Here is a 126,189-nt window from a genome sequence, read left to right on the forward strand (position 1 = left end):
GCGCGCGGAGCCCTCCGCCGGGCCTGGCGCCGGCTCCGTCCCTGCCGTGCGCGCTCCGAGCGACACCGGCCGTCCGGTGACACCCCGGTCACCGCTGCGCCGCCAGGGACGGCCGAACGGGCGCGGCACTTGGCGGGGTGAGAGCGCTGTGGAGTTGGAACCGGTGCAAGTGACGGGGAGGAGCGAGGCTGCGCGGCTGGGAGCGCAGCCCCGCGGGCAGCCCGCGTGTGGGTTTGAATGGGTTGGGACAGGTTTAACCTGCTGCCAGGGGACACGCTGGAAATCACCTTCCCGTCAAAACGCCAGCACTCCGCGGCCTCGGAATTACTTAAAAGTACAAATGCAAATAGCTTGGGTTTCATTATTATTCTCTGCTTGGGTTTCATTATTACTCTCTGCTTGTAAGAGATACAGCTCGGCCAGTTTTATGGAGATTAACCTGAATTAAGGAACTGTATGTGTAACTTACCGAGCAGAAGTAAAGAAATGCATCTGAATGGAGATCTGAAAGCACTTGTGACACCTATCACCTTTTGCTAGAACATGTTTCTCCAGAGTAATTTCTATGGAATTAATTCTTTAGAAAAGATTTTTTTTTTTCTCTGAGACAGAGATGATCAGAGGAGGGCTGCTCTGGAAGCCCTTCTTTCTGGAGGAAAAGTTGTGGAGTTTGAGGCAGTGTGAGTGGAGTGAACATCTGTTCCAGAAACCCAAACAGTTTTGGTGTTAGGTTGAGCAAAAAGTTGGTTTTTGTACATGTGAAAACGCCACATTCAGGAGTAAAGTCTGCTTATGCTACCACTGTGCTGTGTGAAAAAATGGCATTTATGTTCCCAGCAGCACTGCCCCTCAGGGCCAGGCTCATGGGGTAAGCAGTGCGGGCCACAGTGCCCCATGTCTGCCTGTGGTGCTGTCTCCAGCAAAGAGAGAAACAAGGTACACCCAGTACAGGAGGATGTGGTTTAATGCTGAATCGAGACAGAACGTTTTGATGCAGACACACCGTACCATACCATTTGTTCTGAGCAGATCTACAGGAAATGTTAACACATTTCCAAATAAAACGGTTGAGTTTGGGACTTAACCTGTTAGATGAAAAAGGAATTCTGTGGAAAACATCTTTAAAAGAAATATTAGTTGTGCTCAAGCTCAACCTCCTTCTTGAGAGAGAATTTCTTAAGCAGACCTACCTGGTGGTTCTTTAGTAGTAGATTCAGAGAAGAATCCCTGCAGCTCTTTCAGCTTGAGAAGAACCAGGCCATTTTCAGGGAAACGAGGAAAGGCCAATACTTAGGCACAAGTTCTCAAGTCTTAACTCTGGGATCAAGGACAAAGATCAGAAAATGTACAGCAAAAGGGAGATCTGGACTGTTCTGGTTGCCAGCCACCCGCAGGCCCTGATGGGGGGTTCTGGAGGCTCACTGGTGCTCTCTGTGCCCTCAGCCCACACAAGCCCACACCGCTGGGCCCCTCTCCTGCCGCCTCTCCTCGACGCTCTCTCACCCCGCCACTGTTCTGGTCGAGCCCTTTCCTGCTGTGTAGCAGTGGCTTCTGCGGGTCAGAGGGGCCGGTGTGGCCAGTGCCGGGCCGGGGCAGAGGCGCTGCCACAGCCCACAGGGAGCTTGCAGACCTCGGGATCTCCCGAGCCCAGCGCGGCCCACACCGCCTGCACTCCTTTGTGAGCAGCAAACTGAAATTTTGTTAGCTGAAATTCAGCTTCTGCTTCAGCTATCAGACATTGCACTGATCTCAGCAGATCACAGGAGACACCTGCAGTTGCTATGCTCATGGAATTCTTTCTTACAGACAACCTCTGAGACAGCTGTGATCAAAAGAATATCATGTATGAGGCTGTAAAAGACTATTTCTCTGGTTTCTTTCAGCCATGAAGCAGGAGAAGAGGACTTCAAGGTGCTAGTGCTGTTTCTTGCAATAATGATGAGCTGGTCATTTTCAAAAGCTGACAGTGATCAACATCACTAAGTAGACCAAGCAGGCCTGCTCCATGGTGTGCCTGACCTCTGCAGCTGGGGCACAAGAGTGCCTTGGTTCATTTCCAGATCCACACCTGCTTTTCTGCTGTAGTGAGACCTCTGAAGTGGTGACCCACAACTAAACATTCAGGATTTTGCTGTTAATTTCCTTTTTTATCTTCCTTTTACCTTTCTAATTTCCATAAGGTTGCTGTTCATCCTATGTTATAGAAGAGCAATTCATTGAGACCCAGGCTGTAGGTGAGTGGTCTGTACCACACTATGAAAAAACTTCCAAATGAAGGAGTTAGGTTTGATGGCCAGTGGTTCTGACATATCTAATAATAAATCAGCAGCTGCACCAGTAAAGGACCTTCTAACTGTTGATGTAAAATCTTAAGAATATTGGGAATTGCAAATTTCCTGCCATAAGAAAATCATAGAACGTGAAAGGATGATATGAAGTTCTGTCATCTATATCTGCTATGTATTGGTGAGGAATATGGTCAGAAAAAGAAAAGAACTTAACTTTAAATGCAACACCAAGTAGAATAAAGCTTACCAAACAAAAGGAGAATACTCAAGTTAAAATACAGCAAATATGGGAAGGTAAAACATAAAATAATTACTACTTCTATTTTCACTCTGTGACCAGACTTCTGTTAGGGTTTGCCAGCTATGAAGCAGAAAGTGATGAAGTTAGAAGCCATGTATTGAGCATAGTCACTTCCAATGGATATAATCCACAGAATCATTACTTTGAGCTTGGTTTAACTGGTTTCAGTGTTGGTTTTGGTCTTTTATGATTTTCCCATTAATTATTTCTGTTTCTTAACTTCTCTGAGCTTTTTGCAATGTGTGAATGTTGTATGTTGCCACTTTTGCTAAGCTTCTTTTCATTTAGAAGCACAGAAATGTCATCAGGAAGTGCTCAGATGAGTGAATTGATCCAGTAGCTTAGTCAGTAAAAGTTGCATAACATTCATTCATGTTCATGCTTGTAAATCAGCAGTGACTCACAGGTGAAACCACCACTGCAGAATATTGCAAAAAATGCTGGATATTTTTGCAATATCCTTTCTGAAGCAGATATTATAATGTCAGATGAGTAATATGATAAGCCTACTGGAGTAGTCAATGCTCAGAAATCAGCATTTTATATTTGCAGAATCATTACAAAAAGATATGATGTTTGGGTACAATTGATAATGTCTGCTGTTGAGCAGTTGGCATGTTTGTGTGAGACTGCAAACTGAATTTGGAAGTGGGAGTTCTGTCAGTTTTTCTTCTGCCTCTCAGCTGAGCCACTGCAAAGAACAAAAGAAAGTCTTGCAGACAGCATCATGAGCTGGTGAAATTCTGTGTATTTCTGGGTGGCTGTGCATCCCAGTGGAGCCTCCGTAAGAAAATGGCTGCTTTCCATGGCAGAACATTATTTATAATCTGAATCTGGACATAAAGGTGAGAGTGTAATGGAGATTCAAGAGCAGTGATTATGTCATGAGGCTGATGAGAGCTTAGCAAATTATACACAAAAGCACCTCTGCTTAGCCTTTTTCTTTTAAGGAGAGTATAAGCATACTGCTGGTGGAGGAAAGCACATGGAGGGACAGAAATCTGGTTTGTTGCTGCTTGATTCAAAGGTCATCTAAAGAGAGGGAGTGAGAGACTGAATGACACTGAACTAGATTGCTCAGAGACCTCTGATGTTAGAGAGTTGTTGCAAGGTTGCTGAAAAAGTGGGCAAGTGCATGTGGGTTGTTATTATATCTATATGAGCCTGTAACTTGTGATATGTAAAGTAAAAGTAACTGGTTTTCAGCAGGTTCATCTGATCTGCATATTTGCTTTCCCTGAAGATTGCCACTGAAGGAATAAACTGTGAACCCAAAATGTCCACTTAACTGGGAGACTTGTACCCATTTCCAGAGTCTGAATGCAGATGGGTCTGCGAGATCCAACCTCTGCAAAATTTGCTCCCCACGGTAGGAGTGCCCTGCAGAAACTAAATCCAGTAGAGTTTGCAGTGTGTCCAAGAGTGTTACCCAGGGTAGGAACACAGTTTTTAAGTGGATGTCCTTTTTAAAAAGATTTATCAGCACAGATTTCAGCTTCACTGGCCTTTGTGCAGTAAAACTTCCTTTTATTCCTGTCTTTAGTCTGCATCTAGGTCATTAGCCCAGGTGTGTAGCGAGTCCATCTATCCACACAGCCTTCTGGGTAAGCTGTGCAAGTCAGTTCCCTCAGTTTTGTGTAAAATAAGTGAATCTGTCTCTTACTGATTCATTAAAGAGAGTGAGGCACCCAAGCCTGAATTGCACTCCTCTGGAAATCATTACTCAAATGTAGCTGGAGGCTGGGCATGGGATAATGGCTGTTGACAAGGTTCAGTCAGCTTTAACTGGGTGTGAGTGAGTCCTTGTACTGGCTTTGCCTGAGATGGGGTTAATTTTCTTCACAGCAGCTGTGCAGTGCTGTGCTTTGGATGTGTCACCAAGCAGTGCTGATGCCACCCAGATGTTTTAGCTACTGCTGAGCAGAGCTCACACAGTGTCCAGGCTCTCTCCATTTCTCACTCTGCCCCTGCAAGTGAGGAGGCTGGGGGTGAGCAAGAGCCTGGGAGGGGACACAGCCAGGACAGCTGCCCCCAGGTGAATGAAGGCATGTTCCATACTCTACATCATGCTCAGCAGTGAGGCTAGGGTGAGTTTTCCAGGGGTTGCCATTGCTTGGGAACTGGCTGGATATTGGTGTAGCTGCTGTTAAGTAATTGCTTTTGTATCACTGGTTTTTCTTTTTTTGTTTGTTTTGGTTTGGTTTTTTCTTTCCCCCTCTCCTGATTAAACTGTCCTTATCTTGACACACAAGTTTTCTCACTTTTGCCCTTCCAGTTTTCTCCCTCATCCCACTGTGGGGAGAGTTAGGGAGCACCTGTTGTGGGACTTGGTTTCCTACTGCTGTATCCTCTCTATGAAAACCAGTCCCTTTTCCTGGTTCTGCCTCCCCTGGGCAGTCCTGGTGCTCTGTTTCACCCGTTCCAACCCACAGCTTTTGGTGACTCCTGCTCTGCTGTGGATTTCTTGGCAGCAATGAGAGATTTTCCTGAGTTGTTTTCTGGTTTTGGTGGTTTTTGGGGTTTTTTGTGTGTGTTTTTGGAACCAGTTTTTTTTTGTTTGTCAGTTCTTCTGCAGCCAAGAACTTTTATTGCCTCTTCTGTGAAGAAGATTTAGCCAGCAGATAATCCTGCTCCCAGAAACAGGGCCTGAGTGAGAAGCTAAGCCAGCCTTTCTCATCTGTGAACACACACTGCTTGACTGCCTTGTTACTGTAAACTCTGTGATTCATTGTCTCCTATGTATTTAACATATGCAGTCTCTTAAATGCAGTGTTTGTATGATTCCTTATGAACAGAAACTGTTTATGAAGCAGTGATTTGCTTTTCTCTCCTCCTCTTGTTTCCTGCCCATGTTTGCACTTTTATCCACTATCAGCACAACACCTGTGTCTGGCCCATGTCTCCTGCTCCACTGTGCTGGCATTTCATGACAGTGTTATGACTTCATCTTTACAATAACCCTGAGACCCACATACTGACACCTGAGTATCAGCCCTATAGATGCCTAAAATCCAGATACTTTGATGGAGATAGGATGATTACCCCATAATAATTCATAGATGCCCAGACTGAATCCATGTGGGAAGGTAATCTAAACTAGAAAAAGGCACTCTCAAGTCCAACCAAGCAACTTTCTTGTAAAATGAGAACTGGGATACCTTTGAGTTTTGAGAATCTGATCCTTGCATTTTCAGAAATGCCCAGGCACAGTTTTGCTGACACCCTTAAAGCAAATACTTTTTACCAGCATAGTTTATGCCAATAAATGGATTAAGTAGTAGACATGCAATTTAGATGCTATGTGTCATATGCAGACAGACTTCACAGAGTTCTCTTGGGGTTTTTTTCAGGAACGCTAGGTGACAATGACATCATTTAACATGACAGCATGTTTTCCTCTCCTGAGTCAGTTCCTGATGTAGAAGATAGATCATATCTCTATAGCAGAGGACAGTTGCAGAAATACATCATCAAACTACAAAAAAGGCTCAGAGAGTGAAGTGTACTACAGAAATGATCACACACATGACTAAGTGCTGTGCAGAAACTTACAGTTATTTCCAGGACAGCCAGGCAGAGGGGGAAAGCTGTGCATGTCTTTTGGCACAGAAGCATGAGCTGTACCAGCTGGTGTTCTAGAGCTGGCCCACAAGTGTCCCCATCGTCCAGTATGTCCCTGCAAAGCCATATCAGTGCTCTCCATTTCTAACAGCACTGGGCTCAAAGACATTTTGAAAACTGCTAGCGTAATTCATGCCATTTCCTGAATATAACTGCCATAGGAGAGCACTGGCAACATGGATTTCCAATGCATCTTTTTATATTGCTTCAGAGTAATTATGTAATCCAGAACTTACTTTGAGTAAACATTGAAAAAAGAAGTGTGGACTTAGTTAGTTCTTCAGAGGACTTATCATTCACCACTGAGTGGTGAATTTGATTCACTCACTTGTCATTGAGTGAATCAAATGCATTCACTCAGATTCAAAGAAAACAAACATAGAAGGGCTCAAATAGCACTAACTGGAATGTGTTAAGAATACAGACTGATAGTTTTCCAAGTGCACTAGTTGTTTTAGCCCAGATTATTTACTTGGGGAATGAAACCAACTTGTTTTGTGCATTCAGCTGTTTTCAAAATAAAAATGTAGTGGAAAATGTGGTCTGGCTAGGTCTGCTAGGCAATGGGCTTGTGTTCTGTGCAGTTAAGTGGTTCAATGCATTCTGCAGTGGGAATATTCATTCCCTGCCTGAGAAGATTAATTTCCTTTCTGGTGGTTTGTGTATTAAAAAAAAAAAAAAAAAAAAAAGAGAGAAAAAGAGAAAAACCTTGTTCAGCAAAAGCATGAGTTCAGTGACATTCAGCAGTGTACATGATATGCTGGTAGTCATTTGGATTTAGGACAAAGCCTTACGTGTGTACTTTAAGTGGGCAATGAATTTAGGATTCCCTGCTGGGGCTGGAAGGAATGAAAGATTTAGTGGTCTCCTGTGAGCATTCACAGGATTTCACAAAATATTTTAAAATTTCCTAAATTTCCTAAATTTGTTCTGTGAGTGTGTCCTAGGTTACAATATAAAAATGTATTCTCTTCCCTTCCTCAAGAGCTGCTGAAACCATTGAGGGGCATTGTTTTTTTCCTTATCTCCTGTTAATGGGCCCATCAATGCCTTTCCCCACGGCTCAGAGATAACTCCCTGCAGGAGCCATTTCTGTTTAATGGGGAATCAGGGATCCAGCACATGACTCACAGAACATTATCAGCCCATTGTGAGAGTGCTCTGTCCGGGGGGAGGAGCTAAGCATCTCCACCTGGGTACAATCTGGGTTTTGGGACAAAACAGTCTTTCCACTGGATTCCCAGAGGAATGGCCACCTTTACCCACTGGTTTCCAGAGGATAAGAGCTACCAGATCATTTCTACAGGATCATCTCTTCCACAAGACCATTTCATCTGGACTGCTACCACCACCCTAACTAACAGGGTGTCAGGTTGTATTCTGACTCTGTCAGTGGTTTTTATTTTGTATTATTGCATGTAGGTTTGTTTTTTTTCTTAATCAATTGTATTTCTGACTTAAGAGTCTCACTGGTTTTGCTTTCAAACAGAGTGGTAATAAGAGATGGGGGAGAAGAATAGTTATTCAATTAACTTTATACAATTAATTCAGCATTACACAGAGTCAGAGCCATGCATCTGAACATCTGATTCAATTACAGACTTGAAACCAAGAATGTGAAACCCATTTAGCTTGTCTCGTATCCCTCATTAGGTATTTGCTACCTACTCCTACCTGCTCCAGGGACAGGAGGAAAAAGGACACATCATACATCCATTAAATACTGCAATACTCCAACAATAATCTCCCAAGTCCTTCACTTTGAGTGCCATTTTCTGCTCCTCAGCTGTGAGTTCTGCTGTGTTGCAGGTACTCTCAGGTCTTCATTCACTTTTGTACTGCTCCCCTTGCTGAAGTGCACTCCTGCTGGCTTGTCTGCACTCACCCGACTGCCACTCACACCTGCTCCTGGTGAAGCAGGAGCTCCTTGTCCCAGATGACAAGAGCACAACTCCTCGTGACCAAGTGGCCTGAAATGCATTGCACAAAGCTGCTGTACTGACTGGCAGCCCCTCTCATAATGTCTTATCCTCTCTCTTTTCACTGCGTGTGCCACTTGTCAGAACCTGCTAAGAATTGCCTGCTCTCACTTGCAGCACAAGGAACAAAACAGATCACAGACCATAGGTACAAAGTTGATCAGAAATCACAGTTCTTGTTTTTATTGTTTCTCTTTAGACTATGAATTTTACAAAGAATGTGTAAAAATAAGAATAATTCCCTGTAACCCTCTGTTAGTCTAGAATATAAACTATTTCTGAAAATAACTGACAACTTGAGGGTTTAATCTCAGTAGAAATCCCAAGATACTATGTCAAAAGGGAAGGTAAATAATTACTTTGATTTTTAAAAAAAATTTACCCTATATACAAAAAGGAAAAAAAGGCTAAATTATGTAACCCTTGTGTTCCCAGCCTTCCTAATGAATGGGCAGTGAATGGAGGACCACAGAATCAAAGGCTCTTACTACAGAAGCAATGACTCGAAGGGCTGTCACTCTTGAATTTCAATTTCTAGCAAGCATATTCAAAACCAGCACAAGACTACCCAATAATCTACATGATACAGGAATGCAGCAAGCTTTTACCTAAAGATAGCAAGTTTTGCCCCACACCACTCACTTTATTCATTTCCAAATTTTAATGTTGGTTTCCTAAAATACTTTTGGGGAGTGTCATGGCAACCAGCACAACAAATGATTCCTCTTCTGCTGCCCCGAGAAACTATCCTTCCCCCCTCACTGATGGCTACCAGCTAAATTAAGTAACAGGCAGAAGGCTGACAAAAATCAGACATTTGTTCCACCTTTCCAAGCCCCTGACTCACCCCCTCCTCTCACTGCAGGTAAGCCAAGCACCAGATGCTCTCCCTCTTCTCTTAGCCAAGAGCCCTGCTCTGAAAGGAGCAAGCCTTCTCCACTCCAGCACTCACACAACCAACCTTCTTCACTTGCCTCCGTGGAAAACTAAACCTTTTCTTCCTGTGTTCCACACCCAGCTCTTTAGGAGACAAATGTTTTCCACTACCTTTCTCCTATCTGTCTCTCAGGCTCACTTAGCCCCTGCTGAACAGGGAAATATCTGAGTCTCCTGCTTATTTTAACAGCAAGATCTGTAGCAGGTGGGACTTTCCCCCAGCCCACAACTACTACCAGCACTGCACTGCTTCCAACACCAGAAGTCCCAGGCTTGCTGGAAGACAACAGCCCTTGAAGAACTTTTCTGAAGAGCCTGAAATCTCTGTTATCAGAGAATTAAACAGGCATTAGCTGATGGGTTACTTGTGGATAATCTATATACTATGCAACAGAATGCTGAAACTCCACTGTGCTAATTGTTCCTCTTCTGTCTCTGACCCACAGCCCTGGGGTTTCCACCAGCTTGCTGGAAACATGCATTTCTGCAAATACTTAATCAGACCCAAATTAAATTGAGTTATGGCAGGAGGGCAAGAGGGGTGTTAAAAAGAAATTGGAGAATTAAAGAAAGGTGACATGGTGAGCCTATTCTAGCAGGAAATGAGAGAGATGAGATTCTTCTAGCAGTTTTCTCCCCTGAATGCAAAACTGCAGGACTTCCCTATTCTTAATACTGCATAAACCATTCACAGGAAATATTCCCACAAGGTAAATGCAGTCTTTGCTTAAGCAAAATTTACAGTCAAGCTTTCAAAGCCTTCCCTCTCTTGATTATCAGAGCATCTTTACTACATGGAACATACTAATTAAGAATGTGATGTTTTATTGCTCAAATCCTCTCCAAGACATCCTCCAAAGGCTTTGTCTGTAATTGTGCCATTTACTTCCTACAGTGCATTACATCTCTGGAAATGTACAGGAACAGTGTGTGTGCAGAATACAATGGACACTTTGTACAGCATAGCTAATCCTTTGGGTTACAAGCAGTGAGCTCCAGGGTTGGGAAAGGCCCCCTTGGAACCCTGTATCCTTGCCCCATGGTTCACTCAGATTAAGAATGCTCTTTGTGTTTTTAATTATGTCATTCACTACTTACATAAAGTCCTTCTAGTAATCTCAACAAAAGATGGTGCATAGTCCATAACATATATGCTGTATCCCCTGAAGACAGCTTTGAGAAATTCAGAGAGAGTTTCCAAACCTAGGATAGTGTTTGGACTAAGTATCTCAAAGTGACTCTTTGCTGCTGCTATTGTCTTTTACATAGCCTTCTCCCCTCCCCCTTTGTTTTCTCCCTATTTGAATTTACTTGCCTTAGTTTTTCTTATTAAACATTTCTGTTCTCTGGATGCTCTCTATTTGAGTTGCACCCATGCAGTGCAGCACCACCAACTCTACTCCCTGCCTCTGTGAGGACTCTAAAGTCCTGCTTCAGAAAAATACTGTTGATTTTGGTGGATCTTAAGGACAGAATTAGGCAGCCCTTACTCTTTGCAAACCAGGGACACTGGAGCACAGCTTCAAGGAAATAGCCAGACCTGAGAGGTAAAAAGGTCTCACTGGTGGCAGCAGAAGACTTGGAAAGCAGAGCCCCAATTAAGGTGAGCACTTGGTGAGCTCCTTCCTGCCCAAAGGAAACCACAGCTCACCTACCCTTTCACTAAGGGTCAGCTGCTGTGAACTGCCTCATTGTGTTTGCTGCTTCCTCATTTGCAGGGAATGCCCCAGCCCAAGGAAAATCTGTTGTTTAGAGATGAGCTATAGAGTCAACACTATCTTTGTGCAGCTACTTTTGAAATATACAGGCATTTTCTTCACTTCTGTGGGTTCTGTGAGCTCCAGCTAGAAGGTGTGTGCTCTGACTCACAGCACCACAATGTACACATTAACACTTTTCACCCAAACAATGGCATCAAGTGTATTATTTAATATTTTCACTATATAATCAGTAAAGCATTTCCTTATGTTATTAAGTATAATCACATTCCAATCTGAACTGTATGGGGTTATTTCTAAAAGGTATTGCAAGTTACAACATTGAAACAAAAAGAATGAAAATAAAATTTACCTTACTTATTAAATGAAGGTTTATAATTTACAAACAAGTGCTGTCATAGCATTATACAAATTACTGCAAGAAGTAATTAAGCCTGCATCCTTATTTTGTCTGTACAAGATTTCTGTTGCAAGCCTCAGCCTTCACAGTACACCTGAAAAATGAGACAGTTATGGGAGAAGGACACTTCCAAAGTCACTGAATGAGATTATATCATGATGTTATTTCTCTTATTCTGAGATACAGCATGGCAGTTCTGCACTAGGGAATAAATACAGTTATCAGAAAGGCCCAGTTGGTTCCCCAAAAGGCATCCCACTCACTGAAGGCGTTTATTATTAATTTTTTAATATCTAGGTTTCTTGGAAAATGCATGACATCATGTCCCTCACTCACTGTGCTTTGTTCAGCACTTATGCTATGCAAAATCATGAAAAACTTAAACAGTCAGCCGTGCCCCGTGACGTTTTGCTGTCACCACTGTGGAACAAGCAGTCCCTTGTTCTGGCTGTTGTTGACCACAGCCATGGCTCAGATGAGCCCTGGCGTGCTCAGCTGGACAGAGGAGCACTGGCAGCTGTGGGACAAACACACACAATTAGGCAGCACCTGCCATGCACAGCACTCACAAGCCTCATTCAGAACACGAAGCTGCCCCCTGATAGATAAGGAGGCTACTAAAGACAGAGTAACTATGCTGGAGAGAACACTACAAATTAGACAAACAAGTGTTGCATTGCCTGGATATTATTAGTGAAGCCCAGTATAGCTGAGTAATTAAATGCCATGTTGCTAAGGGGAAATCTCCTATTCCTCCCAGGTACAGGCAGGACTAACTGGAGAGATGCTGTGGCTTCTGCTGCAGGTGTTCAGCAGAGAAGACAAGAGAGGGTTTGAGAAGAGCTACTCACAGATTGCACCAAACAAGCTAAGATGGTTACTGTTATACTCTTATACTGTCATCTTTTATAGCATATGCTACTGGGGGTGTGATACCTGAAGCTGAGGGCTTGTTTAAGGAGCAGCTAAAAGCTTTGGCCAAAGTCCTGGCATTTTGATAAAACAGGAGTACTCAGCTGGCAGTGCTGTGACAGGAAGGGCAGCAAGTGGCCCGCTTGCAGAGGCCCAGGATGGCTGCTGGAGGCATATGAGGGGTATTGCTGGAAAGGGAAAACTGCCTAAAAATTCACATCAGTACCTGGAGGAATGCCAGTGTCTACTGAAATTGTGAATAAAGTAGGCAGTCACAATTGCAGTCGAGCCTGGATGAAGACTGTACTTGCCAAGGCCTTAAAGTACAGAAATCTTCTTTGGCCACCCCTGCCCCTGCCCCAAAGCCCATCAAAGGGCTGTGGAATGTGTTTTCCCTGTGTTTACTACTCCATGCAGTTTAGTCTAATGCTGGCATTGGACAACTGTTGCAGGCATTCCTGGTTGTTTCAAGTAAGTGGTATCCATGGCTTGGGGAAGGAGTGCATTTCAATCTCAGCCAGGTTTCTCATGGATCAGCACTAATGGTGCTATAGTTCATCCTTGTGCAAGTGTACTCTCCAAGAGTACTAATCTATACATCCTCACCACTTCTGACTCAGTGCAGTGAAACTGTACACCAAACCCATTGTCTAATTGTTTATCTACTCCTGGTTTCTAAAGCTGAGACACTGAATAGAGGCAATTCTTCTAGCTCTGGCTTCATGCCTCATAGCAAACATGTAATTCCTGCCATTTACTTCAGTTTTACTCTTGGCTGAAATTTGAATGTACAGCACACGGTTATTTTGTGGGGGGCATAGAATATAAGAAAATAAAGATAGTGCAGAAAGTAATCTCACTCCTAAGGAGCTGCAGCTGGGCCAATTACCAAAGATTAGGAGCAGGCCGACTTTAACAGGCCACAGCTGTAACCAGTAAGAAGAAGAGTGCTGTAAAAGAGTGGGTTGGCTGGTTGGGGAAGAACTGGAGTCAGTTGGTTACTGTGGAGAAGAAAGAATTAGTGCTCTGAAGAGCTGCTCATAAAACTACACCAAGACTGTATAAAACTTTTGTGATAAAGAGATGACAGTATAGAACTTTTGTAATAATATGATAACATTATTTCATATTTCTTTTTCTCCCGTGGGCTGGTCTCGTTATGGAGGATCATCCTCACCAATTGGATAATTTTTGTGTGCTGAGTGGTGGAAGTGTGCAAACTGGTTGCATGCATAGTGCTCACATCTCATCTGTGCATGGGCAGTGGGAATTGTTGCCTCCTAATAAAGGCTAAACTGGCAGTGTGAGGCTGCTGCTGGTTTTGGGAGTAGAAAGGTACAGTGTTCTGTGTGTCTTCCATTCCACACACTACAACACAATGGTGGGTTTAGTGACTCTGACCCCTGAAAGCCTGGGGGTGATTGCATGTCCATAGACTTTTGTTTGGCCAGAAGGTGCTTGGGATTTAAACTGTTCTAGGATTTGGAATGTGACCCTCCTCTGAAATCTGAAATATAGAAGCACAAATGAAAGAAGAGCTGCTTAACCCCATGCTGTGTTTTCTTTTTTACTGCCAAGAACTAGATGTGCTGCTGAATCTCAGGTTTACCATCTCAGTCTATGGTTTGAGGGTAAGCAGATCTTAACCTCTGAAGAGCTTGCCTAATACTCGGGTAGAAAGGAATTTCTGGGAGTCTCCCTTGTTACATTTGTTATTTCTAGTTGAGAGTATCAAGCAGATATACATTTGTCCCATTTCCAGTGTTTCTGCATATCACCATGTGTGATTCACTGATCCTTCATCTACATATGGCAGATGTGCTCCTTTCCAGATGCCTCACACCTAAGTGCTCTCTTTCCAAGGAGGATGATTCTCAAGATTATTCAGCACATTCAAAGTGACAAGACAAACTCATCCCAACCCTTGAAAAAGATCCAGGACAAAAAGGTTTTTGTTGATTTCTGGCCCTCTCCATTCCCCTCAAGCCAAATCATTTATCCTCCAGCATAACATCATGATGGTAAAGGATGCTAACTAGTATGAGACTTGGTGGTTTCCTCTTAGAAAAGGTTTCAAAATTCCATGATGTTCATCAGAGTTTTCCAAATAGATTCTGGCTGCTGTCCATTTTGGGCCACGTGTTTGTGTCTACAGGGCTCGTGAATCTAATCATTAGAATAAGCAGTTATTTCTGTTTGACTCTAAGATTATACCCATATTACTTGTAAATACACCTAGTAGAAAGTTTTTGAGAGACAGTGTATTTTTAGACAATGTATTTTCTAGTAGCCAGAGTTTCTGGAGGAGTGAAGAGTAATGAGGTGGAAGTGATTACCAGACTTTTGAACTGCAGACTATATAGATATAAGAAAGTTATTTAAATATCAGTTAGATCCTCAAGTGACTTTGAATAATTTTATTTCAGTAGTCAGGGATCAGTGCTGTGGGAGGCAGACACTGGCTGCAGTAACACTTGTTTTTCTGTTCTTGTGGTTACTCTTTAGGGTTAGGCAATATTTATTTCCCAGCATAACTGCTCAACAGCCTTCCTTTCAGAACAGTCAGCACATGCTAATAGGTGTTTGAGGAACTGCTGCTATAGTATGTACTGCTTGCACTGTTGGTTTCTTAAGTTCAGTTACTTGTATGTTGTAGGTTAAAGAACCTCAAGAATGTCACTGTAAAATGTATACAAACTCAGCTGTGTAGTTAGTCTTTGTGTTTAAGCATGCACTGTACTTGCTACTTGAAACAGTCTGCTGCACTGCTACATTAAGGCTAAAGATTTGGGAATTAATAACTTTCATAGTTTCAAACCCAGTGAGGCTTCTTCCAGCCTTACTTTTCCTTAAAAACACAAGGCTGGGGGGTGACTGGATGGGGTAGTGTGTTATGTCCCTGCAGAACAAAAGCATATCTTGTTCTAATACTTTCATGTGAAAGCTATCAGACTTGCTTGCATAAAGGCAGACTTGAAGCCAATCTCTGTCTTTCAAGGGCCACCAGACTCTGCACTCCACATAAACAGTGAAATGTTTGTGTCTGTTACTGTCTCCTACTACACTAGTGGTTTTTAATTCACTTCATGATCAAATCCAAGTTTTCTCTCTCTGCATGAAGTGCTGCCTCAGTAAACAGCACTGGCAAACCCACACTGACTTAAATGAGGCCAACAATTTCAAGTTTTGTGGTTTTTTTTTCTAAGCCCCTCATATGCTTCTTGCAGCCTGTATCAAAGACCTCTTCCTGTATTTTGCCTCCTGGATTCCTAATCTATTTTTAAGTCTTATGTTCTTTCCTGCATCTATTTTAACTCTGTTACTGTACCATTTAACCCCTGTGGGATATGGAGCTTGTGGGAAAGAAATGGCGTATTACAAAAAAATTACATTGGTTAATCTACAAATTCCTCCAAGGGTTTCATGACACAGGACATGCAGAAACCCTGGTTAGGCACTATGCATTTGTTTGTCAGCAGCTGTAATATGAACTGATGAAGAAATACTTGGTAAGGGTGTCATACTGTGTCTGTCTGATCTCTCTGCCTGGACTAATGCCTAAGCAAAATATGTAGTTTAATGCCTATGATTCAGGGTTTACCCACAACTCTGAAATGTTTTCCTAATAGGACATGTACTGGTTTGGACTTGTTATGGGAATTTTTTCCTCTCAGGAGTATCAGTCTGTGCAGTGTCCCTATGCTGTGAAAAAGTAAATAATATTCAAGCCTTGGGTCTCTTAAATGTATTTTGTACTACACATCCCCCAGGGATTCCTATGAACTTGTGTTACATAAACTGCTTGAACTTGTTACCTTCTTTTTCTCCTTGATTCACTTTGTCCCAAGTCCCAGACAAGGCTGGAGAAGTATTTAATAAGACTTAATTCAGGCTTTGAAGGAACTTTTGTTTTCAAGACTGAAAAAAAAAAAAAAGTTGCATTTAGAACAATTCAATTCTATTTTAAATTTAGCAACTAGATAGCTCTCTAGTGGCTCAACCTCTGCTATGCATAATCCTAATGACATATCTCATCTTTGGAGCTAGAAATTAGCATTCATGGCAAAAACCTCTTCCAAGTGTTTACAATAGCTCCAAGTGACATTTAACTTTTCTTTAGGATTAAGTTTTGGGGCTCAAGTATGAATTATGTTGATGTGGGGTTTTCTCTATTGCAAAGAGTGATTCCTTCCTGGCCCGTGCCTATTCAGCCAGGCAGTGTGTTAGCACAGCCAGAGGTTTCTTTACAGGTTGTTCTGCCCAGCTGTTTCCATGGGGGTGTGTTCCAGTGCCAGGTGGTGGCTGCTGGAGCTTGTTGTGCCCATCCTCACTGCAGGCTCTATCACTATTGCTTTGGTGCTGTTCAGGAAATAGCAGCCAACCCTCCTGCATTGGGTGAAAGCTGTTGCAATTCTAGTTTTAGATATTCAATTTCCATTATAAATTACCTTAACATTGGAAGACTAACAGGCTGCTTTGGTCCAAACCTGCAGAAGGTAATTTTTCAAAAACTCTTGCATTCAGCAACACCTTACAGTGTCTCAGGGGCTGTTTTCAGAATGGTCAAAATTACTTCCTTCTTAAGGAACATTTTTAAAAGCACAGACATATCTTGTCTGTTATGTTACTTGAATCTAGGAAATGTGCCACTGAAATAATAAAGTCCCACTGAAGCTGATATGTGCCATGTTTGCTTTCCTGAGTAAAGCCAGTAAGGTGCCAGATCTCCCGTGTGGCCTTTGGCAAGCCATTAATCTCAACTGTATCAAAACTTTCCAGTCCTTTTGGACTTTTTATTTTGGATGCTGAGTTGGAGGCTGCTAAATCAAGTGCAAAACTTTTGTGGCTTCCAGGTGGACCTGAGGTGGTCTGCACAGCCAGTGCTTAGCTTATCCAAAACTGCACAGTCTAAAACTAAAGAACATTCTGGTAAATGTTGGGTTTTTCAGCCTCACCTCCACAGCCTCACCTAGAACAGCAGGGTCACACCACCACCTCTAATCCTGCTGCCACATGATCCCAGGCCATGCTGAGAACTCTGCCCTGTTAGGCAGAGAGACTTTTGAGCTTGGTATTACTGCAGTACAAGCTGCTGCTTATAGATGCCAAAAAGCTGAAGAACAAAGAATATTTTTCACATTCCTTAATACTATAAGGAATTAAATTCTCTGCTATATTTTAGTTCAATGTCAGCCATTTCCTATCAATTTAATGGACTCCAAATAGCTCATGCAGCTCATTTAATTATATGATATACACACATCTTTTTTTTCCTCACTAAATTGCCTCAGCTTTTTCAGTTTTTTCCTGTTGACCTCCCATTTAATGTTTTCTTCCAAGGTTCCTATTAACTTTGTTATTGTCTGTCTGCTGAAAAGTATTCCTATTCTTCTAGAAATGCTGAATGCTTTTTGCCAGTCATAACCCCTCCTCTCTATCCTGTTATTTTTTGTTTTCCTTCTCTTTTAAAGATTTTTCACCTTTTTTTCTGTTACCATTGCATATTCATACACATGTGATTAAAGTTTAGTAAACAAAATACCATGTTATCCCCAAGTAGGAAGGTTAGTTTCTCTGAATTTGTTTGTGCTAAGTAGATTGTTTTGGTTTTTGACTTGATTGAGACTTCCTTTCTCAGCAGTATGTCTGTTTGCTGTTGGGTTCAACATGAATATGTAATTTAACTACATATAAATATCCACTCTGGGAACTGTGGTGCATTATTTTCAGCACGCTGGAGATTAAACTTTGGTGATGCCTCTGAAAAGTATGTATGTAATTTCAAAACCAAAAGAATCATATTAGTTGAATTAGATATTCCTCGTGAAACATCTCTATGAAAACAAAAGTAATCTGTGGCTGGAAAGAATAACAGCATAACCTTTATGGCATATGTTTACATGCTTTGCACTATACTATGTTTTGATGAAGCATTGTTCATAACTTGGCAAAGACCTCTTAAAGATTGTTGGCCAGAACAAGCTGGTTTTGTACAAGAAAAACAGCAGTTTTGAAAACTTTCAAATTAAATGTGTATTAATCCAGACAGACCCAACTATAATTCTCTTCTTGTTTTTAGAGGTTTAAATATATTAGCTCCTGTACTTCCACCATTCCAGTCCTGTAGGGTTTCACTTCACATTGATGCAAAAGTGCAGATTCATTAAAAAACTGGTAACAGAGCATTCCAGCTCATGTGTAAATGGCTGTATGGCATAGAAAACTGGAAAATCAAAGGCATTAGTTTCAGGTCTGGTTGACTAAATATACCATAACTTGCTAGAAAAGCACATGCAGTAAATAAACTTACTGAAATACATTGTCTGCCATAATGTTCTGGCAAGTGGAAGTAGGGGGTAGAACATCATGTTTGCCTCTGATTCTGAAGTGTGTTTTAACACTTGGTGGATGAAAAGTTTGGTTTGTAGAAAAATCATGGTATTGGTAAATCTCATGTGATTGTGCCACTATGCAGTGTAGCTGGTCAGCTAAACAATTAAAAGGCTGTGAGATGGCAATAATTATAGCAGCAGTTGTAAACTGTGTATCTGTGTGCATCTTTATTGTAACTGCATGATGTAAAACATAAAGGGCAGCATGATTTAACTGTAATGTGATTATTTCTTTTCTTCCTGCATACAAATTTCAATGTGAGAAATAATCCCAAAGCCATAAAAAGTGAGAGTATGTATGTATCTCTGTGTGGCCAAGGAGGTGGAGATACAGAAAAAGAGCTGTTGGTATAGAACTGGGTCTGCTCCCTTCACATGGACCAAAACAGGCAAGTTCAGATTTCTGTCTGTGACAAGCATGGTGGTAGCAGCAAGAAATTTGAGTAAAAGGTAGCATAATTACTACAGAAAAATTAGGATGAGAGATTCATTGCTGTTGTGATTAAGTTAATTTCTCAGAATGTCAGCAATAATCCCGCTAGGAGTAAATTAGCCAAGCAATCCTGATGCAAGAGAGAGATTTCCAGCTGGCTGTCACATGGAGTTCATTCTGTTCTTATTTTGGCTTCTACACACAATTGGGCTTGAGTGAGTAGAAAGAAGAAGAGTAGTCAGTGGCTTATGTCAGAGTGCTGTGTGCAGGCCACAAAGTGAGGACTTAGGGAAACACAAATGTTGCTGACTGTTATGAATAAAAAGTTACGTATTTTTTTTTTTAAGGTTGCAAAGTCAACACAAGTTGGACAAGTTGCTGTTAAGTTAGCTTCATTGTTAAGAGTTCTTCTTCAATTACCTGTTAATGGTTGGTGATTAACCATTGTCCCCCTGATGCTTGCCAGGGAGTGACACAGGGACCCTGCAGGTACCAGGAGAATGGGAGTGGCATCAGAGCTAGTATGCAGATGAGAAATGCATTGCACCAAATTTTGCAGTTTTCCAGGAAAACCCCTAAAAAAATTGCTAGCCAACATAGAACTACGGGACCTAGGTCATGTCTAAGGATGGGAGTGTAGTCCAGTGCCTGCTTGGATCCTTTTTGCTTTTCACCCTAACCTAAAGATGTTGACTAGAGAGACAACCTGAGGTGTTGGCCTTCAAAAGAGGAATCTCCTAATCTCTTGTGAGGGTGGAATCCCCAGCTCTGCCTGCAGACCAGCGGACAAAGCTGCATCACCCTCCTCCTCCGTGCCACGCCTGGGAGCACCAGTGGCGTGGGCACAACCGTCGACTTCTCCCCACCTGAGCTGATTCTTTTTAATAAATGTGGTTAGATAAAAGGTAGGAGAATAGAGACAGTGGTGAAGGTAAGACAACAAATAAAGGCATTAAAAAGGAGAAAGATTTCCTGCCCATTTATTTCACTGACTACATTATAAATTTAGTCATCTTGCAAAGTTCAAGGTTGACTTAATTCAGCAAGGCAGAGGGCCAAGCCAGTAATTTCTGTTTAAGCCCTAAAGATTGAATGTAGTGTACTAAGTTTTGTGGCTTGTTGAGAGTGAGGGAGAGGTGGAAATCAGCAATTAATGTAGTTTCCTGGTGAGTTGCACAGCCAAGTGTAACTCTGTACTCCCTTTCATGGAATATGGATTCCAGCTCTCGGTGACCTTCTGGTGAAATTATTGCTGAACTGCAGATTCAGACAAGAGGAGAGTGCTGAATGCTTGCTGTTTTGGAGGTAGGGCCTGATAAGATCAAAGTCCTGTCTGGTAAGGTTCTTACCTTGGTTAGAGCACATTTTGCATTCAGGGTAATGTCTCTCTGATCTTAGCAGAAGTTGAGAGGTTTTGAAGGTCATTGTTTGGGTTATGCCAACCATTAAAATTAGTGAGCATCACGTAAGAGGGGCAGGCTCTCTCTCCAGCCCATTTCTTCTGGACAAAATCGTCACCCTGTGAAATGGAAATTTCCACTCCTGATGTCCACCCCTTACTGCAAGTGGCATCTGTCAGTCAGGACCAATTCTAGGCAAGTTTAGGCAGAAGTACTGGTGCAAGAAAGGTTAAGTCTCAGAAACTTTTGCTTTGGCCTTCAGATACATTCTCATCATTTCCTGCTGCTAAAAATGAGGGAGTATGTGAAACGTGGATGATTTCGATAGCCGGCATATCCTTGTTTACTAGGCTCAATCTCAAGGATGGCCTGGAATGTGATGTTAAAGCCACAGAGCGGGAGGACCCAGCGGAGGAGCAGTCGGGCTCGGGCGGACGCCCCGGGCAGGGCGGTGAGGCCCGGCCGGTGCGGAGCGGGCGGGCCCCGCGGCCTTGCCCGCTTGAGCGGCGCCGCCGCTGTCCTCGCGTGCCCCCGCGGGCCCGCCCGCGCCGCTATTTATAGACAGCAGGGCGGGGCCGCTGCCACACGCGACAGCGCGCCGGGTCCCCTTCCTGCGGCTGAGGGGAGCGCTGAGTGTGCCCCTTCCTCCTCTTGTGGGGAGCGGGCAGAGCTGTGTGTGCCCCTTCCCCCTCCTGTGGGGAGCGGGCAGGGCTGTGTGTGCCCCTGCTCCTCTCGGGGAGCGGGCAGGGCTCTGTGTGCCCCTTCCTCCTCCTGTGGGGAGCCCCTTCCTGCGGCTGAGGGGAGCGCTGAGTGTGCCCCTTCCTTCTGCAGGGAGCAGCCTGTGTGCCCCTTCCTGCGGCTGAGGGGAGCGCTGAGTGTGCCCCTTCCTCCTCTTGTGGGGAGCGGGCAGAGCTGTGTGTGCCCCTTCCCCCTCCTGTGGGGAGCGGGCAGGGCTGTGTGTGCCCCTGCTCCTCTCGGGGAGCGGGCAGGGCTCTGTGTGCCCCTTCCTCCTCCTGTGGGGAGCGGGCAGGGCTCTGTGTGTGCCCCTGCTCCCCGAGCAGGGCTCTGTGTGTGCCCCTTTCTCTTCCTGTGGGGAACAGGCAGGGCTGTGTGTGCCCCTGCTCCCCTCGAGGAGCAGGCAGGGCTGTGTGTGCCCCTGCTCCCCTCGGGGAACAGGCAGGGCTGTGTGCCCCTTTCTCCTCCTGTGGGGAACAGGGCTGTGTGTGCCCCTTCCTCCTCCTGTGGGGAGCGGGCAGGGCTCTGTGTGTGCCCCTGCTCTCCTCGGCGAACAGGCAGGGCCTCCCTCCCTGCTGCCCCGAGGCTTGTGCCGCTCCCGCCGAGCAGGGGAAGGAGAGCAAGCAGCGCTGCTCGCAGGCCAGGCAGCCAAGGTTTCTGACCTGTCCCTTGTCCCCTGAGGAGAGAACACTGGCTTCTTCCCTTCCCCCGCGTTTCTTTCTCCCGGGGGTTTGGCACAGGAATCTCCACCTGTTCTAACTGCTAATGCTGGATATTCCCCTTCTTTCTGGTCAGTGGGAAGCATGTAAGAAAAAGGCCGACGTGTGCTGAGTCCACCCACGCTCTGAGCTGTGGAGAAAGGAATGGAATGCTTTCCTTTTGCAGAGGGATATCATTTACTACACACAAAACCATACTTTGTAAAAGCAGTGAAGAGCTTTTGTCTCACTGTAGAGGCTGTGTAACTGTGTAATGTATTTGTATATCCCCTGTAATCAAAGAGAAAAAGAGGCTGTGCTGAATGAGACATAGGAATTGCCATACTGGATTAGAGCCATCTGCTTCAGTATCCTGTGTGAATGCAGTCAGGAGGGGAAAAAAGCACCGTTAAGGAAGGGAATATGCATCTCTTTTTTTTTTTTTTAAACTCCAAAAATACTGCAGTATGTTGTTGCATATTACAAAAATTACTTTGCTAGTTAGCATGCACCTTGGAACCTTGATTTCTATTTGCTTTTTATTTCTATACAATGATAAATACTCCTGTTAGTAATTTAAAAATGGCATTATTTCACTCTAAATCCATTGGAGTATGGCAACCGTTTCCCTTCCTGCATGTTATTTTTATATTGCCACTGTTTTTAACAAAAGATAAATCTAGTTAGAAACACTCTCTGTCAGTAGTAGAGATGGGGGAGTAGGCATCCACATATGATGCTTTCAATTTTGCACCTTTCCAACAAGACTTAATCTGAAAAGCAGCAGGTTGTTACCACTTTATGGAGCAGCTTCCCTCCTCCTTTACCCCGGAGCACAACTGGATGCACTCAGCCCCCCAGCCCTTTGGCAGGAGTGGTATCTCACTGATCAGCAACTGCCCGAGCGTGACAGGCACTGAAAATAAGGCCAATTGCTTTAATGCTTCTGCCAGCAAAGCCGTGTGAGAGCAAATGAGCATGAGTCACTGAGTTGGAGTGGGTTAGGAGAATCTGAGACACTCATTTTATAGCTTTCCCTGGGTATTATGGGATTTGCTTGCTTTTCAGGACAAATGTTGTGTTCCTTCCCATACCCTTTGCTATCACCTCCTTTAATATAAAACAAATCAACCAGTGGCAGAGAGAGAGTTTACCTTGGAGGTATCTAGGGTGAAGAGAGCAAAAGTAATCTTGTAAGTGCAGGAACCCCTCAGCACTTTAAACCTCAGCATTAGAACAGGAGTCTCAAGTGTGCATTTGTAATGCTTTTGCCCTTTGCTCTTCAGAGGATTGATTTTCTTCACAAATACTTTATGAACCTCTTGAGACTGTGGCACCATGTTATTCTTCAAAAGTGTCCACTAGTAAACTCCCACTGGATTAGAGCTTGGGCTTCTGTCACAGCGTGTTAAATAACCATAGGCAAATGCTGTCTTCATAAATACAGGTCTGTGTGATGGTAGAATCACACACAGAAACAGCTGAGACCTGATAAAAACATCAGTCTTGTATGAAAATAGCGAGAGGGTTGAATGCCCTGTGCATTCTGAAATGGACAAACAAAATCAGTAAGTCATTCAAGGGTAGCCTTGTTTGTGTGCTGGGGTGTCATCTTTTCTTTGAATAGTTGACAAATTGAGCACATCTGGATCAAATAAACTGAGGGCTAAGTATCCACAGACCTTTGTTTTGCAGGGTAGTAGAAGTCGCTGCACTGAGACTGGTCATCTCAGTGTTTTCAGAGGGGATTTTCCTGATAAAGTTTGTACCATGGGGAATTTTGGTCTGGAGTTTATAGTTTGTCTGTTGTAAAGCTGAAATACAAAATTGTATTTCTGAATGTAAAAAAACCTTAATTTCTTAGTGCAGCTTCATGTGTCAATAAGAAGAGCTGTGCTGCAGGCCTGATTCATCTGCTGGATCTCAGCTCTTTGCATACCCACCTTCAGCCTCTGGCTTCGGCGGAGTAACAATAACTTTTTTTCACATAGCCTTGCTGAAAATCATTGTTGGGGGCTTCAAAAGATGAGGCTTGGCTTGTCTTGGCTTTTGCTTACTATCTCTTCAACATGTTCTTTTGGGCTTCTCCTGGATGCCAGTTGGTACCACACTGCAGGGGAGATGAGCAGTGCTTTTTGCTCAGTTGTAACATTTGGCAGGTAGACAGGAGGTTTGGCCTTTGCTAGACTTGGGCTGCTGAGGCTTTGTGGTGCCAAAGCTTCTCACAGAGACTGGTGTGTTAGTGCAGGCAGTTCTGTGTGGATCATCACTCTGGTACAGGCTTGATGTCATCCTGCCATCACACCAAAACACCAGAGAGTTATCAGTGAACTAACAGAGGAAACAGTAAACCAAATCATAATTCTTCAAAGGACAGCAATCTTCTGGTGCTTTCAGAACTCACTTTCAGCAGCCTCATCCTCACTTTTTGCTCTTGAACTCATTTTGTAATCTTTGTTTTTGGACTATTTGGCTGATTGTTATCTTGTGTACTATGAAAAATACTTCAGATGTCACTTAGTTCTGCTCCTTGTATTACAGATGATCCAGAGACATCATTGCTTTTTTTTTTTTTGTATCATAATGGTAAGTTCTTAGTCAAGCAGTCCCACCGAATTTGATAGGAGTAATTTGGTAAGTTTATTTGTGTTGATCAAACTTTGATGCATATTTCACTGCAAATAATTGCCCTTAATTATGTGTTACATTTGAAGTTTACAATCTGAACCTTTAGGAGCTGAAGAAGTTTTTCAGAGTCGTAGCTGAAAATATCTAATAGAAAAAAAAGAGTAGATTATAATTAGGAAAAAGGAGTAAGAGGTCAGAAGTTTATGTTTGATGGCAAAATGGGCCATATGTCCTTTTAATCCCCATTCAGGAGATAAGTAAAAATCTGTCAGACTCCTTTTCAAACATATTTCAAACCACAGAAGGCAGGGATACATTTAACAGTATCTCTCAGTATTTAACCTTTTTATATAGGCAAGAGAGAAATGGGAAAGAATTTTTTTTTAAGCTGGTTATACCAGTTAGGAAAGGTTGACTTCAAACTGTAGAATTGCTATTGTTTTAGTATTTCTGAGACTGCAATAAGACTTGGACAGTTTAATGAACAAATGGCTTTTAAAATATATTTGTTCAAGAAAATGTAAGTGATTTTGTTGAGACCCTTAGGAAAAAAACCCAAAACATCTGATGGAAGTGAATATGAGGACTAGAAAATACCTGCCCACATGCACTTTAAATTATCTGTGAAATATGCTCATTTTCCTTCTCTTGATGATACAGTAATGTTTAGTTCACTCTGGCCAGTTGCATGTTCAAAATTCTATAGATAACACACAATCTTAAAAAAATATATTGCAGTAATGAATGGTATATACCATTGTTTCCATCATGTTTTGCTTGTTAAATAAGGTATAACATGAGCTTACTTGGGTCTAAAGTGACTTAGTAGGAGTACTGCTTTGTTAGTGGCATGTCTTGGATGACTCTTTTTAACATTTAAAGCTTATCCTCTTTCTGGCTGGTTTTTTAAAGGTCTGGATGGGAACACAGCCACAACCAAAGGGAACCTGGTTGAATTTTGTGAAGACAGCAGGCTCATCATTCCATTGTGTCTTCCAATGAAGCAAGCTGATTTTCTCCCTGATGAGCTGAAGAAACAGACTGTCCTGGTCAATGAGGTTAGAACTGTTTAATATTAACTTTCAAATACATGGGTAGGCCTGTGACTCAGGCACTGTTCTGCTATCTAAAGCAGTATTAGGTCTGAAGAATCCTGTATTTTCCTAGGCTGACTAGAGTTTGGCCTCCAGAAAAGAATTCACTCTGATTTGATTTCTGTATTCAGAAAGTGAGAGTAAACATGCTCAGAATGCTAAGAATTTTCTCTTCCGGATCTTTCCTAACAGTAATTTAACCATAGTTGTGCGGAGGATGGATTATTTTTAGCGTAGATTCCTAAATCGGGGAAAGACCCAGTGCAACCTTGCTGTTTGTCTCAGTAATGTGGATTTCCCTGGCTAATTTTGTCTGGCTTTGACAGCAAAAGAGTGTCTGAAACTAGGCTGAATAGCATTGTAGGCTGGAAGAGACCAAATAATTCTGTGACAAGGAGACTGTACCATGAGCTATGCAGCAGTGAGTGCGTGCCACAGAAAACTGACTTTGCCAGTGTCTGTGCTCATGGAGTTTGTTGATCAATGTTATCTGGTGACAGTCATGTGGAGCACAGTGCTGTCTTGAACGTTCTCAGTGCTGTCCAACCCAAGAAGCTCTTCTGCCATTGGAAAATAGAGATTTTTGTATGGAATTTGAACTGTACTTGAACTACTCTTAGAAAAACAGTGTCTATTACTTATGAGTTAAAATTTAAACTAAACTGTTGGCCTAATTGCTATCAGTGAGTCCAATAGAAACTGCAGGTAGTGACTAAGGACTCATTCCAACCAGTGATAAGGTACATGGGCAGGACTCTGTGTCACCAGCCCTTGCTAACTGGACCTTGCTTGAGGTCTCTGAAAAGTTCCCATGGAAGGGGAATCTCTTCTGGCACTGTGGGGCTTCCTGGAACATATTTGACAGTGTCACGAGGAGGACCTGCTGTTTGTTATGTACAGCTTGTACTGTGAGCTGTTCTATTCCTCTCACATACAGAAGTTATACTCTGTGATCTAAGTTTTAGCTCTAATTGAGAGCGTGGCACGTGTAACTTCAAAGACAGTAATCAGGATGAGATTCATTGCTCAGTACATCACAAGGCCTCCATATTCCTTAGCTCTCAACAAAGATGGCAAAATCCTCTTCTGGCCCCAGCACAGCGTGAATTTTATGCAGGAATGCATTTCTTCAAAGCTATTTAAGCTCCTAGAAGTTCAGATATTTAGTGTGATTTTCAGTGTTGCACATCTCAAACATTTACAGCAAAGCAAATGGTATTAAGATATACAGTGATATGTTTTTAAAGAATTGTCTGCATCATGAGGCATCTATTGAGAAAAAATACTGGAACAAATCTGACTCCAAATGTCCATTTGTAATTGTCTTAGAAATTTGCCTCTGACTTGAGTGGGAAAGGATTGTAAAAAGACTTAAGTAATTGGCATCTGACTTCATTATCACACACTGTGGTTTTATGATTTATTCAATAGTTGGCTACAATGACTGGGCTATATTGTTTATTTGGTATTAGGAAAAACATTTATATAATTCTGTTATGAATACTTCTCTTCTGAAGGGATGTGTTTGTCCCCTCTACAGGCCTGCCTTCTCTCTGATGTTCAGACATTTTTTGGGAAATTGCCTTGGCAAGAAAAATTGGATCTCTCCTCCTCCTCCTCCTCTTCTCTCCCTGCAGAGAATATGCTATTGTTTGTGAAAGGTGAGTGCTTTGGGGAGCAACTGCAATCAAGTGTGATAGATGGTTAGTTTTAACAGTGGTGGTTTAGTGCATAAGCCAAATTCTAACTCTGAAAGTGAAATCAGACCTCATGTTGTCCCACTGCTGGCCACTGAAGATTTGCTAAGCCTTTGTTGGTAGCATGTTTGAGAAGCTTCTGGTGGAGGCAGCAGATTGAAGCTCAAGATGATTCTATACATCAACTTCTTCCTAGTCCCAGCATGGACTTCCAGATGGTCACACTCTTGGGTGGAACAGCTTCTATTTCAGCCAAGGCACCAGGGTGAGGAGGGCAGCTTCGGGTATCACTGTGTTTATGTACACAGATTACTGAGAAACCAAGTAAGAATGCAGCTGTAAGCCTTTAAAGCAGCATGCCATGGAAAAATAAAACACAAAGTGTGTATGTGCACAGGGGAATGTACCCAGTGTTTTGCACATTCCAGCAGAGGCTTCAGTAAAGACTGGAATTTTAATTCTCATCTGACAACATTCCACGAAGACAACTTACATTCCCTTCCTGTTTCCCCCTCCCAGGAGATTAATGTAAAAAATATTGGCTGATTATTTATTCTGCCTTGGCTATCAAATAGCTGTGGGAGTGCCAGCACTCAGAGTAGCTAGAGTACATTTGGTTAGCTCTTGATTTGGCTTTTCTGGATTTTGTTAGTGTTAGCTGTTTTTCTCCCATTCAAAATCATGATTAGCAATGTCTCCAACTACACTTGAATCTCTGCAGGGACTCTTCAAGTTTCTTTTAACTACACACATGGTCCAACCCCCACATGCCTGTTGATGTATTATGAGGCAGGAAAGAGGTGAGACAATGACTCATGTAAACTTTTTAACAGCACAATTAAAGTACAAAACCCCACCTATCCCAGTAGGAACAAAGATCTTGAGCTGCACAACACCTGCTGTACAGTATTCTTATATTTCTTCAAATTTTTTTTTGTTCTGAATAGAAATATGGAAAGTAGGCCTGTGTTCAAGGAATTTGGATGAAGGAAATATTGGTTTTGGAACTGACATCAGTGTGAGACCAGGAGAACCAGACTTTGCACACAGTCGTCTGTTCATTTCTGGATTACAGAATATATACAAAAAGGTGCAGAAGTCTGTTTCCTCTGGATAAGTGGGCCTGGCAGCATTCATAATTATCCCATTTCAGCCACAGCTCATGACTAAAATAGTCAGTTAGTTGTGTAGCTGAATTCATAAAACAATGAGTCTAACCACTTCAAATGAGGATGTTTTTTTCCCCCTTCTAATTCTAGAACTAGTCACAATAAAACAACTTTATTCACAAACTTCTGTTTTGCACTGTTAAAAAAATGTGTCATCTTAGAAAAAAAACACTCTCAGTGAGAGAATCCCTTCTCTATTCTCTTTGCCTTTTAATTAATAGTCATGGTTTTTAGATTGTGGCCCTTTTCCCTGGGAAACAAAACTCACCAGCCCAGGTTCCTGGTGTCAGTTTGCAGGAGGCACTTGGCACTGTAAAAGCAACCAAAGTTTTAATTTGTCCCAGCTTGGGTCTGGGAGATACAGGTTGCCCCCTCCAACCCTTAGCTTCTTCCCTCAGCCCTCTTCTGTCATATCCCCTTCTCCAATCCTCACCCCTACTGGTACTTTGTGACCACACCTTCCCCATCCCTCACTCCACCCTTCACCCCTCTCCAGCCCAGTCCTGCCCCATCCCTGACTCCCCCACCGCCCTCCTGTGACACTGCAGCAGCACGTGGGAGCCTGAACACGGGGACAGTGCAGCCCTGGCAGCAGGACAGCACCCAAATAAAACCGGCAGGGACAATGTCTGGGGGCTGCGGGGTGTCACCAGAGGCTGTGGGCTGAGGGGAGGGGGCTGCAGGGTGACACAGAGCATGGGGGCAGCTGAGAGGCAGAAGGGGCCTTTATGAGCAAAGGGGGGCTCCAGGGTGGCACAGAGACCCTGAGAGGCTGCAGTGGGGAACTTGAGGGTGACACAAAGAGGCTGAGGGGCAGGGGGTGCCTTGAGGGGCAAAGTGGGGGGTGCCTGAGGGTGAGAGGTGAAGCAGCCCTCACACCACCCCTAACCTCACCCTAAAAACCAGCTCTACCTGGGTGGAGAGTGCACAATGGAGGTTAGGGGACCAAGCGACAATGTCAGGGGCTTGGGGTGACACACAGACATTGTGGGCTGAGGGGCAAAGAGTGGGGGCCTTGACAGGTGGAGAGCTGACACTGAGGGTTTGGGGTGCAAAGGACACAGGGTACCAGGTAGGGTTGGGCACAGGTGCAGCACCTCTTACCCCAGCCCTAGCCCCACCCTTAGTAGCCCCCCAAAAAACAGCCTTTTTCCCCAACAGCAGCACAACACAGCAACCCTAAGAGTGAGAGCAGAATGGAAACCTCCCGCTGGGACAAGACAGCAACCCTCACAGCAGGACAAGGACAGAACCCTCAGAGGAAAAGAAGACCCATTGCAAAAAGGTAGGGAAGACATCTGAGGGTTCAAGACCAACAGGTGGGGCTTGGAGGCTGAGCAGGATTTTCTCAAGATTTTTCCCCAACTTCTAACGATATATAGGGGATTCTAGAAGATTTCTTAGCACATTTTTGTCTTTTAAGAGTATTCTATGAAGTTTTTAAGGGCTATTTCAGGGAAATTTTTTTAGTTGTTTTTTTGGGGCTAGGTTTGCAGTTAAGGTTTGGGGTTAGGGTTAGGGGCTAGGGTTAGGATTATTTTACAGTTAGGGTTTAGGGCTAGGGTTAGAATTAGGGGGTTAGGCAGTTAGGTTTAGAGTTAGGCTTGGGTCAGGGTTAGGAGTTAGGGTGAGGGTCAGGGTTAGGAGGTGGGTTAGGGTGAGGATCTAAGTTAGGGATAGGGGTTAGGGTCAGGGTTGAGCCTAGAGTAAAGGTTTTGAAAAGCACAAAGCCCAGGGCTCCATGCACACTGCAGCTACAAAGGGCATCCCAAGGGGAACACAAAACTGCCACAACATGCCTTCCTCCACAGCTTTTTCCTGGAACCAACCCTAGCCCTATTCTGCTTTTCCTGCCTATGGCTATGGTTAGTGTTATGGTTACACCTAGGGTTATGGTTTTGAAAACCACTAAGCCCTGGGCTCCATGCACACTGCAGCTGCAAAAGGCATGTTAAGATGTACAGAGTTCTGCCATAACATTGCGCTTGCCTCACCTTTCTTCTTCTTCGATGACCTAAGTTATCCTTTTCTGCTACTATGATTCTTGACAGCTTCCGTGGCTAGGGAGATTTACAGTTCATAGAGAATATCTCATTTGTGACATAGATAACAACACTGTGTCCCCAGCATACCTCTGGTAACTGAACTGTCACTGGGATGCTCAGAAACCACCAATGTATTGTGCATTACTTGACTTCATTCTTCTCATGCGCCTTTTCTTTGGGTAAATGGGTGAGAATCTTTCCTCATGGCTTCAATTAATTCCTAACATAGATTGAGACCTCTGGAGTTCCTAAAAGAGAGACACTGCAGAGATTTGAAAGCTAATAAATGTGTATTTTTTCCTCTCTGGTTTACACTACTACTTTTGAGCTTAATCATGAGTTACTAGAGGAAATGAGGACAAGCATCACATCGTATATTCTATTCATGGCTAACTTGTGTCACTGGGCTGTGCTCAGGGTGGCAGGGAAAGCTGTCGTGCAGCAGTGCTACACATGGTGGCTGGAAGGGATCTTATAGGGAGGAAAAGGAGCAAACAATCCATTGCCTGTGTCCCTGTTTCCTGTGTCAGCCATGAGGTGGCCAAGCTGCCTCACCACAGGAGAGGCCCACCCTATTTAAGTTTAATGTTAAGAAATTGACTCAGTGCTTATGAAAAAGGCATCAATTATTGCCCAAGCCCCCCACATCCCTCAGGATATCTCAAAATCCTTGGCCCACCCCATTTCCAACAAAGGCATCACTGAAAGTGACTGTGAGATCAGTTTCCTTTTATATGTTCTCCCTCTGTACCATGTTGGCAGCATAAAAGGATAGGCAAGTGGAAACTGTCCCTTAGGAAGATCCTTTACAAGAGAAAAGCATTTATTTGCAGCTTTTTCTTAATAATTTTTATCTGTTTTATTAATATATTGTCTAGGTTTTGCTACATCAACTGCTTTTGCGTTGCTGACAGTCTAAGTGCATGTAGATCAAATAGATCAGTATCCACAAACTGTCTCAACTGATTGTAATTACATTACTCTCATTTCAGTGAGTACAGCATTTACCACCTCACTAGCTGGCAGAATTTTGATTGTATTAAAATTCTCAAAACATTACATTACCTGAAAATTAATTTGGAAACCTATCCCCAAGAATCTGTTTCATAGTCTGCTTCTGTGAAAAATAAACGGACAAGTTAGAATCTCCCTTCAGCCATAAGAGTTTTTGAGGCAAGTAATGTGTAGTCTGTTAGCCACATCTTGCTTGTGGCTTCACAATTGCTCTTGGGCAATCACTATCTGCATGCATGGCCCAACAGATCTAAAAGGGAAGTAAAATTAAGTAGTATGAAGAGCAGGGCTATAGTGAGTTCTGTATAGGGAGATGAAATTATGTCTTTTGGGGTCATACTGTCTGGCTGAACCTGTTGCACAGTCTCAGCTTTAGCTAGGTAGAGGGACACAGTATGTTAGCTCCCATTTTCAGAGGCTCACTTTAAAGGCCAGTGTTCAAGCAAGAATTTTTTTCAGTTTGTGACCTTTATTAAAGACTGAGGAAAAGCAGATTAGAACTCACGATTGCATTTGGCACATACTGCACTGTTAATCCAGCATCCTAAGAAAAGGATCACTGTACCTGAGGATGCAGCCAAGAAGCTGAAACTTTCAGAGAATGTGTTGCTTCCTCTTCGCTGTTGGAAGCTTGGTTTCATTCTGCAATAAAAAGTTCAGGATCCTCTGGAAATTCGGGTTATTGATCCTCTTCTCTCTCCCATAATCCTCATGTCCTAAAGTCTTGTTCTGGGGTGCAAACCAGATGTGTTCTGACCTGTTTCTTGGTCACTTTACCTTCCTTTGGGATGAAGCTAGATCGATGTTTTTGCAGTTTAGCGACATCTGGGACTGGTAAATACTTAAGCAGGGAATTCACACCGCTGGCAAGCTGTGATGGTGAGAAGAAAACCTGATGGGTGATAAGAAAACCTGCCTGGTGTGCAGATCCGCCTTTCCTGGCTGGCAGGCGGCTGGCTCGCGCCATCTGCCGGAGCCTCCTGCCGGGAATGCTGTGCGGGAGCGTGGCTGCACACCCGGCAGAGTGCGGGAGAGACGGGCTCGGGGTGTGCCATCGGACTGGGAGAAACCAGGGACACAGTATGTTAGCTCTCATTTTCAGAGGCTCACTTTAAAGGCCTCTGAAACCAGGTTGGAACCATCCAGGATGCAGAAAGTGTAAAGAATAATTAAAGGTTTGGGTTTGGTTGCATTGATTATGACCTTTCTAGTTGGTTTTAGGACACACAAAACTCCTGAAGCCGGTTATAATTAGAACGGTGTACAAATCTGTATAATGCTGTCTTTTATGACATGTACTACTGTGCAGAAAATAGGACTCTGAAGGTAGTTTAGTGAAAGATAAATAATATAATTACTAAGTGGATTAATTTTAAATGGTTTGCTAGTTGTGGAAACTAAAGCATTGTTTCAAAAGTAGCAGGCCACAGAGTCATTTCAGTCATACAAGGGTATTCTGTGCATTTTAGATAAGAACTCAGTGGCTACTGATAGACTTTGAGAACTTCTCTGGCTCTCTTGTCACCTCTTTGGAAACTCACCTGCCCATTAGAGTAATCTTTTTTTCTTACAAATAAAAACAAAATGGAAGGTTAATTTGCAAGACAGCTTCTTATCTGGTACTCTGTCCTGCCAAGATTGCTTTGTGTTACCTAAGCTAAATGTCACAAAATAGTTTGTTTAAACATACTTCACCGTGGGAGAAATCAGCCTATACCAAAACGGCCTCATTTAGGTTTTTGACAAAATTTACATAGAATACAGAATTTCTCTTACAGAAACACAAGTTGTGGTGCACTGTTCCCGTGTTTGGTAACCAGCCTTGGCTCTTCAGTTACGTGGTTAGAAAAGATTAGATGGCCTACACCCAAAATTGAACACTGAATACAAGTACTGCTTTTTCTGACATGGCTTGACCTTCTCCTAATTGCTGCCATCTGCAGGCTGGTATCAGCCTGCTCCCATCTGCTCTCATTGATTATTCCAGTGGTAGTTTGGCTTGTGAGTGGAAGGGGTACATGACCTTATTGCCCATCAGCTAACACTGGAAAAGTGAAACATAAATACCTGCTTGGTTCTCAGGCTTAAACAGCTACAGACTTAGAAATTGGTCCTTTTAATCAAAGTTAAACTTTCAGAAACCCTTTACCATATCACTTTCATGATTATCTGTGACACAGCACTGTCACCTTTGGCAACCGGTAAGTCTCTAATAGGAATAAAGCCTGTAGTAGTCCATAGCAGCAAGCAGGCTTACTCAAGAGAATTAGGAATTAGCCTTTGGTAATACCCTCAGTGGATGTTTGCACATCCTCTCCCAGAGCTAAAAGAACCTCTACATGCTAAAGGCTATGGGGAATTCTTTCATTTTAGACAGAACATTATCTTGCTATGTGTAACTAACACACTCCCCAAGGATGTGGGGCTTTCTTCAAGTCTGACGAGGTAGGTGCTTCTAATTTTTCTGTGTTAAGGAAACAAGTAAGATAAATGGGTGCAGTGAGAAAATAAATGTGGTTGTCTTTTCTACCACTATTCCAGTGGCCGTTTGCTTGGGTCAAAGATCTTTTGCAAAGCAGAAAGCTTAATGAGGCTCATTCTGCCTTCAGGGAGATGAGAGCTGCCTGTGTTTATCTCTTCTGGTGTGTCCTCTGATATTCCTTTATCCTAAGGAGTTTAAATCTGAATGCTTTTTAAAATACAATAATATTTTTATGTATCAAGACATTCCCTATCTTGTCTTTAATAGAAGAGAGGAATTATTTTTTTTCAAAATGAATAATGAGAGTAAGTTTTTAGCTGTCTGATGGATGCTTGAGGAGAAAGTACAGAGGTATATATGTTTTGTTATATACCTGTTAAATGCTTTATTGAAGTTCAGGGGTTTTGGTACTCATTGTACTCCTAGGGCAAAACATGCTGATACATGTAACAGTAGAAGAAATAGATAATGAATGAAAAATGCTTGATGCTGTAAGCATGATGCAAGGCAAAGATCCCAAATTAATTGATTTTGTTTAACTGGTGTTATTTTTGTTTCACTGTCATGTTTTTCTGTTCAGCGCTCCTTGATCTGAAGCAAAGGGATAGTGCTCTGAACATTTGCAGTTCATCTTACTTTACCATCCACACTGCAATCTCTTATGGCTGCAGTTACTTTGAAATGAACACATAGCAGAAAATAAAATTAGATCACTAGAGCAGCTTTCTTCATATCTGTATTGATTATGTGGCTGCTGAAATAGAGCTTGGCATGGACTTGGTCATCAGCTGGGCCTTGAGTGGCTGAGGTGAGAAATTGTCTAGCACTGACTGTTCCTGGGATGAGAGCTTGGGAGTTTTGCAGGGACTCAGTGCACAGGAGCTGGGAAGTACTGGTGAGTATGGATGTAGCAGCTCCAAGGAGAACTCAATGGCAGCAATAAAACCTCAGTCTTAAGGTCACCTGCTTTTGTGTATGAGGACTTACTCTTTTGCTAGGTATTCATGGCACCATGAGTGTCATAAATATAAACTAGAGCTCAGACACTCTCTTTGCAGCCCTAGCTGCCAATTTCAGGAGTGTCAATGGGAAATTCTTCAAAGTACCTTTCTACTTGAAATTTATTATTAATTTTGCTGCAGAAATCTTGCTTGATATACTGTTTTCTGCTAGTAATACCAAACTGAATGATACCAACATGTGCCTTCACACTTTCATCGGACCACACAAGTTTGGAAATTGAAAGTTCAAAAGTAAGTTATGGGCAAACATAGTTCTTCCAAGAATCTATCTTGCAAAGACAACGTAGATAAAATATGGTTTAAGCTAAGCAAGAGTAATGCATTATTAAGGAAAGTGTCTGCAAATGGAGTCAATGGGGGATATAGTCATCAGGACTAATTACATATGTACGTGTTCAAAGCTGCAAATGCTTTCTTTCAGTCTTACCTCCATTGAAGCAGTGGTCAGGCTTGCTTGAAACTGCTTGACATCACAGCTAATTTAAAACCTGTTGCATCAAGCTGAGCCCAATATTTCATCTGAAAAATACCAGTGGTTCAAGGTGCCTTATCACCACATTTCTTCCTTGCTCAGTTTGGATTTTTTTCTCATTCACAGTTATGACTAGATGTGACTGATAAAATACGTCTTCAGTGTTCACTGAGTTCTACTTAATCTGCTTATTGCCTCCAAAAACAAATGTCAAAATTCTGATTCAAATGCGTGTATGCTGAGAATTAGTTGGCTGCAGTGAAACAATATAACAACAGTTTTCTGATTTAACAGTAGGTCCAAACTTACAGATCCTGTAAAAGCCTAGTTCATATCAACTTCATTAAAGGTGGAATTCAGCCTACTGCTGAGGGCTGGCATAAAGCCAATCTATGATTAACTCTCCCTAAGTCCTAAAATATGCACTACTTTTGTTTCTGAACTATGGTAAATTTTATGTGGAGAATTTAACACCTCTAAGAATTGGGCCCCAAAGGCTGTAGTGATTGCTAAGGGGGAAAAAAAAATGTGAAATGTTCTATTGCGCAGCACAAAAGAGTACTTCTTGATGAAACTAGAATTTGTTTTCATAGTCAAGAACCTTTCTTCATCTTCTGTCAAATTAGTCTTGGATTTCATTGTTTACAATTTTTGTCTTAAGAGAGTACCTACTTATAAAATATTTCATGAAGCCTTCATTTCATTGTAATTCTGTTGTTCTGGAGCATATGAAGATGAAATTTTTTTGAGGACACAGGGAAAACTACTTTGGATGCACTAATAATCAGGTATATATTGAATGCATATACGTGTATGTGTCTGCAACTAAGTGCATGTGTTAATTTGAAATTTGCACTTTCATCTGTTGAGACAGCTTGGTAAGTTCAGCAGCAGTAGCAGAGTATGATGGTGACATGTGGAACTCTGCCATGGATGCTGGGACATTGCTGCCCTGGTGCTTCTGCAGTGGTGGCTGTCCAGGGGTTTGTACAGCCTGGTTTTGGTGGCACTTGCACTATGCCTTCAGTAAAACAGTGTCTGCCAGCTCAGCATCTGGGTTACCCAGTTTTCCCAGGTACACCTGTCAGCCATGTTATCAGGGGACACTGAGCTGTGATTGTTTCCATGATTAGAAAACAAGGAATGCAAGGAAACTCTACCAAAACATGGTTTATTTCTGTGTAATTCCCCCAGTTCCCCTCTTTCAGTCATATGTTGATATTTTGATGAAAATTCAAACTAAAGACCCTGGAATACATTTTAATTAAGAGAGGTGAAAGAGAGAAGTCTGCCAAAAGGACTGCGAGCAGCATGGACTGAGATGGCAGCGTGGGTAGTTCCTAAAGATGTGCAGATTCATAAACACGTTTTCTAGAGAAGTGTGATGTATGCACCAGAAAGGACCTTCCTGTGAGGAAGGAAATGCCTCCAGCTCTACCTCAGTCCCATTTTTCTTACTGCTTGGACAAGTCACGGCTCAGTGGTGCTGGGCAGGAAACAAACCCCAACCCCAAACGTTTGTGGTGTGGAGAGCTGTGGTCGCAGTGCTCGGGGCTGATGGGGCGGCTGGGAGGATGCAGGTGAGCAGTCACCAGCTGCTCTGCTCGTGGGCAGGGGGGCACAGTGGTCATGCTGCTCCTTCTCAGAGCTGTCACAGCACAGAGCTTCCTGTGGTTTGCAGTCAGAATGGAGTATTGCTCTGCCAGCCAAAGGAAGGCTGTCCTGTGTGATGTGCAGGATGTCGCTTCTGGAAGCTCTCTGCACTGCTTTGCTCACACAAAAAGTTGACTGTCAAAATGTGAAGTGATAGAGACTAAGAGTTTCATAAGTCAAACAATATCATTTAAACACCTGTTTGAAAAGTTTTCCCTTTCTGAAGGCACTTTAAAGTCAATGTTGCAGCAATAATTGTGCTAAACATGCATGTAGCTGCAGTCTGGATTGTCTGTTCCAGCTAATAAATATTTTACACTCCTGAGTTTTTCCCAGCTTAGTGAGTAAACAAATAGTCTTAGCTGACTGCAAAAAGATTAGTTTACTTCAGTGGGCTTAATCTATGACATAGACTAATCTTGGTGTGATCCTATTACTGCAAGGTCAGCTGGGATTGTAGTGTTCGATTGTCTTGCTTTGCTCATTTGATTCCAGAGTTTGTGGTTTGGAGCAGTTTTTTTCTTTGTTGGTATCTCTGAGACTTTGTAGTCAGGAGAGAGATAGCTGACTCATGTGATCCCAACTTTGAAAAGGTTAGGAGATTGTGAAGGAGGGAAAAAGGAGATCCTTGTCTCATGATGTATCCCCTCAGCAGCATTACCTTTTGAAATTTAAGTCACTGCAAAGAAAATCCTCCGTCATTTGTCAGCTCTCTGAAGATCTGTGTGGCAGGGGTTGGTCATCTGGAAGGTGTTGCTATGATAAATTCTCCTAGCAGAAATGGACAGCCTGCCACTGAGGGAACTGGTAAAGGTGGGAATTCTAAAATTGCCCCTGGACCAACATCTGGCTAATGGTCTGTCACAGGTAACTTCCCTTTGCCTCTCAGCACGACACGCTGGTGGCTCTCAGGTATGGCTGTTGCTGGTAGAGGATTGATATGTAGCTGCCCAGAAGCTGTTTGTTTCCAGTGATTAACTTGGCACATCTCACCACTGAGATGAACTGCAGCTGATGTCATGATCAACAGATAAAAGGCATGAGGTGCTCCTGACAGCCTGTGAGTGAGAGTATGTGCTGATGTCTTTCTCTGGCATAAGCACTACAGCAGCTCCTCTTGGCAATCCCGAGGAAATCAGTGAAAACTTTAAAAGATTTCCCCCTTCTTCTACAGAGACTGGGGACAAAAAGCATAGTTGCTTCTTTTCTCTAATGTCTCATAGGCAGATGGGAGCAATGGATTTTTTTCCTAGTTGGTGTTATCAAATCTCCAATTAATTATGTTTCACTGCTTTAATGCATCTTTCTTAACAAATATCAGTCAACAGAAGGTAAAACACTACAGTCAGAAAGCAACCAGAATAATGACAAAAGTCACTGGAATGTCACAGGACTTGGTGAGTTATGCAGTGACAATAAACAGGGACCAGCAGCACACTGACAGGTGGTAAGCTCTGTCAGATAAGGCCACCTAGAACATGCTGATTCACTGCTTGCTGAGGTGTGCTAGAGTTGTTTCTGGACCGCATCATCTCTCATAGGTAAATTTAATTGAATAAAGAAAGCTCTAACTGGTGGAGTTATGTGGAGAAGGGGGATCATACTATTACATTTGTATTTCTTCTCCCTTTTCTTTCTTCTGGTGATGAACTCTGAAATGAGATGTTAGGGTCTTGTAGCCATCCCTTTTAAATTAACATCCTTCAGAGTTCAGCTGAGATTTCCCTTTCTCTTCTTGTCCGTAAAAAGTTTCATTAGTGTTGGGAAAGTATTTAAAACATCTTGCAAAACTTTGAACCCATTACCATAAAGAACTGTGGGCTTGTCAGTACAGCTGAGAATGTTCTTTAAAACTGTAGGGATTTTTTGCTCAAGCGCTCTGCAAACAATAATCATACTTGTTTCTGTCGAAGAACTCCAATTGATTTTACAAATATACTGGAATTCTGTGTCTTTGCATAGATTCATATGATTGCTTCTTTTATTCAGGTAGAGAAACCAAGATATTCAAGATATGGGGTGACTTGCACATGATCCCGTAGAACGTCAGGGACAGGAAGAGAATATCTGATTCTCAGTCTCTGATTTTGCATTGAAACTTGTTCTATATTTTATCTTTACAGTTATCTTGCAGTTAACTCATTCTTCATACTGTCTTGTTCTTCTGGCACCAAAATGTATTCATATGCACATTTCTAGGTCTTCTCTAGGCTTCAGTTGCTACTAACTGGTCCAAATTTATTTTGTGTATTTTATTTACTTTTTTCATTTGAACAGCATTTTTTACAGTCAGGGCCAACATCATGGTGTACAATACCAGTTCATCAGGGTTTAGGAAAGGTCACTGGTGGATTAAATTCCTTCTCTTACAGAGGGGTTTTTAAACCTCTTCTGGACAATTAATTGTAAAGATGAACATATTTGACCTTTCCCACGTGCCAATGTGTTAAATATTAGCCGTGGTTGTATTTCTGGAGGGAGGATGGACAGGGATGCTGAGCATTCCCGAGGCGACAGGCGCTGCAGAGCAGCACGAGGTGGCGCTGGTGGCAGCCGAAAGGCGGTGACGGGGACGTGCCGAGCTCTGGGGAGCGGGAGCGCTTCCCTCCTCCCTAGGGATCCCCCCGGGGTCGGAGCATTTCCCATGGGTCCCACACGGTCCGTGCCGGACTGGGCATTCTGTGCTTGGAGCTTTGCAGCCGAACGCAGTGCTATGAATTAGAGAATTGATACATTACCGAAGCATCTCAGGGAAGTCTGTCCTTACCAATCTTCAGAATTGATGGCAATTCAGTTATTTCCCAGTAAGAACCAATTGCTTCTTCTAGCTCGGGAGTGATGAAGCGCAGTAGGAAGCCTTGTTCCATCATTTATTATGTGGAATGTTAGCAGAGCTTCTGGCACATCTGCTCTTCAGGCATTCCTTGGTTACCCAAGCAGGGAGCAGGTTTTTTTGTCACTAGTTGCAGATACTGGCTTGTAGTGGGGAGCAGAAATAAGCAACTTGCAGACCTACAACCTCATTCTGTCAGTTCTCAGATCAGTGGAGTTCTGTGGGTTGGTATCAACAATATGAAAAATCAGACCCTGCTCTCGTCCTAGGACTTTGCAAATGGATAGGTCTTCCAAGCTAAGAAAAGAAAATTGGTTTGTTGACTTGTGGCTCTTTGAAATATGGGGGAGATAAAAGCTGAATTCTAAAAAATAGGACTATGACTATAATAATAAGAAAAGATTGTATGGAGACGGAACTCCATAACTGTTTTAGATATACTAAAACAGAATAAGCAAGTTGTTACTCTGGATACATAGCTAAGCCTCTAAAAACATTCTATGATTTCACTTCTACTTTAAGGATAATGACAACAAATAAATTACAATGGTGTTCAGTCTCAGCACACTCAGAAGTGACTTTCCTTTTAGACAGATATAAAACCATAACTCTTTCCAGTCCCCATAGTTGTAGTAATAAAATAAATTAGACGACAGAAAGGATTACATTGCACTTCATGTGATTATTTTACAAACCAGCTTTGCTGAATCTTCTCCATTTTCTGTGCATCATCGGCCCTGATAAATGACTTCTCACTGGCCTCAGACTTGCCTATGTGACAAGGCACTTCTTTGTCCTAAAGTAATCTGAAATTCAGGGTTTTAATGTTCAAATCACTTGAATGTTAAGAGGAAAAGTGCTGCAGAAATAGCTACAGAGTTCTAGGCAGTGTAATCTAAATGGAAGGACATGTCTGTTATGGGTTGTGAAAAATGAATGTGCATGTAATGTTGTGCTGTCGTAAGCCTTTGTCTTAAGAGAGTACCTACTTATAAAATATTTCATGAAGCCTTCATTTCATTGTAATTCTGTTGTTCTGGAGCATATGAAGATGAAATTTTTTTGAGGACACAGGGAAAACTACTTTGGATGCACTAATAATCAGGTATATATTGAATGCATATACGTGTATGTGTCTGCAACTAAGTGCATGTGTTAATTTGAAATTTGCACTTTCATCTGTTGAGACAGCTTGGTAAGTTCAGCAGCAGTAGCAGAGTATGATGGTGACATGTGGAACTCTGCCATGGATGCTGGGACATTGCTGCCCTGGTGCTTCTGCAGTGGTGGCTGTCCAGGGGTTTGTACAGCCTGGTTTTGGTGGCACTTGCACTATGCCTTCAGTAAAACAGTGTCTGCCAGCTCAGCATCTGGGTTACCCAGTTTTCCCAGGTACACCTGTCAGCCATGTTATCAGGGGACACTGAGCTGTGATTGTTTCCATGATTAGAAAACAAGGAATGCAAGGAAACTCTACCAAAATGTGGTTTATTTCTGTGTAATTCCCCCAGTTCCCCTCTTTCAGTCATATGTTGATATTTTGATGAAAATTCAAACTAAAGACCCTGGAATACATTTTAATTAAGAGAGGTGAAAGAGAGAAGTCTGCCAAAAGGACTGCGAGCAGCATGGACTGAGATGGCAGCGTGGGTAGTTCCTAAAGATGTGCAGATTCATAAACACGTTTTCTAGAGAAGTGTGATGTATGCACCAGAAAGGACCTTCCTGTGAGGAAGGAAATGCCTCCAGCTCTACCTCAGTCCCATTTTTCTTACTGCTTGGACAAGTCACGGCTCAGTGGTGCTGGGCAGGAAACAAACCCCAACCCCAAACGTTTGTGGTGTGGAGAGCTGTGGTCGCAGTGCTCGGGGCTGATGGGGCGGCTGGGAGGATGCAGGTGAGCAGTCACCAGCTGCTCTGCTCGTGGGCAGGGGGGCACAGTGGTCATGCTGCTCCTTCTCAGAGCTGTCACAGCACAGAGCTTCCTGTGGTTTGCAGTCAGAATGGAGTATTGCTCTGCCAGCCAAAGGAAGGCTGTCCTGTGTGATGTGCAGGATGTCGCTTCTGGAAGCTCTCTGCACTGCTTTGCTCACACAAAAAGTTGACTGTCAAAATGTGAAGTGATAGAGACTAAGAGTTTCATAAGTCAAACAATATCATTTAAACACCTGTTTGAAAAGTTTTCCCTTTCTGAAGGCACTTTAAAGTCAATGTTGCAGCAATAATTGTGCTAAACATGCATGTAGCTGCAGTCTGGATTGTCTGTTCCAGCTAATAAATATTTTACACTCCTGAGTTTTTCCCAGCTTAGTGAGTAAACAAATAGTCTTAGCTGACTGCAAAAAGATTAGTTTACTTCAGTGGGCTTAATCTATGACATAGACTAATCTTGGTGTGATCCTATTACTGCAAGGTCAGCTGGGATTGTAGTGTTCGATTGTCTTGCTTTGCTCATTTGATTCCAGAGTTTGTGGTTTGGAGCAGTTTTTTTCTTTGTTGGTATCTCTGAGACTTTGTAGTCAGGAGAGAGATAGCTGACTCATGTGATCCCAACTTTGAAAAGGTTAGGAGATTGTGAAGGAGGGAAAAAGGAGATCCTTGTCTCATGATGTATCCCCTCAGCAGCATTACCTTTTGAAATTTAAGTCACTGCAAAGAAAATCCTCCGTCATTTGTCAGCTCTCTGAAGATCTGTGTGGCAGGGGTTGGTCATCTGGAAGGTGTTGCTATGATAAATTCTCCTAGCAGAAATGGACAGCCTGCCACTGAGGGAACTGGTAAAGGTGGGAATTCTAAAATTGCCCCTGGACCAACATCTGGCTAATGGTCTGTCACAGGTAACTTCCCTTTGCCTCTGACACGCTGGTGGCTCTCAGGTATGGCTGTTGCTGGTAGAGGATTGATATGTAGCTGCCCAGAAGCTGTTTGTTTCCAGTGATTAACTTGGCACATCTCACCACTGAGATGAACTGCAGCTGATGTCATGATCAACAGATAAAAGGCATGAGGTGCTCCTGACAGCCTGTGAGTGAGAGTATGTGCTGATGTCTTTCTCTGGCATAAGCACTACAGCAGCTCCTCTTGGCAATCCCAAGGAAATCAGTGAAAACTTTAAAAGATTTCCCCCTTCTTCTACAGAGACTGGGGACAAAAAGCATAGTTGCTTCTTTTCTCTAATGTCTCATAGGCAGATGGGAGCAATGGATTTTTTTCCTAGTTGGTGTTATCAAATCTCCAATTAATTATGTTTCACTGCTTTAATGCATCTTTCTTAACAAATATCAGTCAACAGAAGGTAAAACACTACAGTCAGAAAGCAACCAGAATAATGACAAAAGTCACTGGAATGTCACAGGACTTGGTGAGTTATGCAGTGACAATAAACAGGGACCAGCAGCACACTGACAGGTGGTAAGCTCTGTCAGATAAGGCCACCTAGAACATGCTGATTCACTGCTTGCTGAGGTGTGCTAGAGTTGTTTCTGGACCGCATCATCTCTCATAGGTAAATTTAATTGAATAAAGAAAGCTCTAACTGGTGGAGTTATGTGGAGAAGGGGGATCATACTATTACATTTGTATTTCTTCTCCCTTTTCTTTCTTCTGGTGATGAACTCTGAAATGAGATGTTAGGGTCTTGTAGCCATCCCTTTTAAATTAACATCCTTCAGAGTTCAGCTGAGCTTTCCCTTTCTCTTCTTGTCCGTAAAAAGTTTCATTAGTGTTGGGAAAGTATTTAAAACATCTTGCAAAACTTTGAAGCCATTACCATAAAGAACTGTGGGCTTGTCAGTACAGCTGAGAATGTTCTTTAAAACTGTAGGCATTTTTTGCTCAAGCGCTCTGCAAACAATAATCATACTTGTTTCTGTCAAAGAACTCCAACTGATTTTACAAATATACTGGAATTCTGTGTCTTTGCATAGATTCATATGATTGCTTCTTTTATTCAGGTAGAGAAACCAAGATATTCAAGATATGGGGTGACTTGCACATGATCCCGTAGAACGTCAGGGACAGGAAGAGAATATCTGATTCTCAGTCTCTGATTTTGCATTGAAACTTGTTCTATGGGACAGGAAGAGAAAATCTGATTCTCAGTCTCTGATTTTGCATTGAAACTTGTTCTATATTTTATCTTTACAGTTATCTTGCAGTTAACTCATTCTTCATACTGTCTTGTTCTTCTGGCACCAAAACGTATTCATAGTCACATTTCTACATCTTCTCTAGGCTTCAGTTGCCATTGCTACTAACTGGTCCAAATTTATTTTGTGTATTTTATTTACTTTTTTCATTTGAAAAGCATTTTTTACAGTCAGGGCCAACATCATGGTGTACAATACCAGTTCATCAGGGTTTAGGAAAGGTCACTGGTGGATTAAATTCCTTCTCTTACAGAGGGGTTTTTAAACCTCTTCTGGACAATTAATTGTAAAGATGAACATATTTGACCTTTCCCACGTGCCAATGTGTTAAATATTAGCCGTGGTTGTATTTCTGGAGGGAGGATGGACAGGGATGCTGAGCATTCCCGAGGCGACAGGCGCTGCAGAGCAGCACGAGGTGGCGCTGGTGGCAGCCGAAAGGCGGTGACGGGGACGTGCCGAGCTCTGGGGAGCGGGAGCGCTTCCCTCCTCCCTAGGGATCCCCCCGGGGTCGGAGCATTTCCCATGGGTCCCACACGGTCCGTGCCGGACTGGGCATTCTGTGCTTGGAGCTTTGCAGCCGAACGCAGTGCTATGAATTAGAGAATTGATACATTACCGAAGCATCTCAGGGAAGTCTGTCCTTACCAATCTTCAGAATTGATGGCAATTCAGTTATTTCCCAGTAAGAACCAGTTGCTTCTTCTAGCTCGGGAGTGATGAAGCACAGTAGGAAGCCTTGTTCCATCATTTATTATGTGGAATGTTAGCAGAGCTTCTGGCACATCTGCTCTTCAGGCATTCCTTGGTTACCCAAGCAGGGAGCAGGTTTTTTTGTCACTAGTTGCAGATACTGGCTTGTAGTGGGGAGCAGAAATAAGCAACTTGCAGACCTACAACCTCATTCTGTCAGTTCTCAGATCAGTGGAGTTCTGTGGGTTGGTATCAACAATATGAAAAATCAGACCCTGCTCTCATCCTAGGACTTTGCAAATGGATAGGTCTTCCAAGCTAAGAAAAGAAAATTGAATTGTTGACTTGTGGCTCTTTGAAATATGGGGGAGATAAAAGCTGAATTCTAAAAAATAGGACTATGACTATAATAATAAGAAAAGATTGTATGGAGACTGAACTCCATAACTGTTTTAGATATACTAAAACAGAATAAGCAAGTTGTTACTCTGGATACATAGCTAAGCCTCTAAAAACATTCTATGATTTCACTTCTACTTTAAGGATAATGACAACAAATAAATTACAATGGTGTTCAGTCTCAGCACACTCAGAAGTGACTTTCCTTTTAGACAGATATAAAACCATAACTCTTTCCAGTCCCCATAGTTGTAGTAATAAAATAAATTAGACGACAGAAAGGATTACATTGCACTTCATGTGATTATTTTACAAACCAGCTTTGCTGAATCTTCTCCATTTTCTGTGCATCATCGGCCCTGATAAATGACTTCTCACTGGCCTCAGACTTGCCTATGTGACAAGGCACTTCTTTGTCCTAAAGTAATCTGAAATTCAGGGTTTTAATGTTCAAATCACTTGAATGTTAAGAGGAAAAGTGCTGCAGAAATAGCTACTGAGTTGTAGGCAGTGTAATCTAAATGTAATGCACTGTCTTATGGGCAGGGACAGATGAATGCACATAACATTTTGTGCTGTCCTCAGCCATCCTTTTTTTTTTTTTTTTTGTATTGCTGGTTTTTTTCATCTAGGGTAGTTTGTAACTAGGAAAAGAAACTAAGTAACTCAGTTTTATTAATCAGAGATGATGTCCCTGCTAATAGTAGCCAGAGCTTCTTGTGTTACTGTTTAAAAGCACAGGAATGTCAAAAGTGCAGCGCTGGACAAATTTTCATGTAAAAAATTTTCCTGAGGTCTTAATTTCCATTTCTAATGTAACACCCACTCCCTGAGATGGAAGCTGATTGTGCTTTAAATTGCTGTGTGCTGCCTGTGCAAGCCTTTAATGTACTCAGGAAGGCGAAAGGAGCCACAGAGCTCCAAGAGAAGAGCTCACTGTGGTGTTCTGTGGTCAAATGAAGCCCATCCAGCCACAGTTGCTAAATGTTAGTACCAGTGATCATGTAACCACATGGAAAATGGTTAAACAGCTGGCAGCTAGCCCTGTGTATGTAAGAAGTTGTCAGCTGGCTCCGCCTGGCTTCTGCCCACTGTAAACTCATGTTCTTCTCATATCTCTGAGTATGCTCTAATAAAGGAGGACCGAGGACCTAAGGAACACTCCCTATCACAAATTCAGATTCTAAAGTTCTCTGTGCTTCAATTCAGCACATTCTAAATGCTAAGATAAACAAGATTTTGTTTTTAATTTTCAGAAATTTGTATGAAATGTGATAAAGAAAAATGTGATAAAGAATGGGCCAATATAGAGTAACATCTTTGATACCCTGGAAAATGGTCTAGAGTGCACCTGTAGGAAATTTGCAGCTGTAGGAAATTTGCAGCCAAGGGGAACACAGCTGGAGGCTGTTTCTCCAATGAGCTGGAGGAATCAACCAATACAAACTTAATAAAAGTTTATTAAGGCAAATGCAAAGCCTCTGGTAGTAGGACCTGGAATCCCGATGAGCAGCAAATCGCAGGTGAGTCAGCAGAGTGCCCTTGCAGTGCTGAAGGCTGTGGTAGTGAGAGGGAAATGTTTGTTCCCTCTGATTGGCACCTATGAGTTTGTATCTGGAGTGCTGTCTTTATTTTGGGAGCCCTTTAGCACAGGACTTGCAAATATCTTTGTAGGGGCCCTTGGGATGAGGGTGGTTGGAGTATGGAAGCCCCAGATGTAAAGGCAGGCTGGAAGAGCTAGTTCAGCCTGGGGAGAAGGGGCTACGGAAGAATTAAGTTGCAGTCTTCTACTAAGTAAAGGAGTATTACAGAAAGGATGCAGCCAGATTCTTCTCATCAGTGCAGAAGAAAAAATCAGTGCAGCAAGAGAAATTCTGCAGGAACAAAATGAAAAAAAATCCTCTGACTAGGGGAATGGTGGAGTACTGTAACAGCTTACCAGAGGACTGGAAACACTGTCCTTGGGGGTTTTCAGCATTCAGCCCTTGGCCACTTGATCCAACTTTCAGATTGTCTCTCCTTTGAATAGGAGGTCAGACTAGGTGAGCTTCACAAGTTGCTCCAACTTATTTTTTTCTATGGTTTTACAAATACGGGAAAGCTGATGGTTGATCACGTCCAAGGCTGAGGTGACAGTGGGTTTCTACTCCCTTGGCAGGTTATTGATAGAAGATTACTTGCATATGTTTTGTTATTTGCTATCATGGCATTTGTTGTTCATACGATTAGTGCAGATTATTTCTCATATGTGAGAGTGCTCACATGGGCACCAATTTACAAGCCCACTGACACAAACAGAGGTTATTTGTTTATCTTTTCTGTCCACATCTCATGAACTGTTTTAATTTTTCTTTAAACTTGCTATTTTCCTTGCAAGAGAAAGAGAGGAGGCAGACAGTTGCTGAATAAGAAAGGCTCTAGAATGGAGAAACAGACTGCTCAAGTAAAAGTACCACAAAGTTGAATGCATACTTCTTTTGAGTTTAGGTGTAGAATTGACTATGTGGAGCTTCTTCCCTCTAGCTGTCAGCTGCCAGTCACTTGCTGAATTTTTGTGTAAGCTGTTGCATATTTAATCCAAATATGCTCTTGCCTAGGTTGCTGCAGCAGTGCTTTGAGGATATGTGCTTTACAGAAGGAGCCAACTCTTCACCCGGGAGTCCCCAGTGACCTCCAGAGTGCTCATTCTCATGGTAGGTAACCAGCACTGGGCGATATTCTGTCTGTGCTTTGCTTCAGGGAGGCAAAATAACGAGTCAAGAACTGCTAAGTGTGTAATGAACCCTAGGCTGGTTTTTCAGTTAAACATGACTCTTGAAATTTTTATATTGTATCACAAATGTCAAAGGACACCAAACCAGCTTGGTTTTTTACAAAAAACATTCTTTTAAGACATCCCATTTTTAAAAAGTGCTTTAAGGGTTTTTTTTAATAATACATTGCGTATGAAAGAAACTTGTGTTTAGGTTATTACTTATATTAAATGCAAAGTGAAGGAAGGCCTAATTCTACATGTCTTGTACATGTAGGTCTTTACAGAGGTCTAAGCCTATCTTACCCCTTCCTGTCAGTGTAAATAAAGTTCATTGGATTATGGACTGCTGCTTTCCATATTTAGTTTGACTACTAGGGTAAGTGGAAACATTTTAGCTGACATGATGGACTACAGATCAAAGCTTTAAATCTATTGCTTTTTGTTCTAAGCTATCAAACATCTCTGATGTGTTGTCATAGCATGCAGCTCTGTGAACAGTAAGAGCAACGTTGGTTTTTTTTCCCCTATGGGCTGAAACAACTACAGTTATCTCTAATCAAACTTTTCACTTTTTGAAAACACATTGTGGTAGGGCCTTTGGGACTTGGATCTGCTCATGACTGCAGATGTTAAATTCCCATGGTGTGGTATCAATAAGATGTACAACTGCTTATGTCGTCTCTGCACTTTGCAATGGGTGCATCCTGCTTTTCCCAGAACACAGGCTGTCAAGGACCTTGATGGACTCTTGCAAATAAAACGTTGCCTGCACTCTGCTTGTTCCTTTTTGGGGGTGTATCTCTTATTTTTTTTCATAGTCCAAGGTTGACCAATGTGATTTCATTACAAAACATGGAGGATGATGAACAGTTGTGTCATTTCATGTCATGAATTATTCCATTTCAGAGCTATTTTAAGGGTCTTTCACTTCCATACTGTGCCAAATTTTCATTTGTTGTCCAACAATATCCTGTGGTGAGAGATTACTGTGTTTTCCTCCCTCTGTGCTAATTTAGCCCACGTGCTTACACAGATCTGATCCAGGCCACACAAACCATTGAATCAGCTCAACTGATGAAGCAGAAAACTCCAACATGAGACAGAAATCTTCATGATAGCATTTGTTTAAAAGGTTTCCTAATGTGGGACTACACTCCTAAAACCACAAGGTCTTTTGGAAAATCTATTCAACGTGTGTTTCTCAGTCACAGAGCTGTTGAAAGTGCCAGCATGGTGCTTGTCTCTGTTTCCCAATCTAGTGGAAATGGCCCATGAAGCGTTATATAAACACAGTGGGGGCAAGAACATCAGCTTAGTTGCCTGATTTTTCAGCTGGGGTTAGTAGTCAGCAGCTTCTGTTGCACTGATTGCTTTCATCTGCTCTTGAATGCAAACGTCCCTTTGGTATTGATGACTTGTAAAAATCCAGAGTGGTCCTTAAAGCGCACCAAGAACAGTTACAGGGAGCTCAGACACCTTAGAACCACACATCCAAACGGACTGAGTCAATTGAGTTAATTTCTTACTCACATTCTACACTGTGTTTTGAAGAATAGTTTTTTTCCAAATTTCTACTTTTTGAAGAGTATGTCCCTATTTTTGTTTTTTGCTGAGCAGAACAACAAATTTGGTGCATCTCTGTGTATCAGTCTCTTCCACATGGTTTTGTTTTAGCTTTCCAGCAGTTTTTACTGCCTCCTGCAACCAGCTTCAAGCAGGCACCTATACCAACTTTACTGAAGCACAAAGGGATGAACCTAAAAATTATAATAAAGAGAAAAGTATGACTCTCTAACTAAATCTTCTAAGTTAGTGGTTCTGACTTGACCTCACAGTTACAAATCTGCCATCCCTGTGTATTTTTCTGAAATGGATCTCTGTTTTCTCAGCGCTCTCATCCATTTTGTTTTTCTAAACCAGACTCTGTAACAAATTCCTGGCTGATGTCTTCTGTTGCCAACTAGATATTTCCTAGTCAATAATTACTTAGTTGTTCTTTTAAAGCACCTTGCGTCATCCTCATTTCTTGTTTGCCCTCTCCTAACTACCTCCTTTTGTTCTCACTCTTCCACTTTAGGTGGAATTGAACAGAGCAGATGCAATGAGATATTAGTGAGAATTCATGAAGGTTATACACCACACCTTATCCACCCTCATTCCCTAATTAGTTAGAATCTGACTGGTGATCTTATGGGTTGTTTGCTTTTAAAACTTTGTCACTCTCATCCTGGGGCCTGGTGTAGGCACACTTGCCATCAGCAGTTATCCTTTAGGGCTCTGCCAGGCCTCTAACCCATGGTCTGCTGAGGACCATCTGCTCTTTTCATGTGCCTTTCTACTGATACCAAAACAATTTCCATCTGACTGCCCTGTGCTTTGCACAAATAAAAACCTTTTGGGCTGCTGCTTGTAAAGTAGATTTACCTTCAATCACCATTTATTAAATCTCTGTCCATTAAAAACCATAGCTTGCAGAAGCTGTGTGCATTAAGCCTGATTATAGAGTCAGTAGAGAAGAGGGAGGGGGCCAGCAGTTGCTATCAGTGGATTGCCTTGTTTTTCTGCTTGGCTGGCTGCTGGTAACACTTGTGACAGGGTCCATATTGGAACAGAAGTCTCATTATTTGGCTTTGATTTTGTTCTGTGCGTTTGTCTTACTTTTTATTTAAGCTGTAATTTAGTGATTGTTGGCTTCAGGAAAAAACCTGCTCAGACTACGTGGCTGAAATCAGGGTTTTCTTTGATGCTGGGGTGCTAGTTCCATTATGGAGGGGATTAAGAAAGGAAAGTTCACAGGTTCCTTACGGAGGATGAGTGGCTCCTTCAAACGCACTTCATTTAAAGGCTCAGCATCTGGATCACAGAGGGTAAGTCTGCAATTACCCAAATAGTACAGCCAGAGGGAAACAGCTGGAGGCACTGTTTGGCCCTCTTACTTCTAACAGCTGGTACTGTTATAAATGAGAACTATTCCCTTTGTGCTTGTTAAGTCTCAGAGGTATCAGTTGTGTTCATTGCACTGATTCCAGCAATTAATCTTATTCCTGTTACAGGACTTCTTTCACAAGTTCCTGTCTTAAGGGTCTTTGGGTTAAATGCCACTGTACAGGACTAGCCTGTTATTATTCCTGTCCATATCAAAATAGTTTTGATGACTGTTGATATCAGTGTTCCTCACCAATTTAGATGCAGTAAATGCAAAGGCTGGTAGGATGTATAAAAGATTTTGATGTGATTCACTGAACTACAGATGACAGAGTCTATGAGAAAAGAGTCTGTAGTTAGAGTATTTGCTGTGTAGATTATGAATGAAAAAGGAAAGTAGGAGAAAGAACACATGAGTGACTGCTTTGTAATGTATGATCTCACTGTTGTTATCATAAGATTGCAGGTAGTAAATTAATAGTAAAAATTAATTTCTTAACTGTTTTCAAGCTGTTAAGAGAATTTATGTACATATTTTGTCCATAGATTGATAGATTCTTTTTACAATAAGTACAGACTAACTCCAGCTCCGTATTACTTACATTCCAGCTCAACTGGCCCTTTTCAAACTGATTCCACTCAAATAATGAGAAATAGATTTTTGTCTACTCTTTGAATCCCTGCAGCCCTCTTACCTCTAATGTCTGCTGATTGCTATCACAGTGTTAGAGTCAGATTCTAATTGAAGGGGTGAATGGAAATTTGAAGGAATATAAACTGAGAGAAAAATGCCACACAGGCAACTAAGTATGTATTAAAATGTTTCCTTCTCTAAGTTAAAGATGGTTCTGCACTATGTGCAATATTGGTCATAGTCTGTGATTGTAAGAGAGAATATGTCTGTGGTTGGGGACTTCTTCAGCAGAGACTGATGGTCATGGGCCATTACCAGGGGAATTCCAAGCATCATCTCAGTATAAAGTAACTTACAGATTTACAGTGATGGTTTTTATGTACTGACTGTGGAACCTAGCCCTTCTGTCTGCTAGAGATTGTCAGGCTGCATGCAATACCTGTATTACAGGCCCAATTACAGAAAATGAGTGCTAGATGGGAAAAAAAAAATTGCTTCAGCTGTAGTTTCCTTGGCACCAGGGCCAAGCCCAAACATCTGGAATCAAAACAGAAGGTGTTTGTGGTGGGTTCATTTTTTCCTCCTTTGATTGATGTAAGGCAAAGTGGCAAAATAAAATGTCAGTTAATGCTTAGCAAGTGTTATTTTGGGTAACTTTTCCCACTGTTTGCACAGTTGCATCCTGGTGCCTCATGACAAACCAGGCTGTCCTTCAAGAATCTCAAGTTTCAAGAATAAGTGTGTATTGCTTGCTTTGTGACCCAGATGGCTCCCAGCTTCATAGGCTGGTATTATTAACTTCATTTATTGAATAAAACAAAGAAATAATTATAAAGTAAGTTGGAAAGTATTTCCCTTTTAAAATGTCCCCAAGCCTACTTTGATACTGCAAAGCATACAGCATTTTACTTCTCGAAAGGAATAAAGTCAGAGTAAAATACCCAGGCAAAAATTGCTTAATTTTGTCCCATTATTCCCGTGGGAAAGACTAGTCAAGTGAAGGTAGAAGGAACACAGTCCAGATTTTGATTTTCTTGACTCCTTATTATAAGGAAATGTTGTCTTTCAAAAGCTGAAAATTCCTTTCATGGCTTGCTTCTTTTAATCTTCCTAATTCTTTTAGTGTTTATTTGCTTTAATGTCCATTTCAGAAACAGAAACTTTACCTTTTATGAAAGAAGTTATTAGAGTTGAATAAAAAAATTAGATTTTATGCTTATTTAATAGGCTGTGAGTGTTACTTCTGCCAAAAATGACGTGGGTTGGCTCTCTGATGTCTGTAGCATGCTGTCATCATGCAGGCAGGTGAAGTGCTCATCTCTGGACATCTTAGGCAGGAAACTGGGCACTGTTGTGTTTAAGAGTATTTTGTAATGAATGTTAATTTTTGCTAATGATACAGCTGAAAAGGGGAATTGAAACTGGTCTTGAATGTGTGCGCCTTGTAGGGGTGTAGTGCTTTGGGATATGTCTGGAAAACCGAAGCAGGAAATGGTTAAAGCCATGTGAGTGAGGTTTATAATGAAAATTTCACCTGCTACTCTAATCGTTTTCCCTTTTGCTCACTCTTGGTGTTTTTCTGAGGAATGTGTAACAGTGTGTGGTCCTGGCCCATGATTTTAACTTCCAGCTTTTACTGCAGTAGTGCTGGATACCAAGACTACTAAAAATGTATCCTGCTTAGCTCTTTACTCTGCTTAGCTTTCCTGTGTAGTCCCCTAATTTTAACAACAGTGCTGTAGAGGAAGATAGAATTTTATTTCCTGAGCAGTTTTACAAAACCAGCCGTTGCTACTTGCTGTGCAATTAAAGGTATAATTCTCTGCCTTAACAGAGAATGCTCCAAATGACATGTGAAACCCATGATGTTTAAGAAGGGAGTGTCCTTGTGTGTCTGTGTTTTGATTTTTGTCTTGTAAACATCTCAGTTTATTAGCAAAAGAAGCAGCTTATCTGGGTGCACATCACTGCTCTGTCTTTCCACTAATGGGAATTACTTCAAATTACTTTTCGAGTACTAAACAATGCTTTCATCTCTGCTTGCTATCTCCATTGACTTGATCTAAATGTCTTTAAGATATAGCTACTATGACTCATTTTCTGTTCCTCTGAAGAGAAAGCCATTTTATCGAAACAGCTTTACTCTGCATTTATTTCTCTTTGCTTATAATTCTTTTATGCTTGTAAATTCTCTGTGATTATCTGTATAAGGGTGTATTCAGTTCAAGCCTTCCAGATGTTCAGATTTAAGCTTTTATAGAGCCACTAATGTATTTTATCACTGTCTCCTTCCTGGCTATCAAATGTAATACAAGAAATTACAATAATGCCTAACAAAAATGTAAAGAATATTTTATCTAAATGCAATGGAAAACTTTAGAAACTTCAACAGCACTACTATAGAAAGTATAATGGGTCTTTGTAATGTCTTTAAGGTGGTGCAGTTTTACCCAGTGGTTTATTGGATAAACTTCCATGGATTACAAAGGAGAAAATATTATTAGACCTTCCGACTAAGGCAAATAACTTGTGCTATGTTTTGTAAATGACCAGACAAACCAGTGATGAAAACATTCACTTAGATCAGAGAGAATGTAGTTTCTTGGCAGAAAACCAATTTTGTCTCCTCTTTAAGTCACTGTTTTGATCTGTCTTACCATTTGCTAATGAAGCTTGAAAATTGGTCTGAAATCCATTGAAGTGAGTTGCAGTTGTTAATATCAAATTGTATGTTTCCTGTGCTTTCTTGCCATAACATTAAAATTCAAATAGGAAGAAAAAGACTAACAGGATGAATTCACTTTCTGCTCCTAAACTATCAGGTATCTGTGATTCCTTGTAGTTGCATACCTTTTGATGGTTTAGGTTTAGCATAGTATAGGTGTACTTGGAAGTTTTATACAATTAGTTAATATTGCAGTTATGGTTAAACAGATCCTTTGGTAACAGTGAAATAATTTTCATACTCATTCCTTTCAAGAGTTGCAAATTTTTCCCCACAAATTTCTGCTGTGATTAAGACATGTGCCAATATTTCAGTCAATGGCTCAAGAGATAAAAGTGCTGTATATTTTACATTTTGGGCAGTCAGTTGAGTGATGTCAGAAAGAAAATAACTGGGACATAATAAAATTAATTTCTGAGTATGTCAGGGTTAATGTTCAAAAAAATACCAGGGCAATAATTGAACTGCAATCACAGGTAGGCTTTCATGGCCATAAGGGGAAATAGAAGCAGATTCATGTCTGAGTAACAGGCCAGCAGGTTATCAGCTGCCCCTTTTCAAGTGAACAAAGACTGTAGTTAGCAACCTGTGCAAGGTCCTAAGGTGAGACACAGCAACACAGTCTGTGCTTCTCTCTGTAATGATAGAAGGAAATGTCAGATTGGAATAATTTCTATCAGAATAGCTGTTTTCTTAAGTAAAACTGAAATATGTTATAGTTGGATGCATAACTTTGTCCAGTCTTGAGAAATCTTTTCTACAAAGAGCATTCTGCAGGCTCTGTCACTTCCCTGCCCTGCTGGATCAACACCGAGGTGCTTTAGTGACGATTGGATATTGCAATGTCCTTCACAGCCTGGATAAGAGCATTGTGAAAAGCATCTGTAATAGAGTATGTGTTAGACAGCACCAGCTGATCTGAATATGAATTGGAAATAATTCCTTTAACCCCCTAAGCAGGATGTACAAGTGGCCAAGTGAGTTATAAGGTTTTTGTTTTGCTGTGACACACCCTCCAAAAGAAGAATTTCAGTATAGGAGAGGATTTGTCCAGTTTGAGATGTAGAACCAAAAGGTTCTCCTTGGCATGTCTGTGACCTTTTCCTTGACATCCTGTTTCTTCTCAAGACAGACACTGCAGGTTTTGGCTTTTAGGAATCTCTCTGTTGTCAGGAATTGTTCCTAAGGACTCAGGTCTCAATTCTGCAGGAATGACTCATCCAGCAGTCAGGCACGCGGCATTGCAGTAAACCCTGTCCCTACAAGTCAGTGCACTGCAGACATCCAACAGAAGCAGCTGCTGTGTGCATCCAGTGAGTAATATCTGATCTGTAGCACAAAGGAAAGGTTACCACAAAGGCATGGAAGCTTGCTGCTCGAGACGGGATAGAAGCATGGGGTCAGTGACAAGACCTCTTGCGCTGTTAAAGCCTCATGTAGCTCCAGCCAAGGCGCTGCCTACACACAGCTGCTGTGTCATGGTGGCTTGCAGCAAGGTCAATGTCATGAGTTTTGTGGGAGCTTTTTTAGTTAAAGCCCAAATGTTTGGCACATTCTTAAAACTGCTGGTAGCTGTTACTTACAAGGAGTATCTCATAGAATGTCTGGGCAAATACTGCATGACCCTCAGAGTTTACAGCCAGTGTAGCCTGTCCCCCAGCTGGATATGTAATGTACATGACTTCTGTACAGGACTCATGGCATGGACTGAGTGTCAGGGGCAGCTTGTGAGTTAGGGGATGGTATTTTTTACTTTTCAGCAATACGCTGCTGTTCTGTTCAGCAGATTATATTCACTTCTGACAACTGTGGGATCTGCATGCATTTGTGTCTTTCACAACTCTGCTTTGGTGCCAGTTTTCCAACATGAATTCTATCTAGTCTCACATTAAAAAAAATTGCCATAGTTCCTTGGTTCATGCTGCTCCTCTTTCTGGTTCTTGCTTACAGCATCTGTTCAGTGGCAGACTCAAATAAACTTAACACAGCTCTGAATAGAGAAAAATGAGAGCAGAAAGCCTTGAGCAGTTTTTACTTCAAGTGTAGTTTTGTTGAAGGAATCTGTCAAGGGTAGATATTTACTACAAACTGAAACAAATGCTTATGAATACTGAAAATCTCTGACTTTCAAACACAGGGAACAACAAATGCATGTTAGAGTGCTTCTGAGGTGGATCATTTTACAGTAGCAGGAGATGCAGAATGTCAGTGTAAGAGGCCTAGAAAACACAAGTGTGGATAAACAAAGGAAAAAACAATTTTTCTGGAAAGTGATATTAGTTCATGTCTCATGTAGCAGTAGTAGGTTAGTTGATCTTGCAGTGATGGGTTGGATTGGGGTACTTACTGCTTTCCAGTCCTAAGTTTGAAGAATCAGCCACGGCCTTAGAGAACAAAAACTTTCTGGTGCTTTTTCATTTCAGACTCTGCATTACTAGAATCACTTCTGCAAGTGATTGAGATTCTTTTAGCCTATAGATTTTTAAATGAAATTAAAAACATAGGCAGCAGAGTAAAGCAAGACTCAGCATTGAAAAGGGGACATTTCATGGGTAGTGTGGTGGATTGTATCAGCAGCTGAACTTCACTGTTTTGTTGCTACTTTGTGAAACTGGGCAACTCCCTTTTCTTTTTTTTTTTTTTTTTTTTTTTTTTTTGGGCAACTCCCTTTTCATTTTTTGGGGGGTTTTTTTGTTTGTTTTTGTTTTGTTTTTATGTGTCTTGTCCACAGAAATAGTTTTCTGTTGTATGTGAGTCCCAATCTCTAGTGCAACTTCTATGATCTATGTTAATGGAAAAGTTAGAAAAGCCATAGCTGATTACAACTGATTAATGTTCCTCTGATCATATACCCCCCTGCTTCAAGCCTCTTTCTAAATAAAAAGTAAGCCATGAGATAACCTGCTTAAGGGCTTACATTTGGGCCCCAGTTTTACCTCCCAGTATGTATGTTATTTTTTGTGTTGTCAGTGCTTTTTTCTGCCCCGTGCTTTTGCCAGCTGTTAGCAGGCAAATTATTGCTATTAAGCAGCAGAAGTGTCATTGTAGGGTTAGCACTTAATCCAGTTTAGAGATGGGAGAAGTCCTGTAGACAGGCATTAGCACGGTGGAATCAGAAAGCCAGCTGGTCTTGGGAAGTGTCATGAAGCTGAGAGGAAATAGCAAAATTTGAATATTCTTATTTGTGAGGGGTGGAAAAGGCCTGGAAACCAATGTTACATAACCAACAGCTGGTTCATCAGCAGATGAAAAGGAGGGTGGAGGGGATTAAAGGCAGGTAGCAGGGGCTGTGAAAGGCAGCTGTGCATGCCAGGCTGGGGGGGCAGATCAGCTTGGCCAGGCAGGACATGGGCAGTGAGAAAAGGGAGCCTCTGCAGCACTGGAGCAAATCTGGGGAGGGTGACAGGGCAGTGGTTGCTGAGCAGACACTGATGGAGTTGCAGGGAGGAGTGGGAGAGCAGTGGCTCAGCCCAGACTGGAGAGCTGCTCCCTCACCTCTTAGGCTGTGCTAGAAAACCAGCACACATTCACTCTGGAACATCAGTCTAATGCCAAGTGAGTAAAAAAACAGAGATACCCTGATGATTAATTGTGACATAACTAGAGAAGAGTCTTGCATTTAAGAAAATGAGGAGACTGCAGGTATAGAGAATATTGAATTTTTTTCTGTAACTATGACAACTGATTTCCTTATCAGGAAATTTGCAGATACTACCAGTGCAGCTGGTAGTCTCTTATTCAAAAATCAAGAAACTGATTCGAAGCTTATTTTTCATGCTAATCTCATCATCTTTAATGGATAATGCTGGCCTTTTCTGCCAGTAATTGTACTTTTTTGGAGGAGTGTGATGCTTTTTGTGATTTTAATAACATTCCATCAACATGTGATCTAATAGGAATTTCTCTGGAGTGTGCAAATGCAGTCACCTATGAAGTGTATCCAATAATTAAAGCAATTGCTCTTCCAGCAACCTGGCTCACCTAACAGGGGTTTATGCTTCGTTAGAGAATTCTATGCTGACAGTGTTAATTCTGTTTTGTTAAAAATCTGTTAAAATCCTGGATGTTCCTCATTAAGGCTCCCTCAGCTAGATCGTGTTAGAAATTTTAAACTGGATTAATTCCCAGGTACTGAAGATAAAAAATTGCCTGGCCTTGAACTTTCCATAAGAGAAGATTCAATATCACTACGAGAATATCCTGGTTCTTTTGATGTAAATAGGAAGTTATTAAAGCAATTTTTTGCAGTCACAATAAAAATTAACTAATCAAATGACTATAGGACAGCGTCTCCTCTAAGAATTAGATTTTGAGGATGAAGCTGAGTAGAATTTCACCATGTCATCATTAGCACCTGCTTGCTTCAACTCTTTGTGAAGATGTGCTGTAAAGCAGTATCAGCTTGTATGATGTCCTCTTGGAAATGACATGAAAAGGCAGCCTTGTTCTATAAAGATTAATCTCTAATAATAGCACACAGTAAAAGATGTAACAGCTGGTATGGATTAATATTCCTTAATATCTACTTTCATGTGATTAATAGCTGCTTAAGCCCCTACCAGTGGAAAGTGAGTAGTGGTTACTAAGCTTTACTAAATGTACTGTTTGTAATTTTTTTAACAGAGTGGACATTTAAATGTTTTCCATTTCTTATTTCCGGTGGTTTTAGTTGGCTTTAATTTCCCTCCTCCCCAATTTTCCTGTTGCAGGTCACGTATTAAAAATTTTCTTTCCCCAAAAAAAGGAGCAATGAGTTGTTCAGGGGTTCATCCTCTGTTGTTTCTGGTACACAGTAGCCAAGACTATTCCTAATACAATCAGTACAATCACCCTAATACAATACAATCATTAACTTCCATGTTGGTTTATTTCTTAAGGTATTTTACAGAGATTGACAGGTCAAGAGGATTGTATTTGGTTTTAGGCTTCATGTTCACAATATGTACTAAATATCTTTGTCCAGTTCTGCATTGCTGGTGGTGATTTTTATGTTGCATCTTTGCAAATGTAAAATCTTTTTCAGTTTGGAACTGAAGAGTAAAGGGTAAATTCCAAAGCTTTCTAAAAGATTTATTCAGCCTGTGATTAGCTGGATCAGTGCTCAGAGCCTAGGGTTTGCTCTTTTGAAATTACCTTTTAATCACTTAATAATTTACCTACGTTTTATTGAAGTGACTCCCCTAAATATTTTCAGTTATAGATATGGTTTGCTCATGAAACTGAAGACTGAAAATCCAGGTGGGAATCAGGTGTACTGCTCATGAGCTGACAAGTTTTTTTTTTCCATTTAATGTCCATTAAATTCAGAGGTCGGGTGTGAGGCTGTTCTGGGTCAGCCCAGGAATCTGTGCTGCCCAGAGCTGGAACAGCACAGTCAAGGGAGTGTTGCAGAACAGGGAAAGATGTGGTTCCTCTCCCTCAGAGCTTGCTCCCAGATGGAGATACTTCAGGTGTGGACCAGAGATGGGATTCAGGTGAAATTATGTTGTTGCCTTTTAGTCAGCACAGTATCCTTCACCAAGATGTTCTACAGCTGAACTGCAAATTGTACAGAACTGTGCAACTTGAGCTCACTAGTTTTGGAAAATATTTTTTTTATTTTTTATGATTGTTTTATCCTGACACTTAGTATCCCAGCTTCAGAATCTTTTGATTTTGCTGTTGAATTTTGTACATGCTTTTTTATTTAGCTCTAATTTCACTTCACAATTCTGTTGAGCCATCCTTACAAAATCCTGGTTCTTCTCATTCCCAGAAGCAGATCAGACACTTTTTGTTTGTATTTGTCAGGCTTAGGTTTGAACAGAGCAGCTGAAAGGTGAAAAGTCTGTGTGTTTTCCTAAATCACTTCCTCTGAAATGCTGATATGGGATGAGCTGACATGCATTCACCAAATGTGGGTATCTCGGGCTGTTTAGCAATGTCTTTCATCCTCAGAGAGTCCCAAACTGTTCAATCAGCCTTCTGTCTTCAGAATAGTTAATTTACCAGAGAAATGCCTCCACCTTCTCAGAAGGATCTTGGCATCAAGTAAAATTAATTTTTGTTCTGTTTCAATGATGGTGCTGCTGGTAAATGGTGCCACATGTAGATCTGGTAAACCAAACATGTGGGGGAAAGAGGATCCTTGTAGGACCCAGGGGCAGGCTCAGTCCCACACTGATCTCATCTAAAAGCAATTTTGCTTTTGGTTCCCCCCCAGGCACACACCCACAGCAATGTCCCCATGGCCCAGAATGCCTGATCTCTGCTGCTCTTGCCCCTGGGCACCTGCTGAGGGGTGTGAGCTGCTGGGGCAGCTGGCCCTGGAGATGAGCCCTGGGTGTGTGTCCATCCTGAGCCTCCTGGGCTCTGCAGGCACAGCCACCTCCCGGGAGCCTGGCAGGGGCTGTGCTCCACGAGCTCAGCACTGCTGGTGCATTTGTGTATTTCATTCAGGAAACAGCAGAAGGAAAGAACTGGCTGGTTGGACACGGCTGGCCCAGCACATTTGTCATTAGTGTCCCACTCCAGTCTGTGGCCTAGTTAGTTTTAATCATTACTTCCCTCTCCCATAATAAATCCTATGGTATTAATGTTTTGCTGTTGATAAAGCTTTAGTAGTTGGAATAAATAAACCCACTAATGCAATCTCTGATCTTTCTGACATTCACCTGTGTCACTCAGTAGGATTTCTAAATGTTTTTTCATTTGAATTACAGATGTTCTGAAGTAATGTTTTTCAAGCACTGAGGGAGAGCCTTGTTGCCTTTATTTTGTATAACAGCATATTAGGAGGAAGGCACAAGGGCACTTGAATTTAATTGAAACTACTTGAATTTAAGCTGATAGTGCCATTTTCCATCCTCTCTGGCCTCTAGCTGCTGAGGAGGTCTGTGTTAGGCCCTTTGGGATACTAACCCTGGGAGACACCAGGAATCTGAACTGGTGCCAGGTGTGTGGGTTCAGGCACCTGACTAAGCATTTAGAAATTATTTTGTTACAAAATAATATGAACTGGTCCCACAAAGCCCTGTTAATCTTATGGGTCTAGTTCATTAGCAAACTCTGCCTGAATCAAGAGCTAGAGCAAGTCATCTTGCTGTCACCTTGATTTTTTTCTCTGAAAGGAAACAGAGGCTATGAAAATTTAATGGAATGAAGATATGGGGCGTAGTATTTAACTTGGTCAAATTGCTTTGATTTTCAAATAATGGTCGTGTTGAGAAGGTAAAATATTCTACTGATATTAAATTTTCACTAGTTTATACATGTTAATATGACTCTACTGCTCTTCAAAGTGTTGAAATGGGCAAGTGCTTTTGTTTTCTGTGCACAGGCACGCAAAACATCAAATGGATTTTACTGTTTTGTTAGAATACTATTTAATTTAGAGCAGATTTGAGTAATTTAGAATGAAAATATACTAGTAAAACATTTCTATGTCAACCTGTGCTATGGTTGCAGAAATGCTAAATAAAACGTTAGTTGAAAAGGACATGAAAACTGGGCTGCAAATCTATTTAATTCCTGTACACAAAATAAGGAAGCTGTGTTCAAGTTGCTTTCTGGAGCAATATGTCAAGAAACAGATGCAGCTTGAGTGAGAGAGAGCATGTTTGCAGTTGAAGTTTTCAGGGGTCAGAATTACCTGACCCCAGTTCCAGGACTGTTGACAGGCCCCCAGTTTATGTATTCTAATCATTCTAAAGGAGTGATTTCCAGGCTGATTTCCAGGCTTTCTGGCAAAGTTACACCACACTCAAAGCTGATTTCTTAGAACTGTTGTGTGGGCTTAACCTGAAGTGGTGTTTGAAATGCACATTATATGCTGTTGTTGGTTATGCTGCGGGTATGAGTCCCTTTCCCCAGATGCAGTGCTTTTACATTGCTATTTTAATTTTTCTACACTGATATCTGTGGGAGGATTGCTTTAGTTTAAATGAAACTATACTGATTTATACTGTTACTAACCAGAATTATCATTAGAGCATTTTTCAAATACCTGTTACGTGAATACCCATTATTTCTTTAAGCTTCCACTGGCTAAGTGGCCTGATGAGCTTGGGGAAAATGTAGACACACTTTTGTGAAGCTTTTTGTAATTACCAGCAAAAAGCAGTGACATTTGCCCCATGCTGATGGAATCCATTACTGAGTTACACAGGACAGAAGTTAGCAGCTCTCCTTCTGCTCTGTTCAATTAGGAGCTGACACAGGTTAATGTCCAATATATCCCCGAGATGGATGATGAGATTGGGAAAAAATGGAGCATTGTCTGCATTGGGCTTCAGAGCTTTTTGGGTTCAGTGTGTTGTGTTCACAGGGACAGGCACCCAGCTCAGCCTGCTGAGGAATGTGTTACCCCACAGTGTTTGCCTCTGGGCCATCCAGTGCTGAGCCTGGGGAACGGCTCCAACCCTCCCTGACATGCACAGCAGCAATCGGCACAGCAGAGGCTTCCCAGCCACCTCTGGCATTGCTCAGCAGCCATCCTGGAACATTCCCCATACAGGGGGTAAGCACATGCATGAACAGGGGTGGAATGAAGCACAGGGACCGTCCAGCTTCACTGGGGTTCTCTGTCACGCCACTGTTTAGTACCCTGCTTGAATAGGTGCTCAAGCCCCTGGTTGTTCCTGCAAATTGTATTGGAAGAAGTGCTCAGTACCAAGAGAACTCTCCACCAAATCTCAGTTTATCAGTGTATGGAAGGGCAGGATTTAGATGACACCCTTGGTGGTGTGTTTCCAGGCTTATGGAAGGTGAGTAAGAGTAGGTCAGAATAAGAAAGTGTCACTTTCCTAAGGCTTTCCTGGCCTTCATCACGTTAATGATTTAGTCTTCTTTCAAGAGTAAGGTGCACTTGGATTAATCAGCCACTAGATAGAGCTGTGTTATATAGAAAGGGCCTCACTCTGCAGCATTATATTAAAATTTGGTATTCCCTAGTAGTGAGCCAAAAAAATGGATCAGTTGTTGCACAGGACAGATATCAGATACGACAGGAAGCATTCTTTTTCCAAGATACAGTAAATTCCCTCTCCATCCCTAATTATACAATAAGATCATGGATCTTTTCCAAGTGTACCTTATGATAAGACTTCAGTGAATAATCCAATTTAATTCCTATGCATTAATTATTAAATAAGGCATATCTTTAAGTTAATTTTTAATCAAGCAGTCATCATAGAGCTGTTTTATCATGACTGTGGACAGGAACTTGGAAAGCAAAGTTTATATTACCTTTTTGATTTTTCATTTCCCATATTCCCCTTCTCCCTTCCTCCCCTCTCCAGTGCTGAGAAATACTCACATATTGATTAAAGGGATCAAACATGAGAAAAAATAATTACCTGTAATATTATATAATAAAACTCAAAATAAGTTTGCTTTGTTTACTACTTCATGTATTTTTATTCTGATTTATGTAATTTATAGTGCTAAACTTCTGAGATGTGTTTATTATAAAATATCATTAGCAAAACAGCTAGTGATAGCTTTGGCCTTTTGACTGTATTTAAGATGTTATTTACCAAATTTGTATTGAACTGGTACTAAACTACACTGTGTGCTTGAGGCTGCAGAATACTGTATAAGTCATACTGAAAGATTTGCAGAAGTTGTATGAAAGTTGAAAATGTGTGGATTTGACAGCTTCTGCTGGCAGCAAGTGCTGCTGTAAGAACAGGATAAAAACAACCTCCCTTCAGCAAAAACTACTGATGGCATCCTGTAGCTTCAGCACAGACATTGTACAGATAATTCCATGTGTGTTCTGGCACTGGGCCTCAGCCTTGGACAGAAAGAAATACCTCTGGGTGATTCTTAGTGGCACATTCAGTTCCTGGCCCTCACTGGAACAGTTCCAAAGTGCAGGACTTGCAGCCAGTTCAGTGAGGGAATGTCTTGCAGCCATGAGGCCATAACAATGAAACAGTTTTCTAGCAAATTCGTACATTTGATTTTTCTAGTTTCAATTTTTCATATTCCATGGTTGGCTTAAGCAGAGAGTCCATATTACACACTTTATCAAACACAGGCAAAATTTTTTAATAGCCAGTATTATGACTGTGTATTTGATTCCATTTTGTTCTCAATTCTTGCCAATAAAATGGCACTCAGCCTGCTGGTTGAGTGGATTTGTGATTCTTTCCAAGGATCAGCTGGGGATTAGTGAAGTGCAGCTGGTGTGTTTCTCACGCCAAGTAGTTTGGGCAAATTTTTTTTTATTTATTTTTAATGTCCTTCTTGAAATAAATCCTGCCTCTTTTCCTTTGCCTTTTTTAGGGATTTCATCTTGTTCAGTAGTAAACTTCATCCTTTATCAAACTGTGTGTTAATGAGACTGAACAAACAGGCATTGCCCAAATGATTCTTTACCCAAAGGTGAATTTAAAGAGATGTACTTTGTTTAGTTTAATAAGGAAGCTTCTTGTTTAAGGAGTCTAACTCAGTTGTGAGTGGAGCTGCTGGTGTAAAATGCCAATGATCTTACCCTGAGGCTGGTATGCACTAGTGTACAAGCTCTTGAGAGGTAGAATTCATGACACTTCTGTCTGATAAAGATTTGTTCATCTGCAGAGCCACGTAGTAGTGGCCAGAGCTGTAATGTAATACTTTTACTGCAGTATCAAATGTTAATTATTTTGCTCCCCATGTAAACAACATGACTGAAGAATAAAAGCAACCCAAACTTAGCAAGTAATTGCACCTCAGCCATCAGAACATGCAAATTCACCATTTTTATTTGCAGATTTTTCAGTCACGGTACTGTTGTTACAGGTAATTGTAGAAAATTATGGAAACAGTTGAGGTGGATAGATCCATTTTGTTCAGTCCGTAGATTGTCCATAGATTCATTCTGTTCAGTCAGTGCTGGAGCTGGCAGAATCCTGGCTCTGTGACTAGGTCCCTTCACCAGCAGTGATCTGTTGGAGGCACTAAAGGAAACCTAATGCCCGTTTTAATAGGGGTGATGATTGCTCCATGAATGTAAAAGCAGCACATCAGCCATTTCTGCAGCAGTTGTCATCAGCAGCCTCTGTTCTCTGAAGGACTGACATGACTAACAATGACCATTTTTGCACTTAAAAGCAATAAATAGATGGGATTAATTATGAAGAATGCTAGTGTCTTCTCCATGTCCAGTAGGGTACTCTAAACCTTATTCTTTGTGTAGATGTATCTGCTCAATGCAAATCTCAGTTCGATGGTTGAGTAGCTTGACTCTTGGCTCCTGTTTGGACTCATTTACAGTGATAAAAAGATGCATTTACTCTCAAGAAGTTCTCAGGTGACATTTTCACACTATTCTCTTTCTCATACAAAACAGCTTCTGCTTGGAGAAGCACACAATAACTGGCACATTTAAAGTTCTTCACCAGACCAGTCTGAAAAGCCATGTTCCAAATCCCACCTTTCTGTGCTGGAAAAGTGAGGAGGTGTTTGCTTGGTGTAATTTGGCTGTGCAGCAGAGCATGTGGAATTACAATGTGCTTTCATCAACTCCTGCTCATAGCTTTGGGCTCTGCATCTGTTTTATTCAGTTGTACATTTCAGTACTTGAAAGCATTGATCATAAGCCTTTGCTTTTGAAAGGGCTCCTTTAACCTGCAGCCTGTAACTGTAAATCAAGGTTATTGCTTTCTTGTTCATAAAAAGTGCAAAGTGCTATATGTTTCATGGGTCTTTTCCCAGGCAAAACAAACCTATGCTGTTGTGCACAGATTTGCTCACTGATAGTCCTAAAATAGCATTTTGATAAAATTAAGATTGCTGGCAGTACTTTAAATAAGGCACCTATTTCCTCTGTGATTCTTGTTTCAGAAAGCTGTTTTATTTCCCCTGTACCATTCTTGAATGGCTGCTGGGTGGAAAAAAAGTAAAATATCATGCTAATGCTTTATGCCAGTGAGCTGTAACTCTGTAGTAATCAGAGTTCAATGGAACTGCACATTCAGCAAAGTTGAACAGTGCTGAGAACATGTCCTGAGAACATTCAGCTTATCCTGAGCTTTGCAACTGAAAAGCACAAATCATCTTACCTAATCTTTCATGGGAACTTCCAGCTTGAAAAGCCAATAAAATAAGCACACTGATGGTTTCTATAATTCCCTGAAAAGGCATTCTTTTGGCTTTAGGCATGATTTAAGTATACCTATATAATTTGGATAGATGCCTCTATCAGAAGTGTCAGCAAAGTAATGAATGTAGCAAAGAGAGTTATGCACATGCAGGAAGAATCCAAATTATTCTGTGCAGTGAGTAATACATGGTCAGTACCTTTATAGTGACTTTTCTTAAGCCTCAGTGGGGCTGGATGTCCCTTGACAAGGATCTAGTACTCTCTTGGACTTGTTCAGGAAGCCATTCAAGAAGAAAAGGAGTGCATCATTTCAGGATTTTCAGAGCTGTGGTAGTTTGGGGACAGAAGGGGATTCAAGACAATAATAGATTTCAGTCTGTACCTGTCAAACCGCAGCCTTACAATGTTTGTTGTGGTCCCCCTCCCAAAGGAAAGGGAAAGCAAACAGGGAAGCCATCTAAGAGAAATTCTCATGGGTTCCAGCCAAAGAATATCTGAAAGAAAAGTACTGTGAATATCTTAATTAACCAGAGCACTGCAATCCTGTAAGTGTGTTTTATATATATATATATATATATACACACACCTGTTGTGGTATAGCTTTGATGAAATATGAGAAACATTCACTCTTGAAGGGCAGGCTAAGGAGGTTGATACACACTGTGTATTCCAGCAGGCTTATTAAAGATGAGGTCTTGGAAATGTGGTAATGCCCCAGGTTTCAGTCTGCCATGTGAAAATAGCATAGATGTGATTGCTACACCTAAGTTACAAGAGGATTGCTAAATGTTTTCAAAAGTGTGTATAATATGTTGCACATGTCCTTTAATCCATATATATGAGGTCTGTATATGTTTTGCACTTAAAAAAAAAAAAAATCTGTGTCTGACTTAACAAGCTCGCAATCTCACTAGCAGGACATGATTGGAAGCCTAGATGCTTTTGATCATGTATTTTGTCCTTCCATATCTTCTGTATTCACATTTCAAATTACATCCAGGAGGGTGCCAGATCTTTTGTAGTGAATTTATATTCCTTATAATCTGTTCAGATGAGTGAGCATGGAAGTAGGCACAGAGATGTGGTCAAGTCTTCCCATATAAAGTCTGTTACCAAGTTTCATTAGAAACTCTGTTTACTTATTTTATTTTAAATTTCAAAACTTCTGGTTTGCTCTAAAATTGTGTTCTTTGTTTAGTGAACTTCCCTCACACTGGACCAGTCAGAAAAGCAGTCTTGTGATGAGTATGGCAGTAGCACAGGATGGGAGGGTGAACAGCAATGTCTTGTCTTTGAACTTACTTCTGTTTTTAATTTTGCTATGAGAAACGTGTCAAGTAATTAATTTGATGGCGTTACGTTGAGAATAAATTAGTTTATTGCAAAGTATACATTTGTTCAGTATCAAGTATCACTCTCAGCTGTTGTTCCAACTAACATCAGCTGTTGCACTCTAACCTTTATAAATATTTTGCTATTTAACCTCCACGCTGAAGCAGCTTGTGGCTGACACTGCTCTGTTGGCCACCAAGTTCCTCTCCAGCTGTTTTTGTGATGGTGCAAGGGGCTGGATGTTTGTGCTGCACAGCTCTCAGGTGGACTCATAACAAATCTTAATCTCAGCAAATTAATGCATTGGTAGAATGGCATTTAGGGTTAAGTTTAGAAGTGCTCTGCTTTTGTGCCTGGTGCTGCTGTACAGAATCACCAAGTCGTTCAAATTGCCAGTCTTTATATAGGGATATAGTAAAGGTTGGAGCTGCCATATTTGAACATGCTGTCCTCAATCAAAGAAAACTTGAAGATTGTCTTGAATAGAAAGATAGGTAAATTTACTGGCTGACTTACTCTATGGCATTTCAAGGTGGAATGATGGTATTGTAACCCATGTGTTTCTTTTCTCTAAGTGCTAGTCTGAGGAGAAAGCTAGAAATTCAAGTTTAAAGGGTAAATTATGAAATGAATTTTCTAATGAAATTGAGCATTTACTCGGAAACACTTGCATTTTTTCAGCCATTACTACACTTGGTAGCAGAGAAAATACTTGCATAAAAATGTAAAACTAAATACACTAGGCAGAAAATTCCTGAATTCTTTTTTAGTGGTTATACAGCTGAAGATTACTGAAACTAAATAAGATTTAGAGATTTCCTACCCTTCCCAGTAATGCTTAGAAGAATTATTAACTTCAGAATCTAACAAGAGCATTTTCTTCTTGCTGGCATTTCTGTTTTAATTACTGGGGGGAACATAATGTGTTTGACAAAGCTGAAAGCTGCAATGCCTCATACTGTTTCAGCAACATACTGTGGTTTTAATTTATCTTAACCCATATTGATCAGTGGGACCTGAATTTATGACAGCAGGTTTCCAGTCAAATGTCCCATGATTCCAGAATGCCTCCAAGCTGTTTGGCTTGGGACTAACACTAACTTCACAAACTTTAATCAGCAGGTAAATAGCTGTCTACTGTGTAAGGCTAAGTGGGAGTTTGTATATTAAACTCTTCAGAAGAACACAGCTGGTGAAACAGAGTGTTCTCTTTATTGTAAAAACACCAGTTTGTGCATACTGTGCACAAACTAAATCATTGACTGTGATCAGCTTTCTGGGTATAGTATAGCATAATTTTGTGGCAATCTGTGAGTTCATCATGGCTGTAAATTAAGTGTATTATGTGTATGTAAGCATTTACAGAATCAAGAGTTAAACATTTGCAGAATCAAGGGTTAAGCAAATGCCTTTGTGTGAAAAGCTGGATGTGAGCAGTCCAGGTAGGAGAGGAATTGAAGAGCTCAGGCCCCTGTGGAGCTGCTGGCATGGATGGCACAGGCGTGTTGCTGCCCTGAGTGATCAGCACTTTCTTCTCCTTTGTCACAGCTCATCTTTGATGTCAGTTGTGCTTAGGCAGAATACACAATTCATTGCTGTTTTTTCTGTACAAAGCCTCTTCAAAGGCCAAAAAAGGGGGTGGGGGAAGGAGAATTGTGAAACGTATGCAATTGCCACCGTTGCTATGTGAAATTTAAAAGCTTTCCCTTAGGGAGGAGTAGTACTTATGGCACTTGACTGTATTACAGAAACACATCAGTGGGTGAAACCTTGCCAAAAATAACTCATTTCCCTCACACTTCTCACGGGATCGAACAGCCTTTCTTACATTAGCACCAGATGAAAAAAGGCTGTGTCAATTCTCGTCTGTTCTGCTTTAAAAATAGTCTATCCTGTTCCAATCACTTGACATAACTCAACAGGAGTGCTGCAGATGCATTCAGAGCTGAACCTGGGCAGTAAAGAAGGCAATTATTTAACTTAGTTATAAATCTCTGTCTTCCAGGGAAGAATTGCAGTGATAGTATCACAAAGCTGAAAGAAACGATCCATTTTATTTTATAGTCCTGTCCATCCAAAAGCATTATTCCCTGCATAAGCAGCAGTATATATTTTCCAGAGACTAGGTGTTTTCAATGGATTGTGGATTGAGAGGGAGGGAGATATAAAGGAGAGAATAAGGGGAATGCATTTTTTATTGCTGCTGCACTGGGTGGTTTAATCAGATCCTACTTAAGGTCATAATACAGTTGCTGGGGATGATAGCCTGTACTTCAAACTGGTCAGATAATTCCATTCCATCCAAACCCATTTTGTGCAGAGATTATCACATTTCAGTGAATGTAGCTTGGGTTATAGGAATCTGAATGGGAATTAAGCCATTTCTCACCACTTCTGTTCATGGGTTGTACTGTTAATTGATTACACTTCAAGGCTGGTGAGTTGTTGTTTGTATCAGCTGTTCTACACCCAAAATGCCTGGGTGTTTCATCACTGGTAAGAAGAGGGTTTATGATGATTTTGCTATCAAACTCTTTCTTCTTTGGGGTTACATTTTGGCTTTTATAAATGAATTCAGATTTTATTGGAATTCTAGAGGCTACAGACAGTGCTGTGCTTAAGCCCACAGTGCAGTAAGGGATGTGCCAGCCCTGCCTTGTCTGTACCACAGCCACCTCACCAGCAGTTGCAGTGACATGATGATTATCTCATAATTTCTCATCTATTCTGGCATGTATAGCTGTGACATTGGTGGTAATGCTCATCACAATTCTCACTAGTTAGTGCTGTTTTATTCTGTGAAACCCTGGTCATTGGTTCAAGCTTTAATTCAGCTATAAAAGAAATAGAGGCTTCCTTGAGCTGCACGTCTTCTCTGATATGACAACAGGCTTGGCTTGTAAGTAGCATTTGTAAGTTCCTCTCAAATGATGAAACTTGCATCCAAGGGGATTTTGACACTGCATTTTATGGTCTTGTCACCCTCTCCCCTTCAACATTTTCTGAATTATGTCCCATTGTAATTACTGCTCACTTCTTTGTGACTTTCACGTTTATAGTATAATGGTGCATATCAAGTTTGGATTTGGTCTGATCATGACTGTGGAAAGGAAGATTATAGTATATATACCTTAGGTGTTTTTCATGTCATCTGTCTCAGTTCCTACTTGTGTACAGTTTTACAAAATAGCCTTACACAAAAACATTAAGACATTGCATCTTACAGTGCATTTTAGCATGTCAAAGATCAGCTCCCACATTTGCTGTCCATGAATTATACTTTTGATCTGTGTATGCATGAGTGTCTATATGATGTGTGTTGAAAGCTCGCAGAGAATGCTACATAATCATTGCAGGAGAATAAATTCAAGGAAAACTTTCCCTTCATACTGTTTGAATTAATTTGATTTTATTAGGAGAGTATTTTCAAGACCAGTAAGTATCTGACAAGAAATTGTGCATTGTGTTGATTTCATTGATAGACACACATTTGGGAGACACCAGCAAATGCATCAGAGAAGTGTCATGTGTTTTATCTTTTTGTTAGAAAGGCTATTAGCTGCATTCAGTAAGTGAGCTATCAAACATGCCAAACAAACCTTACCACTTGGGGAAAGTTATGCAAACTGTCCATTATTCCTAATAATATATAAATATAACTGATTATTGGATTTACAGCACTTGTAATAAAACCTGTTTATTTTAGAAAATAAACAAGTTGTTTGCTATCAGTGAAGCCAGAATATTTTTATTTTGGTGGTGGGAGTAATAGAGGTGTGGTTGACAGTGAAGGATGTAATTAAAGGGTTTTTTTGGTGTGGACTCTTTATAGTATATGAAAATACTCTTTAAATCAGTAAAACCAAATTAATGAGTTCTTCCTTGCTGCTTACTCCCTGTAAGCATATGGGTACTGTTGGAAACCAAGGGAGTTTTTTTTCTGAGACAGTCACAGTGAGGGCAGCAGAGATGCATATCTTTATCCCTTTCCTTCACAGTGCATTTATATCAAGCCATGTCACAAAACAAACTCCAAGTGCTGTGAGCCTTCCCATAGTATGAGTGCAGGCATCCATGAAAACTATCCTTTGTCTAGAGGCCTTTTCTCTGAGAATGTAATTTTTTTCACTCATGTGTGTTATTCCTTTGAACTCTGAATGAGCACTTTGGCTGAACTTGGCAGAATTATACATTTAGAATTAAATGCCAGCAGTTTCTTCCTCTTACCATGCAGAATTTTGTCATAGGCTTTTCAGACAGTAAGCACAGCAGACAGTGTGCCCTTAACAACAGAAGTGCATGTATATTAGGTTTTTAGCCAACTTGGTTATGGTTTATTTTACACACATTGTGTATAGGCCCTTTGCTTTTACAGGGCTGTTCCCCACCCCACCCCTGGAACATGCTGGTTAATTCCTATTGTATTCTAGAACTATTGTGGTATTATCATTATATTTTTAGAGAGAGAGAGAATTATGTGTTATTTGAAGTACTATTCAGAACATTCAGTGTAGGCATCCTGACAAGCTCTGGCATTGCTAAAAATGCTACATCTGAAAAGTGTGATTTTCAACATCATCCAAACTTGTTCTTTATTTGAAATAAATAAATAAATTTGAGTGAGGAAAGTGTTCCAATTGCCTGTAGAGAGGTCTTTGATCTCAGTCACCTTAAACTGAAGTCTTCAACTGTTACAATTTTGTTCTTTTTGGGTAGATGCAGGTCTTGGTTGTCTTTCATGAGTTTTGTACTCAAACTGAGGTGCCAGAGCAGTTATGGTGTTTTCAAAGGGAAACGCTGGCAGGCTGCATGTTCATCAAATTTCTGATAAGGAAAAAGTCTGCAAAACTTGTGTTTGATTTTTATGAATGCTGTACTTTCTCAGGTGTGTATTTCTGTCATTGCAGTTTGGGCTAACAAATGGAAGAACAAAACACACGTGAATGATGTTTCCAATATTTCTTCTTAAAATGTGTTGTGCCTTACAAATGTAGGTGCTGTAGATACAACTCCCATTCTTACATAATGGCTGGCCAAGGAGAACTTGTTCAGCAGCAGAGAGGAATTAATTGCTTATTAACTTCTATTTCTATAGAGTACCTAGCCAAAAAAAAATACCACATTCCATGTCCACATTCCATTTCTAGAAGGGAGTTAAGTGCCCAAATCACCTTTTTGTATTATTTTTTTGGCTTATATATCTTTGATAATATTTCTTGTCCAATGGGTCATCTTTTTCTAGCTCACAGAGTACCCCACATTCTAGATAGACATCCATAAAGGCCTCTCAAATTTGATTTCCACTGGAAAAAGAAACATCTGTGAACTTCATTGTGTGTCCTCCCTCCATTTCTGTGCTGACTTTTTAAGAATCTTCCATCCTCCATCCTTTTTCTAAGCCAGCAGGAACTTTGTCTCACTCGGAAGCCCGGGGTCTAGTTCTAAACTGAAGCTGTTTCAGCTGCACACTTTGCCATTTAGGGCAGACAGAAGTTGAAATTATATCTGTAAAATATTTTCTTGCCAGCCACAGGCAAGTACATGTTCAATGCGTTGGAGATAAGTTATAGAAACAGGGAAATAAGTTTAGAATCTAACAGTGCAGTGCAGCAGGAGCAGGCAGGCAGCCTTTAGCTCCAGACAGCAGAGTCCTTAGATGTGATTCTGGATTTCACCCTTATCTATTGCATTATGGAAATTATTTTGGCCTCTATCTCTTCAAGGCAAATGTTGAAAGTTAGAACAAAGAAGTACCTGCCACACACAGTGTCCTGTGCTATTGATGGTTTTAAACTATTGGAAGATGCAAAAAAGCCCTTGTCAGCAAAGGAATTAATTATATTGACAAAGGCAACAGGGTATGAAAATGCATGTGATATGTAAAGTTACAAAATTAATGGCTTATTTACGACTTCAGCTGTTTTAGTACAGCATTTTGCCCAACTTCAAATTGTTCTAAAAAGGATTAGATATAATTAATGCTGTATGACCTCCTTTTTTCTTCTTTTCAAAGAATGTAGAGCTGTACATCTAATGAGGACCCCTGAAAGGACTATTATGTCCAATTGTCTCAATTATGCAAATAGCGTTGATATTTTAGCAGAAGGGAGGGGATACTTCAAATTAAAAGTTTCAGCTCCTGCTTTAGCCTTTCTGCAGTGCCGGCATTTTTACAGCAAGTACATCCCCTGTTTGAAGAGAGGAAAGGAGGTTTAACAAATTGGAGATTTGGGCACTATCAAAGTAGATTTGTTGTGCCTTGTTCCACCATGAGATGAAAATACCCTCTGGGCAGAGAGATGGGTCATGAGACTTCTAAAGGATTACCTTCAAAGGGAGTCATGAGATTGGTTTGAACAAAGAAGCTGCTCACATGCTTATCATATGAGATTCTCTTCTTAAAGTGGTGGAAACCCATCTCCTTGGGAATTCTCATGAACTTCAGAGACTGGAAGTCCTAACAGTAAGATGAATGAGACGTCTGAACAATAAACAGAGATTGGACAGAAACGCAGAGTTAAATGCACTTTATTTATTCTAGCTGTAATTCTACTTTCCAAACTCTGAAACACTTCCAAGGACAAGCAGGTAGGACATGATTTTAAATAATTTTTCATTTCATTCCTGATAGTCTTCTACCTTTTGTCACAGCGATGTGCACAACTGGAATTTGCGCTGAAGAGCTGCGTAGTGACCTGCAGCTGATGGGAGAAAGATAATTCCCTTGAATTTATAGTGTTCTGATTAAACTTCTTCTTAGATTTCTCATTTTGAAGGATGTGAAATATGAAGTACTAGATGCAAGAAGACAAAATGAGTTTTCAGGTCCAGAAAGGACTTCAACACTTCAAAATTAAAAAATTGCATGAGCGTGATCGTAACGTGATGTAGAAATGCTGGCAAAGAAACATCACATACCTTACATATTTCAATATTTTGAATGCTAATTTCAGTCTACCTCTGCAGAAAATGGGGGTGGAGGTTCTGGGGTTTTCTTTATTTTGTAGGTTGTGACTTTTCATTTTTTGGGGGCTGTTCTGAGTTTTCAAAACTAGCCAGTAATATTCTGGAGCTCTCTTGTGGCAATACGCCTTCTGATGAGCAAGCTTCTTTGTGGGTGTATTTGTTTCTAGGAGAGTTTATCAAGGTCTCATGGTAGGTCAGGTATTATGGAAGTCCTGGAACGGGAAAAGGGCAGAATTTATGGTGTTTTTCCCCACCTCAGTGAGTGCTGGCCATAAAGGAGGTTCCCCAGTGAAAGATGTTGAACAAACATCAGCAGCCCCATGGCGTTCGTACCCGCAGTGCTGCTGCTGTGTGAAGAAATGCCTTCCTGCCATGAAGCTCACTGGGCTGAGAGGGCTCAGAGCCCCAGCCTGCCTGTGATCTCTGAGTATTCACACACCAATCTTTCAAGAGATTGAGGAGCCAAGGAAGCCCAGGTTTGGCCCTTGTTACCCCCCAGCTCTTGGAAGCACGGCCCCAAAGACGCTCCCATGCACTGTTGTGTCCTTCCTGCCCTTTCCTGGGGTCCTACTGGCCCTGAGCAGACACCTGCCACCTGCTGAGCCAGAGACAGCCATGGAAACAGCCTCTGGCCTCTTCCAGTCTCCTTTAGCTCCTCTAATTCAGGATTTAAAAGTTTTCTTTTCAATTTTTGATAACAGATTAAATCCAGAAAACGGAAACTTTTATTATAATTTTCCCCCTCTATCATTTTAATTCAAATAATGGATAGACCGTGGTGAGCATTTTAAAGAGAAGGAACAATGTGCTGCACACTATGATAAAAAAGTCCAGGAACATCACTGGGCATACTGTTTTCTGTTCTATGGCACCTGCTAGTTCTCTTCACTCACCTCTTCATGGGTTTGAGATGCATAAGGACTGAAAAGATTGACCAGATTTTCTGAAAACTGTAATCTCTGCAATCTCCCATTGCCCTCAGCCTCTGTAATTATTTCAGCCCTGAAATATTCAGGTATTCAGGAAGTTCCCAATGAATGTTGGCAACTCTCTGGTATACATAATGCAATATTTCAAACATAAGTATTTAGAGTCTGCAGGAAATAATTGAAACCTTAAATTCCAGTGCTTTAATAAGGATTTCTGAAAGATTATGAGAAATAATTTTGTGCAAACCCTGCAAGCCAAGAGTTTAAATAGCTGAAAATTCTTTTTTTTGAAAATGACAGAAAGCAGCAGGGAATAAAATGCATCTGATGGTGGCATATTCTATGAAAGGTTTTAGGTCTTAGCTAATGCCCAGAAAAAAATTGCTCTACTGAGTGTGAAATTAGCCACAGAAAGTTGCAAATTTTCAACAGCCCAAACTCTTTAACAGAATTCTACCTGAAGAATCTTGCTGTCAGGAAAACTGTGTGTGCTGCAAACTAATGTTAATTTCTCCAGAGACAGATTGGCTAACTAGTGTGTTACATGCATATTTGCAAAAAAGGTGCATATTCACTGTATGCAGGAGAACTAAATGTTTATAGTATCTTTTCTCAAAATATGTATTTGTTCAGCATCTCCTGAATTGAAAGACTTTTGAAATATTCATATATTCCTTATATTGTGAATATAGAAATGTTGCTTCGTAGCAATTTTAAAGTACATTTTACTAGTGTGCATCTCAGTATGCCATAAGTACTGGTTTTTTGTCACCACATTTTGAAAGTGTCAGTGTAAAGAATTCTTCAAGCCCAGCTGTTTAGTGTGCTTTGCACTTCAAGTAGTACTATTTACTACTGTGCATTTAGAACAAACTCTCATAGATAAGTAATGTTCCATGCAACATGTCATTTTCTTCAGTTGTATTATGCTTGTGGTTTGCCTTATTTCATAAAGAAAAAGATCTCAAACCATGCTATTACGTCATGTATGAAAAATCAGCATGACGAGCTGACTTGTCAGAAGTTGTATAGTTCTGTCTGAACTAGGAACTTGTAATCTCATATATCAAAGAAGTGCTTTTACTTTTAGTCCTTTTCCAAACAGCAAGCACATCTTTGATTATTTCTAATAGTCATTATGCTTAATAATGTGGACTTGAATGATCCAAATTTCTTCAGTTGTATTACGCTTGTGGTTTGCCCTATTTCATAAAGAAAAAGATCTCAAACCATGCTATTACGTCATGTATGAAAAATCAGCATGACGAGCTGACTTGTCAGAAGTTGTATAGTTCTGTCTGAACTAGGAACTTGTAATCTCATATATCAAAGAAGTGCTTTTACTTTTAGTCCTTTTCCAAACAGCAAGCACATCTTTGATTATTTCTAATAGTCATTATGCTTAATAATGTGGACTTGAATGATCCAAATCTCACTGATGGAGGCAATATTCTAGTCCAAATCAATGGTTTTTTGCATCTGCATGTAAGTGTGGGCTAGTCTTTTCTGCAGGCATGATTGACATCTATTGACACAATTTCTAAATTATCAGAAGAATTTAGTATGTGAGAACTATTCTCAGGCTTAGTTTTGTATTAAGGGAAGTACCTTGTCATGTTGGTCATGATTTCATGTGTGTTGATGAATTGCATGAAGGTTTGCTGTTGGGGGTGTTGAATCCCAGGGGTTTTCATTATAATAGCAGTTTTATATTTCAGGTTAGAATGAATGACCTGTATCAAAGTCTCATCGTTTAGAATAATTTAAGATAAATAGCCCACATGCAAATAATCTGGAAGCACCCTGACTTCTTTTAAAACCATGATCTAGCAGAGTTTTTACATTAGCCAAGACAGATAATAGTTACAGTACAAAAAACATTCCTGAGCCTTGTAAGAACTAGACACCAGGGTCAACTTAAATATTTAAATAAGAATTATCAACAAAATTATGTTACAGATGAAACTAGTAATTACCAGGCTACTTTGGCTAACATAATGTTGGAGGTTGCTTACTGTGTCTCACTGCTCATCCATCCTGCTGTATCAGACTTCTCAAGAATGGTCACTTAGGTGAAGTTGCTCACCACTTCCCATCTTAGTGGCTTGGTTAGTGTGCAAGATCTGGGAGTAAAACTGGCCTATGGAGTGTCTGTGGGCTGAAGGTGCTTTGGGGAGAAAGGTGCTGAGGCTCAGTACAGGTTGGTTGGTGTATGTGTTCCCCAAGCATCCAGACAGAATGGCTAAAGGCAAGAGGAGGATTTAGCAAGGTATTAACAGAACTGGAATAAGTAACAAATGGAGATTAACATTATTGTTAGTATGTCTTCCCTGAAATTTGGTGCAGTAAGGGAGAGGACAAACTGTTTCAGGAATGCCTTTTGCTTCCTTAAAATATGGTAGGTGTGGTGTGTAAGGTTGTCAGTGAATTTCTTTCATATTCCACACAGAAAAATTCAGTACTGCAAAACTACACAGGGTATGTTCTCCCCAGGCATGTGCTGAGCCAGGCTGTGCTGCAGTGCACTCCAAATGGTTCTTTAAGTTGCTTTATTATAGTTTCATTAGCAGTGTAGTTACATTAGTTCATGCCTCTCTGTAGGAGCTCATCCAACAGGCTTTGCTCCTGTGCCTCCATGGGCTCTGTGCTGGAGCTGGGGATCTCCACCATTTCAGAGCCAGACAGTCTGCTGGGGTATTGAGGCTGTAGCTGTTTTTCACATTGCAAAGCCTCTGGGGAAGTGCTGTGTATCTCTCAGAGATGCAGCAGAATCATCTTAGCTTTGAGAAAGGAACTTGTTACTTCTTACTTGCATACTCTGCAAACTGTGTCCCTCAGTTAATGAACACGGAGAGAAAATGGAATAATTTTCTTTTTTAGGCAGATGTTTGCTGTGCCTCTCCAGGAACACAGAGTGTAATGAAGCCATGAAAGCTCCTTACAGCTCTCTGTGCAGTGTAGCACCATTTTCTGGTTTGCACACCAGCAGCAGGAGGGATTTTGGGCCTCAGTTTGAAATAACAGCATTGCTTGCCTTGCTTACAGACACTGCCAACCTGCCTGGAGTGTGTTGGTCTCTACCACTGAACAAGTGGTTCCCTGACAAAGGTGCTACAAGATCATGGGTTCAAATTGAACAATATGAAAAACACAGCGTGTTGATTGTCTCCAGATCATATATAAGATCTGATAGAACTCTTCTATCACTAAGAATAAGAATTTTGTCGAGAAAATAGGATTTTATTTGAAAGAATCTTTAAATAGTTACAAATCCCTTCTTGATGCTCATATTGGTGAAAAATATAAGGGATCCTCTTTCTATTGGGTGTTGTTTGGTACTTCATATTCTAATAATTACTAAAGCTATTCTTGGTTCTACAAATAGATTTTTGATAGAACTCATGATAGTGAGAGTTTTGGATCTTTAGTAGATTCACAGGCTGTTGCTGTGTTTTGTATTTGGGGACATTGTTCATAGCTCTGGCTTCTTCGTGGCATAACACAAATTCAAAATGACATTATGAGTTTCATGCCCTGCACTTATTTAGCAACAAAGAACATTTCAGTAAAATCTTACCGGTTTGTGAGTGGCTACAGGATTGGATATTAACATACATGACATAGTTTGGAGGATTTCTCTCTGAGCAAGACCTTGTTATTAGGAGGAAAGTAATTTCTAGGCAGAACTAATCACCTGAAAGATTAATTAGTTGGGCACTTGGAAAAACTGCTCCTTCAAAGTGAAGAAGGATGATGAATAGTGTAATTGAGATGTTGCATTTAAAGGCAGCACAAGATAGAAATTGTTCTCATGTCAGGATTTAAGTTCCAGATAACAGAGATTCTGCTAATATAATTATTTCTTTTTTATCCCAAATGTTTATTGTTCTTATTTACTTTCTTTTAAGTAAGAGTGCACATGCTCTTGGTATGAATTTTATTTCACATTCAGATTACTTCTTTCACTGTCTCATGAAAGCAAACATCCCTGTGCTCAAATCTAGCATAAATATCCCAGTTTAATTCTGTAGAGCATTCTAATTTTATAATTGGGCAACACAGTTGAGATTTGATTTCCCTAGTAATGTCACCTTTTCTGCAGCATACTGCAAGCCATAGGAAGATTGCCTGAAAAGTTGGTCAGATGGTGTTAACAGGGCTACAGATTAATGTTTCCACAAATGACAGCAATCAGTCCACATCTTAACAAGATGATGGTCAAAGTAATTTGTACTAGTCCACAGATGTAAGCTCTGCTGCCCAGCCAGATCCATTTTTGTATTATTCTGTGCTTGACTTAGCCTGAACAGCTCTGTCAAACCCTGTATTATTCATGACATACATTTGTTTGGTCCCCTGCCTGCTCCCTCAGTGCCTTTGTGCACCAGGCACTGTCTGCACGTCCAGTCCCCATCAATGCACCGTGCCTGCTGGCCAGCTGGGCCTGGTCCAGGCAAAACCTCTCTGGAGTGCAGCAGCTGTGGAGTACGTGCTCCTTCCTTGGGCCCCAGGTGCCTCTGAGCTGTGTGACAGCAGATGCTCTGCAGTGACAAGGTGAGGCCAAAGCCCCATCCCTTCCTGTCCCAATTCAAGCAAGCCAAGCCATCGAGCAAGGACAGGAGTGCTGTTCAAGGAGCAGCACTCTGGAGGTCATTGGAGCTCAGAGAGCTCAGTACTGCTTTCAGACCTGCTTGAGCTTGGGCTTTGGATTGCTCCAGTGGCACAACAGACTCTCATCCCTGTCACTCTGTCACTCCCCAAATTCTTGCACTTCCCTTGCTCGTCATTACATCCATCACAATCACCAAATACTGTGCCATCCTGCAGGAGTGTATCTTTGCTGAAATTCACAGCTTCTGGTGACACAATGTCATGGAAGAGTTTGTGGCATGACATTTCCATTGGCTTTCCTCTCCTGTCTGGATTCCCACCTTGGAGATTCACCAAGGATGTATTTATTGGTGCACAGCCCACCTGTTGCTCTTGCATAAAGCTGCAGTGAAACAGGGCTGCAGGCTTTGTTTTGGTACAGCCTGGAATTCAGGCCCAGTGCTTGTGCACTGAATGCTTGGTTGTATATGAAGTGAATATGAGGTGAAATACATAAAATTTAATATTAATTTAGTAGAAAACTGAAATTATGTGTGGGAGAGAAAATTCTCTTCAGTTGCTGCAGCCATAGACTTGCCTTTTTCTCAGCAAATAATTCATTTGCAGTTGTAATTCATTTGCAGTAGTCAAAAGATAATTGGTCTCTGTAGGACTAGTTCTTGTGTTTATTATTTCATGTATTAGCAAGGTTACCAGTGGTTTAGGGTCTTGATTTTGTTACTCTGTGATTTACAAACCAGTTATACTGATTTCATTTTCTTTCTGCAGGAGGATAACTTTATAATGCTAAAGACAACTAGCAAAAATCCAGTATTAGTTCATGCTGTTTCTCAGCAGCATATTGGTTTCTAGGCTGAAGTACACAAAATATCAGTGGTTTGGGTTGGTTTTTATCATAGCTTAGGAGACCTGTTGCCAGTTTACATAAAGGAGAACAAATATACCGCTGAACATCTGAAATGTGGTTTTTTTTCAAAACTAGGTTCTAATTAATACATTCAGGATTTGCAGTAGCAGGCAAGTTTGAACTTCACTACTGTCAACAAGTTGGGATCTGCTTTTTTTTTTGTTTTCTTCAGAGGTGCAAGGAAAACCACCACTAGCTGTTGGTCTGAAAACTGTAGCTGATCTATCATAGTTCTTTAACAATTCATGCATTCCGAGGCTGTTAAAAAGTGCTTATTTTTTTTCAAACCCACAAGAGACAGTATGTGTACTTATATTTTTCCTTGAAAGACCAAGAGCTTTTCAATCCAGAGAGAGAAATGTACAAAATCTGTGTAAAGTAAGTGGAGAAAGTGCCCATTTTCTGACAGTAAATGCTTCTGCTCAAGTATTTGCACTGGATTATAATGAAGCTTTGGTTAAGCAGATTAAACAGACAAAAGCAGTGAAACTTCAAAGGCTGACCAAATGTGCTGAGGTTTTTATTTCCCCAGTCTGTAATGCCTGCTTTTGCCTTCCTCTCATTAGCACAGAAAAATAAGCCAGTAGAGCATAATGTGTTGTCCCTCTGTAGTGCCTGCAGCGGCTGATTCCTAGCGGGGCTCTAGGGTGAGTATCGAAGTTTTTTCCAACGTAGCAGTAGATAACAGAACCTCCTATGAAAAAGGGTTTAAGAGCAACTGCTCAGCTGAGAGTTCAGCTGCTCGTGGAGCTCCTTTTAGATACCAAGATGCAAAAGCCTCCTTCCAAACACAGATGTTAAGTCTGTGACTTAATCCAATGTTAATTAACTATTTTTACATGCTCAAAACAGCAAAAGATCTCTGTGCTTTGATAAGCTACGAGGAATAAGGTAAAGCAGTATTCACTGGCATGGTGTAACAATCCAAAATGATTTGATATTTCTAGGTTGTATTTTCCAGTATTCTCTACAGAACAGTTAAGTGTGCAGCATCTGTTATGGTTTTTATTGTGAAAAGTGTTTCCTGCACTGTGATTTGGGCTTTTATGTCACTTAATCAAGGAGTTATCAGAGACCACACAGAAGTCAGAAGTTTCAATCAGGGGGGAAAGTGAATATATAGAAAGTTTAGAATATATAAAATAATAAAACCAAATTATTTAAAAGATTAAATATGTACAATTTTAGAAGTACAGAAATTATGTAAGCTCTGTAACAGGTTCCTGTTAAGCTCATTTTATAATGTTACAGTTCATTAACTAATATGGTGTATATGAGAAATAACAACACTGGACATAGTTCTTAAACAGCAGTGAATTTGTACACTTTGTACATTTGTGTGGCTTTGGATTAATTTTGAAAAATTATTGTAATTCAAATCAAATGGACTGGTTTTGGGTCTCTGAATATTTTTAACTGCCTGAATACCTGTGAAGTAGCAAAATCTCGTTCTGAACAGGTAAATGGCATTTCTTTGATTTAACCACATACCACAGAGCCTCACGGATCTCGCTGTTGGGGATGTTTTCTCTGGATTTTTCTAGAACTGTACTCTAATGCTACAGAACACAAGCATTTTCTAAGCTCCACTTCAAATAATACTATTGCTGAAATTTGTCATGTTGTAAAAGCCTTGCCAGAAGGTGTATGAAAAGAACCTTCTTAATCATTTTTTAAGAAAGGCTCTTTAGTTTCATTTGAAGAAGGAATTTGTGGAGTCAAGACAGAAAAGCTGACTAAGTCCCACAGCCTTTCAGTATTAAATTTAATGCTCTTTACCTTCTTATTTGCTATATGACGAAGCCCTTTATGCTAAATGCCTGAGATACATGCTTAGTCATTCAGAAAAGCAAGTTATAAGGTCCAAGAAGTTTTGTCTGTGAGTTTTTATTTCTTCCTCACTGTTGTGCTGTGAGGTCCCAAACAACTCCTTCTAAAATGACATGAGATGGTTCTGCCTTGGTAAATCAGCAAGATGAGAGTGGAGAGCAGAACTGCAGGGTCCCCCAGGCCACTGACTGCCCAGACTGGCTCAGACGCACCTGAGAGAGGTGAATGTTTGTGTACCTGAGCAATTACGGACACTTTTTTAATGAAGTGGAAGCTTGCTATGACAACTTCCTTGCAGTTACTTGCAATGAGGGAACTTCAAGTAGTCCCCTATAATTTCAGACATAGTGGAGTAAATGAAGAAGCCATGGGAAGTAACAAGTCAGCAGAAAAAGGAGCTCCAGAGGCAGCCATTGCCTTGCATGAGAAAGAAAGATGAGCTACAAAACCCTCTGTTCATCATGCTGGAGCCTGTGCAGCACTCGGAGCTTGGCTGGTCTCGAAGCGGCTGCAGCTGAGTTTCTGAAGTCAAAATCAGCAAGATTTTTAGTTCTTTCCCTAGGAAAAGTCCCTTTATTTTTTTTAAGTTAGACTGAAAGTTCTTGCATCATTTTTAGCTTCTGTGTCTGCAAAAATTTAATTTCACTTCCATAGCACAAACTAAAGCAAAATGTGCAACATTTGCTTGCAACTTGAAAAGACAATTTCATCTTTCAAACTCAGAAGAGGCAACTTTTATCAGCAAGGCAGAGGTATCAGTGTCATCAAATTGTGAGTGCTTTTTAACATTTTTCATTTCTTTAAAGTTAAAAGGCTTCTTTGAATTCACTTTTTAAAATTGGTTTGCAAGCAGGCTAATAGGCCAACACAGTTTAAAGGTAGTTTTCTTCCTCCTGTTTCACAGACACCCAAAGAGTTCATGTTTTTACTGTCACAGGGTCTATCAATATTAAAATGTCTCCTTCCAAGACACATCTCATGCAGAGTAAGATGCCTTAGGAAAGACTGTAACTTGATTTACAATAGGAAAAAATTATGTGAGAAGATAGTTATGAAGGGAAAGTTATTGAGGAGCATTTTCTGCATATAAAGAATGATACTAAAGCATTATTTGGAGTAAAAACTATTATCTATTTGTTTCACAATTTATGCTGATTTTCTGTGCTGCATTGAGTCCATTTACTGTTTATTGCAGTAGGAAGGAGCAAGTGCATTTTTTGTAGACCTTGAAACTTCAAGACCATCATCTTTCTTCAGAAGGGTTTTTACAGACATTTGAGATTTGAATTTTATCCAAGTCATAGAAATTCACATCACTTCATGAGAAACTGTATCTGGTGTTTAAAACTGATACAATGAATTTAGCTCAAAATAGAAGGTGAATGTTGCTGTATCTGCCACACAGAAATGTATCAGTACATTTCATTTTTTTTTCTCTTTCTCTCTTTTAAGGGTCAGAAGGCTTGGATAGAGAAGACTTTTTCTAAAAGAGAATGCATCTATATAATTGCCAACAACAAAGATGTTACCAGGTAACATTTGAAATTTTTATTTCAACAGACAAGCTTAATACCAGAGAGACTCCGCTTGGTTTGGGTTTAGATGTGTGAAGCCCAGTTTAGTCACTGCCTGTAAAGGGAGATGGCAGGAGAACAAAAGCACAAGTCATGCTTGCACTCCAATCTGCACAGAGCCATGGGACATGTCACACAGGGATGAGAAGGCTGGGAGCAGGGGAGGCAGTGAGTTGTTAGCTCCTAATTTTGAAGACCTTAATAGATTAATACTGAATTCTGAAGGAAAGAATGCAGTAATGTGGTACCACCCTTCACAGTTAGTGTGATATTACCAATGACAATAGCAGATGGGGGGATTTCATTTCTTAGTCTAAATATTAATATTACTCCATGGGCTAGCTGCATATTGTGGTCCAGCTTGTGTGGATAACAGAACAGTTAATGTCACATGCAAGCTGTCACCTCTAAGTAAGAAGCAGGTGGTCAGTGCTCCTGTTCTGCATTCTTCCTCCTTGCCTGGCCTTTTACCTAGAACAGCTTTCCAGTTCATAAGGGAAGTGAATTTTTTTATCTTTGCATGTTAAAAACCACCTAAGCCTGTTAATTCTGGCACATATGTGTATGTGAGGGGTGTTTCTATTATCCGTGTACAGCAAAGCTTGGGCAGTTGAAAATCTAATTTGTTTTTTTTTATTTTTAAGATACTATAATCAAAGTCACTTCAAATTTTAACCTCCAGGTGCTGCTGTGGCCAACTCATTAACCAGCATATTCCACCTCCTCCAAGTATAACAGCTAATAAAAATGAGGAAGAAACGAAGCAAGTGGAAGCTCAGCCAGAGAAATGGTCTGTCAGTAAACACACCCAAGCATACCCAACAGATGCCTATGGAAACCTGGAATTCCAGGGAGGAGGACATTCAAATAAGGCCATGGTAAGGGGCATGGGGTACTGTAAGGTATTTATTCATCTGGTGTTCAACAGGCTCTTCAGTTTTCTTAGCAGTAAAAGTAACAGCAATTCAAACTTCTGCAAAAATTCTCTTTGTTTTTCCTCTCTTCTGAAGAAATCCAAGCTTAGGTTTGTTTTTTTTTTTGTTTGAAAATTGTAAAACTCTCTCTCCAGGATGAAAGGCAAACAGTAATCATTCTTTACTCAGACAAATTACAGAACAGGCTGAGTGACAGCATTGCACATTGCTCTTTGCAGTACATCCGTGTGTCGTATGACACCAAACCAGATTCTCTGCTGCATCTCATGGTGAAAGACTGGCAACTGGAACTGCCCAAACTCTTAATCTCTGTCCATGGAGGCCTCCAGAACTTTGAAATGCAACCAAAATTAAAGCAAGTGTTTGGAAAAGGTCTGATAAAGGCTGCCATGACCACAGGAGCTTGGATTTTCACTGGTGGTGTAAGTACAGGTAAGCAATTGCCATCACTTTTAGTTTACTTAAGAATTCAGTGATGTTCACTCACTAATCTTTCCCACAGGCAGAAGATTTAAGTCTACATGAACGAGTCATTACCCTCTAGACCAAAAAAGGAGCATTGTAATCATTTGTGTTAATCTCCTAACCAGCCCAGACCATAAGATATTCCTGGGTCAGTATTGATTTGCATTATTTGGTGTTTCCCTTGAAAACAAATTTCAGCCTTGGTTCCAGTAGCAAGGAATCTACCACTAGTTCTAATACACTTCTTTTAGTGTTTGGTTATCCTTGTAGTTTAAGATGTTTCCTACTCCAAATTTAGTTTTGGTGTGGGGTTTTTTTTGTACAAAGATATTTTTATTATTGAAAGTGTATTTCCTGCTGTCATGGTTTGTGTCCAATTAATAACATCCCTCAAGACAGACAAGGGTACAGATTACACTGTGGCAAGTTGGTAATGAGGTAAGTCTTCCACAGACTTCACTGAATTCAGCACAATGATGTGACAAGGTGATGGGACTTAGAACACAACCATTACAAAATAAAAGCATGGTTGTCTGCATTGCATGTTCTACCATAAAGTACCAGTACCAGTTTAGTGGTGAAAGCAACACAGTAGCTCCCTGAGAGGCAAGAAGAAAATTCTGTTTAGTGATCAATCTAAAGTGCCAAAAATGGATTAAATTAATTGTACCTATAGGTGTCATTCGTCATGTGGGAGATGCCTTGAAAGATCATTCTTCCAAATCCAGAGGACGAATATGTGCCATAGGAATTGCACCGTGGGGCATTGTAGAAAACAAGGAAGATCTAATAGGAAAAGATGTAAGTGTCTGAGGAAACAGCTGTGTGAAAAATACATTGGTAATATTTCTGAAATGCTCCTTTTTTCCGTTTCTAAAGCAGGTCTAGAAGGTGAAATTGAACAATTTCTTGAGAAAACTTGTTGTTCAAGAATATTTCTCAGGTTGTCATATATGACCTCAAAGTAAATATGGAATTGGTGAGGTTTCCATTGCTTTCATTAGTAAAGACCTCTCTTTGGTGACAGTTTTGCATCCTAACTTCAGTGTGACACTCTGAGCCATCTGTAAATCACATAAGGGCCTTATGTGTGCAAGGCTGGCATTTATTATAGGTGGGCACTCTGGAGTGGCATATGAATTACTAGGAACTCCAAATGAGAATGTATTTTCTAATGCACTAAGAGGATTATGTAACAACACGGTGTGTGAACAAGGAGAGCATGGTAATGAGCTTAGGGGAACATGCAGGGGAGAGCACAATCTGACTGTCATCCTCCAAAGAAAACAGTGCTGTCAGGAGAACAGATTTGGAATGTAAAAGCAAGCTCCATTTCTAATTCTCCTCTGGTTTTTATAGAGGTTTGCTTGGTTTGTTTCCTCAAAGACTCTGAGTGTGCCTCTCTTGGGTGGTGTGGGGCATTTTCCCATTTGATTCTTAGTTCTAATCTAGGTGCATCTCTCCTCTTGACACACAGGTAACACGAGTTTACCAAACAATGTCAAACCCTTTAAGTAAGCTCTCTGTGCTCAACAGTTCCCACACCCACTTCATTCTGGCAGACAACGGCACATTAGGTAAATATGGAGCTGAAGTCAAGTTACGGCGTCAGTTGGAAAAACACATTTCCCTCCAGAAGATTAACACACGTAAGTACAAGTGGGGCAAACTGCAACCATAATGTCTGGAAGAGGGGCTTGAAGTACTTGGAAGTATGGAAATTAAAGGTTTCTTGCAGCTCTTTCCAGTGGAAGTGTGATCAGGACTGTGTGACTGGACTAGAACATGTGCTGTTTGATAAGTGTGAAAGAGCCCACATCGAACCGGGCAGAAAAACCATGGAGTAAGGGCTGCATAAAGGAATGAAGAAAAATCAACAAATAACAGCGAGGAGAAGCTTCAAAGCAGTGAGAATCTAAGGAAAAGGAAATGCAAAGAATTTGTGCACTTCTGTGCTACAATTCATAAGCATCAGTAAACACACAGAATGAGGGGATTTTTTACAGTTCCTGTTTGCAGGAATCCTGTGCAGCTTAGTGATTTCTGATTCTGAATGTTCACACCAACATTTTATTTTCACTTTTCTATACAGATTTGTTTCATTTGAAATATCACGCTCAAAATTCTTTGGTCTTCCTGAAAAAACTTAGCAGGCATATTGATTTTTAATGATAATTAAGACTATTTCACCTTAATGCTTTCATATTTAGAGTTTTGTGCAGTTTAAAATTTCTTCCAGCTATTATGGCCTCTTTAAAAATAATTTTCTAGAATTTTTCTCATTGTTATTTAGAAAAAAATTATTTTGAAAGACATACATTCATTAACATGTAAAAAATATTTTTAAAAGGTGAAATAAAAAATATGTAGACTACTTTAAAATAACTCCACAACCCTAGTTAAAAATGGTCCAGAAATGTTAATAGGTCCTTCAGTTCACACATTAGTTAAGAGCTACTGGAGAATCTACATCAGTTCTACCAGTTGCTTTTCTTACCTCTTACTGGTACCCCTGTAAACTGTGTAAGCCTGTAAAAATGAGAGGAAAGAAACATCCAGAATGGCAGAGTTTGCATCAAACTCCACAGAAGTTCTTTACAGGGTCTAAGTGCTCTTATGGGTAGAGCTGAAAACTCAAGTAGAGTTCTAGGTAAAGCCAAAAGGTGCAATTAGGAATCAGCTGGGAGGTATCCAAATGTTCTGGGAATTCTCTAAGTGCTGCCCTGTGCCTGTGGTGAGCCTAAGGAACAGCTCAGGAAAATGCTGCCCCTTGCCTTTGAGTGTGGAGACAGTGCCAGGTGCTGCTGCCCACAGATGGAAACAGCTCAGCCTGCTTTTGTAATTTTTGTCTTCTGCAGAAGTGCTGGTAGAGCTGGAAGGTTGTAAAAGGCAGCATTGGCTTGAAAGATCAGGAATTCGGGCCCAGAGACAAGATGTTATGCGTCATTCCTTTGCATACCACTGGGGCTTGGGGATATCAACTCTGGTTTAGGTAGTGTTTGGTGGTTTTTGTCATGAGAAGGGCAAAGTTGGGAATACAAGCCTGCTCTGTGAAGGTCTGCAGTATACCTGCTGGTTTTAGCGTACAGGGAGTTGTTTTGTTTCTTCTTAATCACTCCAAGCACAGGCACCTCTGCTGGAAACCTCAGGAGGAATCACTAAAGATTTCATGGACAGACAGGCCGGCCCATGCTCTGTGAGTCCTCCTTGTCACAGCTGGGGTGTACTGACAGGAGGATGTCAGGAAGCTCCTGTTACTGTGCTGGTGTTCCTGTTCTTCAGAGAGGAATCAAGGTTGAAAACACGAACTCTTTCATGCGCTCTCCATCAAACAAAAAAAAGTGCATCTTTATAAAGCTCTGGTCATTTCACAGGTTAAGAACTGAATTCAAATACTTATGGTAGTGGAATTAGTCAGCATTCAGGTAATGTTTTGTCCTTCATTTCCCTGAGTTTCTTGTGACCAAGGCTACTGAGACCATGTGACCTGTGGGCTTCCCTTTGTCATCCTATGCCTGGAGATCACAGTGAGGCAGGGACAGCAAAGGGATGCTCAGCTGTCGTCTCTTCCATCGGCCAGCCATTTCAGCCTCATGATAAAAACACTAATTTCATTTTTTTGTCTTAGGAATAAGCATAGGTGTGTCACCTCACTGAAGACTTCCCTAGGTACCAATGAAGAGGTAAAGCATCAAAGGCTGGGCACCATCCAAGTAACAGTGAAGCTGATGAAACAATAGGACAGTCATGTTAGCTGCTTTATCTGTACCTGGTGTCTGTCGAGAGAGGTTACAGACATCCACTAACACTGAGAGGATAAGTTACCAGTATGGAGCTGATCCAAAAGCAAGGGCAGAGAGACTTCATACTCTTTTTCCTTTTGGGCTTGGGGAACAGCATATGGACGTTTTTGCTCACACTGGCCACAAAATGGCCATCATTTTTTCCGAAGGGCTCTGGTTGGAAGCGGTGCTCTAACACAAAAAACACATCCACTTATCTCAATTTTTTAAACTAAGTTTCAATGACACTTCTTTTTTTCCTTCTTGTTTCTGTTCTGGTTTTTGCAGGACTGGGGCAAGGTGTTCCTGTAGTTGGGCTCATAGTAGAAGGAGGTCCCAACGTGATCTCCATTGTCTTGGAGTGCCTGAGGGAAGACCCCCCTCTCCCAGTGGTGATCTGCGATGGCAGCGGGCGAGCGTCTGACATTCTGTCGTTTGCACACAAGTATTCAGAGGAAGGAGGGTAAGGCTTCAGACCTTCACCAAAGCTGTTTGGACTATATGCCTTGCTTTCATAGAGCTTCATTAAAAAAAAAAAAACAAACCCTCAAGGACAAAATGCTGCTAACAGAGGCATTCTGCTGTCAGTCAGCTTTTGTTGCCTGTTTGGTGTTAACCCTGAAGTTAGTGAGTAGGAGTTATGACCACTTGGAATGCATGTTATGGTCCTTTGAAATGAGCTTGCTCTCAGTGCTGCACACTGTTTTACAAACTCCATCAGGGTTTGCTGCTCTATACTTGGAGCTGGATTGAGCACGGTAGAAGCAAGGACAAGTTCCCAGGAGTAACTATTTTCTCCAGGCCAGGACTGAGGTTAATTAGTGCATAGATTTGCAAAATTTGTGCTGCCTGATTCTGCTGTGTTGTGTGAATTAATTTCATTGTCCAAGAGTGCCAAACCAGTGTCCAGCTGTGGAAATTTTTGGCTCCCTTCATTCTCTTGCTTTTGCCTTCCAGGCAAACACCTTGAATATTGTCTTAATTAGGTTGTGACATACCTGTCTTGTGCTGAAGATAGAATCTATTTCCTTAACTGAAGCTTAGCTTGGATTAAATATTAAGCAGACAAGTAGTGTTGCAAGCAGTGTGGATGTTATTTGCTGAATTAGGAGAGCAGCTCTTATGCTGGATTTTGTTGGCATTCAGACATAACACATATTTAATTGCACCAACAGTATTTATGATTCAGCAACTTTCCTTTCTGTCTAACAAGTTTCCTTAGTTTAGAACAACCTTGGCTTTTTTTTTCTTTCTTATTCATTCTTCCTATAAGCTCATAAGTAATTGAAAGAGCTTATCAGGATCAGTCTCTCAGAGATGTGCTCACTGCATGACTTTCCCTCCCAGTGACAGTGCATATGATGCAGTGTCCAATTTTCTTCTCCAATAATTATGATAAATGTGTTCGTCTAGTAAGGCAGATCTATAATGAGAATTTTTTGTCAGTCCAATCATTTTCTCACAGTGAGTTTTGAATTTTACTACATCTCTGAGGCACCTGCTGGTAATGTTTGCCATAATCTGAAAACACATGTGTTTTATTGGGAAAAGGATGAAGACTGAAGGGCTGTTTCATATTGCTTCAGGAGAGCAAACATTCCTGACCTTTTATAGAATGTTTTCAATCTAATTTCTTTAATGGTATTTTGGATTGTTCATTTGTTTCTCAGTTGGGTATTATGAGGTTTCAGATGGATTACCAAATTCATTCCTCTGTTTAAGACAACAACCAAGGTGACATATCAGAAATGTGAATTTTGTGGTTTTTAGCTAAATGCAAAGGGACTTGGAACATTTAGAAGCAAAGGTAGGGGTTCTGTAAGGCCTAATGATAAAATTCTGAAGACTGAACTTATTAACAGAGGTATATCTGTGATATATAAAAGGAATACCTGGATATTATAGTTTCTAAAACAGTAGACCTTCTAAATATATATTCATTCTGTCAATGTCTCCTTTTGTGTCTGATTTTTCTTTTAGGATAATAAATGAATCCCTTAGAGACCAGCTTCTAGTTACCATCCAGAAAACCTTTAACTACAACAGGAGTCAAGCTCATCAACTATTTGTCATTCTTATGGAGTGCATGAAAAAAAAAGAGCTTGTAAGTATCCTAAAAGTAGTTCATGAAGGTGATTTCTGTGACCAAACTTTATAGAGTACTTTCAAGAGCCATTTTTCCCCCATATAGCTGCATTAAATGTACACATTCCTGCATAAACATAGGCCAAAAAGGGATTACATCTTCTGGAAAGTCCCCAAACCAAATTTCAGATGCTTTTCCTGTGTAAATTGATAACAATCTTCTACAGACTTCAGCAAGGCAGAATAAGACACTGAGAGAAATGCACTAAACCTAGGATCCAGTACCAAAAGTGGAGGAAAGATAATTGAAGAAAGGGTTCCTAGAAGCAAAAAGCATTCTGAGTGCATCAACACAATTTTTGTTTTCTGACATAGTTACTCTTTAACAGCCTTTCATTACAGGGAAAGGCACTTGGCAGGCCTGTCCAGAGAAGCTGAGACATTGTGTTCCTGAAGGTCCCCCCATTCCTTGCTCCTGGTTTGCTGCAGGGCTGCTGTGTGTGCTGCAGCACTCACTCAGGTTCCTGCCTGTCTCCCACATCCCAGCTGCAGAGAGAAGTGTGCTCAGGAAAAGAAAACCTTTCACATTCACATCTGAAAGCAGTGTACTGAAGCTGTACTCACTGTGTCTTTGCAGGCAGAATGAACCCCTGAGTGTTTGCCTTTGAGTAATTCTTACTGTGAAGTGTAAATATGATGCCAGGATGAGTTCCATGCATACACTTCCACTGGGTGTAAAGTTGGTAGTAAACATTACTCTGATAAGCTGACTGAAAAATTGGTTTGAGAGGAGAGCCCACAGCTGGTTTAGTCAGACTGTTTTGAATTTAAAATGTGCATCAGAACACACCTGCTTTACTCAGCAAAATTCAGACACTGGCTGTGAAGCCCAAGCAGACTTATGGTTATGGTTTTCTGTTGATAGTTTTGTCTGTTCTTGTTAATTAGTAATATTTTTCCTGTAGTTCTTCCTTTTCTAATGTCATGTATCTTTGCATTACTGCAAAATATATTCTAACTGTTGAGAAAATTGCTGTTCTCAGTAGATAATGTGAAAAGTTGCTTTTGGAAAATGAAGAATTTGAGGTTTTTTTGGTCTGCATTTGGTATTAAGTTTATTAAAATAGACTATTTGGTTTTTCTGCTTTTGAATTATTAGGCATCTAATATGTACTTAAAGGGCTAAACTATACATTAATTACTATTTTTAAAATAATTGAATTGCAATGGACTGAACTAAACAAATACGATTAGAAATAATTGCTTTTTTTTTACTTGGTTCTGCCTTTTTGATTGTCATATGTAACACATCCTGCACTAAGAAGTATTTGAGTGTTATCATCAATAAAATAGATGCTATGATAATTATCTTGGGTAACTAGCTTTTCCATTTCCATTACTACCAGGAAGTAATAGAACTATCAGAAGACAATTGGTTTTGTATGGCAGTTTTGTCACCACATTTTAGAATACATGGGATTAATGAAGATTTTTCAGCAAGTTTGTCATGTTCACCAATGCAGGGATATTTTAGGATAACTTCACTGAAAGAATTTAATTAAGCACTTCTGTGAAAACTAAATTTCAAACAAAAATTTAGTGGAACTGTACTCTTTGAAAATCCTAAACTGAAGGAAATAATAAACCAGCACCATTCTGCTCTATTTTCTGTCTACACGTTCAGTGTCCCTCTTTCCTGTGATTTTATGTGTTTGGTTTTTAGATCACCGTGTTCCGCATGGGCTCGGAAGGACAGCATGACATTGAGATGTCCATCCTCACTGCTCTCCTCAAGGGTGGGTTTTCCAGGCACTCAGGAAGGCTGCACAAGCATCCCAACAGGACATTCCTATGCACTGTCTGATGTTCACTCTTCATGTTTAATTTGATTTCTTGGATTTTAACAAGTGCCTGAGTGTGTTTGGTTAATGTTCAGATTAGCATGAAGCATAAAATCTAGATTGAAAGGTTTGTGTGGCTTTCCTCCCCTGAAAGTGTGGGATGGGAGTGCTGCAATAACTGTACTGCTGATATTGCAGCTCATTTTATTGCAGTTCTAGAATACATTAATAAAGTTAGGAAAAAAAAGTGGGAAGATGAAAGACTGTCTGGATTTTCCCAGATCTCAGATTGTGCCCTTTCAACCTTGGAGCAATAGGATCAGTTCCATATTTAATTGGGGTTTGTTATGTTTGCTGAAACAACTGTTTTCTGTCTGTGGGTATACAGGAGTTGATACAGGCTCTATATGGGATCTCTGGAGCCCCCAAATTTGCACTTTTATGTACAGTATCATCCAGAGAAGCTGAGAGGGATCTTTAAGAAGAGTTAAATGTCTGTCTTTAGCATCAGAATAAAAGTAAATGTGGATGCTTAAAAAAAAAAAAGGGAGACAGTGTTGTTAATCCTTTGGAAATTAGGATTATAGGGTTAAACTGAGGATGCTATAATTTGACTGGATGAATCCACTGCTTTGTGTCAAAATTATTCTGATGGTAGTATGGTATGGAACCAGGCTTGAGTTTAAAAAAAAAAAGGGAGACAATGTTGTTAATCCTTTGGAAATTAGGATTATAGGGTTAAACTGAGGATGCTATAATTTGACTGGATGAATCCACTGCTTTGTGTCAAAATTATTCTGATGTAGTATGGTATGGAACCAGGCTTGTTGTTTTATAGTTATTGCAGAAGGTTGTCCAGTCTTGTTTCATCATGTGTGAAATATGAAACCTCTGTGTGTTTCTCTTCAGGTACCAATGCATCTGCTCCAGACCAGCTCAGCCTGGCTTTGGCCTGGAATCGTGTAGACATTGCACGCAGCCAAATCTTTGTCTTTGGACACCACTGGCCTGTAAGACGAAGTAAAGTTTTCTTTGTTTGTCAGTACTTTAAGTTGTGTAATATTTACACCTTGGGCTTTGACTGGCAGCAATGGTGAAACACTGCAGTTCACCTGTGTAACTAAAATCCTTTAAGTTCTTTTCTAGTCTCACTATTGAGACTATGTATTGATGCTTTTTATTATTTTATCAATGTATTGATTCCTTTAGCTTTACTGCTTGAACCATCTGATGCTGAATTAATCCAAAGTGTCATGAGGAGAGCAGCAATCCAGTTTACTTCTCTGTGGAGTTTATGTAACCTAAGCATTATCTGGAGCAAGTTAAGCCACCAAAGTGTGGTGCATGTGTGTCTCTGCCCTGGGCAGACAGGTTGGAAAGGGGAAGGACTTCAGCTGAAGAATAAATGTGTCTTGAGAGGAACAGACAGAAATACTGTCTGCAGAACAGAAATGAGCCAGTGAGTGGCTCTCTGTCCTCTCCTCTCTGCTCTGCAGTATGGATGCTATTTGGCATCATGCAGCATTCTTGTTAGGCTCTTTCTGTCCAGTTCTTGTGGCTATTTATTTTGACAACTATTGCTTTCAGAGAGAGCAAAGGATCTGAAATGTCCCAGTCCTCTCACGCTGATTTTAGTTTTCAGGAGAAATCCTCCCCACCCAATCACCTTCACTGCTTTGACTTTCAATCGTACTAAGTTAGACTTAACAGCTTTTTAAAAAGGGTAAAGCTGTGACTATGCAGAAAGGCCCTTAAATTTAGACAAATTACCATTTTTAGTTGACTCAGTGTGAGACGTGGTGACTGAGGGGGGTGAGCTTGGTAGGAGTGTACTCAATTAAATAGTTACTGTAATATCAATTAGATTTCTAATACTTTAATGTATTATAAATACAGCCTTTAGGAAGCCTTACAGCTCCTGATGGTACAGCTCCTGAGAAGGAAAAGAAATCCCCAGCACCTCAGACTAAAGCAGGCAGAGGGAAAGGAAAAGGGAAAAAAAAGGGAGGAAAAGCAAAAGAAGAACCAGAAGAAGAAACAGACCCAAGAAAGCTTGAACTCCTGAACTGGGTGAGATAAAAGTATTTGTATAAAAAACCGCTGAAGATTTTTTTTCATTGTGAGGTACAAAAACGGAAGGAAGATACACACTTTCATTCTGTAGAATGCTCTTTTGCACATTCCCACAAGATCAGCTGTAGATTCTGCAGGAATGCTGTTTAGTGTTTGAGCCAAGAATCCCTCTCTCATCCCATGTGCACCACACGCAGCCATATCTCAACAGTGCAAGTCAGTACTGAGCTGCAGCATCTTCCTCCCTACACTTGTCAGAAGGAAATAAGACCACCAGTGAACATCTTCCTTCTGTGAATGTGTTAGTTTACCTTGTTCCTATCATGCTGGGCAAGTGAATCCCTTTTTGACATAATGTGTCAGGCACGGTATGCCTGGTTTAGTTTAAAATGCTGAAAAAAATGATTGAAAGCTACATGTTGAAAGACTTGAAAGCTACAGCTGTATTGCTAAAGGTTTGGAAATCTCTGCTATCTCTACTCACTTCATGTGGTTAAAGTGTAACTTTCTAAATTCCTTTTTAGTTAGACTTATCAACATATGTGGGAATTCAGTCCATATCCTAAGTAGTGAAAATGGCTGTGGCTGCTGCCCAACCAACTCATTTGTACTCATGTGGTCTCACATTCTCCACCTGCAATTCAGGTGAACTCCCTGGAGCAGGCTATGCTGGATGCACTGGTCCTGGATCGAGTGGACTTTGTGAAACTGCTCATTGAGAATGGAGTGAACATGCAGCACTTCCTGACTATTCCTCGCCTGGAGGAGCTCTATAATACTGTGAGTGAGCAGAAATACTAAAAAGCCCTGTCATATTTTGTATATGTGACTTGAATCACCACAGAAAGGTTTATAAAAAAGGGATATTACACAGCTCTTGATAGAAAGGTGTTTGTCACTGTAGCCCAGTTCCTTCTTTTCACCCCTCTGGGTGTGATGGCACATGGTTGTTGTCTAAAGTTCTGCTTAAGCTGCCAGATCACTAATTGTGTTCATGTTTGCAAAACATCTGAAGAACTGAAGCTCTAACGGACCATGAATTATTTTCATTGCAGAGACTGGGTCCGCCAAATACGCTGCATTTGCTGGTCAGGGATGTGAAAAAGGTAAGCAGTGTTACATTTGTGTGATTGCATTAGCCATGTGAATCAACAGTAACAGCAAGCATAGCATGGGGCCAAGCAGGCATTTGAAATTAGATGGCTGCTGTTAAGAAAAGTTAAATGTCTCCCTGGGTCAAAGAGAGATGTCAGTCTAAATCAGGTGTGGCAGTGCTAGTAATTTAAAAACTAAGGAGTTGACTAAATTAAGCACCTGTTGTGTAATATGGCATTTGAGATTTAGGTTGATACTGTTTCCTCTTTACAAGAAGCTCCCAATGCAGTATTGCAGTGGAAGCAAAGGCCTGCTGGGTTAACTGGAAACACCGCTCATGACTGCAGAATTTCTTGCATTTTGTTTGTTTCCTTGTGTGTTTTCCAGTTACTTTTCCCCCACTAGTCCAACTTTTTACCTTGAAGAAAATCTCTTCTGTCCTAAATTTGTTACTCGTTTGTTTCCAATACATGAAAATTTGTTCATTGTATGTGAAGAGGGAGGGTCATTGTGAGATTTGTCGTATTTTCTCTCTTAGAGGTTTTGAAGCTTTTATTCAGTAAAATTCAGCTACATGAAATTGCCTGTATTAATTTCTGCAAGGAAAACTCCCAGTTATTCCAAGGAGGTTCAGATGTGGGGATTGTGCTGTACTGTGTTAATGTATAATTCATATTCATCTGCTTCATGGCTTAACTCTTTTCTCATCAGTGTTGTCACTGTGAGTGTCACTAATGTTCCTCTGCATTCTGCTGTCTGTTTGTCTGTCTCTGCTCTTTTCCATTGCATTTCCATGCTCCCTCCTCAGCGGCAGTCCCGGGGATTCAGTTGGGTTAACCTGGAGGTGATGTGCTTCCTTAGGCTGTAGCTGTTCCATCATAGCAGCTGCTCAGTGGTGATGTAGAATCAGTAATTGCTGTAGGATGTGGCTTGGACAATGAAGCACCATTTTTTTTTTCCAGTGGAGTCAATGCAATTATCCAGTTTTAGCTGTAGCTGCCAAAATTAGAGTTTGCCTTTTGCTTTGATTCTGGGCACATTAATCATGGTCTGCATTGCAGTCTCAGCTGTAGATAATGATAAAATATAAGTTTCCATTTAAAAAAGTATATGAAGTATGGTTATCAGGGATAGTCACCATGAAATTGTCCTGCTTTTATACTGGATTAATGATAATTAGTACAGAGTTTCTTAAGTTCATGAATATAACTCTTGTAAACAACATAAACTTGTATGGACACTCGTGAGTAAATCAAACCAAAATTTGTTCAGAAATATGAATTCTGATAATAACAAAACCAAAAAGATATGACCCCAATATTTTCATTATGTGAATCAGTTAATTCCACAGAAATGTTCAAAGACTGAACCCAGTGGCTGTAAATGTAAAAACCCATGTTCCAATTTAATCATGGCATATGTCTAGCCAGGCAATTTAATCTGTGTCATGTTTTCTTATCCTAAATCCTTATTAAGTTGTGGGGATTTTTTGCAGGGAAATCTTCCACCAGACTATCATATCAGCCTAATAGATATTGGTCTTGTCCTGGAATATCTCATGGGTGGAGCCTACCGCTGCAACTACACTCGCAAAAGCTTTCGGACTCTTTATAATAATTTATTTGGACCAAAAAGGGTAAAAATTAATTTTATATGTGGCCATTGTGGTGGTGGTGGTAAAAAAATAAGTAATACTCTGTTCCTTTGTTTTTGTGAAACACTGCACATTAAATTCTAAAGAAGTGCTGCAAGGTAGAAGTTGAAACTCCAAGAGTGAAGTTATATAAGGAAGTTGTAAGACATCTCTGTTAAAGGATGTGAAGACATGAGAGGTCATACACGAATACACGAATCTGGAGGTGAATTTCCTCCTTTTCCACTAGTTTGCAATCCAATTATTCCTAACTGTGGTGTGCTTAGAAGCACTATTTTTTTTTTTGCTTTTGTGACCATGTGGTGATTTTAATTCTCAAAGCATTATTTATCTAATTATTCATTTAACTCTTCAGTCTGAATTAAAATCTTTCCTTTGAGTGCAGGATAGATATTTCTTAACCCATTGCATTCCTGCAAATACAATTTAAATTAAAAGTAACTAATTGCAGCACTATTGGTACAATTATTTATAACAGTAAGTTTCATAATAAATGCTGTACATTTGGAAATGAAAATGGGCTTGCTTGGTATTGTTTGGTCTTTCAAATTTTCCTCCCATCTAACTGATTTTCTTTTCTATTTTTTAATATTCAGCCAAAAGCTCTTAAGCTACTGGGAATGGAGGTAAGTTGGATTTCTTTAATGTACAGGTTTTATCAAAACATTTCCTGGTACAATACCCTTTTGTTCTTATTTGATTTTCCTAGGGTGTAGAGGACCTAATTTTTTGTCCTCCATTGAAGATTTTATGTCCTGTGCTGTAAGGTGGTGAATGCTTTGTGCAATTGATGACCCCTGAATTTTCCATGGAAGACAGAGGTCACCACTTGCAGTGGTTAAAACTGCTCAAGGAGAAGTACATGCTCAACTGCTGAGCTGAAGAGTCATCTTTGGAAATGGTGTGGGAGGTTGAATTCTAAATTTGGATTTAAATTCACATTTTGTTGAAAAACAATGCATAATGCCGAGCTTGCTTGAACAAGAACTGATTTTATAGAACAGCAATTTCTTTTACTTGCAATCCACTTCTGAGATTGGACTCAAGGTCTACAGTGATGATGAGCTCTGTCTTATATATGCAATGTTCTTCCTACATTTTTTAAACCCTAATTTTCCCAATCATGGCTTCTCTCCCTTCAGGATCCTGCTTCATTGTCACTACTTCCCTTCGGTTACTTCCATGTTGGTTCCTGTAGTAGTGGCCTATCCTCCCTATCCCTTTAAGAAATGGGATACTTAATACCTTCCAGGTGCACTGCATACATAAGAGGAGATTGCTTATTCCGAGGTGAAGACTCCCTTTGGTATCTTGCTGTTCTTAAGGGTGCTGTGTGCCTGTCTTTGCCTTTTGCATGCTGCCATGGCCTGCACGTCAGTCAGAAAAGTGCTCTGGTACCTGGAAGATGTGCAGCACTGCTCTGCAGGGATAGACACAGACATATGGAGTCAGAAATGACAGGGGAGCCTATCTGTAGGGAATTCAGCTTTGTGAGAGTCCCACTGACACTGCACAGGAATTCAGTAAATAGTAATTTGTTGCAGACCAGCTGTGCAATTCCACATGCAGTAGAGATCTGTGTACAATGCAATGTGAAGGGATGCCTTCACTACCAGGGGTATCTACTGCACTTTTCCAGGATGGGTGACTTGTAATTATGTGTACAAGAAACAGCACCCTGAACAAAGTCTGAGTCTGTGTGTGCTTGCCCAGTGCATGCTCTGTCCTATTGCATTCATGGTAGCAAACAGCAAAACCAAGTTAGAACTTTGAGTATTAATGTGTCCTCTCAGTATTTGTTCCATGCATGGTGCTGTTGTCAGGTGAGCTGTTAAAAGCTGATGGGAACAATTTTTCTTTACAGGATGATGAGCCTCCCACCAAAGGGAAGAAGAAAAAGAAGAAAAAGGAGGAAGAGATTGATATTGATGTGGATGACCCAGAAGTCAGCCGCTTCCAGTACCCCTTTCATGAGCTGATGGTGTGGGCTGTGCTCATGAAACGGCAGAAGATGGCTCTGTTCCTTTGGCAACGAGGGGAGGAATCCATGGCCAAGGCACTTGTGGCTTGTAAACTCTACAAGTCTATGGCCCACGAGTCTTCAGAGAGTGAGCTGGTGGATGACATCTCTCAGGATCTGGACAACAACTCAAAGTTAGTAGATGCAGAGCAGATTTTTTTATCTACTTGGTACAAGCTGGCTGAGAAACTTTACTTTTAGTTTAGTACAATAATTTCTAAATGTAGTTTCACAGAACCCCATTTGGAGCCAATTTATCAACTATGGAAAAGGAAAAATGTGGTCTTGGGATTTCAAGGCAACACTAGCAAGAAGACTTGCATTTTTTTCTGACAGAATGCATTCTTTCTTGAGCTTCTACCTGTAAAACTAACCAGTTTTATTTCACAAAGTTATTTTTAGAATTTTTGCCCAGAAATTAAAGAGTATCTGATGATATAACTAAACTGCTTTCAAGATGTTATTGGTCTAAGTGAATTCCCTCTGTTCACTAACAGTTTGTTTGGAACTTTTGTAGACTGTCCCAAATTAAGCTTGAGATTAGTTCTTCTTGTGTGTGGATAAGCATGATGCCCAGTGAACAGAGCTAAAACCCCAAAGCATCCTGATTTCTAAGTGTAACTTTACTGATCTTATCTTGTTCCAGAGATTTTGGCCAGCTGGCTGTTGAACTCTTGGATCAGTCCTATAAACATGATGAGCAGATTGCCATGAAACTGCTGACATATGAACTGAAAAACTGGAGTAATTCTACCTGCCTGAAGCTGGCTGTGGCAGCCAAACACAGGGACTTCATTGCTCACACCTGCAGCCAGATGCTCCTGACAGACATGTGGATGGGGCGACTGCGCATGCGGAAAAACCCCGGCCTTAAGGTATTTCTGTTCTGCACCACTTCCAAAGAGAGGCTGTTGGGTGCAGCACTTGGTTACACATAGTGTTTGCATAGCAAAAGTCACTCACTTAGAAATGTTTTAAGAACGTATCTGTTTTAAAGGTAATCAGGATATCTAAGGAATATTGTGCCATTACAAAGGAAAATATAACTCCATAAAACACTTAGTGTGATTGGAATCTGAGAGAGAAAAATTGTGGTTTTCAATAAAGCATGAGATTTGTTAATTGAGAACATACTCCTTCTATTAAAAATTAGTTGTAGACAAGCAAAAATGTTTCCATTAGGGGTCCATGCAGTGGGAATAGAGATAAAATAAACCATATGTGGGCACATGCTTCTTAAATTGCTTAATATCATACCAGTTGAGACTCAGTGTTGAAAAGAGTGAAATCTGTGCAATTGCATTGTGTGAAAACATGTGATTTTTATTTCCTGCTTCTGTGATTTGATGATGCAGTCTCTCTTACTGATTTTAATATTTCCTAATTGTTTGATTTACAAAAAAAACAAGTAATGTGAGGGGGCTCTCACAGAAGAGAAACACGAGTGAGTCAATGCTAAGGAAGCAGAGCAGTGTTTGCTTGTGTGTGTTTTCATGTGAATAGAATCCTTTCTTTGTTGAGTTATGCAGTTGTTGTCACCCATATGGAGACCCATCCTGCTCACCTCCTTATTTCCTTAAATCCCCCTTACTGACAAAGTGCTGTATCTGTCTTCCCAGGCCAGATTCCCAAGTCTGCTGACATACACACTGCACTGTCTCTGCCATTCTTAGTTTATTTCCATTTTCCCATATCTCCCCCTAAAACCTGTTTAAAACCTTCAGGCAACTGTCCTGCCTTTGAGATTGCATTGTGATACTTCCCAAATCTGTTTATTATTTTCCTTTCTTTTCTCCAAAGAATTAATCAACCTCCTGATGTCTGTTCTAGTTTCATTACCTGCCTTCCTTTCTCTGCTCATTTTCTGTATTTGTCTTGTCTTTCTGTATCTAAGAAATCTCATATAGTAAGAGAATTTTCCCAGGGCTATCTGTGAAGATTCTTTTACTTTTCATAGATTTTTAAATATTAAAACTAATAATAGTAGGTGTCTGAAGTAACTATAAACTCCAGTAATAAACCTGAATGCTTCTAACCACCACTGTGTCCATTCCAAAGCATTTCTCTGCACACTAATTTTGGAGCACAATTTCTTAATTACAGGGTATTTGTGGAGATGGGAGGTTTTCCAGGATGCCATATTTAATGAAATACCTTATTGCCAATGCTTCTTAAGTACTTACTCATTTCTATAGGCTCAAGAATGGTGGAATACCTTGAATATTGTACAGAGGAAAAGTTTGAGTTGGGACTTACCTTGTTACCAAATCCATAATATAAACAAATATTGAGTTGAATTCCTTCTTGTTCACAGGTTATAATGGGAATTCTCTTCCCTCCCACCATCCTTTTCCTGGAGTATCGCAGTTATGATGACTATTCCTACCAGACATCAAAAGAAAATGAGGAAGGCAAAGAAAAGGAGGAGGAAAATGTGGTCAGTAATTGAGATTATTAAAAAGTTAATATCTCTGCTCATTTTTCCTGACTTTTCTGATTAGGCTGTAGCTCACTCAGGTTAAAATCTCTACTGCCTCTGGGGGATAAAATCGGGCTCACAATTATGGGAGGGTATAGGCTGGATTCTCAGGGCATGGGAAATGTCTGTGTAGTTCCAGATATACAGAATTCTATTTATACAATTTTAAAAAGGTCTGTTGCTCAGGGGAATCCCTGCGTAGTTAACAGTTGGCTGGGGCTGTGGTTGAGGAAAACTATTTTTACTGCTGTGTATTGATGAAATCTGACAACTTTGGTCTTCCAGGATGCAAATGCAGATACAGGCTCCCGAAAAGGGGATGAAGAGAATGGAAAGAAAAAACAACAGAGCCTTCCAATTGGAACAAAGATCTATGAATTCTATAATGCACCTATTGTCAAATTTTGGTTCTACACAGTAAGTCACAATGATAAAACTGACAGTGATTGTTTTTCTCACACTTGTGAAACTGAAAGGATTCAAATGTAAAAGTAATAACCATGTAATAAATAAATAAATATTTTACTGACTTTTGTCAGTATCTGATGAGTAAAGTGCTCCCTTTATTCAGAGGAAAATGCACAGACAGTGAAACAGAATGAATAACTGAAGTTTACATTGTCAGCCTCTAAAGCTCCTACATGCTGTGAAGGAGGCTCTGTGTGGAATAAACCAAACTAAGTGCAAGCTCCACAATCCAAACTAGCCTGGATTCTCTTCCTTTCTAAAGGACTTGGCTTCTGTTCTGCATTGAAATGTCCTTTAGGAAGAAGTAACCCCATGGTATCATTGCCATTTGCCCTGTTGCTCAGATGGGTGCAGCCTAGATGGGAGCACAGATCTCAGTCTTCCAAGACTTCATAGGTACTTTTATTAAAACAATTAAAACAAATCTAAACTAAAATACTTTTTTTTGACAAGCATCTGATTTTCTATTTATTGCATCAAGAATTAGCTGGTGTTAAACTGTTATAATAAAACAGAACATCTATTTGTGCTACTGCTCATAAATTTTGTGCGTGCCCTGTAAAGGGATACTGCTTTCTTATGTGTTCAAGATTAGGATGCCTGATACCTGATAGGTCATAGTAACATGCAATTTTTTAGTTTTAGCACGTTTTAATCACAAAACACTACATTGATCCCTTTCTGCTGCCTGAGTTAATAATTTTAAAGTGAACTACCTATTTAATTTCAAAGAAAAGTGTTCAACATGGTTTTACAGTGCAAAGAAATTACATTTTAGTAGACTAAAAAAGCCCCAGGCATAAAGGGCCTGGTTTAAAGTGCTTTAGAATTGCTGTTTTCTTCTTTCAACAAATTAGATAATTCAGCTGTCTATGTTCCACAGCCTCTGGGATTCCTTTAGGTGCTGGAGGCCCCAGGCTGTGCCAGTGTGGAGGGCTTTGCAGCAGGCCTGCAGAGAAGGAAATATTTTTTTCTTGTGCAAGTAAGGGTCTTCAGCAGCTGAATATTTCATGTGCTTAGCCTCAACACACAGGTTCATATGAATGTCCTAATTAGCACAGTTATTAGGGAGCTGAGTCAAGGGGGCTTTGCTTTCATGCATTATCAGGCCCCTCAGCTAAGAGGATTTGCCTGCCTTCTGTCTGGTGTTTCTTCTCTGGTGATGCAGCCTTCTCTGCTCTTACTGAATTAAGCTTCAGCAAGAAACTTGCTCCTGAATCTGGGAGCTGCTTAAAGTAACCCAAACACCTGCCAACTTACTGTCCATGTCGATGGATTTAACTAACAAGTGTAGGAAGAGGGACTGACAAATGAAGTTTGTATGCCTCTGGCTTCAGCTGAAGAGTGTATTCTTCCCAGATGGGCTCAACCACATCATTGCAGAGTGGAGAAAGCAAGTGGGCTGCATGGCTCTTTATTTTCCCTACCCCTCCAGGCAGGTGCTGCTCACGGCTTTACTCCCTGTTCTGTCTTACATCTGCTTTGAGATGGTGGGTAAACATTTCAGACTGAAAATTCCATTCTTTGGAAAACTCCATTTTCTCCCTGAAATACCTTTTGGTTTGTTACTGTTTTGCTTCCAGTTTTGCTTTTTCCCTTTTAAGTCATTGAATTCTTTTTGATTTCTTAACTCTGGATTTCTAAGATGTCAGACTTTTTAGTTTTGCTGGTCACCAAAGGCTGCTGTGCAGCTTGGAGACACCAGCACCAGCAGTTTGACATTTACATGAGTGGTTATAGAAAACTATAACCACTATAACTCAGAAAACTGAGTGTTAGCTCTTTTGGCTTACACTCATAATCCAGCACTGTGTAATGGAAATTAGTAGAAACTGGGGGGGCTTGTGTGTGTGTAAGCCATCTCAAGTAATTGAATACTGCCTAATTTGGAAGGATCCTAGGATACATCACCTAGAGTCCATGAATGATTTTCCTCTTTTTGGCAGATCTCATACCTTGGTTACTTGATGTTATTTAATTACATCATCTTGGTGCGGATGGAACGGTGGCCATCAGTCCAGGAATGGATTGTCATCTCCTACATTGTGACTTTGGCTTTGGAGAAAGTCAGAGAGGTAAAGTCTGCCCATACCAACATCTCATAGTCCTTAGAGCAAAGCTTGCTCTTAGGGATTATAATGGCATGGACTTGTGCACAGGGTTGAGAGGTCACACAGGAGAGAGAAGAGTCTCATATTAAATATAGTAATAACTAAAAATATTCTTGCTTGAAACAAATTTTGCTGACAGTGGATGGGGCCTGATATTCAGACAGCTGTTGAATATGACAAGATTGTTCTTTTTTCATGACCATTATTTTAAAAATGTAACTTGAAGTTTTTTCTATTTGTTGTTGGGGTGTCTGATATTCAGACACCTGTTGAATATGACAAAATTGTTCTTTTTTCATGACCATTATTTTAAAAATGTAACTTGAAGTTTTTTCTATTTGTTGTTGTTGTTGTTGTTGTACATTTGTTAGTTTGTTTATTTCAGATTCTAATGTCAGAGCCTGGCAAGCTGAGCCAAAAAATCAAAGTTTGGCTCCAGGAATACTGGAATATTACTGACCTGGTGGCTATTTCAGTATTTATCATAGGAGCAATTCTTCGCCTGCAGAACCAACCTTACATGGGATATGGAAGAGTGATTTACTGCGTAGATATCATTTTCTGGTACATTAGAGTATTAGACATCTTTGGTGTGAACAAATACCTGGGACCTTACGTCATGATGATTGGAAAGATGGTTAGTGCCTAAATTGCTATAAATTATGTCTTTAAGAACTCCGCGGGAAACTAAATTCCATTCTGCTTTAAAAAGAGGTTTTCTATTGAGTAGGACTGAATAGAGCCTGTGAAAAGCTGCCATATGAATTTCATGCACATACACACACATGATGTTATAGTCATGCAGTAACAGATTGCAGGTACACCAGGATTATCCAGAAACCCATCAGCTGTGCACAGGAGATGGTGCAGCAGTGATTATTGTATTATCTCTTTGCAGCCACAGAGGAGGTCTGTGCTGAAAGCACAGCATACTACATTTGATGCAGAGGAGAACAGGGATAGCAAAGGCTTTAGCATTTTAAATATTTTGAAATATAATCTGGTATTCCTTTAAAGTAACTGCTTTGTCTGCATTTGTTTCTATTCTTAACACCTGAGTAGTACTTAAAGCACGATGTCAAGAAGATTTTGTTGCTATTTCCTTGCTTGCTGTAGTGCATGCTGGCAGACAGACCTGCCACTGCCACTGTGCTCCCTGGTGGTGCTGAGAGCCTCTCTTGGTCTCTCCATGCAGATGATTGACATGCTGTACTTTGTGGTCATCATGCTTGTGGTTCTGATGAGCTTTGGCGTGGCCCGCCAGGCGATCCTGCACCCAGACGAGGAGCCCTCCTGGCGGCTGGCTCGCAACATCTTCTACATGCCCTACTGGATGATCTACGGAGAGGTGTTCGCTGACCAGATAGACCGTAAGAGTAGAATTCATAGTAAGAGTCTGTTTCCTGTTTCTGAGGCAGATGATCAGATCCAAATTAAACACTGCTTTTAATTTGGAAGTAAGTGTTTTCGCTTTATGATGATATTGTTGTTTTCTTGTGGCAGACCTGAGGCTGAGCAATTTTCTCTTCTCCACCCGCATGTCTGCACTCTTGGTTGATATTCAAATTCAGTTAACACAGGAAGGGATGTAGCCCAGAATATTCTCCTGTCCAACAGTGTGGCAGTGTTCTAGTTTACTTGCAGGGATCAACAGAGATCTGTCTGAAATGTTCTTTTCATTCAAAGGTTTACTAAGAGTCAGTTCTAACAGAAGAAGAAAAGAAATAAATTCCTTGTGCAGGGAGGTTAAAACGCACATATCCTTTCATCTCCAACTCACAAGCAATGAGCTCATACATTTTTACTCCCAGTCATACATCTGTCTGCTTTCACAAACGTTTCCATTTCATTAATCACTCATGTTGTTCTTTTCTACACCTGTGGGAAAACAAAACAAAAAAAAAAAGCAAACTCCACTTGATTATCTTTGGATGTGGAAATAGCCTTTCGTACAGGAATCCTGCACACTTTAAAAAAATACCTGTCAGTATTTTAAAGGAGATGTAAGCTGTCCTGTTACTGCTAATTTTGTGGTAATATTTGAAATTTGTATGACAGTCCAATGTGCAGCTGGCCTCCTCTAGTGTGTATCATGTAGTTTGCACTTTATCTGAAATAACACAAGCTGTGGTTCTCTGTAAACACACCACAAAAGCAGCCTCAGAAGTCATTGGGGAGTAATGCCTATGGGCAGTCTAATATGACTCTGACTCAAGAGCTAATGGCTGGTTTTGGCAAAGTCCAGGGATGTAAACAATTTACAGCAAAAGTATTTCATCAAATTTTCCTTCAGAAAGAAGGCAGTTGGACTTGGTCAGTAGCTTCTCTGAGGATCAGGAGAATCCTATAGACTCATCCGGAGATCACAAGTCACAGAATTTGCTGGGCTTGGAAGGTACCTTTGGAGATCATCCAGTTGAACTTTCCTGCTCCAAACAGGGTAAATTAGATTTATCCCAGATTGCTTAGGGACTGTCCAGTGATGTTTACAGTATCTTGAAGGATGAAGACTGTGCAGCCTCTCTGGACAACCCGGTTTAAACGGAATTGTCCATCTTTCCCCTTTGCCCACTGCTGCTTCTCCTTTCACTGAGAAGAGTCTGGCCCTGTGTTCTTTTCTCCCACATAATCAGGTATTTATAACATTGGTAAGATCCCCTTGATCTTCTCTAGACTAAATTATCCCAACTTTCTCAGTCTTGCCTCATTTGTCAGATAGTCCAATCTCCTCAATAATCCCTGTGGCCATGACTGGACTATTCTGATATGTCTATGCCTGATTTCTATGGGGGAGCTGAGAACCACACAATTCCAGATGTGGTTTCACCAAATCTGAGTACAGGCAAATAATTACCTCCCTTAATTTGCTGCTAACACTTTCCCTAATGCACCCAGGAAGCTCTTGTGTGGTTCACTCTCTTTAGAACATGTGCACAAGCAAGAAGTTATCAGCATCTTGTACTCAACAGTGTCATATTTTTAAACAATAAAGAAGCCTGGTTGAGTCTCTTTCAATAGTGTGACTTTTCTTACCAGCATTTAGGAATTGGCAGGCAAGTATCCAGACTGGTGGTCAAAATGGGCATTGATGATACTGATATTTTTACAGTGTAAAATAGCGTGCCTATTAGTGGAAATGTAGCTATTCAAAAGAAACAGCTGACAGATTCAAAGCCAGGGTGATTGAAAAAAAAAGAGAAAAAAAAAGGGGAAAAAAAGAAAACATGTTTCCATAATAACTGAAAGAATGAGTTTTGTGTGATAATTTTGAGTTGCTTTGTGTTGACGGCCAGTTTTGTTTACTTGCCAGAAATATCATGTATATTTAAATGATCATCTGCCAGAAGCATTTGTGATATATTATTATCATTAGTTTGCTGCCATGTGTAACATTTGGGGATAACAGCATGGAAAGGAAATTGCAGAATACAATGCATTTTTAACAAAGACGTTTTTTCTCAGCGTATGTCTCTACTGTTCTGACATTTGAGTTGCTTATCTTTTCTTGGCAACAGAACTGTATTTCCAATCATCTTTTTTAGGGTTCTGTTTATTATTGTATTGTTTTCTTTTTTCTCTCCCTGCCTCCTTTTCTATTCCATTCCTTTGGCCTGGTGTTCAGTCTATGCCATGGAAATCAATCGTAAGTCTCTGGGGAGAGCTGATTATCTCATTTAGCTGAATGTGTTCATTAATGTTTTTCTTGACTAGTTACTCATATCATAATTACAGCACTCATGCAATAGTCAGGTGAGAATGTTGTTTTTCTACTGTAATAGTTTCATTAGAAAATAAGCAGAGGAAAGATATTTTAATACAAAATGCAGATCAGAAGTTTTAGCTGAGTTGAAGTTGTTGCTATGACTTGTTTCTAGTGCACCAACAGTAAAATAATTGGGTTTTTAAATTATGATGCATAAGTGGCATTGTATAACTAATTCCCTCTTATTACCTAGATACAATATTACCGTGGGTTTTGGCATTTGTCCATTGGAATAAAATTAGCATTCACTTAATTTTGTTGCTATACTTCTCTTAGGAGAACGAGGAAAAAATGTAGGTCTGATTTTTGAAAAGCAAGTAAAATAAATGTTAATTACAGTCCAAACAACCCTTTGACACCTTAGTAAATAAGCTTAGTTTGTGTTCAAATATTTTGAAGTATTTTTCAAGTGAGGTTGAAGCATTGTGGTTTTTTGCAAAATGTTTAAAGATACTGAGTTCTTATTCCCATAAACTAAGTCTCTTATGAACTCTGTTAGACTTCACATTTACTTAGATTACAGCTAAAAAACCTGTGGCTGACAAAAACTTTACTGCTACTAAATAGTTCCAAGAATTAGCCTTGTATTTGAAATCGGATATGTTGGCACTGCACTTACAGACAGAACAAAATTGCTGCATTTACCCAACTCCATGACAAGTCTTACCAAGACAATCTATGTAATCTTAGAATTACTTCAGGCAATTGTTTTATATTGGTTTGATCAATAGTCTCAATTTTTGTCCCATTCTCAGTAGTCTTATTTTGCTGTTACTATATACTTTTCATTTTAGAATTGGATCTTTTTGGTAGCATTAACCTGCTGGTACATTAACAGCCCCAGACAGGTCAAGTAATAGTCTGGGATCCATCTAGAGAATCCAGTAAGAATAGAAAGCCACACTGTACAATAAGGAGTTGCCTCTCTGTTCACTAATATGGAAGCAGAATTTGAAGTAGAAATTATACGTACTTGCTCTTGGAAATAAACTGACAAAATTTGGCAACGTTTATGCATGTGTCATCATTAAATAATTGAGAATAGTATTTTTAATTATTAGACAACTTGTGAAAAATATCTTTTCTGTCTTTCCTTCAGCTCCTTGTGGGGACAATCTTTATGATGATGATGGTAAACGCCTCCCTCCATGCATCCCAGGGGCCTGGCTCACTCCTGCTATTATGGCCTGTTACCTTTTGGTAGCAAATATCCTGTTGGTAAACCTGCTGATTGCTGTCTTCAAGTATGTAAACAATCATGCATCTTTGTCTTACTGTCAAGATAAAGTTTCTGTTTGAGCCCATCAGCTGATTCTGCAAGGGTTTGCATTCACTCAGGATCTCATGATTCCATGGGTCTCACTGGCAAATTCTGGCAGCAGGGTGCACCCTGGAGAAGAGTGAGGAAAAGTGGCTGTGGATTTGCCAGCGATTGCAGCAATGGATGTGAGAGAACCTGGCTACCTCCAGTTACCTTCTAATGGATAGTGACAGGCCTCAAGGTTGCTCTGGAAAGATGAGAAATAGGATCCATGAAACCTGGCACACACCTGACAGAAACCCGTGTAGCCACTGGCAGTCACAGCTCTGCGGGAGAGCAGCAGAACAAAACTCTGAACGTCAAAAGCCTGAGGCATTTCCACTACATCATCTGGCTTTTGTCTTGTTTTGTTTTCCATTTAGAAAAAGAAATTAGGGCCTTGCAGAGTCCTTTCATGACCCCAAAAAATAGTCTGTATTGCCTTGAATCATCAGGGAGGATGGCTATGTGTTGCCAAGGTCTGTGGCCAATCCAAGCAGTGTGCAGTATGCACATATCTATATTTAGACTTATCTGGAGTAAAACTAAATAAATTTCTGCTGCTTGTTCTTCCTACCTGCACTTAGGTTGCATGGTTTTCCTTTCATAATGTAGGGATTAAAAAAGTAATGACTTGCTGGCAATACTTTCTGAACATAGCACCTAAGAAAAGCAGGTGATCCATTTTTGTTGCCTTCAAACATGTTGTGTTGGAGGGCTTGTCGATTTGTGTTACAAATGCAAAAAACAGTACTTCGTGTGCCCAGAAATCTGCAGCTCACAAAGCCTGTCTTTCATTTGATGTATGTAGCTTAAAAGGTCATGAATTTAAAGTACTCAAATGCCAGTCACATAGCTGGGGAGAAGGGGAAGAATCTTACAATGGTAGCTATTATTGGCTGGAGGACCAAGGAATCAGCAGTTTGGGAAGTAGGTCATGCTGTTAACTCCTGCCATCCCAGCCTGCTTCACAGGGATGAGATCTAGCTGGGGAATTCCTGCTGTAAAGTAGACACGGAATGAAGACATTGTTATTTTTCATAGATCACAGTCTCATGAAACTAAAAGGAAGTTTCAGTATCATCACCATCATAGAAGTACAGTGAGCTGTCTGAAGATACTTTAAAATAGACTTAACCTAAAGAAAGTAAAATCTATGTGTACACAGGAATTCTTTGGTTTCAAAGAGATGTTTTAACTGGTTTTATGAATGTAGATATTCTAAAGCACATAGAGTTAGGAAATAAGTGGACAGAAAATATAAAAAGGAAGTTTCAGTATCATCACCATCATAGAAGTACAGTGAGCTGTCTGAAGATACTTTAAAATATCTTGAAAAGCCTTTTCTTAGACAGAATATCAAGTCTGCTTTCTCTTAGTTGGTATTTCATAACTGTGACTATTGTTATCTCTGGATTGACTCCTGTCAATATCAACTGAATTTCAAAATTAAACATCTTTAAAACACACCTTACTTTGCTGTAAAAATGATAAAACTTCCAAGTATAATTTTCTTTACAAGGATGTGCACCATGTTTTCGAATCAGAAGTTTGAGGGAATAAAGTTTGAATTTAGGACATTCAGTGAAAACTTGAAAAGTCTTCTATGTAGGTCAAGCTGATTAGCATATTAAAGGCATACTATGTGAAGCTTCTGAGTTTAGCATGCAAACTACTTTTAATGGATTTAATACTTTGTGTAGCGTCAAATACTGGCATGTGTTAAAAGAAATAGTTTATAACCAAGCCCCAAAATACCAATTATGTGATGCATAAATTGTGTGAGTTTCTTTTCACTGGCACCTAAGGGATTTGTACAGTAGGAGCAAATGGTCTGAGAGGACTGTTCTGAGTGGTGCCTGAGGGGTGCAGAGCACCTGCTGTTTGCTGCCTTCAAAAGGAGTAGTGAAATCATGAGTTCAATTTAATCCTTACTTCAGTAGCACCAACTAAGAGCTGAAGCAAGCAAATCCTGTGGCTCCATGAGGTTATTTAGCTGCTGCTTTTTTAACATAGTACTTGCTCAGTGAGAAGCGAGATTAGGAACCTCATAGAAACTGTATCTATGTTTCCTTTCAGCAATACCTTCTTTGAGGTAAAATCAATATCCAACCAAGTCTGGAAGTTCCAGCGGTACCAGCTGATCATGACATTCCATGACAGACCTGTCCTGCCACCACCAATGATTATCTTCAGCCACATCTACATCATCATCAAGCGGATCTGCTGCCGCTGCAGGAAGGGTGATGGAGACCAGGACGAGCGGGACAGGGGACTGAGTATGCAAGAAATCTTCTCTAAATTCAGCTCTTTGCACCATAGTGGCAGAAAGCAGCAGCTTCTACAACACTGAACTGTTTTGTTCACCTTGCCCATCAAGTGGGCCAGTATTTGTATCAAGTATTTGTATTTTAACAGCTCTTGGGCTCTGTGGGTGCCTGAGAATTTGCAACTCTTCTTTAATATGCTTTCTTAAAACAAGATGCTATATACTCAGCCCAGGGGTTTACCAAGTTCTGGTGAAGCCCATATGTTGGGAGGGGCAAATAGGAATTACAGAAGGGATAGAGTTTCAAAAGTCAGCTATAGTGTCACCTCTGTGATTGTGAGGACTGTGAGGGTCCCCACTATCATTTAGAGATTTACCTGTCATTTCACAGGGAAACTGTGAGGATTCTTCTCCTAACATACTCTCTAACTGTCAATTAGTATATGCCTCACAGAAATAATCAGAGGCTCACAACATCCCTCTATTTCTACATTTCATAGGAAACATTTTTGCACAATAGCAAAAAGAAAAAGGAAAAGAGGAAATGTAGCACTGCTTCCAAATGCAAAGAGACAAATCCAGATAATAGATGAATTGTTCCCAAAATTCCCCTTGGATTTTTCTTATGTGATTAGAAATTTCTTAACATCTTATCCAAAGAATATCTGTGAACACTCTGTTAAGTTTATGTGTTGCCTATAACTCCCATACTTTTAAGAATAACACTTGAATGAAGGAACAGTCAAACTGACAGAGATTGCCCAGGTCTTTATCTTGTAAAATCTGGTCAGTTTGTTCAATGCACAGCAGTTAAACAGTGTCAAAGTCATTCAGAACATCAAGCCCCCTGTGGATGGCCATGGAAGCAGATGATGCTGATAATGCATTCCATTGCCTTCACAGCTCTGCCCATCTTTAGCTAAGTGCTCATTGCTTATTTTAAAAAATCATCTGTTCATTTAGTGAGGAGTAGAATCTGCAGTATGGCCATGTCCAAAATAAACTGCTAATTTGGATTTAAACTGTCTGCCAGAAGTTGAGAAAAAGGAAACTCCTCTTTTGTTCTTCTCTTTTGCACAGAGTTATTTCTGAATGATGAAGAGCTAAAAAAACTCTATGAGTTTGAAGAGCAGTGTGTAGAAGAATACTTCCAGGAGAAGGAGGATGAGCAGCAGTCATCTAATGATGAACGCATCAGAGTTACCTCTGAAAGGTACCTGTTGCAACCAAAAAAATCCACTCCATCTGTTGGGAACAGTCTTTTTAATATCTTATTTATACCCATGGTTGAGTGAAAACACAAAAGATTTAGATCTTGAAGAAAGCCACCACCAACTCAGAAACTGATCTGAATCCCAAATAACTATCTGAGCAGGTGCATCTCTCAAAACAGCAAACTTCTTGTTATTCCTTCTGTTATGTCACTAAATCTGGTGGTTTGGGTACCTTTGTTGTAAGAACATCTTTGCTTATGATGAATTTTATACCTCTTATCCATCTGAGGATCACAGTGATGCTTTTTATCCATTTGAGAAAATCACTGCTTGTTGAGCTTCCAACAGTTCATCCAACCATGAGAAACATGTTGGAGCTTAATGACAAAAGCACTGAGGGTTCTTCCCTTGGACCTGTGGTTTACATTAGGGTCTGGCACTCACAACTGCTGAATTTTAATCTCTGCCACAGATTCTCTTGCAGGCTTTGAACAAGGCATTTAGCTTTTCAGTATGAACTTCCCCATTTAAAAGATGGGGAATATTCTCATGTTAATCATTATGCTTGCTCTGAGGACTAGGTAATGTTTGCACATTGCTGTGTAAGCACACAGTGCTAATGGCAGCAGCCTTTTTTACCAGGTCACTTGGCAGGACTGTTCCCAAAGGCTCTGCCTATTCTGTCAGTAGATCTAAGTAAGTCAAGAGATGGGTACTTTTATCACTTCCTTGAATTGAAAAAAAATTCTCCTTGTAATGAAAATAATACACATTTTAAACACTCTTTCACCTTACTCTACCTCACAGTGTTCTGTTGATTAAATACTCCACATACATATTTATCTATATATCTATTTTTAACATTTGTTATGGATTTGCTCTGTGAGCCATATAATTCTTTAATAGATAAAATTATTTCTATTGAGAGAGGCCCTGAACATCTTGCATTATTATATTTGAAATTTGAGAATAGAGAAGTAAATTAAACCTGCTACATATATTCTATTACACTGGTTATCCATGGCAATTTGTCAGATTCCTAGGTATTGTGGCAGAGACTAAAGCAGGGCTGATAAGCCTCACTGATTCACTATGGTCTATGGCCACAAAGCAGATTTGCTTATTTCTCATGGCTCCTTGCTCCAGATGCTTTGTTATCTTTTGTGTATGCGAGCAAGAAAATGTTCATGTAATTTCCCAGTAGATTTATTAGTATATGATCTCTAAGCCACATTCCAGTCAATTATCTTTATATGCATTTTTCTAGTGCCATCACATCCACAACAATATAAATGATAAGAAGAAAATGGGAAAAAGTATTATTTTAATTGAACTAGACAATAGTTCCACTCATTCAGCTGATACAAAATAGAAAGGTATTTCAAGAGCAAAAGCAATCCCATCAACACCAGAATATGTTGCTCTCTCATACAGCTGCAGAACCTGTTTTACAACATGCTTTGATGCTATTTTAAGTCACCCTGTGAGCATGTCTTTAGAAAGTACTTTTCATGTAATTAATTTGATGCGTCACAGTGAAAGAGAACAACTGAGCACACGGTGGGTGGCAGACGCAGAAATGTTAACAGAAGTCTGTCCCTAAGGGCTCTCCTGCCATGAATATAAGGGCAAAGTTCAAATACCCCTCTAATATGGTGTACAGAAAGCATAGATAACAAGAAAATGCTCGCGCTTTTGTTGCTACCCATAGGAAAAAAGAACAAGGCATGATACACACCACAAAACTCTGCCTTAGGAAGAAATCAGGCGCTGGGTGCCTATAGTGGGTTACTGCACCATTCTACACGTTCTGTTCTCTGCTTCCTTTTTTATGCTCCACAGAGTTGAAAATATGTCGATGAGGCTAGAAGAAGTGAATGAAAGAGAACACTTTATGAAAGCTTCTCTCCAGACAGTCGACCTGCGGCTCTCCCAGCTGGAGGAGCTCTCCGGTCGGATGGTGAATGCCCTGGAGAAGCTGGCGGGCGTCGACAAATCCGAGCTGACGTACACGCGCTCGCGGGCCTCGTCAGAGTGTGATGCTGCCTATCTCCTGAGGCAGAGCAGTGTCAACAGCTCCGATGGCTACAGCATGTACAAATACCACATCAGCGGTGACGAGCTGACCTACGATGACAGCACCACGCCTATGTCACCAGCCATGCGTCAAAAAGCCCACTCTATTGGTACCAAAGAAGATGGAGCAGACCCAAGGATGCTGGTTCCAGAACACCAAACTGGACTTCATAGCTCGAGTCCTAATGCAGTTGCTACAGCAGATCACAGTAAATCTACGTTAGAAATTGCACAGACTGTTTCCAGAGCTCATTCTGGTACAGGCAGTTTGGGGAGTGAAAAGCAGGGGGTTTTCAGTAGCGATGGAATGATTCCTCAAAGTGTAAACCAGATGAATGCTGTTACAAACAGCCAGTCAGTAGCAGGACCAGATTTTCAGAACACTCAGTTAAAAGTAGCACGTACCAAGTTAGAAGCAACCATCTCTTATCCCTTGGACAAATCCAAAGCAATGCGCTATTTTCCTCCTGAAACTTTCAGTGCTTGTCAAACCACTATGATGAAGTCAAGGAGCTTTATTTTTGCACAAGGTGGAAAGCTGGTTGGAGGAGTTAACAACTGGACCTCGGAGTACAGTACCATCATGGATCAGGTGTGTCCTTCTACAATTGAACAGTGGGCCACGGAGTGGAAATACGAAGTTGAGCAGCAGCTTTCTCAAGAGCGTCCTCCAGAATACCCTGGGTTGATCTCTGAAGCAGAAAGGCAAGCAGAGGAGAAGCAGATGGACACAGATGATGATTGTAATGTTGGTGAAGCAGGTATGAGTGCCTCTTACACCTCTATGCCTGCCCCTGTCAAGGCTGAGAAGGAGAATTTCCTGTCAGCAAAGCCCGAAAGGACTCCTGGGTTCCCATCAGTGCGCTCCAAGAGTTTGCACAGCCATTCCCGGAAAGCCAAGTCTGTGAAGGACAAATTAAATAGACCAGGACATGCCAGCAGTGTAACTAATTTGGTGGTAGCATTTGGCAGTGCAACAGAAGAACAGAAAACCAGGCAAGAAAATGCATCCACAGAAACTGAATGTTAAAGTGGCTTATGGCCCCTGTTTTACCAACAGTTGAGAAAGCAGAGTGACTAATTGAACAAATTAGGGATTTTCAAATTAATTTCTAAAGAAGAATTGTGAATATATGTATTTCTCTTCTTTTAAACTTAATAGATACATGTTGTGTTCTTAAATAAATGCTTGCTGGGTTGGGTGAAAGGGAGATGTTTTCTCAGGGGCAGATAAAAAGTAGGTACAGTCCACAGATGCCAACTATATAGATATTCATTTGTACCAATTCAGTCTCCCTCATAAGCTCATTTACTGACAAGCTCATTATAAAAGCTCTTAGAGGAAGAGCAATATTATAATGCAATAACTTTATCAGAAGATTTCTCAAACTGAACACATTTTTAACCAGTCTTAGTCTTATCCTTATTTATGCAGCTGGTTTCTTTGTAGCCATGGTGTATTTCAGATCAAAACAATATTGTTGGAGGCAAGGAAAAATTATGCAGTCCCCTCTTTCACTTCTGATTTCATGCATGCTGCTTAGCTTCTCTTTCAGAATGGCATGACATGGCAGTTCTCATCCACTGAAATAGGTCAGAGTGGCAAAATACAGTTGTGTTTGGAGAAGTCTGACCTGGAAAGCCATGTGTACACATGTTCTTAATCTGTCCTTGAACTTCAGTGGCATAATCTTGCTTTCAGGATCACATCTGTCCCCAGCCCAAAACATGCTGACAGCCTTAAACTGTTGAAAAACAGTGATCATTGTTTCAAAATGTTTAGGGAGATTCTAATAATATCAAATACATGGATATTTTAATAATAGAAATCCAAGATCTGCATTAGTGTTTTGTATAAATGAGGATTACAACTGAAGTCTCTGTAGACTTAGAATAAGATTCTGACTTCTCTTAGATGCCTGCAAGGGAAAACAAATCAAAACAGAACAGGAAAGGTGTTCTGATCAGGTGAGATCAAAATATAGCTGATCTTTGTTTGAAACAAATCTAGTGTGACAAAAATTCATCTTCCATTTTGCAATTTCATTATGACATATGAGGAACAAGTAACAGTTTCTAGGAGTCTGTCTAAACAAGATATAGATTTTCCAGACCAGAGTAGAAATTTTGTACATTTTCTTGAGTAAATTTCAAAAACAAATGTCAAAGGAGAAAAAAGTCTCTGCAGCAAAAGCGTTTTGAGGACTAAGAGTGGAAATCAACATCTGTAGTTAGATGTATCCAGAGCACTTGTCTCTGCAGTGGTATTCTAAGTACTAGGTTTTGATAATTTTCTTCATAATAGCAGGGTGTTACTTGGGTCATTCTTCCCTGTTAAGTGTTAGGAACTTTGATTTTCCAAATATTCAGCACTTCTCTTCGCAGGGGATACTTACCACTGGGCAGACAATTTTGAAAATGAGTTAAAGGCAGAATATTGGTCAAAGGTTTATGCTTAACTCATTACCTGTCAGGACTCATTCATACACTATTTTGAAAAGATGTAATTTCTTTTTTCACTCACTATCAGCCCCACAGTGCAGGCCTCAATTGGCATTGTCCTCCTTGACAATGATGCTTACAGCATTTTGAAATGCAGAGGCTGGTGGAAGACTCTATACCTGCATTAATGGTATCTGGTTTGCATTGTTTGCATTGTATTTTCATACTCCATCCATACTTTTACCCTGAAGTACTGTTACCAGACTGAATGATCAGGGAAAGTGCACAGACATTTCACAGAGTTCAGTCATCATTTCTTTTGGATTTTTGCTATCTTGGTTCTTACCAGCAGGTTTACTTGCTTCCCTGCTGTTGGAACAGTGTTGACATTTTGCTTTTTATGTGGGCTTCTCTTTTCTTCAACTTAGGGAACTTGACATTTTGTAAAAACAGAATGACATTTGAAATTGTTTCACTTCCATGTTTACTTCTGTGTTACCATTCTGTGCAACTACATAGCCATTGTGTATATGTGGTTAAAATAGCCTCCAGTTTGCCAATGCCTTTTTTTTGTTTGCCTGCACATTCACCAGAAATGGATTCATTAACAAACACAAAGGGATGCAGCTTTTCAGCACTGTGCTAAACAAGCAGTATGCATTGTGGAATGGAATACAGTGTGTTGCATACCTCTTGTTACATTGTCTTTATAAAATGTGTGTTAATCATGCTTTTGACCACTTAATTTTTTTAGCACTTACATTGAAAATTTATTTGATAGCATGTAGATTTCAAACAAAAATATTTTTCCTTTGTATTTATATATTTCCTTTGTGTAAAAATATTTATAAAGAAACGTGAAAAATATGGTAAATTAATTCAATATACCAATTTTTTCTCTATAATGTCAAAATACTTCACTAATCTGTTTCTTCTTATGCAGTGCATGGGACAAACATCTTCTAAGCAAATTTTTTTTTCTTAACAGTTGCCAGTAATTTTTCATGAAATTTTCTATAGAGGGATGATTTTAAGAGGTTGCATATTTTCTGTGCTCTCACACAGCATGAAATGAATGACAATTTCTCTGTCATTACATGTGAAGTAACAACACTGGCTTTGGCAGAGTCATTTTAGACAAACAGCCATTTTAATAAGATTTAAATATGGTTCTGTATGTGCATAGAAGACTAATAATAGATTTGGAGCTCACTAAGCAGAATAATGACCAACACATTTGCATGTCTGCCTCCATGCTTTCTTGAATACTGGCTGAAAGGATGCAGGCAGAGAATTTGCATTTCTGAAGAGGCATGTTTAATACTGCTTTTCAGGAAGATGTGTCCCCCTTCACTGCTAAGCATGTGGTGACTTCACAGCAATGTCACTGTGAATTCCATTGCCATGATTTATTATGTGCTTGACCTATACTGAAGCAGGTCAAGCTGAAAGGGTGTGTACTCCAGGGCTATGTCTATGCAGAGATATTACTCTGAGGTAATTCAAATTTGTTCACCTTACAGTATCTTGCAATACAAACATTTCCCTTTCCCTCAAGGCAAATGTTTTCAACACAGTGACTAATTGTCATATTCACAAAGGCAGGTTCATGACCCTACCACCTGATTCCATGAATTACCCCTTTTTACATTGCATCATTCAGGGACTAGCTTAACTTTGCCCTCACAAACCTCTCCTGTTGCAGTCACTCTATCAATTTTAGAAGCTGGAGATCAATACCTGAGAATCAAGAAAGCCCATTTTCCGTATTATTTACTAATTCATTAAAGTAGCCATTGAAACCTTCCAACTGTGGTTTCTCCATGCTGCTTATTTGGATGCTTTCCAAGGTTCTGTGCTTGACATCTTCAGCAAAATATTTATCTGTTCTTCTAAATAAAAAAAAAGAAGAACACATCTGCAAGGCCTTGTCAGGAAACAGGGACATGAGAAAGGTGCATGACCAAGGATGTTAACAGGATCATTTCATTAGCTCTGCAAGATGAATAACAGGACAGTGCCCTGTTACAGGTGTTGTGGGCTGACCCAAAGCCAGTGTGCTGCTGGAGCCCTTCGTGTGGAGCAGGTGAGTTTTCCAAATGACAGCAGTCCTTGGACATGGTGCTGGGGTCCCACAGATGCTTCTGCAGCACTGTCCTGCCCAGCAGGTCACTTCTGCCTGAATTAGTGTTGCACTCAAAAGATGTTGGGAGCCTTGGATGTAAAGTTGACAATTTATTGTTAGTGTAAAAAGTTTTAACAGTCTAATATATGAATTGTTATTAGTTTAGATCCATCTAATTAGAGAAGAGACGAGAACAGAAAAGAATACTAGTATGCTACTAATGGTAAATCAGAAAAGGCTAAAGTTATTCAATGCACACTTCCTACTATCTACCCCTTATTTTGATGATTATTGGCACCTGCTCTGATCCTCTGGGTCTAATGGTCAGTGGCTACAGTGAGGATAGTGAGGACATACTGCCAGCTGTCAGCATTCCAGGTCCTTTGTAGGGTAAGCATGAATTCATGTTGTTTCTGTGTCCTTATTTTTTGCTACTTTAGGGGCATTTTTAAGAGAGCTACAAAGTTATATCTTGTTTTTCATCACTGACCTTTAAATCCTACAAATAAACCTGAATTTTCTCATCATTAGAAAAATTGTTTTCACATCTAAACAAACGAGGGACAGCTCGAGGCAGGTTAAGGCAAGTTCAGACAAAGCAGTCCTGACAAGCCTCAGTCCTGAGGCCTTACAAAGTCAGCATAAAGCCTGTGGCCTGTTACTAGCAGTGACAATTAGCCTCTATTTGCTGGGTTATGAGGCTAAATTAGCCCTAGGGATGTTTTCTTCTCATTGCAACCATTGCAAATAAATATTTACCACATGCAGCAGTCACCTAAGCTGAAAATTCAGCCTAATGGTGGATTTTGATCCCTTCTTTTGATCCAGCATCAGACAGGAAGGCAAAAGTGATGTAAGGACCTGGTTGATGTGGCCATTTAAAGACCATTTCAAATTGTGCCAGGCACAGGAGTTTGGGGTAGGCATAAAACATAAAACAGCATTGTAAAACAGTACTTTGCATTGTAGGCTGACAAACCACAAACCTTGGGAGAAGTGAGATAAAGACTACAGATTTTCTTAAAACTGCAATTTTATTTTGGTTTTTTTTTCAACTTTTAGCCTTATCTGCAGAGTTTGTTATGGCAAAGTGGTACTCTATGGTTGATTCCCTCTATCTTTACAATGTATGTAAGGTATGTCTTCATAACAGGCTTTAAATTATTCTTTGCAGATGTTTAGCTGAAATATTTAAATGCTGGTATCCACCTACTGCTTGGTGTTGGAGTAATGGAAAAGAGGGTGCATAATTTCATGTGCCTGCTCCTCTTTTGTCTCTGCAGCATGAACCCCCAGTAAAACCACAGCGCTCCATCCTGCATGGCTCTAGATGCAAGCATCTCCCTTTGCTTGCCCTAACTGTACTGCTGTGCTCAGCAAGCTATCACCTGAGCAAACCAACAGCCTTCAACAAGGGCCATGGAAATAGATTTGATTCTAGTTTAGAAGCACCAGTAATGTAATAGTCACTATCACAACACCTGTGTGAAATAGTCTGAGCCAAGGCAGAACACTGTGCTGTGAACAGCACCCAATAACTCCAGGAAAGCAATACCTGCACAATGGTGAACAAGGAAAGTACCCTTACCTGGCATAGCAAAGTTCCATATCATTAAACCTCCCTACAAAGAAAACAGCCTCCACTTCACAGCTGTGCCTTGCAAAGGAGGCTTCTTTCCTGAGATACCTCAAGAAACAAAAACTTCTGCAGAGTTTTTATGTCTTTTATATTTGGCCAAGACTGTCAAATTTGCTGTTTTATGTAAGTAAACACATTTTAAATATTTAAATATTCTTCTCCTAGGTCTTCATCAAGGACATTCAGGAACAACTGGGGTTTTTTACCAACTGCTTAATAAATTTAAGGCATTGTGTTTTTATTCTGTGAGAGGTAATACAGATCTGTAGGGCTGGCTCCCTCACAAGTCCCCAGAGTCCCACACTTCTGAGTGCAGGCTGAGGCAACCTGGGTGCACAAACTATTGAGTGCACAAGTAGAGAGGTGTCCAGGTAAAGTAATAAACTGTACCACTTTCAGGGAAAAATAGAACTTACTTTCATCAGTGAATCCCTGACTTTGCAGGCTTGCTGCACACTTGCTTTAGCTCTGGGCACATAGCTCTGCTGTGAAATCAGACAACACTTGTGTCTTTTTTGTCTTGGAGTTCAATAATTGAACCAGTCTTCAGAGAGCTATGAAAACATGGAAGTTGCCATAGAAATACGGGCCTGGAAGAGATCATCTGCACTAGGCAAGTTCAGCTATGTCAATAGCATCAGTGGCAGATGGTGGTCTAACCTGTTCTTGAACATGCCTAATGAAAGCCATTCTCTAATCTGCTGAGAGATCAAAAGGGACCATTGTGAAAATCTGTTCTGATTTAACCCCAGCCCTCATGCACTGCATAAGCCAAAGCACTTCCCCAGCCACAGAGCTGCCTTGGGAGGTTGTAGCAGAACTTTTAGGAAGGTGCCTAATCTGAGTGTGCACTGAACACAGCAGGGTATGCAGCCCAGCCGTCTCTAACAGATAATTATCTGCGCTGTCACACTGTCACTGTGTGTAAAAAGAGCCCTGACAGACAAGCACACAGTCTTGGGGGTGATACCACTGGGAGAGCAGGCCAGGCTGCTTCTCAGAGAGAGTGGCCAAGAAAGGGTCCTGGTCAGGCTAGCACACAGGAGATACCACTGAATAACAAGGTAGAGGCAAGGAAAATAACTGTGCTGACTAAAAAAATTATTTTTTAATTAATGAGAATAACACCAGACATCTGCAGTCTTTTCAGTTCAGCTGGCTTTGTTGCATAGCTGTCTTCCCACCATTATTTCAAGACTGCTCTCATAGAACAAAGGCATTCTCAAAAATCTCTGGCTTAGCAGAACTGTTTGAAAAAAGTGAGTATGTGAAGCAGAGCTGGGATGGCCAGAGATGGGCAGGCAGTTGAGTTCATTTTCAAAAAGGAGCCAGAGGATTTCCCTGCCTGTCCTGCCTGACCTTTTGCCTTGTCTGCCCTGCCCTGCCTGCCTACCCTGCTCTACTTGCCTGTCCTGCTCTGCCTGTCTGTATCTCACTGCAAGTTGTGACAATTAACTTGCTTCTCCAAAGTACTCAATTCTGCCAAATCAGCCTTCTTCTCCTACTGGCACAGAACTCTTTCAGTGGAAACTTGTAACCAGTTCCAGTAACAATCCTCATAAATCTTGTGAGAGATTAGTTTTGATTTTGTTTGCTCCTTTTCAGAACAGCACTGCAATTTCAATGTGTCAGTTCAGTCCTTACTGGAAATTTTTGCTATCCTGTGATCATCCTCTCATGAGTAAGATTGTTTTTACAGCTACTCCTAAAAAGTCTCTGTGCTGATGGAGAAACACTCTTGTAATTCTGATATGGTGCAAATAATCATCATTTTTAATATCACTGGCAAATTTATTATGTGCAGTTTCAAGTCTGGGCAATTTCTGCCTTCCTCACCCCCTCACTTTCTCTTCTCCCCTTTTTGAGTTAAATTCCCTTTCACCACTGTTCTGAATATGAACAAAAACTTTTAAGAAGGATAAAGATAAGGGCTAGCCCTGCAGTATTTCTCACTTATCAAATGTCCAAAGGATTTAAGTTATGAAAGGGGATGAGAGGAGCTGTGGTTTGCTCTCACAGCTCTCAGCTTTACACCATCTGCAGCACAGTGCACTCCCTAAAATGGACTGGGGCATGAGATCATGCCAGGCTGAATAATCCCACTTAGACAATGATGTTTACAGCCTAAAATAAAAGTGGTGTATGTGAAAATAGAGGATAAAGTGAAGGGCATTGTCTGCCAACAGCAATAAGATGGGACCTTTGTGCAAGGAGGTGCACTTGCTTTGAACAGTACACTGGGATTGGTTTTATCTTCTGTATGTACATGTCCAAGAGCAGGGTGCTCCCTCCTGGGCTGTTGAACAGCATTAAATGTATGCACATGAGCTCTCCTCAGTCTAGGCAGGTGCCAGTGAATTCCCTCCTCACTGTTCAATCAAACCTTTCTCCTGCAATCAGTGGGACAGTTCCTCCAAACTGTGGAATCCAGGCTGTGCCCTAAAGTATGTTCTTTCATTGAACACACACCCTCAGAGTTCACAAAAGATCCCAGGTTCTGTAATGCAATATACTTTCTATTAACGAGGGAAGACCTTGACCTCGCAGCTGTGCTGAGTACTGCGTGTGTCATTTTGTGTCTCAAAATGTGTCCATTTTTCTGGAGTCTTCACCACTATGCTGTAGCAGGCCTTTACAAATGTTACATTGTATGTGAGCTGTTCAATTTTCCTGACAGTATGGCTAACCAAAATTATGCTTTTTAATATGGTGAGGCTACAAAACACCAGCAGTTTGTTTGTCGGGTCCTGGCCTTCAACTCTCACCCCTAATGCATGGTCCCTGCTGTGAACTCTGCTTGGCTCACAGCTGGAACCATGACTGGTGCACCAGCAGCCAGGGGCCAGCCCTTCTCACCCTATTGAACACTTCAGACCTGACTCCAAAATCTGGAGAGACCTGCTGCTTTCCCTTGTGACTGGATTATCAGCAGGAGAACCAGACCCTCCCCCTTCGTTAGATCTCACAGCTGACAGACCATGTATTCCTGATCTAGGGTTCTCCATTAAACCACATTTCCACCCAAACTGTTGCTTCGTGTAGGAGGTGTTTTCACTGTGGAGGCCGAGTTTAGAGCAGTCATAATAATCACCTGCAGTATGGAGCTTTAGGGCGTCATAGGCCACTAAGCAAACATGAACAGCTACTCAGTTTCCTACTTAAAAGAGATAGCAGTAATGGATTTTGGCAGTTTAGCTAGGTGCCTGTGTTATTTCCATGTCCTGGAGAAGTTCTGGTGAGCAACACGAGTGCCTGGAAAGCTTAAAGGGAGTTACAACGATACTGGATCAACATCCAGCTCCCACAGTCAGCAGGGCTGCTGAGTGGGAGGGTGACTGCAGCAGCTGCCTGGGGCATCATCCAGCCCTCAGAATATGCTGAGTTGGAAGGGACCCACAAGGATTGTGCAGTCCAGCTCCTGGCCCTGCACAGAACCATCCCCAAGAGTCACATCATGTGCCTGAGAGGGCTGCATACACCCCACAGCTGTAATGTGTACAGCTTGCTTCTGTAAAGGGTGACAGGGGGAGAACGCCATAGCAGTAAGCGATCCACAGAATCCCAGAAGGATAAGGGCTTAGGATGGAGCATAGATCATCCAGCTCAAAGCCCTGCCACGGGCAGGGGCACCTCGCTCAAGGCCTTACAGAACCTGGCTGTGAGCGCTGCCAGCGATGGAGCCCCACGACCTCCCTGGGCAGCCTGTGCCAGTGTCTCCCCAGCCCCTCTCTCCCCACGCCGGAGCTGGATTTTACCGCTGCCTTACGAGACAGCCCTGGCTAGCGGCAACTCCTGCAGGCCCCCGAACGCGGGTTTCAGCTCCCGGGGGGCTCTGAGGCCGAGCTGCGGCAATCCCGCAGGCCCGGCGCTGGGCTGCTCCGGGGCAGGACGGGCCGGCGGGGCGCTGACCCGGCCCGGCAGTGCGGCCGTGCCGGG

The 126,189-nt window shown here is 40.8% G+C and overlaps 1 protein-coding gene across 1 annotated transcript; it reads left to right on the forward strand.

Annotated features, from left to right (window-relative positions):
• Positions 1–29,575: 29,575 nt before the first annotated feature.
• TRPM1 (transient receptor potential cation channel subfamily M member 1) lies at positions 29,576–118,112 on the forward strand. The gene is made up of 27 exons (XM_039723559.1): positions 29,576–29,686; positions 47,760–47,855; positions 84,296–84,375; positions 85,100–85,295; positions 85,571–85,784; positions 86,494–86,618; positions 87,295–87,466; positions 89,888–90,062; positions 91,580–91,703; positions 93,408–93,480; positions 94,435–94,535; positions 95,422–95,595; positions 96,244–96,378; positions 96,654–96,704; positions 98,189–98,329; positions 98,944–98,973; positions 100,212–100,501; positions 101,014–101,242; positions 102,682–102,804; positions 103,132–103,263; positions 105,261–105,389; positions 105,811–106,062; positions 106,621–106,795; positions 110,288–110,432; positions 112,568–112,767; positions 113,838–113,970; positions 115,814–118,112. The coding sequence occupies exons 2-27, from the start codon at positions 47,853–47,855 to the stop codon at positions 117,075–117,077; spliced, it is 4,866 nt and encodes a 1,621-aa protein (XP_039579493.1). The 5' UTR covers positions 29,576–29,686; positions 47,760–47,852; the 3' UTR covers positions 117,078–118,112.
• Positions 118,113–126,189: the final 8,077 nt, after the last annotated feature.

This window comes from Passer montanus, unplaced genomic scaffold (genome assembly GCF_014805655.1).
Source record: "Passer montanus isolate IOZ18808 unplaced genomic scaffold, ASM1480565v1 scaffold5, whole genome shotgun sequence".
In the NCBI taxonomy this organism is placed as follows: Eukaryota; Metazoa; Chordata; class Aves; order Passeriformes; family Passeridae; genus Passer; species Passer montanus.

Bases quoted from the DNA above. Each gene is read 5' to 3' on its own strand.
- TRPM1 (XM_039723559.1), top strand. The intron at 85,785-86,493 runs GTAAGCAATTGC...TTGTACCTATAG, and splicing joins CACTGGTGGTGTAAGTACAG to GTGTCATTCGTCATGTGGGA. The intron at 100,502-101,013 runs GTTAGTAGATGC...ATCTTGTTCCAG, and splicing joins GATCTGGACAACAACTCAAA to AGATTTTGGCCAGCTGGCTG.